The 121,896-nt window shown below is 42.8% G+C and overlaps 9 protein-coding genes across 11 annotated transcripts; 7 read left to right on the forward strand and 2 right to left on the reverse strand.

Annotated features, from left to right (window-relative positions):
• Positions 1-21,303: 21,303 nt before the first annotated feature.
• On the forward strand, positions 21,304-48,688 carry tiam1b (TIAM Rac1 associated GEF 1b). Of its 2 annotated transcripts, XM_061073049.1 has the most exons (27): positions 21,304-22,206; positions 23,529-23,988; positions 25,115-25,287; positions 25,510-25,734; positions 27,807-27,992; positions 30,129-30,275; positions 30,422-30,496; positions 31,371-31,541; positions 32,187-32,291; positions 32,679-32,760; positions 33,036-33,122; positions 34,405-34,617; positions 35,649-35,736; positions 36,106-36,114; positions 38,201-38,249; positions 40,697-40,885; positions 42,205-42,273; positions 42,693-42,818; positions 42,918-43,026; positions 44,119-44,298; positions 44,377-44,495; positions 44,588-44,696; positions 44,827-44,885; positions 45,497-45,602; positions 45,714-45,801; positions 45,919-46,091; positions 46,985-48,688. In XM_061073049.1, exons 1-27 carry the CDS (start codon positions 21,304-21,306, stop codon positions 47,527-47,529), a joined length of 4,845 nt encoding a protein of 1,614 aa, XP_060929032.1. In that variant the 3' UTR covers positions 47,530-48,688. The 2 variants fall into 2 exon arrangements, with proteins under 2 accessions (XP_060929032.1, XP_060929033.1); XM_061073050.1 differs by lacking the exons at positions 21,304-22,206; positions 23,529-23,988; positions 25,115-25,287; ... (9 more) ...; positions 35,649-35,736; positions 36,106-36,114 and having other exon boundaries at positions 38,119-38,249; positions 46,985-47,103; positions 47,152-48,688.
• A 3,656-nt stretch (positions 48,689-52,344) lies between these two features.
• On the forward strand, positions 52,345-53,037 carry LOC133003884 (claudin-17-like). Its single transcript, XM_061073708.1, has one exon. The coding sequence runs from the start codon at positions 52,345-52,347 to the stop codon at positions 53,035-53,037; it is 693 nt and encodes a 230-aa protein (XP_060929691.1).
• Positions 53,038-54,652: 1,615 nt separating this feature from the next.
• LOC133003830 (claudin-8-like) lies at positions 54,653-55,546 on the forward strand. The gene has a single exon (XM_061073648.1). It carries the CDS (start codon positions 54,653-54,655, stop codon positions 55,544-55,546), a length of 894 nt encoding a protein of 297 aa, XP_060929631.1.
• Positions 55,547-57,198: 1,652 nt separating this feature from the next.
• Positions 57,199-57,975, forward strand: cldn8.1 (claudin 8.1). The gene has a single exon (XM_061073435.1). It carries the CDS (start codon positions 57,199-57,201, stop codon positions 57,973-57,975), a length of 777 nt encoding a protein of 258 aa, XP_060929418.1.
• A 2,271-nt stretch (positions 57,976-60,246) lies between these two features.
• On the forward strand, positions 60,247-61,344 carry LOC133003847 (claudin-8-like). The gene has a single exon (XM_061073664.1). It carries the CDS (start codon positions 60,247-60,249, stop codon positions 61,342-61,344), a length of 1,098 nt encoding a protein of 365 aa, XP_060929647.1.
• A 2,799-nt stretch (positions 61,345-64,143) lies between these two features.
• On the forward strand, positions 64,144-86,283 carry LOC133003362 (glutamate receptor ionotropic, kainate 1). The gene is made up of 15 exons (XM_061073073.1): positions 64,144-64,513; positions 72,875-73,042; positions 73,188-73,445; positions 74,523-74,704; positions 75,228-75,281; positions 75,637-75,810; positions 76,437-76,580; positions 80,762-80,869; positions 81,566-81,679; positions 81,755-81,958; positions 82,051-82,274; positions 83,089-83,207; positions 83,312-83,529; positions 84,417-84,642; positions 85,353-86,283. The coding sequence occupies exons 1-15, from the start codon at positions 64,429-64,431 to the stop codon at positions 85,640-85,642; spliced, it is 2,568 nt and encodes an 855-aa protein (XP_060929056.1). The 5' UTR covers positions 64,144-64,428; the 3' UTR covers positions 85,643-86,283.
• Positions 86,284-90,263: 3,980 nt separating this feature from the next.
• Positions 90,264-96,123, reverse strand: LOC133003363 (transcription regulator protein BACH1-like). Its single transcript, XM_061073074.1, has 5 exons — positions 96,054-96,123; positions 94,201-94,461; positions 91,933-93,099; positions 91,641-91,847; positions 90,264-91,446 (listed from the first exon to the last, which is right to left on the reverse strand). Exons 2-5 carry the CDS (start codon positions 94,441-94,443, stop codon positions 91,066-91,068), a joined length of 1,998 nt encoding a protein of 665 aa, XP_060929057.1. The 5' UTR covers positions 94,444-94,461; positions 96,054-96,123; the 3' UTR covers positions 90,264-91,065.
• Positions 96,124-96,273: 150 nt separating this feature from the next.
• usp16 (ubiquitin specific peptidase 16) lies at positions 96,274-104,203 on the reverse strand. Its single transcript, XM_061073031.1, has 18 exons — positions 104,028-104,203; positions 103,729-103,796; positions 103,434-103,621; positions 103,247-103,350; positions 102,117-102,229; positions 101,794-102,020; positions 101,611-101,706; positions 101,381-101,511; positions 101,190-101,277; positions 99,771-99,852; positions 99,570-99,661; positions 99,434-99,487; positions 99,181-99,354; positions 98,427-99,090; positions 98,153-98,247; positions 97,667-97,753; positions 97,426-97,573; positions 96,274-97,348 (listed from the first exon to the last, which is right to left on the reverse strand). Exons 2-18 carry the CDS (start codon positions 103,787-103,789, stop codon positions 97,224-97,226), a joined length of 2,529 nt encoding a protein of 842 aa, XP_060929014.1. The 5' UTR covers positions 103,790-103,796; positions 104,028-104,203; the 3' UTR covers positions 96,274-97,223.
• Positions 104,204-104,343: 140 nt separating this feature from the next.
• Positions 104,344-109,359, forward strand: rwdd2b (RWD domain containing 2B). 2 transcript variants are annotated; one of them, XM_061073279.1, is made up of 5 exons: positions 104,344-104,470; positions 105,304-105,555; positions 105,639-105,706; positions 107,236-107,601; positions 107,709-109,359. In XM_061073279.1, the coding sequence occupies exons 2-5, from the start codon at positions 105,340-105,342 to the stop codon at positions 107,959-107,961; spliced, it is 903 nt and encodes a 300-aa protein (XP_060929262.1). In that variant the 5' UTR covers positions 104,344-104,470; positions 105,304-105,339; the 3' UTR covers positions 107,962-109,359. The 2 variants fall into 2 exon arrangements, with proteins under 2 accessions (XP_060929262.1, XP_060929261.1); XM_061073278.1 differs by having other exon boundaries at positions 104,344-104,459.
• The last annotated feature ends 12,537 nt before the right edge of the window (positions 109,360-121,896 follow it).

A 121,896-nucleotide genomic window follows, 5' to 3' on the forward strand; every position in this document is an offset into this window, starting at 1 on the left:
CCTTGTTCCAGAGCTTTTGTGGCTCATGTCTGTAATGTTTACTTGTGCACATTTAAATTCTGATCCTTACTGCTGATGAGTGCTGAATTAGATCATTAGATTGTGATACCTTCGACCCGGCCCTTTAATAGGTCGGTGGCGTGGTCAGTGTTTCTGTCATTTACCGCTGCTGTTGTCTTGTGTGTTGCCCGGTTCACCAACAGCTTCTCTCATCTTCAGGACATTCCCAGGTTCTGATAGTTGGCTTTTCCTAATGTGTGTGCAATGCCTTTGAACACTTTTCCTTTTGTATTTCCCAGCTTCAAACTGGTTTGCCTGACAGCTCGCTGGTCTCCAGGTTTATTCCTTTTAACATCAGATGCTTTCTTCTCCGGTGAAACGCGAGGCTAAAAAAAACAAGAGAAGACGTTCAGAGCGATTCAACGTTCAAACAATCGATCTGAAAGGCAACAGCTGCACAACAAGAAACATCTGTCACTCACACGTTCGGGTGTTTCTGCTCAGCTGAAGAATGGGGGGGTTCACCCTGAGCTCACGCGTACAGCAGAGACATTTCTGTTTTATGATTCTCAGCTCGACTTTCAACAGTGAAGACACGGGGATTTCCCATGAATTATTACGAGCCCAAATCAAAATTCACATCAAAGTCAAACAGTCTATTCTGTGGCCTCCATCTTGGGAGGAACAAGTAAACAAAGTGCTCGCCACAAATTACGCCGACTCACCTGCCCCAGCTTCAAAGCCTCCTTTGAGGTTGTGGTATGGTAAATAGTGTCTTCCCTCCACTGTTGGCTACTACTCCAAAGCAAAAGGCAAATGTGTTAAACCAAAACAAGTCTTTGTTCTTAATAAACACATCTTGATCTAAATACCAGGAAACAAAAGCTGAAATTAATATCCATTGAAAGATCTTAAAATGCAAATGGGGTTCAGTTTACAGCAGAAACCAAATCGGCCTCGCTGTTCCAAACGATGATGAGGAGGAGTCTGGCCTTCGTCCATACAACTCCTGCCATGGAGCCGCCTCCTCCTCCCATCAGAGCTGATGCTGCAGCTGTGTGTGGTCTCGTCTGCTCAGTTTCCACCGACCGGTCGCCAGAGTCGTCTCGTGACAATTATCAACTGTCTTTCTGCACACAACACCAGATTGCTTGTATCCGACCGGGACAGACTCCATGTTGTCTTAAGCAAGAAATAATGTTATCCAATTAATTTCTCAGAACACATATCGTATAATCACATTGTGACACTGAGCGGTCTTTGTCCCCCCCCCCGGCTCAAGCTGACGGATAAAGGACGACTTCTGTTTACATCCATGTTGTGTTGAGTTTCAGACCCGAGCTCGGCGCTGCCTTGTTCCTCCTGACAGGACATCTGTCTCCATTAGAGAGGACTATTGATGTGCTGCTGTGTCCGTCTGTCTCCCTCCATCTTTGGAAAGTTGAAAAGAGGAATCCCATTGTTCTCCACAATCTGTCACATTGTCCACGTCCACGTCCATGCCGCCAAGACGGTGATTTGACCGAATCTTTAAAACCAGTTCTTGAACATACCACTTACATTTTAAGAGCATTGCATAATTTTTCTCACTTGTTACAAAATCGCAGAAGCCTGGAGGCTGCCACGTGTTTCAGCATCTGACACTGAAGTCATGATGAATTCACGATGTGCTGACAATCAGCATTATCTGGATAGAAAAGCATCTCGGTGCTTTGCCAAGGTTTGTTGCCAGATGTGTTCCAGAGGCCGTCCCTTCTAGTAGAGCTGCAAGTTAGAGTCACATTGATGAACTCTGTGTTCCACTACTAGCCCTTCAAAACAAGGTGTGATTCTCAGCTTGACTTCCAAGCCTAGTTTTCCTATGAATTATTACAAACCTGAATTAGCCTCCACCTCAAAGTCAAGAAGTCTGTTCTGTGGCTGTGGCTTGCACCTTTTGGAAACTAGTAATAAAAAAGTGTTTCCCATGAATGAACAAGACTCGCCTTCACTGACTGTTAGGGACGGGAATCGGCAGGGACCTCCCGATACGACACTATCACGATACTTAGGTGGCGATACGATATGTATTGCGTTTCTGTAAGTATTGCGATTCGATATTGCGATTTCCTGGGATTTCTTTTGGTTATTTTTTTTTTTTAAATACTGGACCATGGAAAAATGTTGAATCATTCCTTCAAATACAACACAGTCAAATTCACTTAGAGCTTTACCAGTTTTATTTCAAATATTAACATTAACTTAATGACTGCCGGGCAGCCAATAGAGAAAATAAATAAAAATGTGCCCTATTATTGTATAGCCCCTGTCAACTGCACACAAACTGACAGATTAAGAAATGTATGCCACTTAGGCTACTTTTAAACAATAAATAAAAGGTAAATTAAATAGAATGAATAAAAGTTTACTTAAAATATAAACTTTGAAATAAACAAAAAGTAGGCTATTGTTGTTTGCATGTAGCCGATGCAAAGCTAGTGCTTGGGTATGTTTAGATTCTTGTGCAAAAACAAGAGCTGGTCAACATGCTCTGGGGTGATGTTGCTCCCCCAATATATCCCCCCGGTATAAACCAATAAATATGTTTTTAAAATCGATTTGGGAGGCAGCATATCGATTTAAAATCGATTTGTAACTGAATCGATTTTTTTTCCCCATCCCTACTGACTATTGTGTATTGACTCCAGCTTCAAAGCCTCCTTTGAGGTTGTAGTAGCCTCAGAAAGATGAGTTCTCAAAAGATTCCTTTCCATTTACAGTTGGCTACTACAACTCCAAAGTGAGAGGCCAAAATACTGAAGATGCTTTCAGACAGGCACTGAACTCTGAGGTTCCTATCGTATTTTCTGCAGAGGGGGTGCATGTGTGGCCTCATGGTATAATGTTTGTAGAAATCCAGATATCCTGCACTGGATTCACCCTGATCTAGTTGGGGGGGGGGGGGGGGGGGGGTTGATGAATCTCTGCGTCTGTGCAGAAAACCTCCCGCTGTCTTGTGCATGTGTCAAAGTCAAACTCTGGGTAAACTCTGGAGCCGATCCTCCGGTTCTCCACAGGTCAGGTCTGAGAACGGCTGTGTTCTGTATCTCTGACTGGTGGATGGTATTCACGAGCTCTCTGATACTCTCTCTCTCCACGATGGCCCCGGGGCTCGGAGAGACATGACAGATGAGCATGAAAAGACCTCATCAGTGCTCGGCTCCTCCTCCTGTTTCAGAGCTGCGAGCAGGAATGTACGACCGGCCGTCGGAATCACACATCGTGATGATCATTAGCTTCACGTGGCCGTTGGAGCCTCCTGGGTTTTTAATGAATAAGAGATACTAAGTGCACTAAACTGCTGAGGTTATGATTCACTATGGAAGGGTTCGATTAAGGTTACGTCCAAACTAAATGGTAAATGGTAGATGGATTTGTATTTATATAGCGCTTTTCTAGTCTGATGAAGACCACTCAAAGCGCTTTACAGTACAGTTTCACATTCACCCATTCATACACACATTCATACAGTGCATCTATTTGCAGCACTTAGTTATTCTATGGGGGGCCATTCAGGGTTCAGCATCTTGCCCAAGGACACTTCGGCATGCAGATGGTTCAGACTGGGGATCGAACCGCCGACCTTCAGGTTGGAGGACGACCACTCTACCCCTCAGCCACAGCCGCCCTACAAACTAATACATTTAAGTTTGAAAACACATCTCCTTTAGGTGTGTTTACACCTGGAGTCCACAGTACTCTGAGGCTTTCATACATTTTGAGAAACGTGTGTGTCCCCATTGTGGTTTGAAAACTCTGCCTTGTTTTACTCTAGATGGGCAGAAATGGAGACTTTTGGAAACAGTGACGTAGGCGACCGTACTCACCTCCTGATTGGATCTTATCTGTCACGACTCGCCGGCCAGAGGTAAGTGGGACACGGACAACAAACTACAAGCATCTCCATCACTTACCTTCAGGAACCTTTCCCTGGTCTTTCCTCGTTCGTAGCATTTTCTGCATCAGTATGGACTTGATGGAGATTGTTTTCATTTTAAAACGGAAACTTAATAGTGTGGATGTAGCCTTAGACTTATTTTAAAACCATCAGGTATATTTTATTTGCTTATTGTGATTCTGAAATGTAACGTAATGGTCAGTTACTCTGGGTCCACATTTGAACCTCTCAATAAGGAGCTGTTTGATGATGTAGGTCAAAATGTCTAGGATAAGACTTGGCTAAATTTGATTGGAAAATTATGCAAGTATGTACAGTATCTAGTTTATTTTAGTATGGGTGTAAATTGACAGAACATGTATTCAGAAGTTAATGTTTCCACTGATTTACAACCTCTTCAAATGTGAATTGGACAAAATGAGCCATCACCATAAGCTCATAGAAATTGCAATTGGCGTTTAACAATATTTCCCAAAGACTAGTGTATTAATACAAGAAATAATTACCTTATAATCAACTAAATAATTATATAATAACATAATTAATTGACATTGTCATTTAAAAGCATTTCTTGGTTTGAAGTTGCAGTTGACTCGACCCCGGCAGCTTCTTTTAATAAAACACTTTAATAACTAATATTTGAGAGCTACCTTTGCTGCACAGATTGAGTCTTGACCAATCAACTCCGGCCTCTCCTCCGCATTCTGAGTGATTTCCTTCTCTGTACCGTTCACTTTGATGTCGAGTCTGGAGAGGCTCCTCACTGCAGGAGAGCACTGGGTCCTCCACTAATGATCTCCACCCAGGCTCAGGGTTATGCTTTTATGTCTTGCATAATATTTTTTTCTTTTTTTTTGATATATCACTTGTACACGCTGTTCCTTTTGCAGCACAATGGATCATTTATTTGTTCAGATGGGCACGAGGGGGCTGTGCTGTTGGTATTGTCGAGACCTTCAGGATAATAAAGAAGTGAGCGCTCCTGGCGATGGATTCCATTTTCACTGTTGTTGTGGATTCAGAGTAAGTGCTTGTACAGATGGACCCGTGGCTTTGTGGTCAGTTTTGAGAATAACGTTTGAATCCACAAACAACAAAGTTATTGAATCTACATCTTGATGTTTATTTGTGGGTAATACTCATCTCCTGTATGTAAATTGAGGATTTCACTGGTGTGAGACAAGCAAGTGTTCTGCACATTGGCCTCACATTGGCCACGGTCGTGGGATAGACCTGCTTCTCTTTCTAGTAATAGTGTTATTGTTCTGTATTGTTATTGTGTTGTTCTACAGTCCTGCCTCGACCTCCTGTATTGAGATTAGCTTTGTGTGTGTGTCTTTACGTTGACTTCACCCCATTCGTATACAGTCGTTCACTTTTAATTCATTACACAACAGAGGCTTCAACGTAACAGTTACATCATCTCGGCTGAAGTGTCGCCCTGTGGTCTGTTCGGGATTGCTGTAATAAAGCAGTGTGTAGTCAATTATTAACTGACCTTTATTTTAAAAAAGAGGGGGGGGGGCGATGCGATTTAGATTGCAAGACATGTAACTGGGAGACTCCTTCAGAGCAAATAATCCAGGAGTCATGTGACAAATCTTCATATTCCCTAAAAATGACAGGTTTCAAAATTTTGTTTTGAAGAAATCAATCACGCTGACGCTCAAACTGTGGTTTGGGGGAGGGGGGGGGCTAATCAGTCACCTAGTGGCTCTTTTACAGTCTGCTGGAGGCGGGGGGGATGCTGTGCCTTCCCTCGGCCGGACCATTGTGTAGAAGAGGTACGAACACAGAATGGAGGCAGTTGTTTGTTCTGCCTGCAGGGGGGCGGGGGGGCTGTGTAAAGGAGGACAGATGCACCTCACGGCTCTAATCGTGGAACACAACTTATTTAGTTCACTGTAAACAAAGAACACTGACGGTGGCGACTGAATCAGCTGTTTTCTTTACTGGCAGCGGCTTCAACACGAACAGAAATAAAGACAGAGCTGTGAGGCGTCCGGGGGAAAGCAGAGTTCATTTTAACTTTTGTAAAAGTCAGAATTTACATATTCCATTAAAACACTGCTTCGTTTTCAGATCATTTTAAGCTTAAATACTGAAATTCTCAACCTCTATCAGGCATCTTTTGTAATTCCAAAAAAATATTGGATAAATGTTTCTGCGGGTTCTTTGGTTCTTCTTATTCAAACAATGATATTGAATATTCTTTATTATTTCTTAATTTCCCTTCGATGAATAATGTAATCTATCTATATTCTTTTGTTTGTACGGTTCTTGCAGTTTTTGTGGAGCGTCCCAGTCGGACGTCTCACTGTAACTCCTGACTAATGGACTTCTGTCATCGCGCCTCCTTCAGCTGTTTCTCTCTGTGTTCTCCTGAAGCTGATTGGCAGCGGTTGAAGTTCCTTGTGACACCTGAACAGCATCAGCAGGTCCGAAGTGTTGCCGTGGATCTGTAACCATCGTCTCACTCGCCCCAATTGCTCCCGTGGTATTGAACCGCCCTGTCACTGTATTGGACGTCCGGCTCAATCAGATCCTGAATGGAGTGCGGACAGCTCGGGGGGGCGGTGATGAGAAAGCTGTGTTTGTTTAGCTGAACTCTGAGCGAAGCAATCTACATTTCTAAAATGCCTGTGGTGAGCACAGACGTGGATTCAGCATTAGTCCACATTCACTGATAGACATTTTATTGCACTGCTGCAGAATTCTTTGGAGGGGATAAGCAGATCTCATGTCATGCAGCATAAGCAAACATAAAGTTCAACATTCATCAAACTTATTAAATTAACACCGATGAGAAGACTACAGGATTACTTCAAGTTTAATATTTGGGCTTCAGTTACTTCTATAAAAACGTGCTCCTTCCAGGAAATACCCTGATATCATCTCTTCAGACTGAAGCCTGTGTTTCCAAGTCTGTTCATGTCACTGGACCACGTGTCAACTAATCAATCAGTTCTCCTGACAGATTACCTGTGTGCAATCGAGCCCAGAGATTAGATTAGATAGGCGCTCGGGTTGTTGTGTCTGGCTCCTTCTGCAGACCGGGCATTCCTGCCTTTTACTACCCAGCCCCAGTGGTTTCATTTTAATATCAGGGTCACAACCTTGGCAGGACATGCAGTTGCATCGAGAGGAAGCCGGTCTGACCACGGCGCTGAGTGCCTTTTTATTTCGGTCCCAGTCATCACAGAGTCTAGACATGGCGACTCACCGGACTCCTGTGAGATAAACGCCGCTCTGCCTCTGCTCTGCGTGCTCGTGCAAACCCCTTGATTAGCTCCCGGGTTTGTTTCTTTTCTGCCGAGCTGCAGCTGAACAGACGTGTCGGTGTCCTCCCCTGCCCCTCTCTGCCCCCCCGCCTGCTCCCTGCTGCCGGTTCCATCATCTCAGAAAGAACGGAGGGCAGGCGGCGTTGTCATTGCTGACGTGATCGCCGCACGACATCACCGGTGCTATGACAACAGCAAGCCCAGCCTCCCTCTCTCACTCACGGGTCCCTTTTGGGCTGCGGCTGAATTCTCCTAAATATGCTCTGCAACACATTCAGGCTCCGACCTCTCAGCCTTCAGCCTCGGAGGCAAAGAGACAATTAGCTGGATTTTTGTTTGTTTTCTTTTTAAGCCAGAAAGTAAAGACGTGGATTTCAAATAATTTTCTATTTCGGCATAAATTATTTTACATTTAAGCTTATACTGCTCCAGACTAAACTCTGAATATCACTCAATTAACACAATTTGATTAAGTTCATCTTACTTTCCTTTTTTTTTGTGTTTAACTCATTTTTACAATAAGAATTCTGCAACATGTTGTGCAAACATGATGCTTTTCTTCTGGGAGTGGAAGGGGCAATTACGGAGGAGACGAGGGAGGGAACACACATTCCTGCTGGCACTAGGTTTGTAGTTGGGAGAGAGAGGGGGGGGGGGTTGGAATTATAGAAGGATAGGAGGGAGCAAGGAGGGTGTGAAAGAGTCGGCAGCAGCAGCAGGAGGAGGAGGAGGAGGAGGAGGGGAGATTTACAAACAGTCACACCCCCTCCCTCCTTCCTTCCCCTCCCTTCCTCCCTCAGTTCTTCAACTCATCCTTGCAAAGAGGAGTCAGGCTGCTGTGGACACAAGAAGTATCAATCATCCTCTCATGTGGAGCTCGAGATTTTTGCCTTTTAGTGATGCCTGGGATTCCTCGTGGCTTTAAAGAGAAGGAGTGACACTCGCTCGTAGTGCACAGCGAGGTAAGTTGATCCTATTTTGCATCTTTGCACCAGTGTTGGGTTGTGTGTTTGCAGATAGAGGAGACAAATGGCTTTCCAGCCTCAGACCTCCCGCTTTCCAGAAGAGGTGCTAAATAACACAGCTTTTAGTCTCCACATTCATACACACACACACACACACTGAGTCAATGTTTATGTGTATTTCTGCAAGCCTAGTTTTCTCTGTAATTAAATGTGTCAGATGCAACCAAAGCTCCTGTAAATCAGGGTTTGGGCTTTCTGAAGTAAATTGTCTTCAAGATTCATCTTCTCACCACGTTGTTTTTCTCATTAGTTTCCATTCACATGCGCCTATTTTAGAAATTGGTGTATTTATGTGTGTGTGTGTGCTGCTGGGGTCTTCACAGCCTGTGTTTAGGGTGGGGTTTGCCACCTCATGTTTGTACCTGTAGGACACAACTTCACCTCCAACTGCAGGCAGCCCCCAGCCATTGTGTTGCTCCCCATTCAGCGTCAGACGAGGACAATGCAGCTTGTGTCTGTGTCGTTGTAATGACAAAGCAGCGGCCGGTGCTGCCGGGTCCAGGACAGGGGAGAGATGATGAATTGCAAATTTTCCGAGATGGTCAAAGTCAAGGAGAATTCCCAGGGTGCATCCTGGAGGGGCGCAGGGGGACTTTATGATGTGTGAGTTCATTTAAAATTCCAGCTTTGTGTTGGAAAGCCTGATGTGTGGGACTCCTGCCGTGGGGGAGAGGGGTGAGAAGTGGTCATCTGGTGTCATAGTTATGGAAATGTATTGACCGTTCGCGGCTTAGTGGGACAGGAGGTCAGGCTCCAGCTTTCAGGCGTCTGAGTCCTGACAATGCTCCTGTTATGATTGAAGCGACTTTTAATAAGACTTAAAAACTCTGCAGCCTTTATAAAAGCTGTATATTGAAACACATGCAATGGAACCCTTGTCCTCGATCTTAATTCAAGCAAACATTTTCTCTCCCCAGCGTGTAGAGTAGCGATCCCCTGATTGGTTTGTACGATCGTGTGTCATAAGCTTCATTTAATTGAACGCCACAGTGTATAATGAGACAAAGGCCATATTGTTTATCTGAGATTATGTGAGTCTTCCAGATACTTAGCTTACTTATGAAAGTTAGACTATATGTGCAGCCGGATTCAGCATGGCGCCACATGCAGCTCCACAATGAGGGTTTTCTGGCTGCTCGGTTAAATGAGACTAATTTAAACTCTTGGAATCGGCTGCAGCCTCAATCACAGACTTATGAAATATGAACATGCTGCAAGGACAACTTCTGCACTAGTATTATATAGAATAAAGGATCTTTGCTTTACAAATAACCTGCACTTACCCATGTGTTAAGTTGTTAAAGTTGTTTTCTTGCTGTATGTAAATTTGTTCCCATTTGAAATGCACAACCCCCCCCCCCCCCCCCCAGTCTAAACATGTGGAGCAGCACGAGCTTCAGCTGCCTGTGGTTTCCTTTGCTGACAAATCGCTTTTTTTTTATAAATATCACTGTCACTGAATATTTGATCAGCTGTGTCATAGTAGTAAGAATATTCAGTGTTGTATGCAGACTTCAAGTTTGGTTTATACCTTGTATAACTTCTCCTTTTTATAGAATTTCAGAAGTAGAAGTGGATTTATTGCAGTTCATGATTTGGTGATCTTGACTGTGTTGCACTGCTGTGCTGCCGTGACGCCACTTTGCAAGTTTGACTGAACTTTTTGCATCTCACTGAGCTCTGCAGAAGAGCCGGGCGCTGCCTGTGTAGAAATGTAATTTTAAAGGCAGCAATATCTCCTAAAACAGCGACTTAAACATTTGAAAGGAACCTGAGCATGCAGCTGTAATCAATTCAAAATAAGAGATTTGAATTTTTTTTTTTTTAAACTGTAGTGTTTATTCAGTTTTTTCCATTTACACATACAAGACATATACAACAAAGAAAAAAAAAAGTCAGTCATGGCTGCAGGTATCCCTATTCTACAAAATCAGATTTATACAGTTTACAGTTCACATGTCTTTCGTTATGTCATACAACACCCATTTTTTCCACTACAGTATATTTCTCTTACAATCCCTAACCATTGTTCTATGGTAGGAGATTCAGTTTTGTACCAGTTCCTTGTTATTGTTTTCTTAGTTGCAATCAACAGTATCTTGACTATATATCTATCACTTCCAGTTACACTTTCAGATACATTTACAAGGTACATAGTCTTGCTTTAAGAGATTTGAATTTGAACAGTATCTACACCACTATATCTGACATAACATTAATGTAAACTAACTTTCTCTTAATTCACTATAATATTCTTACAGTGTATAAATACAAAGGTGTTTTGCCAGACATGAGCATGGATAATTGTACTGCTAATTATAAAGGAATGATCAGTATTCCCTCTGCACCACAGCAGCGCCTTTTCAACGTTGTCTCCCTGCTTTGCACGATAACTCAGTTTATCACCAAGTTTTAAAAACCCAGTTAAAAGCAGAAATATGTCTTTCTCTGTGACATTCTTATCACGTGGCAACGAAAGAGGCCCGGTGCTGGAAGCTGTCATCACGACCACTTGAAGGAGTGGATGTATTTTCTACCCAGATCGGTGCAGTGATGTGTGTGAGTATCCAGCTCCGCTCTGCCTCACTGCACCGTGCAGCAGCAGCAGCGGCGAGCCGGCAGCTCCAGGGCTGTTACGGTTGAGGTGGTGCTCGGGGGGGATTCTCGGTGGGCTCAGTCCAGAGATATGATTTAGATTTCCTCAGCACACGTTACATGTACAATGATGAAACGTGGTTTAAAGACGCTCTCTCAATGCTTGAACTTCATTTGGAAACTTCCAGGATGACGGAACTCAGGTGTCACCTTATTTCATCATCTCCGAGTCCTAGATATATATTCCCCCTTTTTTAAATAGGCATTTGCAACACAACCTTGCACGTGTGTTCCTCCTTCTCCATTAATAATGGAATCAAACTGACAGGATTGGACCTGGACGTTGACCCAGATGGGTTTTTGAGTGGATTCTGGATCGTGTGTCTGTTCTTGTGGTGCCACATAAAAGGAAAACACTCAAACCGAAGCCATTCCACTCGCTGACCTGGAAGCAAACGATTGCCTCTGTGAAGGAAGATCCTGAGCGAAGCAGATTTCCAATGCAGGATCGCGGCTCCTCCGTGTCCACTGCATTGTGTCTATTCTGCTGCCAGCGGAGGAACGGACCCGTCAGCTGTCAGATGGAGACGGGAAGGTGAATGGCTCAGCCGGGTGCACGGGCTCCTGCTCAGAAGGCATCAACCACCATTCAGCGCTTTCTTTGTGGCATTGCCGGCTTTACTGAATGAGAGCAGGACGTTTGATTGAATTTGAATTTCTTTAAATGCAAAAAGATCACAAAGCCAGCTGGGCTCAGAGCAAGGCTGGGCCCTCACACAGGATTTAGAAAATATACCGGAGCACAGACGTTTTGAATCTCTCAAAGCTGTTTTCAGACTTGAACTTGAGAGGACGTTTGTCTCCGAAGTTTGACCTTCACACGTGAACAACACAGAAATCCCTGAACCCCTTGTCGGCCCGTATTCCCAAAAGTTCTCCTGACATCTTCGTCTGTGTCTTCTACGTGTTGTACACAAGCATTTGTATTTGTATTCATTTTTGCATCTGTTGCGTGAAAGAAACATCCTCAAAACACCCACTTGCTCGTGGCAGAGGATCTTTTGCTGGTTTCTCACATCGTCTTCTTAGGACATTCTTTTCCTAGGCGGGGGGGGGCAGCCACTTGGACACTTGTGTTTCTCCCATCCAGTCCTGGAGTTCAGTGCTGGTCTGAAACCCGCCTCACTGACATGAAATCTCTTTGGTGTATTTGACACTTTAGGTCAATATTGTGAATTTCTCCGTTTCCACCAATATCTGATTTCATCTTCCAGCTGTTCTACCATGTTCACCGTCTGTGCCAGTGCTTGGTGGATTATATTCCAGTTTGCCATTGCAACATAAAACTTGCATAACACTAGATGTTGTTTTGGTAACCAGGGGGTCGGAGCTCTGATACCATTGATCACAGATCTATAATCATAAAAGCGTCAGGCACAGTTGCTCCTCGTGTGGGGGGGGGGGGTGGCGCTGGGTGTGATTGGAGTGGAGGAGTGGATTGTGAGTCTGGAATGTGAAACATGTGAAGGCAGATGAGTGTTGATGCTCCGTGTAGCCAGGGGAGACCTTTTCTCTGGCGGTGACAGTTACAGCCTCTGAGAAGGTCAACATGCGAGTCTCTGGTGATTGTGTTTGTGATGTTTGGTCTCAGCGACCGAAGATCCTCTTTTTCTTTCCATTACACAAAGTCCTGTGATGCTCTTCCCACATTAATACTTCCATCACAAACTGTAAGATGCCTGAACTCGTGTGTGATCATGCTCACTGGCTGGAGGTGCATTTTTCTTCTTCAGCATCTGATTGAAGTTTCACATTTTTTAAATATTTTCATGGTTAAGTTGAAGGGTCTTTTAAAAAACGTTATTTTGAATCCAAATCAGCTTCAATGAGCACAAAGTTAACATTTACAGATCCTGAAGCAGTCGCTAGCGGAATAATTAAGGGGAATTATCACTGATGCCCTGTCCTACATGATTATTATAGTTAAGAATATGACATTAGGGATAATTTAGAGAACATTCGCTTTAATCAAGTTACTCTGTGAAACATCAGAGGTGATAATTTGCAGATTGTATATTAATCAAACACAGTCATCAGGATTCATTTGTGGTTCAGCTGCAGGTTTCAAAAACATATTTCTGCAGCTGCACTTTAATTTGAGTGAATCATAATTTGCCCTAATGTAGTCGTCTGTCTGGTGAAAACAAAAACAAGCAAAAGTCCAGTTTGAAAAAACATAGATCAGAGAATTGTAGTGAGGGGGAATCACCGAAAACCCACAACCTGCCCCCCCCATCCCCCCATTTGTCCTCGGTGGTCTGCGGCTGACGTCTCCCTCCAATTAACAGCTGGTTAAAAGCTTCAAAGGCTCGTGGCCGAGGAGCTGAAGAGCCACAGGCAGGAAGTGGAGTGATAGCACCTCGGCTATCATCATCAATGATGATGAAGATGAAAGAAGTCGAGATCTTCTTCACTCGGCGTGGACGAGTACAGAAAGACATCACAGCATCATAATTGTATAACTTTGTGAGATTTTATGTTTATATACCATTTGCTGCATCTCCCAGGGCCCTCACTAAATAATAATATTGATAATAATAACTTTATTTATATAGCATCTTTTAAAGACAGGGTTTAAAAAGTGGAAACAGGATTAAATAAATAAGATTCAGTGTCACGTAAAAGCACAAATGTAAAGAACATAAAAGTTAACAAAAAGAATAAAAGCAATAACACAAAAGGACAAAAAGACGACATCACATAGAGGTGAGTTGTGTTGTAACAACCAGGATCCAAAATCAAAAAGAGAGAAATGCAATTTTTATCACAAATATTGGCAAAAACCACTTTAGCTCAAAAAGGAGATTTTCCATCCTTACCATATGAGGTGCATGAACATTTCTACCAGACCTAAAAAGTGGACAAAAGATTTATTGACCCAACGAAACCTGCAGCATCTGCTTGACCCAAACCCCCCCCCACAGCGTGAAACGGCAGCCGAGCAGCAGTGACCTCTGCACACAGCGATCGCCCCAGAGAAAACACTGGAGGTGACAAAGGTGTCACCGGGCAAAACACCAGCTGCTGCCAAAACACAGACCAGGGCCAGGCAGGTTCAACACTGAATAGTTCTCTTTCAAAAACAACTTTTCACTAGTGTTGATATTTGCAGAATTTGGGTTCTAGCTTAGCAAATATAGATAACCATGCAAAATACGGTATGCCAGGTAATACAAAATACACTAATGGGTAAATGTGCTTCTCAATTCCCTGTTCATGAGTTGAATATGAAGCATTTTGAGGGTAAACAGAGGAACTGCCTCCAAAGTGCAAAGTGCTCCTGTCTTCTTAGGACACTGAATCCTACTATTATCTCAAATCAAACCTGTGTCAGTTTTTCACTTAGTAATGTAAAGTCAGTTATGTAAATCAGGAAGCTAACTGGCTAACCTCTTCCACTGCATTGGCTGTCACAGACAATAGATGTCCCACTTAGCCCATTCTGCAGCGATCTCAGACAAAGTTTCACTTTTTATTAATCATTTTTAACTCTTGCTCTCAAAGTTCCAAGTGGAATTGCCACTCTTACCTTCGGTGTTTACCTTGTCCACCATCGATTGCTCCTGTCCAGCCACCAGGTCCCTCACCAGCTGTTCTGTCCTCCATCGCTCTGCTTGATGTCCGCTGGCGTCCGTCTCAAGGCTCACAGCACACGACCACCTGAGCCCGTCCTCAGAGACGTGAAGCCAATTCTCAAATATGTGGTTTAAAATGATTTCTGTGCAATCTTACTGCATCCTCTTCTGTGTGAATGCAGCTGTTATCATGATGGCAGTTGAAAATGTCCGATATGAAGATAATGAGACCTTTATTGTCCCACGTGGGAAATTTGCCTTGGACGTCAAATACATTCATTTACATGGAAAAAATGAACATGTAATGCAATTTAAAGAAACAAAACAAGGAAAGTATTTCATCCATGGCAGTAATTTAGGATTAATATAACCTGCCCAGTTTTTCCAAATGCTGTGTTCTCTCCACATTTTGAGTTTGGCTGTATAAACCTTGGCCAGATGCACCAAATCCCCGGCTAGCCCGTTGCTTCATGATCCATTCGCTGCCACGACTCGGCACAAAGCGATGCCAGGATGAGTCGAGCTGCTTTGACTGTCACTGAAAGCCCTTGTTTGTTTTCCAGCTGTTTACTATTCAGAGTTTCTCGGGCGGCTGATTCCAGGTCAGGAAGAAAAAGACTCTCTGGCTACGTGACAGTGGAGAATAGTTTTTATTTATTTTTTATTTGAGCTATTAAGTCCGGAGGAAGTGCTTGTTCTGTTCACCATCATCCCAAATAAGTGCTGCTCCGCTGCGGATGTGTTTCATGGAAAGAGGATGCTGACGCTTAATTCCCCCCCCCGGCCTCATGGAGTCTTAAACACAGCCGTGCACACACTCATGAGTCATGAGAACAAGCGATTGCTATTTGTTATTTCCACTCGCAAAGGAGCATATGACTCTATATCAGCAGGGAAATGTGAGCCCCCCCTCCTCCTCCTCCTCCTCCTCCTCCTCCTCCTACTCCTCCTCCTCCTACTCCTCCTCTACCTCCCTGCGACTACCTGTGTTATTATCTCTGGCGACTGGAGTGTTCAGATTACAGGGTTGTGTGTTGGAGCTTGTAACCAGTCGACACGGTGCATTCTTGCCTTTCACCAGTGGAGCCTGGTTAAGTAACAGGATTGTTTGTGCAGGATTAAGACAAGAGACAAAATCAGATTGTGTCCACCTTAAGCTTTGTTTGTTTCTTCTGTCGTATCTGATTTCAGTGGTTTTTATTTATTCAAGGTTTTATTTAGTCCATCGTGAGTTTGTTCTAGTTTTCATGGATCTCATGAGTATAGGACTGTGCGACCAGGTGTGTGACACTGTAATTACCTGGTGTTTTAAAGTCTTAAGTCAGATTTTGGCTTCGGTGCAAGAATCCTCATTGTTTCTCCCTTTAAACATTTGGACACTTTTCTGTCCTTGGGGGTCCGGAGGAGAAGCAGAGCAGGTGGGAGTCGGGGGCCGTTTTCTCTTCTTCCTGTTCCAACAGGCCCAAGTATTTGTCAAATGAAAGCAGGGATTTTTTTTAAAAGTCGTCTTTAATAGACACAAAGCCCCTTTTTAAATCTACCTGTCACATATTTCAGGAATGACAAAACCCCCGAGGAACGCAGAATGGAAATTTGAGCACGAACCCAAAACAGTGTCAGGTTTCTGTGACATCATTGTGAAGTGGAGCAGCTCTGATGTAAATCAGAACAGGAGACATTTATGTTCCGGCTCTGTCCTCTGATATTAATGGTCTCGATTAATAGTCTTTCTTGCTATAAATCCAGTTATCGTCCTGTGAGACCAAACAAAATCCGAAATCTCTGTGTTCAAATAACGTTTTTATCCATTTACAGACTGTAACAGAGTGAGAACAGAAGAAATATCAACCTGTGGCGTCTTATAGCTGATGTGATAGATGACTTATCTTCAGGATTCAGAATATATATATATTTTTTGGCATTAACCGTGAAACGCAGCCTGGTGTGACAAGCAAATTAAAGTGTCATCCCCAATTAGTCCTGACGTGAGAACCGGGTTTTATGAATTGGATGTTTGCCAATCGCTCGCTCTCTCTCTCTCACTTGGACGCTGCCTTTGATGTTCTGATTGTTTACAACTTCCCCGGGTGGTTATATTGTGAATGTCTGTGCTCCCCCCCCCCTGTGAGGCTGATTTTGTTGTTGATCTGGAGTCACAATGAAAACGCTTCTTCCTCCTGGTCTGTGGGTGGCTGGAATCTCCTGTGGTCATGTATTTCATTAGGAGGCTTGGAACAGATAAATCATCCCAGTCTCTCTGTCCGGTTCCATCGTGCATCCCGGTGAAAAAAGAACCTGCGACCCACTTAGTCTGTCACACTGTCAAATTACAGTCTAATTGTTGACGTCTATTTATTTGTGTATGAGGGAGGACGGTGACGATGCTGGACAGACGCCAGCGTTAACTTTGCAGCAGGAGATGAACCCACTGGGTGTTCCTGTGGTGGAGAACATCTGTAACAACACTGGCATTTCTCCTCTGTGTATTAATGAAGAGTGGATGTTGGATTCCAGCAGCATGAGAGAACATAGTGCACACTCTCAATAATTGGAACATAAACCGAAGAGAGACAAAGTGTGTGAATTGTCTGTTAACATTGTGAAAATAATGGTTTAAATCAATAGACTGTGGAGCTGCAGCAGTTTAACAGCTTGAAATGGCAAGTTTGTTTTCAACGGTTTCTTGTCCTGGGATTTGCAGCCAGGACACTTTCAGTTGATTGCATTACTAAAGTCCTTTTTCAAAACCTTCTTTAACATTTGAGCCGTTTTCAATATTTTTCTCCGAGAATATTTCATGGATCTTGGTGTTGGGGAAAGAAATCTGTCATTTTGAGGTCACTGATATTTATGAGATCCAAATAAAAATCTGGATCCAGTGAGTTTGGTTTCATAGGGGACTGTGTGGCCTTATTTGAGGGATGTACTCGGCTGAACTTTAACATTGTTATGACCAATGTGTGTTTAATATCTTCCTGGAGTTTTGTTTTTATCTCATTGATGTACTTTTCTATAGCTTTATGAGAACTGCATGTTTTATTGAATCTCACAGAACTTGGTTTTACCTCCTTGTTCTCACAGAAGCCTCCTCTAAAGGCGGGTGATGGAAATCAGCAGCTACTGTAACCACTGATACTTGCATTAGAAAGATGCTTGCAGTTTGTTTATGTATCTGAAATAAGCTAAAAGCAAATACAAATAAATGACCTTTATCTGAGGTCCACAACTATTTTTCTTAAATCAAAACCCCTTTCATCGATTTTGGCCTTTTTCTATGTTCACATTTGTAGATGGCGTCTTTCCAAAATTTCTGACGTATACAAAAAGCTGTCCACTCGTTGATCCGATCACCGAGGATGGATTTTAATTCCACTTACGAACAAGGGCCACTGACCTGTTGTCCTTGTGATTGTGCTGATTTGATAGTGGCTAAGTAGATTTGCTTACACTGGACCCCTGATCTGATTTTGCTCTCATGAGTTTAAGCATTATTTGATTTTACCCCCTTCTCTTCAAATCAGTTTTGATTCTGTCCTTTTGAATCTAAATGGGACTGGTCCTTGGAGAGAAAGTGTGTAGTCACAATAATTGGAGGTTTTTATTGCCATTTAAATTTCCATTGACCATCGGATTCACATATTTCAGGCCTGAACAAATGAGGTTGTTCTGTAGAATCCAAGGTCACGGCACAGCGAGTCGTCTTCAACTGGACTGACTGAAGAAAACCGGCCTCTGTTCCTTCAGCCCCTCGTCTCTGCTTGAAACAGACCAATTAGTTTCTGGCTAATTTCACATCATATTAACATTGAAACCACTGAGAGCAGATCTAGATCGGGCGAGAGGTCAAAGCTCACCTAGGACACAGAAACCTCATCCAGGGACAGCGACTGTTGGACCTGTCGAAAGAGATGCTTGTACTTTCTCTCAGGGTTGAAAACACACTGGAAACATCTTCTGAGCCTGGAAGCTTTCACCTTTAAATCTGCTCTGTGTGGGGAAAGGATACCAACGAGCCTCAGAGCAGCCCGTGGTGTGACATGTGACTGTTTGTCCCTCGGTGGATCTTGCTTCCTGCAGAAGAGCTCAGTGGCATTTCATCCTCTCCTCTCCTACCCTCCTCTGTTCCTCTTTGCTTTTCCTCTGCACCGAACAGGACTAAACGAACCCGGCAGCAAACTGCAGGGTTGTATGAAAAATAAATGGACTTCCATCAGCATCAAACCTAGTGCATCGCAGCACCACTGAGGGGTGATGAGTGAGCTAAACGAAGGGGGGGGCCGGGAAGGAGAGAGAGCAACACGAGGTAGAGAAACAGGGTCAGCTCCAGTTTACGCAACGCCCCTCTGCACAGTGAGCCTGAGCACATGCAGCAGCAGCAGTGGCAGCAGTAGGTTGGGCTCCCACTCATCTGCGTCAGCCATCGCTACCCCCCCACCCACCCCCCCCCCTCTACCCAAAGGGTCTGTGTCCTGAAAGGAGGAGCGTGCACATCAGGAGGAACAACAGTCACACAGTGTGGTGAGTTAATCTCCTGTCCCATCTGGTGATGGTCCCAGGCATGGAGCCGGGCCTTGTTGGAGCAGGCTGCACGGCCCGAGGGCGGGTACACAAATGTGCATTATGGTGAAAACTTATCAGTCCCCCCCCCTCACACACACACACACCAACACACACACACACAGTCGCCTGTCTTGCTCCCAGTCGTCTCTCATGCAGGAGATGGAGTCGGAGACCGGACAATAACCACAACTCTAGAGATGGTTCGCCCGGGTCCTGAATAGCTCCTGTTCACTCAGGCTGTCACTTTGCTCATATTGTCGTTACGTCCCCCCCACTTCACACGACCACAGTGCCGCGTGGTGAGAGTGGCCGAGCGGACCACTTCTCCTGTCAGGCGGGGGGGGTGGTGTTAGTGCAGCTCCACAGAAACGGCCTCCATCGCCAGGAAGGGGAAAACATGGTTTTTTTCAGAATCTAAGTTTAGTTGAATGTCCATCTTGTTGTTTTGGAGACTCTGTGGTTCTGATGAGTCATTCCCTGTCAAACTGAAACCCTGACGATACTGGGATTGATAATAATATTCGATCGATGGCGAAGTAAAAAGAGCTGTTGAAGAAAAACTGATATAATCACAGGCTGAGATTGGATCAGTTAAAGATGGATTATGAAAACACACAATGAGTTGAATCCAGGATCAGGCAGCCATGTGTTCTCCTCGGTCTCTGGGAGTTCTTCTTAAATCTTTGATCCAGTTAATAAATGCTCCGTCTTGTTTTGATCTAACTCGTCCTCGTATCCCCGGAGTTCTGGCTGGTATGCAGAGCTCTGGGGAATAACACACACAGCTCTGTCTTTGTGAGAAAAAAAGTTGACTTGCATAAACTCATGGGTGAATATTTGTTGATTATTAAAAACAAAACATGGAGAAGAGGTGTGGGCACCCTTAATGGACTTTCTCAGGCAGCGGTAGATTATATCTATCTGTAGGGATATCGAGTGTGACATTTTTATTTTATTTTATTTAATATTGTTATTATTTTTACATAGGTATGAATGTTTGTGTGCGTGTTAATCTTTATTTTTTTATTTTTATTTTTTTTGTATGTATGTGTATGCAGTGAAGTTCGCCTGCATTTCCTTTTGCAACTTGTGTTTTGTAGGTTCTTATTGGAAATTAATAAAAAAACATTATTCAAATGTAAAAAAAAACATGGACCGGTGTTAAACTATTATAATAAACTAAATACAAAGGACACGTGAGATAATCATGTTTTCTTTGTTTTCAGAGCTTTGTGGATTGAACCAGCAGCTCCAGGTCCAAACCACCTGAAGATCCAGTGAGGAGCAAAATGCCAGAAAACTATCTCCAGTCCTGCAGGTAGACAAACATGCATGGCACTTAGGGTTGCAAAGGGGCGGAAACTTTCCACGGGAGTATTAAGATCGGGAATTTTGGGAATTTTGAAAAAAAGAAAAAATTGCAAATTAAACGCTAAGCAATAAAAACATCATTCAAAACTCTATTTTAAAGATGTATGGAATGCAGCACACGCTGCACGTTGCATTTCAACCCTCCATTCTTCCATCACATGCACAGATAACTCCCAGCATCCTTCACTCTACAGCAGGGCTATTGAGGCCTGTTTATTCCGTTAATAGTTTATTCCGTTAATGCAGGGCTATTGAGGCCTGCTGTAGTGTGCAGGACTAGTCAGGTAAATTTCGATGATATTACTGGGGAAAATATATTAGCATGCTGATTGAGGATTGTTCATCTGTTCATCTAGCCTATTTCCATTCATTTATCCATCAATTGTAAAATATTTTATACAGACTATTCCAATTGTTTGGCTAACTATTTACATCTCTGGCATTGCATTAGTGTTTTTTTACAAACTTTTTTCTCATCTTATTCTACAGAACAATGCCACGTGCACTCTCTCATGTGTGGAGACATTTCACCCCATCCAATGTAGAAGGAAAGGCTGTGTACATTTGCAAATACTGTGCAAAGACCTATGTTAAGAATGACACAACGATGCAGAAGCGTATAGTCAAGTGCCCAAAGTTTCCTCAGGGCTCAAATCAGCCTATGACAAAACAAAATGTTTATATTTATGTCTGTATATGACAAGGTAAATACAGTTAGTATAAATCACCCACAACATTTCCAGTTTATTCCGTTAATTCCCGTTAATTCCCATGGAAAGTTTCCAACTTTGAGTATTCCCGGAATTTTGCAACCCTAATGGAACTTGATATCTGACAAGTCATTTCTAGATAAGAACTTGATTCAAGCTGTGTGTCCTCTTCTCCTCAGCGTCTGAATCATGGGGAATGTGGAGAGTCAGCATGTGGACCACGGCCTCTACGGTACCGAGCGTGGCTATTTGTCACGGAAGCACATGTCTCGGTCGCTCCGCATCTCCAGCAAGCAGCCCCGGCGCTCCCGACACGCCTCCTCCGGGAAGATAGAGCACAGGAACTCTGAGACCAGCACGCGCTCCAGCAGCACTCCCAGCATCCCCCAGTCCCTGGCCGACCACGGCCTGGAGCCCTTCAACGAGACCAATGTCCTGCCCGACTTCGGAAGCCCCATCTGGGTGGACCGCGTGGCCATGAACCTGCGACCCGTGTCCTTCCACAACGACCTGGCCAATCCCTCCGTGCACATGAACACGCTGCACATCACGCTGCCCGGCGCCACGGCGGAGGAGGTGCAGGACGAGGACGCGTACACGGGCGAGGTCACGTACCTCCAGAAGACCCGGGACGGGACCAAGGAGACCATCGTCTTCAAGAAGAAGCGGTCGAAGTCTGCCGACATGTGGCGGGACGACAGCCTGGAGTTCTCGCTGTCCGACCTCAGCCAGGAGCAGCTGACCAGCACGGAGGAGATCATCGACCCGGCCAACGAGAGAGACTTTACGGACTGCGAAGGCCACCTGCAGGCCAGCCCCTCGGACTCCACCGACCGGGCCAACTCCCTGGACGAGCTGTACAGCCAGAAGAGCCCCCCCCGCAGGCCGCCCCACGGCCGCTACGCCAAGTGGCACGACGCCAACCGGGTCATCAGGGAAGGAGAGGATGAGAAGATGCTCTCGCCGTCAGAGGAGGACGGGAACGGCTACGGAGCCTACACGCTTCCCTGCCGACGCTCGCACTGCCTGTCGGAAGGCCTGAGCAGCCACCAGGCGGCCATGTGTGCCAGCCGGAGGGCCAAGACCATCCAGGTAAGAGTCAGCACAAATCCACATCGGGCTGATCCTTGACGCCATCAATAAAATCTTTTAAATTTAAGGCAAAGTTCATAGAAAAATTCATTTTCTACACTCTTGAATATGTAAACAGTGTCTGGTCTGTTTGATACTTTCTTAATAGAAAACAAAACTACTAAAAACTGGCTGAAACTGTTGAAACAGATTCAATGAGTCGATGGACACACACACACACACACACACACACACACACACACACACACACACACACACACACACACACACACACAGAAGCATCATTTCTGGTAGAGTTTTGCTGAAATGATTATTTCTCGGTAGTGAAATGTCACGGCTCCTTTTTGTGCTCGTCTTTTGGACAAAGTATGAAAAGCTGTGCGGAATCTTAATGTGTTGGCATCACCAAATAAAGACACCCCCCCTGCCCCCCCCCCCCTCACCCCCTCCTCACCCTGTCGGAGCCTTTCCTGTGCTGCTTTCACCTCACCGATAATAAGCTGCAGAAACAGATTAAGTGTAAGAAAGAAGGAGACGTGTTGTTTCCTGATGAAACTGTTGTCTTTCTTGGGAGAGGAGTAGTGCTGAACCATTTGGGAAAATAATCTTATTGCAATTTTTCCCCCAATATTGCGATTGCGATTTAATATGCGATTTTTTTCATTTGATCCTCTTTTTTTTCCCCCAACAAAACGTAATGAATGATTTAAATATGACCAACACAATATTAGATACATTTAGTGTAAAATATTCTTCAAAATCACAGGTTACTTGGGCTACGGGGTTTCAGAGCTTGAAGTCACTCCCCAGTCTGAAATGCCTCGGCCCTTTGTCATGCTAATGAGGGGGAGGCCTGTGGAAGAGTGTAACAGTGAAACGTGTTCGGTGGCCCCTGTCACTGCGGGTGAATGGGGCTCTGGAGCGCATGATTGGGTCACGTGACCAGACGGAGATACCACGTTTCGGTGTAGCCCCCCCCCCCCCTTCATCTCCCAGGAGCGTTTGGCCATGTGGGCAGGAGAGGGAGAGGGCAGACCCCCGGTGCCACAGGGAGGGAGGGCTGCACTCGCTCAGCACCCGGCGCTTTGCTCAGCCGCCAGTCATTAGTTTTGAGGAGATTCCTCAGGATTAGGAAAGCTGTGGATTCTCGTCAGGCCGCTACACTCACAGTGTTTGCAAGAATGTTTGATTTTCAAGAATGGCTCCATCCTGCATCTTGGCTTAGTCCTCTGTGAGAGGGGGGGGCGAGGTGTGGTCATAGTGATGAAGGAAACGTGGCCGCCATGCCGTCTCACCTGTCGTGTGCTTCCACCACAACGCAGGATGTCACCGCCGGCGAGGGCAGCGAGTACGAGGACAGCGGGATCGACGGCGTGACGGTGGAGCCGGAGCACACGTCCAGACGCTACAAGACCATGTCCATGTCCTTCTCCGTGTGCTCGGCCCACGGCAGGGGCATGTTCGCCGGCAGCGACAGCGGCAGCAGCAGCGGCGGAGGCGGGGCCAGCGAGTGCGTGCAGGGCGTGTACGAGAACTTCCGCCAGGAGCTGGAGAGGAGCTCCTGTCAGACGGAGAGCCTGGAGGAGGCCGGCTCCGCCCTCAGCGACGAGCAGAGCACCATGAGCTCCGCCTACCAGTCCGACCCGCTGCTCAGCGTCGCCCAGGGGATGGTGAGGAAGGCCGGCCGGCTCGCCGTCAAGAACTTCCTGGTGCACAAGAAGAACAAGAAGGTGGAGTCGGCCACACGGCGCAAGTGGAAGAGTTACTGGGTTTCCCTGAAAGGTTTGTTCCTCCCTCATCCCCGTAGATCATTTAGAAATACTTAAAATTAGGGCTGGGCAAGTTAACTCGTTTCAATTGAGTCAACTCGAGTTAACTCAAGTGATGAGTTAACTCGATTAATTATTTTATCTCGCATTCACTCAGGTTTGATTATTTATTGTTTTATTGTGAAAGTCAGGCTTTTATTTTGTGAAAGTCTATTGCTGACTGCTGCAGAACAGGAAAAAAGAAAATAATTGGCGGATAAACAATCGAGTTAACTCATCACTTGAGTTAACTTGATTAAAACGAGTTAACTTGCCCAGTCCTAATTAAAATCTAATGTCTAAGCTCAGTCCAAACAAACTTTACTTCAGGCATGATACGAACCCCAATTTCTTTTTTTTTAATATTTTTATTAGGAGGTAAGGCGGAGTAGAACAGGAATCAATGTCAAATTTACATTGAGTATCACATAATCTCTGTACGACAATTAACAATATATAGAGATATTGACCCCATAAAAACACTGTGCATCACAATGGGTTAAGAGTAAGATATACAGTCTACCTCCCAGGATGTTTTTCTTAATTTATGGACCACATGAACGTGGTCATGCGAACAATACATTACACAATTCAATTAAAATAATAATAATAATAATGATAAATAAATAACTGAAAATTCTGTTAAGCTGCACAGTATAAATAAATTAAAAAAAAAAAAAAAAAAAAAAGAATAAGTAAATGAATAAATAAAAACGAAGAAAAAAGAGAGAAAAGACAGAGAGGGGGGGGGGGTCCGTCAATCAGGGGGCAGGGACTGGAGAGAGTGGAAGAATGTAAGAAAGGGAAGCCACTTATTATAACATTTGTTTGTTGAATATCTGATCTTTTCCAGCTTTAGAAAAGACATGGTACAAACCCCATTTTCAATGTTTTGCCACTTGACTGGGCCTGAAATCGAATCAGCTTTGTAATGATCCCAAGCCAAGCTGCACTTCTTAACGTTGGCCACTGGAGAGCAGAATAAAATTGCCTGAGCAAATCTAGGCCTTTAAAAACCAAAGCATCATTGTTATTCTATCCTAGAAATCTGTGTCAGCATGGCTGTTGTCAAGTAATACATTATTTGTGTTTTTTCCCAGGTTGCACGCTGTTCTTCTACGAGACCGACGGCGGCTCAGGCATCGACAACAACAGCATCCCCAAGCACGCCATCTGGGTGGAGAACAGCATCGTGCAGGCCGTGCCCGAGCATCCCAAGAAGGACTTTGTGTTCTGTCTCAGCAACTCCCTGGGAGATGCTTTTCTGTTCCAGGTTAGAGAATTAGAAAATGATCCTTTAGCCAAACGTGACCTTGACCTCCCTTTGGGTTATTTACCTTCTCATCCTTTTAAATCCTGGCTTTGCTTTATTTAAAATATCGTTAATCAACACAGGAGAAGCGACTGAAAAGCCTTTTTTTTAAATTCTGAATGTCAATGAGCTGCTGTGCTGCTGAATAACGTTTGACCCTTCCTGTGGTGTGTCCCCGTGCAGACCTGCAGCCAGACGGAGCTGGAGAACTGGATCACCGCCATCCACTCGGCCTGTGCCACCGCCGTCGCCCGGCAGCACCACCGGGACGACACCGTGCGGCTCCTCCGCGCCGAGATCAAGAAGCTGGAGCAGAAGATCGACATGGACGAGAAGATGAAGAAGATGGGCGACATGCAGCTGTCGGCCGTCACTGACACCAAGAAGAGGAAGACGATCCTGGAGCAGGTGCGTTTCCTTCTCACTTCAGATCGTCTCCACACGCCAGGTGCTCGGGGTTCAGATGAACATGATCCTGTCGTCCCTTTTATCAAGAACGTCACATATGTCTGTTAAGCATCAGACACTTTTTAACAATATATTTATTGAGTTTTACTTATAAGAAACATACATTCAAACATTTATAAACACACAAACGTTTATGAACACCCCCAACCCACAATCAAACACTCAGGGTAAAGAAAAGGAGGCAGAAATTAAATAACCTAAATAAGATTAAATAAAATAATTAAAAAAAATACATATATAAAAATATAAGAATAAATGGAAGTAAATAAAGACATAATTATACAAATACAAATATATTAAATTCCAATCAATCAAATCAAAAGCCTAGATAAAATAACGTTCTCTTATTCATGATATTAGTTATCAGACACTTTAATAAAATATATGAACCGAGCAGCCGAACATTTGGCCCTAGGATGCGTTTAGGTTATTTCAGCTCATGGTTACAAGACAGAATATTTACTAGTCATTTAACTCAGTTTAAAAGCATAATTTCATCTTATTCATTTAGCACCAAGCACATTAAAACGTGCCGGTTCTGATCAGTTCTTTTTTTTTCACAAACATTTTTATTGATTTCACATTTGCAGTAGACAATACAATCAAAGACAGTTTCATTTCCATTTTTGTATAACCCCATGCCAATCCCACCCATCCCAGAGATCTTCAAACATTTTAACAACAGTATAATATACCAGATCGGTTTTACATAACATGACATACAGAAATAGATAAATAAATAAATAATAAACAATAACAATAATAAAATAATAAGGTGGTTCTGATCAGTTCTAACTCCAATTGTTTTTGGAAGGAAATGCATGTTAATAGTATCAAAACCCTTTGAACAGACACTGTGTAAATGTTCATGTAAGTTTAAACTAGCTGTTTGCATTCGGTTGGATCAGTTTAAAGTTGACCCCCCCCCCCTCTACTCCACAGGGAGCCTGTCCCTGTGTCCATGCCTAAAGGAATGTACTCGTTCTCTTAGGGTGTTATCGATGTGCTCATCTCTTTATGAATGGAACATTGGGGATTGTCTGATCAATGAGAATTTGACAGATAAGCAGCTTAAAAATTGTTGGAATGATTAAAAGGCAACAGCAAACTTTGTCGGTCTCACTAGCAGATAAAGTCAAGGATTATGATATCGAAATAAAAGCTTTTGCAATCAACCTCTTCTGGGAGATCTGATCATGATAAGTAAGCAAACTATCATCGTTTTTCACTCATACTGGTTTATAGTGACAATAATAATAATAAGTGTTATTTTTAGACCATATCAAACTTTACATTATTTACTTTAGAATTGCACACAAGTAGGTGTTTTAATATCAGGATAAACCCAGTTTTCCCTAATGTAAGAAACAGGAGCTGGACAAAGAAGCAGGAATGAGAGGATGAAGTAACCGAGCCATCGTCCGCTAGAGGCTGCTGACGCCTCACACCTTCTGTTCTTTCCACGCTCTGCGGTTGGCACCGGTCGATTCTCTCATTTAATTGCAAAGCTCACATTGTCTTTGGTCGCTCTGTGTACGGAGCAGGGGGATCAAATGGCCTTTGTTCGCCCGGTTAGGTTGTGCCTGGTTCTGTTTGGCAGCGTTGGGTTTCACATTGTGCCGAGCAGAATGGATATCGGCCCGGCTCCTCAGAAAGCTGAAACACTCCCAGCCTCTCTCTGCCAGTGGAATGCACAGTATTGTTTCCCTCTGGTCTCTGGGCGACTTGGCAGCGGCACAGAGCCCGATGCCACGGTGCTGCCGCCTCATCCACACACCAGCGCGGCACCGTGACTGGGAGGGGGGGGCAGGCCAGTGAATAATCATACTGTGCCGCTCCATTGCCCCAGTGAACATCAAACCATTAGGCCCACGGAGCACAGATTGGCACAAGTTGGTAACGGAGCTCCTTTGGGAGGAGGCGGCTTCTCCATCTTGCTCTGAAGTCGACGAACTCGAGGCTCGGCGAGTGATTAATGGTTTTTCCTGTCGTGTTCCTCTCTCACGCCGCAGATCTTCCTGTGGGAGCAGAACCTGGAGCAGTTCCACATGGATCTGTTCCGCTTCAGGTGCTACCTGGCCAGCCTGCAGGGAGGAGAGCTGCCCAACCCCAAACGCCTCCTGGCCTTCGCCTCGCGCCCCACCAAGCTGGCCATGGGCCGACTGGGAATATTCTCTGTCTCCTCCTTCCACGCACTGGTAAAAATATCTTGTTTCTTTATCTGTGTTTATTTAAAGTGCTTATTTCATCACGTTGTTTTCATAATACTAGAATCGTGGGTTCTATTTTATCTTTAGCAAGGTTACGCATCCAGATCAGGGGCTGGATCCAGTATTTTTTTTTTGATTTTTCATCAGTTTCATAAAATTTCCGAGATTAATTTATGGATCTTGAAGGAAAAAAAGTGTTTGCTTGGATTAAATTCATAACCATCCAGGAGGAAGTAGGATGATCTCTCTTACAACATTATATTGTTCTTTTTATACAGAGCTTCCTCAGATTGTAAAAATATCTTGTTTGTTTATTTGTGTTTATTTAATGTGCTTATTTTATCAGGTTGTTTTCATAGAACTAGAATCGTGGGTTCTATTTTATTTTTAGCAAGGTTACGCATCCAGATCAGGGGCCAGATCCAGGATTTTTTTTTAGGTTTTTCATCAGTTTCATTATATTTTCGAGTTTAATTTATGGATCTTGATGGAAAAAAAGTGTTTGCAACTGGGTTCAGATGAAAACAATAATCTGGATCTAGTGATTTTTACTGTGGTCTCCTAAAGGGACTGTGGGGCCTTGAAGGTTATGCACAATCTTCAGCTGTTGCATTAGATTTCTTGGATTAAATTCATAACCATCCAGGAGGAAGTAGGATGATCTCTCTTCCAACATTATATTGTACTTTTTATACGGAGCTTCCTCAGATTATAAACACAGTATAACCCTCAAAATACACATTGGCATCTTTGAATACACCTGGGAACTCTGCAGGAGAAGGGCAGTTGATTCCAGAAACTAAAAACCTGTTTTGTCAAAGCACTTTATTCTGCCACTGCTGCCATTTTGCAGTCTGGGTCTCAAGCAGGGCACCTGTTCGGGAGGTTGTGGTTCAGCTCTCACCTCCCACTGCTGCTCGGGTTCTGTGCTCTGCAGCTAAAAGCACCGTCGGCAACCAAAACATCAATTTAATTTTTTTTTTTATTTTTTAGAGAGAAGTTTAAGGATCAATGAGGCAGTTCTGTTTTTTCCTCCCTCTCGACCAGCGCTGTGCTGCAGAGCAAGTGGGTGTTTGGGCTGCGAGAAGCAGGATGTCTAATAAAAGAGACACTTTAACACCTCGTTACTTCACTCCTGTTCCTCTCCAATTTACTCATCTCCATGAATACCTGAATCTACACCGCGTCCAAAAAGCTGACGGAACAGAAACAGACAGAACGAGTGCCTCAGTAAAACTCACTCCCACAGATACTAAGCGGTTCTAATCTCACTTTATCACGTTTTTTACTTTTCACACATCAGTAGCACTTGAAGTTCCTGGTTGTAGTGCTCATGTGTAAACTAGAAATCACAGCTCTATGTACAGTATTTATGTGTGTGAACTATTTATCTCAATCAGGCCGGTGTAACAAATTTCCTAAATCTCAATTAACAAGATTGGTCATTGAGTTGTTTTTGCAGTAGTTAACTTTTTTTTTAGAATATTTTATTTTTCCAAATATTTTCACAATGTTAGAGAACATGCAGAGCATACAGAACACTCTACATTACAGAAAATTACATAACAAAATTTAAAAAATACACACATAGATGAAATAAAATTAATTAAATAAATAAAGTAAATAATTCCCCCCACCCAAAAAGAAAACAAAAAACAAAAAAAAGTTGGTGCATAGGATGACACATCACAGAGAAATACCGCAATGACACAGTAAATAATGTAATTCAGAGCTCCAAATAGTTACAGTCCTATGGTACCGTTGGTGGTGTATCCATGTACTCCAAATAAGGCTGCCAGATTTTTAAAAAATAACTTATATTTCTAACTGAGACTATATGTAATCTTTTCAAGAGGAATACAATTGTTCATTTCCACAGACCATCGGTTGCAGTAGTTAACTTTGATCATAAATATCTTTCTCATACTTTTGTTGTATGTGCAAATTCTTTTTGCCGAATTTTAAAGACTGCGTTTTTGTGACACTCAAGATTTTGTTTTTTTTATGTCTAAATTAAACTGATTGGAAGAATATTTGTACAAAAGGTCTTGAGACGTGAAGTCGAGCAGATTATTTTCCTTCTCATTTGATGCATTTAATCAATGACATGTGATATTTCTGCAGGTGGCGGCGCGCACAGAGACCGGCGTGCGGCGGCGAGCGCAGGCCATGTCTCGATCCTGCAGCAAACGCAAGAGCCGGTTCTCCTCGCTCTGGGGTCTGGACACGACCTCAAAGAAGAAGACGAAAGCCCATCCCACCATCAACCAGGTCTGCGTGGTTCTCCAGTCTCATAGCTATTTTTAAGGTTTCCAAGAAAGCAACATCCACCACGCGAAGATTGATTCGTGCTCTTTCTTCAAGGATTTATCCTCCGCAGCTCTGCTTGAGTTCTGACCCCTTGACCTTTTCTGCAGGTCTTTGCTGATGGCGAGGAGCCTGTGAAACCTCCTGTAGATGGTTTATATGTGGATCCTGCGAAGGAACACAGAGTAAGAATGACTCATTCGGTCTTTGTTTGCATAAAGGCCACTCTGTAAATGTACTGTATTATATGCAATGTACTGTATTTCTCTAAGTTGTAGTGCTTTCTTATTCAGGTGTCAGTAATTTCCATAAGGTCCTTGAAAAATGTATTGAAAGTAGGGTTGCAAATTCCGTGAATATTCAAAGTTGGAAACTTTCCATGGGAATTAACGTGAATATACAGGAATATCGGGAATTAGCGGGAATAAACTGGAAATGTTGTGGGTAATTTATACTAAATGTATTTATCTTGTCATATACAGACATAAATATAAACATTTTGTTTTGTCATAGGTTAATTTGAGCCCTGAGGAAACTTTGGGCACTTGACTATATGCTTCTGTATCGTTGTGTCATTCTTAACATAGGTCTTTGCACAGTATTTGCAAATGTACACAGCCTTTCCTTCTACATTGGATGGGGTGAAATGTCTCCACACATGAGATAGTGCACGTGGCATTGTTCTGTAGAATAAGATGAGAAAAAAGTTTGTAAAAAAACACTAATGCAATGCCAGAGATATAAATAGTTAGCCAAACAATTGGAATCGTCTGTAAAAATATTGTACAATTGATGGATAAATGGAAATAGGCTAGATGGACAGATGAACAATTCTCAATCAGCATGCTAAATATATTTTTTTTCAAAATTCCCCAAATTCCCGAGCTTAACTTCCCATGGAAAGTTTCTGGAAATTTACCAGAAACTCTCCGCCCCTTTGCAACCCTAATTGCAAGTGCTTTGCATGTGAATTGACAGGAGACATTTAGACTGGGAGTGCTGGTAAAAGTCAAATCAAGCTGTTTTTAAATCCGTCTGGTTTCTGTCTCTGGTTTAAAGAGAAGTGAGGCGGGAACTGTGAAGAGCCTCCCCCGGGCGAGCACGGAGAGCGACCTCTGGGTGCCCGACCACCTCACCCCCTCCTGGGTGTGTCTGCCAAACGACCAGCCGGTGCTCACCATCATCCAACCGGGGGAATCTGCACTGTGTGTCCTGGAAACCATCTGCAAGGTAACAGGCTCCCACACTCACATGACCTGCCCGGGCTCCACTTCAGTGATGTCTGCGAGAGAAGGGATCTAAAGATATTAAGACTCATTCAGAGGAAATGTGTAATAGCTTTGTTAAATTAGACAAATACCGACTTTACAGCCAAATTATGTAGACTATTTAAAAAATCTCAGTTGCTGTCATTGCTGATTACACTTTAGACTAAACTAGTATAATACGCTAAGAGCAGAAACACATGAAACCCAATTTACATTAACAGGATCTAGATTTTAATGAGGATCTGAACCAATATTGCAATCTTCTTAAATCAAAATAATAAATTAATCAAAAATCAAGGAAAATATGGAAAAACAACATTCTCATATTGTTAAAGAATAAAACATGAGGTTATAATAAAGAATTGGATGTCAAGCTCAGATTTATTTTGATTTTGTTTCATTTATACAAACACGGTGAACAGGGTCTTCATAAGAACAGGAGGCTGGTAACAGTGCATCCTTGCAGCCAGATTTGGTGGATTAGACTAATAAATCAGCAGGTTCTTTACATTTAAAACTTTAAATCGTAATAGAGCCAGAAAGAAGAGAAGACAGATCCACTGCTATGATGCTGTGTGTACAAATCCTCTCTGGTCTCGTCTCACAGGCTCACCAGCTCGATGCCACCAAGCACTACCTGAGACTCAAGTTCCTCATCGAAAACAAAGTGCAGTTCTACATTCCCAAACCGGAGGAGGAGGTGTGCGACCTGGTGAGTGTCCACTTGCAGGAGCCTGATCCTGAAGCTCTTAAGGAAACATCAGAGGAACCACTCCACACACAAATGACCCTTCTACGTTTGTAAATTATTAATAGGTTTCCTACCTTTATCCTCTTGATGTTGCATGTTTTCACTAACACATAAATCTATTCATGGAAAGCCGTCGTGTAAAAATATCTGTAGTGCTTCCACATCATGTAATCACCACACGTCATGGACTGTTTCCTGCATTGAGACTGAGCTCGAGCTGCTTTTGTCTGGAAATACAGAAAATTAACACTCTCTCTTCCCGCACTGTCAATAACCCGCCCACCAGGATGTGAATAAAGTCGGCTGCTGTTCCCCGAGGTTTACATAACTTGGTTTTGTTCTTCACAGCTTTACAAGGAAATCGAGCTGTGCTCCAAGATAACAAAAGTGATCCAGTTTGACAGAGACGAGTCCTGCATGATCGGCTACGGTAGGAAACGAGCCTGTGTTGGTCTCCTTCACACTCAGGATATGATTATTTTTTTAGTTTTCAGTTAAGATCCAATAATGAAGCAAATAACACAAAGATTTGATTATGTTGTTTTGAGGAGTGTAATAATAGCTTAACTTCGACCTGTACACCTACACATTCCCATCTGCACAAATCCCAAGGTTTTATGTAACCGTCCCTCTTGTTTATCTCTCTCTCTCTCTCTCTCTCTCTACTCCTCGTCTCTCTTCCTCTCCTCCTTTCTCCTCCTCCAGGTTTCTCCATCTCAGTGGTGGAGGAGGACGGCGTGCAGCAGCTCTACATCACCGACGTGAAGGCGGGCGGATTAGCCTTTGCCAAAGGTTCATTACCCTTCATTTCCATCAAATGAACTCCACTTCAAAGTCACTGTGCCTCCGCAGTGATGAGCTGCTGCTAGGGAGGATGGGGGGGGGGGAGTGGTGCATTAGCCATTGTCCTTCTGTTTACATTGCATTTCAAAACCAGAGCATTTTTCCTCACAAGGTCAAGACGCATTTTTTCACAGTTTCTTGTTAAAACCAAGCAGCAGAGCATGTTTATTCAAAAGCCAGGGGACGTTTCAGAGCGCACAGCAGTTCTCAAGGGCGGTGATTACTGTAATCATAACCACGCTGCCTCTCACCGGCCTTTCTCAGATGATGCCGGGGGGGTATCTGCATCGTCCGAGTGGGTCATGGAGGAGTCGGTCACGCTTGTGGGTCTAAAAAATAATAGTATCTGCTAGGGATGGGGGGAGAAATCGATTCAGTTACAAATCGCTATTCTTGTGAATGACGCCATGCTGCCTCCCAAATCGTTTTTTTTTTTATATATATATATATATTTTTTTATATATATATATATATTTTTTTAAACATATTTATTGGTTTACACGGGGGGATATATGGGGGGGGCAACATCACCCCAGAGCATGTTGACCAGCTCTTGTTTTTGCACAAGGATCTAAACATACCCAAGCACTACCTTTGCATCTCCTACATGCAAACAACAATAGCCTACTTTTTGTTTATTTCAAAGTTTATATTTTAAGTAAACTTTTATTCATTCTATTTAATTTACCTTTTATTTATTGTTTAAAAGTAGCCTAAGTGGCATACATTTCTTAATCTGTCAGTTTGTGTGCAGTTGACAGGGGCTATACAATAAAAGGGCACATTTTTATTTATTTTCTCTATTGGCTGCCCGGCAGTCATTAAGTGAATGTTAATATTTGAAATAAAACTTGTAAAGCTTTAAGTGAATTTGACTTTTTTCCATGGTCCAATATTTAAAAAAAAAAATAACCAAAAGAAATCGCAGGAAATCGTAATATCGAATCGCAATGCTTACAGAAGCGCAATACATATCGTATCGCCACCTAAGTATCGTGATAGTATCGTATCGGGAGGTCCCTGCCGATCCCGTCCCTAGTATCTGCAGCTAACAGGTCTCTGTTTGTATCTCATCATCTTAATTAGCATTTGAATGGTCAGTTAAGCAACACTGAAAAAGAGATGAATTGTTAACCTCTCACATCGGGGTGGGGGGGGGGGGGCTAGTTGTGTAGAAGGCGTGACGGAGAGTGAATTGAATCCAAAGCTGACGGTGTTCCCTACTCCACAGGCCTGAACGCAGGGGATGAGATCCTCCAGCTGAACGGGAAGAGCTCCCACAGCCTGAACTTCTCCGACATGAAGGCGGCGTTCTCCCAAGCGTCGCTCGCTCTGACGGTTAACACGCTGCCCGCCGTGGAGCGCCGGCAGCTGTGCTACGTGCCGCCGCGCCGCTCCGACGAGGAGGAGGACCTCTACACGGACATCTTCTCCCAGAGTCAAGGTGAGCTCCACATGCAAATACAGTTCATCTTCATGTTTAGTTTCCTTCGTTTCCTTATCAAGCTGCACTGGGAGATTCGGGGACATTCACAGATCTGAGCAGGAGAGTTTACTGAAAACTTTCAATTCTGATTCCCTCAAGTTTTGTAGTGTATTTAAAAAACCTCAGTTGCTGCCATTGCTGATTACACTTAATCACAGGAGACTAAACTAGAAGTACAGTTTTAATCTCTGTCTTGTTGTGATGACACTCATCTCAAGTTGATCCGATGAAAGCCCTGATACAAGTACATCAAAACAAAAATGTGGAATATGGCCAAAATGGCCACTAAATATAAAATATCAGGTTTCCTGTGGCGTTTTTTACAATTGCAACTGAAGACTTTTTTGTTTGTCTGGTCATGATACACCTGTGTATTGATTTTTGTGAAGTCCGGTCAATGTGAACACGTTCCAGGGGTCTCGGGGGGGGGGGCACCGTTGAGCCATTTTGCGACGCCCATTGAAAATCTCTCCAGAATACGTAAATTTTCATCCACTTTCTAACTTTCTGCCAATTTTGGTAAAAATTTGAGCATGGTAAAGCCCTCAAAAAGCCAATTCATTTGCCTGAATAATAATAATAATAATCCTTACAATTTCAATAGGGTCTCACCTGACCTTTGATCAGTGCTCAGGCCCTAATAAATACGCAAAGAGCAGAAACACATGAAATCCAATTTACATTAACAGGATCTAGACTTTAATGAGCATCTGCACCAATATTGCAATCTTCTTAAATCAAAATAATGAATTATTCAAATCAAGGAAAATATGGAAAAACGCATATTGTTATAGAATAAAACATGAGGTTATAATTCAGAAGTGGATGTCAAACACAGTCAGTCTACAGGGTCTTCATTAGGACAGGAGAGCTGGTAACCTTGCATCCTTCCAGTCAGATTTGGTGGATTAGACTAATAAATCAGCAGTTTCTTTACATTTAAAACTTAAAATCGTAATAAATTGTCAACAAATTGTGATTTGCTGCAGAGGACATCCTGGACGTGGGGGTGGGTCTGCTGCTGGAGAGCTCCGGAGACAGCCTGGACGACGACTCGGAGATCTTCAGGGACTTCGAGTGCAGCAAGGTGAGATTTGTGCTTTCGTCTGTTTTTAATATCGCCACAGAAAAAAACATTCCACTCTCATACCAAGCACCGGCTCCGCTGCTTGTTTTCTGTCCTTGTGTTTCACGGCCCACCCCCCCAGCTGTGTTATTATAATGAACAGAGCAGTGAAGAGCAGTTTGCTTCACCACAGTTTGAAGCACCGTCTGTAACCGGCTCTTTCTTGTTCATCTTGTTTAGAGAAGGGAAACTCTGCATAAGGTTTTATCTGCAGCAATTAACCCAACATGTCTCAAATCTAGTTCATATCCTCTGTATCGATAACAAAACTAACAGATATGAACAAACAAGCTGGAGGACGATAAAGAGAATCTCTGCAGCAGGTGTCTGTGCTTGTGGCGTCTTGTCCTGTCCAAACTGCACCTTTCGTCTTTTTCCACTTTCTTTAAAAATGTGGATCAGTCTTCTTTTCTCTTTGAGGACTTCAGCGAAAGACGTCACACCCTGAATACAGTTTCAAATCTCGAGAGATGAGTGGGAATTTAAGGCTTTGTGTGTGAGATGTGGTAACGGCGCCTGAACGCAGCATGTTCAGAGCATGTTCCCCTTTGTGTGCACTGCATATCCCTGGAGCTGCCTGTTGCAACACATGTTCCTGCAGTCAGTGAAAACTTCAGGCTGCATCCACACAGCAGCAGGAAGATGTAGTGGCTGCGAAGCAAACGTTCCCCCGGAGGCTTCGAGTAGCGAGTGAGTCATTGCTTCTTGTTATTAATAAGAAACCTGAGCCTGGAGAAAATGTAAATTATATTCTGTGATTTGGACTGAGACGAAGCTCCCTGTCAGTGCAGCACAGGCAGAAAGAATCCATCCCAACATAACACTGCTACGTCACTGTGAGGGGTAAGAAAGCTGTTTACAATATAGCTTCAGTTTTTTTTGGTCTTAACTTGCTCTGGGAAGTTGTCAGGGCTTTAGTGCCGCACATTCAGTCTGAGTGCTTGCTGCAAGATGTTTTGTTATCTGAGTAAATGTCACTCCTCTGCTGTCAATGTCTCTACGTGTACATTGTGTCAAGGTGTTAGTGGCATTCTGGGAACGGTAAAAGTTTCTGAAGAGGAGATATGATCGTGAGCTGGAATCTGCTCAGAGGTTGAGGACATTGGAATGGGTCTGAGGGTTTATTTTCCTTTACTGGTCTGAATAAAGGGCATTTTCTGGTTTGTCACAGCAGCACAGGTGAGAATGTAAATGTCTGAGTCAGTAGCTGCGGACATTATGCCGAGTTTTCATCCCCCTGGTCAAAACCCTGGTGAATGTCCGAGTGAGCCCATGTGAGAATACAGTTAGAAAAATCACTCTAAGAAAGCTGGCGTGTTGGTGATGCCTCTAACGTGATGGAGGCAAATCTGAAAAACCCCAAACAATATAAATATCCCAGGATGAAAAATAGGAACGCAAGATGCCGAAGTCAACATGGAACGACAACGACTTTTCAGAGATTTCGGTGATGCCGGTGAAATGAAGACATCGTGTCCTCCCTCCTGCACCCAGACGCCTAAATGTCCTGGAGCTTTTCCTGTTGTTGAACACGTCTGACTCGACAGTCTCCTGCTGTGATCTTCATGTGTGAAAACTCCAGAGAATCTCCACCTTCGATTGCCAGGAATCTTTTCACTTTCTGTAACTCCCCTGGGAATAATTCATGGATCTCAATGAACAAAACCAGGCAGATAGGACTGATATGAGTGTTTGGTGCAGATTAATTCAATATAAGGTTACTGTGGGTCCTTGGTGGAGGTCTGAGCTCGGTTGCAGCCTGCTCCATTGCAGCTCCACTCTCTCCTTCAATCCCACCCCCCCCCCCCCTATTCCTGAAATTCTGCATTTATATTCCACTGCGGCGCGGCTCACGCCAGCCAATCCTGCTCGGCTGCAACCTTGAGGAGGAGACTCCTCTTCTCCTCCTGCTCCCGTTCTGCACTCTCTCTCCGGTCTGGAGGATTATCACGACTGATTTACAATGCTGCCGGAGTTGGCCAGATCTTCACACTCACACAGTGTGCCCGAGTTTACCCAGCCTGTGGAGAGCGGCGAGGGGCGGGGGGTGGGGGGGTGGTGGTGGGGAGAGAGAACAGCACAGAATATCAGCGGCAGATTCGGAAAGGCGAAGGGAAGGGGAGTTGGAAGCTGTAAGTGCTGGTGGGCGGAGAGGAGGAGGCAGAGCAGCTTCACTCATCCTTCATCACAAGCTGCACGGCGCCTTCTCTTGCTTTTTCTTCCTTTTTTTTTTTTTTTTAAACACAAGAAAGACAAGAAAAGAGAGGGGGGGGGGAGAGCAGAGAGAAATGTGTTGGAGAGCTGCAGTGTAGAGTTGACAGAAGCCCGGAGTCTCTTCTCTCTCTCTCTCTGGCTCCTGAGCTGCCGCTGACTCTCTCCAGCCGTCACCTGCACCATGGCCATGCTGAAGTGGAGCAAGCACACCAAGCGCTCCACCGACTCCATGTATGACATGCTGCATCTGGTGAGACTCCTTCACTTTTCATCTCTTACCCACCGGTTAGTTGCCTCTGCTGCCGCGATTGCCCCGGGGCCAGCTCTCTTTTCCTTTTATTTTCCCTCTCGCCGCTTGTTGCTCGCCACAGGCAGACAAACAGGAAGCAGTGAGTCACCGTTGTGTCGCAGAGTTGCCCCACAATCAGCCGAGTGCTTCACAGGATGAGAGCGAAACACTGAACGTGCAGGAACACAGCCGCTGCAGATCTAAAACCCCCCCCGGACGACTCGGACTTTACATATCTTTGACAGAACTACCCAGGCTGTCGCTGCAGAGTTCTCTCTCCTGGCACCGGGAGCTGTGATCTCAGACTCACACTTTCAGGAGGAGAGACGCTCGGTCTTCTCCTTCGCTCCATCACCAGTTCTTACAGGCTTTGAAAATGGGGGTTTCATCTATATTCAATTGGTAATGGGGAAGCCTTCTTATGTCTTTGCATCTCACCGGTTCCCCCGTGACGGACGCTCCTATCTACATATTGTTCTTTTCATGTGATATTGAATCGCTTTGATCCTCCACCTCCTTCTGTTCTCTGCCTTCTCTCTGTCATGTCATGACCGTCCACACGAGCAAAGCTGCCACGGTGTTAATTAGCCCAGTTGGGATTATAACTAACTGTCTTATTGGAGCTCTGGAAACCTGGTTTAAGTAGATAGAAAAATGTGTTTATTTACAGACATTTCTTTATTTCTTTCCTATTTTTTGCATGGATTGCATCATGTTGAGGGTTTTTTCTTTTTGTTTTCATTTGAGATAAATGTACAGTGCGTCATAACATCGGTAAAGTACTGCAGGAACAAATACAGATGTGTTACAGAGGAAACACATCTCTGTCAAGATGCAGTTTTATGTCTGATAATGGAGCATTTCTCACTTTATCTTCCTTTGACAGGCTTATTTTTATTTTGCTGTTAAATCATCCTGGATCCTAAATTTATGTTTTCAGAATTGACCTTTTGTCAGGCATGTTGTTTCTCTCAAGGGTTCTGGAACTAATTACTTTACATGCTGCTCCAATTTGTACTCAAATCTAACTTGATTAGCAAAAAAAAAATTATCAAATTGGACAAAATGTCACTTGCAGCAGCAGCTGTTCCTGCAGATTCACTAAACACCGCCCATATGTGCAAAAGTGGATTTGCAACATTACATTTACAGACATCACAGACCCCACCCCCCCGGTTCATCTGCTGATCTGGAAGCTTCCTGATTATTTTGGGAAACATTGAGGAAAAGGGACAAAGGGGCTGTCGTGCCTCACGCATGAATGTGTCTGATTAGGTAACAATGGTGATGACAGTGCACGAGAAGATGCATGACTGTTATTTGATCACACAATGTTCTTCCTTTCTGCATTTCGCTTTTTCCTATTATCGTATTTTAGTGAATTCAGAAAAAAGGTTCGCCCGGTTCACTCTGGTTGTTTTAATTGTTGTCGCCTCTTGCACAGTTACAATGAAAACGTCACGTTGTTATGATGCCCTCAGACGTGAAGATGGATGATAGACCAGTAACCCTGGTTTTAATTAAGATGGTTTTTAATCTGGAGATGATAACGCTCCATCTTCTGCAGCAGCGTGGAGCCTCTGTGTTTTCCCAGAGGAGAATAAAAACTCACTTAAATAACCAACTTGAAACCTCTCAGCTCCCAGTGATACCTGCCAGTGATTCCATTTTGTTTGGCCGTGACTGTTTGCTCTCAGCGACCTTGTCAGTTAATCTTTTACAAATCTACAGTAAAACCAAATAACTTTGTGAAGGGTGTAGGTCGAGTTCTGTTCAAAAAGACAAAAGACCCTTTCATTGTGAGTGTGTTAGTTGATCTGGGCCTGCTGTGGATGAATGTGGGGGGGGGGTCTATTTTGGTTCAAAATGATAGTCTAATGCACATCAGGCCTGGTCTCCACGGCAACGCACACTGTATGTGGACAGACACTGTTGTTGTGCGTGTGTGTTTGTTTGTTTGTGTGTGTTTGTGTATATTTTGAATCCGTGAAAGCAATGAATCATTACACCACTGATCAGTCAGTCGGAGGAAAACACCAGAGAGAAGAGGGAAGTGAGTGGAAGAGAGGAAGAGAGGGAGGAGGGAGTCACTCTTATGACAGACTGAAAATAGACCAAATTAGTGCATATGATCCTTTTTTTTTTCAGAGACGCCTCTTTCCAGGCTCTGTCTCTCTCTCTCTCCCTGTCTCTCTCTCTCTCTCTCTCTCTCTCTCTCTCTCTCTCCCTCTCTCTCTCTCTCTCTCTCTCCCTCTCTCTCTCTCTGCACATCAGCACCTGGAAAGCAACGCCTACAAGTTCACATCGGTGGCGCCGAGCGGTCGATATTTGGATTCCATGACTAAGTCGGAGTTGCATCGTTATCTAATCCCGTTTCTCTGGCCCCTGTGTTACTTTTCTCTTCTCAGAGCACGGAGCAGGTCGCCGCTTTCTGCCGCAGCCTCCATGACATGAATCCCTCGGAGTGCGTGTCCTCCTCCTCGCCGAGCCCGGAGTCGCCCTTCCCGCCTCCGGCTACTCTCCGGCAGCTCTCCGACGCCGACAAGCTCCGCAAAGTCATCTGCGAGCTGGTGGAGACCGAGCGGGCCTACGTCAAAGTCAGTATCACTCATCCTTACTTGCAAGAGACAGATGGTCTTTGTATGTGTGGGTGTGTGTGGGTGTGTGTGTGTGGGTGTGTTTGTGTGGGTGTGCGTTCTCTCTATCCATCGATCTGCCTTTCCTGTCTGTCCTGGGTTGTGTTGTTCCTGCACGTTACCTATTCCACATGTCCCATCCATATTTATCTGAGTCCCAGGAGGCAGGAGGGGACACAGCTGCGCCCTTGCTTTGAAATCGCCTAATCTGTTTCCGCCTGTTATAACGTTGCTCAGAAGAATAACTGGGTTAGGGTTTGGGGGGGGGGGGACTAATGGGATACTGTCAAGCCTATCTAAAATGTTATACCTCATTAGAGGGGCCACATATATACTTGTTATGGAAATCCTATTGTGCATGATTGATGTGGCACTGTGCAACCTCAGAGGGAAGTTAGCAATTTGTTCAAATTACCGAGATTCAAACATGTGGCTGCGTGTCCATGTGTGAGACCTTCAGTTCAACTGCTTTGGAAATACAGGGATATATATATCAATATTTATATGTATATAATGTAAACAGGAAAACAGGAAGTACTAAGACTCTCCAGTAAATATGTTACATTGTGCACAAGTTAACCAGCACAGATGTGAACTGGATATCTATCATATCCTTGTTGTTTAGTTTAATCTTGTGATTTAAGTATTTTAATACTTTACCCATTTGTGCACCGTTAATTTAAACTCTGCAGTTTTATTTACAAGTCTCATTTCAAGTTTGTCCGATTAATTCATCCTTATTCATGTGATGTTTATTATTATTATTATGTGTATTCTACATATTTTACATTCTAAAAAGTTATTAACACCATTTGGTTTTTTTTAACAAGTTGGACATATCCTCCGTTACGACCAATCAATAAAAACTTAAAAGCTTAACACAGTTAATTATTATCAAACTAATCATACACAGAAATACACATGTGAATTACAGTGCATTGATTTAAGACCCCCAAGCCAGAATTTAAAAGGTCTGTTTCTCTCTTACTTTATTTTGTATGAAGAGCAGCTAATGAATCTAATGGGCTCGGCTCAGGTGACTGTCGCCACAGTCACTTATTTAATTGGGCTTCCTCAGAGCTCCCTAACCTTTTTAAAGTTCACCAAGAAAGGCCAGCTCCTCTGTTTTTGATCCTGGAGGGACTCAGGCTATCCCTGTATCTTAATCACTGCTATTATTAAGTATTGTTTCTCAGCATGATGCAAATCTGCATGTTTCTCATGTCTATGTCAGTCTGAATGAAATTGACATCCTATAATCAACCACTCTTGTCTTGCAGGATCTAAATTGCCTCATCGGGAGATATTTAACGCCTCTGCAGAAGGAGACCTTCCTCACTCAGGATGAGGTACGTCTGAAGCTGGGAGCCGCTAAGTGGAGCCTGGCTTTTAAATGTCAGAACTGTTGAAATGTTAAAAAAGAAAAAGTGGGTTACATAACCGCGTAAAGAGCAGCTGAGGGAAGTGTTGACAAAATGATGGGATGTTTTACATGCATTTAGCATTATGACATTCATTTGGTTTTATTCATGTCCTCAGGAATTCTCTAACTTTAGCAAGGGACTAGTTTTAAGATGAACTCTGGAGGATGTCCGACCAATGGGGTCTGGACTCTCTCCGGAGTTTGAGTTTCCCTCCGGAGAATCTCCAGAGCTCAGTGCATGTCTGAAAGCAGCTTTAGAAGCATCGCATGAAGAGACACGTTTTACTTGACGCTGTAGTAAGAAGAAAACTATTCTGACATTGCTTAAATGCTCTTTTCCTCCAGTTGGATGTGCTGTTTGGGAATTTGCTCGAAATGATTGAGTTTCAAGTCGAGTTTCTCAAGACCCTGGAAGATGGGACCAGGTTGGTTCCCGATCTGGAGAAGCTGGAACGAGTGGACCAGTTTAAGGTTTGTCTCCTTGTTACGCACGTCAAGAGATATGAGCGGCACCTGCCTGAAACTCTTTAACAACTCTTTGTGTAACAACTCTTGACTTTTTCCTTACAGAAAATCCTCTTCTCCCTGGGAGGCTCCTTCCTGTACTACGCAGACCGTTTCAAAATCTACAGTGCTTTCTGCGCCAGCCACACCAAAGTCCCGAAGGTCCTCGTAAAGGGTGAGTTAAAGTGCTCCCGGGTCAACATTCCTTCTGGGCTCAAAGGAGAGGATGCATTTATCCATCAACCATCTGCCATATCCTGCAAGGCTCCATAAATCCACTGTGCAGAGCTGTCAGCAGAGACAGTTGTCTCTTTGACCTCTGCATACTCCAAAGCTGCTGGCTCCCGGAGCTCAAAAGCACCGCAGCATCGCATGATCTATATAATAAGCAGTGTTGAACAGTTTGTGCTGCAGCAAGTACCACCCCCCCCCCTTTTACAGACAAGTGGATGGTTTTGTTGGCTGCATTTTGGTTCAGGGAGTCAACAGGACACCGGCCGTAATGAGAATGTTGAGGCGTTATTTAGGTAAAGTGGCTTTTGAGGCAGTAAACGGATTATTGCTCTGTACTTGTGGCCGACGGCTGTCGAATAAAAATGACTGGTCTATAAAAAGCATGAAACATTCAAAGATCATTTCCAAGACGTGACGACGGCAGAAACATGAACACGAGCCACTAACTACCCAAGTAGGATTATGGTTTATTATTTAGTTCGATCAAATTCTCATTGGTTGGACAAAAGAGTCAAAAGTACAGAGTATTGTGCATATTTAAAGTGGAATATTTAAATAAATAAGATATGTACAGTAATAAATATATACTGTAATAGTACAGTATTAAGAGGTATTGTATGATATAAGAACGATGAATGCACTATGAGCAAGATAAATATATATAAATATGAATACACTATAGGTGGGATAATACAGTAGTAAAAAATATACAACGGCAATCTGTCATTCAAAAAACTGATGCCTCATCCACACAAAGATTTTTTTCTGTTAGTGACAGTTGGTGTTAACAATGTTTTGCCTAAACCGCTGCCAACACAAATGAAAACAGGTCCATCCAGCAGCATTTCTAAAAACGCCTAAATCGTCTCTCTGAGGTGCTTTCAAACTAAAACACAATAGAGTGGATTTAGCCTTCAGCCAGTTTAAAATATCAGGAGCACAAGCTTTATTGTCGTGAATTAGAAACCACTAACGAAAGAGAAGAATCGTCTGTTCATGTAAACATTAAGTATTCTTTTATTGATCATTTCAGCCAAAACCGACCAGGATTTCAAGGCCTTCCTGGAGGAGCGCAACCCCAAGCAGCAGCACTCCTCCACCCTGGAGTCGTATCTGATCAAACCCATCCAGAGGGTCCTGAAGTACCCGCTGCTGCTGAAGGAGCTCTACTCGCTCACGGACCCGGACAGCGAGGAGCACTACCACCTGGACGGTAAGACAGATTTTTGACATTTCTTTGAAAACATTGCAGCCACGACACTTGAACTCTAACCGCCGGTTTCGTTTACAGTTGCCATGAAAGCCATGAACAAAGTGGCCAGCCACATCAACGAGATGCAGAAGATCCACGAGGAGTTCGGAGCGGTGTTCGATCACCTCATCACCGAACAAAGCGGCGAAAAGAAAGAGGTAAGTTTGGGATTAAAAGTGGAATCGACTCGACTCCGTCAACCACAGCGAACGTGTGGAGTAACGTCTGGTTGTTCTGTGGCTTCTGCCAGGTTGCTGATTTGTCGATGGGGGATCTGTTACTCCACACCAGCGTCACCTGGCTCAACCCTCCGGCCTCCTCAGGGAAATGGAAGAAAGAGCCGCAGATAGCAACATTTGGTACGTCAGGTTTCCTCCAAGATAATGTGATCAGTATAATTTCATGTTTACTGTGCTTTTAATGTGAAGTTTTCACTCCTGTTAACTGCATTTTAGTGATAATGTTTGTTTCTTTCTCGTTTCTTCCTAGTGTTCAAAACTGCGGTTGTCTTCGTTTGCAAGGACGGCTCCAAGCAGAAAAAGAAAATGGTATGTTTGCAGAAGAGCCATCAGCAAAAACTTCCATCCATTTAGAATATAACCTGCTTTGTTTTAGCAGTGCACATTCACTTGTGCCATTTTCGGAATCAGCCCAATAGGTCACCTGTAGAGAAAGCAGCACTAAAAGGAGACGTATGCTTGTTCAGTTTAATTTCTCCAGTGTATTATAGATTTTTCGTGCATCTGCAAGGTTAAAAAGCCCAAAGTCCACAGAAACCAAAGCTCCTGAACGGCCTCGACAGAACTGATCACAATACCCCACGTTTGAATAATAATAAAAGAGCCGCTAGTCTGGGACGGCCTGTAACAAAGCCAAGTAAAGTGAGAGCAGAGCTGGATAGTTCCTACCCAATCATAGGTCTATATCGGGACAGGAGCTGAAATCAAGTGTTTCAGACAGAGGCTGACAAGAGGAGGAAAGTGAAGTGTTGTCTGAACATTCAAGCATTTTAACCTTTTCAAGTAATAACCCGAATTACAGCTGTGAACCTAAACGTGCATAATGTCTCCTTAAGGCTGATTGGATTAAAGTGCAACTAATTTCACCGGTATAGTTTCGTAGGGGAAGTAAACATGATTTTTAATTTTTTTTTGCTTAGGGTGGCTCCCATCGAGCCTCCATATCTTCAGATGATAAAGACCCTTTCCGATTCCGTCACATGATCCCCACTGACGCCCTCCAGGTTCGATCCTTGGCCAACACAGGTGAGTGACCCAATAAATACAATAATAAATAGAAACACTGATGGTGAACGCTCAGAAAATCCAACGTTTATTTCAGATAGATTAAATGTGAGTGTGGTGTTTCCTCCTCAGACGGCGAAGGCTCGGCCGTGTGTGAGATCGTCCACACCAAGTCGGAGTCGGAGGGGCGGCCGGAGAGGACGTTCCAGCTCTGCTGCAGGTGAGGAGCTCCTCTAATGGATTCCACCGCAGATTGAAGCCAGTGATAAAACTCCCGACAGCCGGTCTATTCTACAGAGTGACAGACCGATAACGTGTCGCTCTTTTCTGCCTCCAGCTCTCCAGAGAGTAGAAAGGATTTCCTGAAAACCGTCCATTCCATCCTGAGGGAGAAGCACCGCCGGCAGCTCCTGAAGACGGAGAGTTTGCCCCTGAACCAGCAGTACGTGCCCTTCGGGGGGAAGCGTCTCTGCGCCCTGAAGGGAGCACGGCCCGTCATTAACAGAGCAGGTAGAGGCCAGTTTGTTACAGCACTCATCCGACAGCTCAGAGCAACAATCCTGTGTTTGTTCCTTCTTCCCTGACACAGAAAGGGTTTTTCAGATCTGGCCTCAAAAAACACATTTTAATTGATTTAATTTCGGGGGACTAGAGATGTTCCCAACAGCTAATTTACCTGTCGATTAAATGAACATTTCATTTTAAACTACTTGGTCTAGTTTGAAGGTACGAAAACAATTAGCGAACATAATGAGCTCAATTTAATGCAAAGCACAGAGTCTGCAGGAAAACAAGATGGTTACATAAGTTTGGTGAAAGTTACAAGTAAATGTCCACATGCCCATGTTGAATGTAGCGACATATTCCAGATTGGTTTTATTTAATGAGAGATGGCACACTCACTACATTATTATGTGCCAGCATCTTGTGAGGCAACCTACCAATTTTATTTTTAATTCGTAGATCAAAATGTTCCAAATTGCATTGGAACATGACATGTTCCCGTTTTATCCTGGAATTAGAACGAGCAGAGAAGAGCTGCATAAGATCTTTAGATGCAAGTAAATATTTTATTAATGTGCAACCAAACTTAAGTAGCTTTAACAGTAACTTGCATTTATGGTGCAGACTAGGGATGAAGCCTTTGAATAAAACGACTTAATACTGCATTTTTGGAAAAGCAATTATAACAGATAAATTCTATTCAGTAGGTAATAAAATAAACTTTTTGAAACAATTAAGTTTGTCTTTTACAACACAAGATATTATAATACTGAGATGCTATTACGATTACTAATAATACTATTTGTTCTAATCTGTTATTACCCGGTGCTGTACACCATTGTTTCTCCTGAAAAAATGTGTCCATCCTATAACCTGGTTGTGACCCTTTGTTCCTGCAGTGTCTGCCCCGAGCCGGACTCTGGGCCGGAGGAAGCTCGTGCGAAACCGCTTCACCATCGACACGGACATCGTGTTTGACGGTGAACCCGAACCGGACCTCACCTCTCCACAGGAGCCTGTCTCCGCCCGTCTGCAGCAGGAGGACGAGCCCGAGCAGCAGCAGCAGCAGCAGCCTCAGTCAGCGGGCGACACGGACCGCTGGGTGGAGGAGCAGTTCGACCTCGAGGAGTACGAGGATCAGGAGGAGGTGAAGGAGACGGACATCTTGAGCGACGACGACGACGAGCTCGGTCAGACGCCCGGGACGCCGTCCGCTGAGGCCGAGCTGGAGGCGCCCGTCATGGCTCTGTCCTTGGAGGGGGGGGAGAGCAAAGACCTCAAGTCCCCAACAGTAAGCGAGACGCAGGATCCTGAGCTGGTGGACGCAGAGAAGCAGGAAGCTGCGTGCGACGACGATGACGAAGAGGATCTCAAGAAGACGAAGAGCGGTGAGGTCTGGGTGAGACGGGATCCGACCGCTTCTTCCCCCGACTGCGACATGTGAGAGCTCCACCAGGACGGCCAGACAAAAGTGTTTTATCAGCTTTACACGAGGCTCCATACAGATCAGTCATCAGTCTCCACCCACAGTGCATGACGTACATCACAAAGCTCGTAGAGGAAACTTGCTTTCTGTACAGGTTGAGATCACCAGTGGAGCGATACAGGAACCTGGAGCGAGGGAACGCGTTCCCAAAACAAATGCTGTTACATACGAGTGGAAGCTGAGAGACGAGCTCACGGTACAATCACAGAATCTAATCAGTGGCTTTGATTGGCATGGTTTGCACATCTGGGCGGCATCCTATAGTCCTGCCTGCTGTTGCCAAATTTGGATATCGTGAGAACATTAATAATCGTTTTTCGTCCGTGTGACTCAGAGATATTATCTTAGTTAAGGGCTGTGTATTATTTGTCCTTAAGGAAAAATAGATTTAATAATTTTAAAAAGCCTCGTCTTGCACCGTTTACTGTACTTGTACATTTTCACATGAATTATACACTGACTCGTTTTTTTTGGGGGGGGGGGACGGACTTCCTGGTTGTGTATTATATGATTTCTATGATCTCTTTGTTTTACAGACTTATCTTTTTTAGCCTGGAATATATTTTGTTTGATCTCTCTGATACATTAAAATAGTGGCGTCATGTGATAGCCCCTGTGTCACAGAGACGAGGGGATTTTAATTTGTTTTTAACTTAACATAATCCTGTTTTACTTGAATCTGCATTTGCTGTTTTGTGTCTTTTTTTGATTTACTGTGAAACCGTTTTTGACATGTTTTCCCTCTTTGGCTCCTCAGTATTCAAAGATCACTCAACGTCACACACGTTCACATTTCACGTGCACACTCTGTACTGTAGAGAATTTGCACATCCACCACTTGTGTGTTCAAAAAAGGTAAATATTGTTCGCTGGTAATGAATTACAAAGCAATGGATTTTATTTATTCACATGTAAATTAATTTTGTGCGCAGAACGCAAGTAGTGGTTTTATTTTTTTTGTCTTCTTCACAAAGAAAGTCCAAATGTGCTCAAGCAATCAAAGGGGAAGACGTGCAGAATGCCTAAAGAGAACGATCTCATACCTGTAAACAACTCATTGTGCTACTAAGACTGCATTTTTATTACTGTGTGTATATAGAAAAATGTATTGATATCATAATAAATACAGTTGTTTCCTACTTATAATTCAAAACCTCTCTCTGTGCTGTGACTCATTGGTTTGTGTGGTCGTAAAACAACTCGTTCCCTGCAGCTCTGTTTTCAGAGATGTGAGAAAAACGCAGAAACTCCCAGAGAACGACGGAGCCGAGCAGCAACTCAATGCTCACCTGTTGCAAACCAGAACACAGAGAAACATGCAAATGCAAAACAACAGGGGGGGGGGGGGGGGGGGGACCTTGAACCCTTCAGAAGACAAAGGAGCAGCTTTGTGTGTTTTAACAAGCGATGGCTGATTAAGTGTCTGATGCTGACGGATCTAAATCTCCTACTGTAAGAGAAAGGATACAGGAAGGTTTAGTAAATGTGAGTTTTCACCTGTTCACTAAGGGGGGACAGAATAAGAAAACCACGCTGCTTTCAGACATACACTGAACTTCTGAATATTATTCATGTGAGAAAAGGCCAGGCTGTTTTCCAGAGGATTCACGCGACCCAAAACTGAAAGAACCAAAAAGAAAACAGATATCTCAGGATGAAATAGAGGCAACGTACATGTAGAAGACAAACTGGAAACACAATGAGGTTCTAGAGTGTTTGATAAGCGTCCATATCGGTGTCTGCGTTCTCTACCCAGACGCCACTCCACGCCGGAACGCTCCTGAGAATTTCCTCATGTTGTGAGTTTGTCTGACCTGGAGAATCTCTGGCTCTTTCTTCATATGTGAAAGAGAAACTCATGGGAGAATGTGTCCAGAGACCCAATCCGGAGTTCAAGGGTGGAGACGGCTCCAGAACGTTGGCCGTAGAGCACAGAACTCCACATACCTCCGCCAAGGCTAGCACCCAATCTCAACACAGTAGGTTGTGAGCATCACTAACTGACAAACAGACAAAATAAACGGGCAAATAAACACCAGACACTAAATAACCACAACAAACCGAAGGTCACCGGCTTTGTTAGAATAATGTTTTTCTCAGAACATACGTTGATTCCACTCGATCATAGCTGAGCTCATTCCTTTCAAAATCAGGACACCAATCACCTATCATTACATTACAGTGGCCTTTCTCCTGTAACTTCCTGTGTGGTGTGTGTGTGTTGTGAGGGGTGGGGGGGGGTACAGTGGTAACGTGATTGTCCTCACAGCGTTATCTCCTCCTTTGTGTCTCTGAGCTCTGTGGACTTCCTGTCACCCCCCAGTCCCTCCACTGTCAATCAACACCTCCACCACAAAGGCTCCTCTGCTCCTTCAGACTGGGTGTGTGTGTGTGTGTGTGTGTGTGTGTGTGTGTGTGTGTGTGTGTGTGTGTGCGTGTGTGTGTGCGACTGTGTGTGTGTGTGTGTGTGTGTGTGTGTGTGTGTGTGTGTGTGTTAGAAGCAGCTATTTAAAGATAAGAAGATAGACATGCATGCTGAGGATCATAGATTACAGATGTAGTTGTTATATAACAGAATTAAACTCCTTTTTGTATTTTGATAAGTGGGAGTATTCTTTTTTTATAGCTGTGATATTATCTGAAATCATCCTCTGCCAACAAAAATAGTCCTGTGACGATCCCTTCATCTACTTCCTGTTACATTTCATATTGAACAAAACATTCCAAAGGCATTAAGTTGCCTTGCATCCAAACTATCATGGAGTCCTGCTGGTTACCGTGGTTTTACTATTGGAGCCCCACTGAACAAACTCTTTTAAATCCCTACCTTATATTATTTTTCTCTTATTTACCGTTTAACATACTTTATGGATATGATGAAATCTACGTTATCATTCTGTTTTCCTCACGTTCCTTTGTTTTATTCTATCTGCCTGTCTGGTCTCATTTATTCTTTGTAAAGCACTTTGTAACAATAACACTGCTTTCAGGCATAAAGTTTCCTATTTTTTGTTATAATTTCTGATATTATTACCATCAAATTTAAACACTAAGTCTAGCTTTTCCATGTATTTTCATTATTCGTAGGTTCCAAATATTAATAGTTATAGCCTGATGAAGCTGATATTGGTGTTTCTGCTAATGATTAGGAGTTATCATTGGATAAGTTAATAATTTATTTGCCAATCACAAATAAAAATCCATAAATCTGTTGATCATCACAAAACCAAAAACAGAAAAATGTAAAAGAAAAATGTTGGTGTAAAAGAAAAAAAGGTTTTGGATAATCTATTATTGATTTGCAAGGTAAAACAATAACATATTTTTAAATCAAAAACAAAGTCACATGATCTACTAGAGGCGCAAGTGAAGTTTGAAAAGTCAAACTAAAAACAAAGAGAATATCTATTTGTATAAACTTATTATATTTCTTTTAAATATTTACAAAGTAATGGCTCAGGAAGGTGCAGTCATCTTAATGTACAGCAGGGGGCAGACATGACCACCTCATCATCTTACCCCTGTGGATTCATGTGCTTACGTTCAATCTACTCTTAATAAAATTACATTTCAGTCACATTAGAATATATAGCTGTAAAACATCAGATCTCTGCAGCCCAGGTCGGATGTATCTGAGTTCTGAGCCGTGCGTCTCTCTGCGTGAGCGACTCTGTTGACATGTGAAGCAGCTGAGGATGTGACGATGGTTTCACTCAACGAACCGGTTCAACAGGCCTCTCAGTTTCTGTTCCTGTCCCGTGACCTCTCCTCCTCCACCTCTCTCTCTCTCTCTCTCCCTCCTTCTCTCTGTCCCTCTTCCACTTCTCAGAAACAGGTTGACCAACAGGGCGTGACCTCTCCCAGACCAACTTGAGTTTGAAAGAAGGAGCGGCTCTTCTTAACAGGAACAGTGAAATTCCCCCCCATTGTTTGGAAACATTTCCTTCTCGTCTTAGTTAAAGCAAGTTGAGTTTGTCATTTCACTTTTCATGGCAGTAATTGGAGCCTGTGGTCTATTCAATAGGTGTTTGAAAGTTAAAGCCGCTGGGTCGATAGAAAGGAAAAACTCTCACTAAGCAGAACAACTGTGTGATGGTTGATTTTTAACTCATGTGTTAAAAGGTAGAATTGATCAAGAGAAGAACAGAGCTCTCTAACACTACCTACAACACACTTTACATATGATGCTTATCAAGATGCTGCCCCTGTGTGTGTGTGTGTGTGTGTGTGTGTGTGTGTGTGTGTGTGTGTGTGTGTGTGTGTGTGCATCAGCTTGCATAGAAAACAAAGGGGATGTTTGTTGACCACACATGATGTTTATTTTCCTGAGACAATTGTGTTCCTGATTAATTTAGAACGAAACTTTTACTATAAATATTTTTCTCATTATTCAGTTGACACACACACAGTAAACTGGGAGGAGCATCAAGATGTGTGCAATATTTAAAGTCCCCGAAACTTTGTGAAAACACGTGATCGGATTAAGGTCATAACTGGACTAGTCACACCCTTTTCATTGGCCCAGTTCATGCATGACCAGCAATGATGAGAAAAGTTAAAGAAACTTGTTTGCCTTTCGTTTTCTAGAAACAATTCAATTGAGTTACACATGAAGCAATCGTAGGAGTCGAGGTCAAGTCGTCTCAAACCAGTAAGATGACATTGCGTGCACGGTGATGCCATCGCAGATCTAACTCTCTGCAGAAGGAATCAGTCGGGGAACAGTTTGATAGATTCCACATACGAGACCAGGCTGCACCGCACTTCAGAGCCATGAGAGACAAGCTGGAGACCTTAGCCCTGGTGTTGGGCTTCATGGGCCTGTTTGGGACCATCACCATCACCGCCCTGCCCATGTGGAGAGTCTCTGCCTTCATCGGCGCCAATCTCGTGGTCATGGAGGACCTCTGGGAGGGCTTGTGGATGAACTGCTGGAGGCAGGCTAACGTCAGGATGCAGTGCAAGGTCTACGACTCCTTGCTGATTCTCCCGTCAGAGCTGCAGGCGGCCCGGGCGCTCATGTGCGTCTCCGTAGTTCTGGTCGTCATCGCCTTGCTCATCACGGGATGTGGGACCCGGAGGTTCACCTGCTGCGGTGACAACATCAGGTCAAAGAACGTCACCCTGGCCTTAGGGGGCTGTTTGTACCTGCTCTCCTTTTTGACCACCATCATCCCCGTCAGCTGGGTGGACCTGACCGTCATCAGCAACTTCTACAACCCGCTGGTGCACGAGGGGCGCAAGCGGGAGCTGGGGAGCGCCCTCTTCATCGGCTGGGCCACGGGGGGCGTCCTGCTCATCACTGGGATCATCATTCTGATCAGTTACAGCAAACATCGAGCCAAGGACGAAGATCCCTACTACACTGGTGCAGCTCTGGGGTCACTGAGGAAACCGTCCACAGAGGGGAGCGCCTACCTGAAGAGGACGCCATCCAGCGCTCATAAGCATCACGAATATGTGTAAATAACTGTCCTGCAAACTCCACCTTTACACGTCTCGAACATTCAAAATGAGGAGAATTGTATGGAAAATGTATTTGCTTTCATAATGTACACGTTTTTACGACTGGGACTTAAAATGTTGTATGTACTTCATTTGCACTATAAAGAGGTTTCTCACAAAACTGTTTTTGTAATTGGAAGACTTTGTTTTTTTTGGGCTTTTGGTTCAAGGATTATACGACTGCACAGTTGCAAGAAAATATTTGTTTTTGTCGAAATTATAATGAATAACAATCCAAGTGGAATCAATTGACAATCGTTGTTGTTTTTTAAACTGTTGTGCACTTTTTTATTGTTCTTTTACATTTGTAACTTTAACTTTCAACTGCTCATTTGTTCTTGATCATTTTTGCTTCGGTCTGAACGGACTCAGACTAATCTGCAGATTTAATAAAGTCTTGATTCCACCTTTGCTTGTGCAACTGCATTTTTTTTCCCAAGAGTGCATTTTCCCAAATACATTACAGTTAAAACATTTACATTTTTGTAGATGAAAGATAGAGACATCTTTGCTGTATAGAACAAATAGAAGTTTACAAATCCATGATTCATTAGAGTCTTCATTGATCCAAAGGGGATCAGTAGTGAGCATCACGTTTTAAAAACAATTCTTAGTGTCTTCTTTGTTTCAAGCCAGGCAGCAAATATTAAAATATATTTAAATTAATCTAGAAAACCTACATCCACGAGGAACAGTCATCAAATACAAACTTTTAACCAACCACACCAAAACACTTCTCATTTAATAGAGAAACTCAATAGTAAACATTCAGTTTTTATGATTCAGAGACTTCATTGTCTCTGAATCAGGTGAGAACTGCTGCCATGTGGACAACACTGTATCACAATGAAACCAACCCTCCTCACGTTTCTGTGCTCGACACCTTTCAGCTCAGTTTACATCTGGAGGAGGAGGAGACAGTCTGTGACCAGTCGCTCAGGTTTCGGTCTGAGAGCAACAACAGATTTGTGACCGACACAAACCACAAAATCTCTTGTGGCACAAACACAAATTCAATAAATCTAATTAAATTGAATTTGACTGATCTGTGCTTCACAAAGAAGGAAAATTAAGATTTTTCTAACAATCCTTCCCTGAAAAAATATTAAAAAACACATTTACTTGGTTAATTTCTATCAATTTGTCGATATATCTTTGGTTCACTAAACATCGTGCTGTGAATACTGAGCACGTATTGCTGTTTTATGTCAAATGCACCAACCACACCAAGGCAATTTCCTGTACGTGTAAATACACTTGGCAATTAAAATAATTCAGATTCTGATTCCGATGTAAACAGAGTATCAGAGAGGAAACCTAATTTGATCAACTGCGAATTTCATACACTGATTTAATTAGTTTCTGATCACAGGCCCATTGTTCGTGGAGGCAGTTGAATTTGCATTCGAAAGAAGCAACACTCTTTGGTGTATCCCCATTTATCTGATGGCTACGAAGCGGCTCAACCAGTAAGGTTGCATTGCATCGTTAGCATTTCTGTGGGTGTATAAGTTCCTTGACTTGCTCTTCTCCTCAGTTTGCTGCCGACGCTGCGAGGGTGCAGCCAGGAGCCACGATGGCGTCGTACACTGCTTACAGCGGCTACACCAAGCCCCCCCAGTCTTATGCGGGGTCTTACTACGACGAGAAACAGGCCAAGGCCTACACCGACTATCAAGACTCGGTGTACGAGGAGAAACAGAGGCGCGAGAAGAAGGACCGCAAGGACGCCATTTGTTGCGAGGTGGTGGCGCTCGTCATCGGCTTCGTCGGACTGATCGGAGTGGCGGCCGTGACGGGCCTGCCGATGTGGAAGGTGACGGCCTTCATCGAGGAGAACATCATCGTCATGGAGACCCGCTGGGAGGGACTATGGATGAACTGCTACAGACAGGCCAACATTAGAATGCAATGCAAGGTGTACGACTCTCTACTGTTTCTGCCCCCCGACCTCCAGGCCGCCCGAGGCCTGATGTGCAGCGCCGTGGCCCTGTCCGCCTTCGCCCTCATCACGTCAGCCGTGGGGATGAAGTGTACCAGGGTGGTGGACCACCGGGCTCGCACCAAGCACATCGTTCTGGTGGCCGGAGGCAGCCTGTTCCTGCTGGCCTGCGTCACCACCCTGATCCCGGTGTCCTGGACCGGCCACGTCATCATCAGGGATTTCTACAACCCGCTGCTGATCGACGCGCAGCGCCGGGAGCTCGGGGAGGCGCTGTACATCGGCTGGGTGACCTCGGCTCTGCTTTTCACTGCCGGGGTGATCCTGCTGTGCCGCCACGCTCCACGTACCCAGGAATCCGATGAGAGGATTGTGTACAACCCCGGGGACAGCATGTACCAACCGGCCTACATGTACCAGCCCAACAACTACCAGCCGGGATACACCTACCAGCCGTCCTACACCTACCAGCCGGCCTACTCCCAGCCACCGCCAGGATCTGTGGCTTACACACCAAGTCAGTACTAGAGGAATCAAACACAGAGACTATTTTGATTTATTGCCATTGAGAACAAACTGACAAACTGGAGGAGAGGCTGTCACTGGAAATGGCCGGATTTTTCTTTCCTTTCTCAAAAAGGGCCACGTGTGTTTTAATCGTGATGAACCCGTGTTGAATTTTTGCATTCTTTGTTTCCATGTGATTGATTTTCACTAAATTATATCAGTTAATGAGGCGCAATGTTTTTATTTTTTTAAATCTGTAACAATATGATCTGTTGTGTCATCTTTACAGCCTCTGCTGACATGCTCTTTGAGAACAAACTATGCACTATAGGCCTTTTTCAGAAACAATACCTCCAAATGAGTTTTTGTTGTGAATGTACATACTTGTTTAAAATATTGACCGAAAAACACAAGGTCAACTGTGGTTTACAATAAAGGGATAATGTTCAGAAAACTGAGAAACTTGTTATTTTCCTTTCTGGTATAAACTGATTGAGATTACAGTTTAAACCACGGCTTACACAATACCCTTTGTTTCTCTACCTGCCTGAGAAACAGGAGTTCCTACATGGCTCCTGTTTGACTCACTCGGGTTGTGTGTTCATGGAGAGTTGTTATGTTGTCTGAGGGAAGAAATGTGCCCGAACTGGTAAAACCAGACCGTTGACATGGGTCCGCTCACAACACAAAGACGCCGAGAGATTTCCTTTCAACCAAGCCAGAGCTGCAGCTTTTTCAGACTTTAACAAAGAGAAATCAAGAAACCCAGACAGGAGATACAACACTGACAGGGACACGTAATGACACAGTAATAAATAATGAAAAAAGAGGAATTCTTTTTGTTGACGTTTTGTGTCTAAAGTCCCACTGCAGTTACATTTTTTAAACATACAGCAAAGCACCATGGTAAATGATAAAGAATTTAATTGATTATATTTGGAATAATGTTCTCTGCCCTTACTTATGATTTTAAAATATACAAATTCCTTTATACTATATACTCGTTATTATCATTATTATTACTCATGGCAGTAGTTTTTGTTGTATAGGGTTTAAATTTTCGATAAAATCATATTTTTTTGTTTATTATGAAGAGTTAATTTTGACACAGCTCAACATTCAAATCTAAAAAAATGTTCAATGCTGGTGTTTTCATCCTGTCATGTCAAATTTGAATAAACAAAACCTGGACCCCAGGACAAACACTAGATTGAGCTCCAGAGCTGATGGTTGTGTGTGATATCTATAGTTATAACAAATCTATAGTTATATATTAACATGAAGTATTTTTTTATATGCACGTAGCTAGTAACAAATTTCCCTTGTTAATAAAACACCCAAGTTTCTTTTCTCCAGGTCCTTTGTAAAGTGAGCTGTGTAAACTGAGACCTGTGAATAAACAAAGTGGCAGCTCCCAGCAGCTCCTGGGCGAGGTGTGCAAAGAGAAGAAGAAGGTAGTGGGGGATTCTGTTTTCATGGCAACAGGTCGCAATTCCCACCCCTTCCATTCTGGCGCCCTGTCCACAGGGAGGAGACAACGCAGGTGAACATCAACCTGCTCCTCCTTCTCCCCTGGGATGCAAAGCCACTCCGATCTGCATGAATCCACCTGTAGTCTCACTGCCGACACACATTCTGCCCGTATGAGCTCGGAGGCGTAGGAGGAGAACAAGATGGCCAACTCAGCGCTGGAGATCGTGGGTCTGTTATTGACCCTGATCGGGCTGATTGGGACGGCGGCGAGCACCGGGATGCCCATGTGGAGAGTCACGGCTTTCATCGGGGAGAACATCATCGTGTTTGAGACTCGCTACGAGGGCCTGTGGATGAACTGCTTCCGGCAGGCCGACATCAGGATGCAGTGCAAGGTGTACGACTCTCTCCTGGCCCTGCCCCCCGACCTGCAAGCAGCGAGGGGGCTCATGTGCTGCGCCCTGGCCCTGGGCGGCCTGGGTCTGCTGATCAGCTTGGTGGGGTTGCAGTGCACGTCCTGTATCCAGAACAACGACCGAGCCAAGCGGCTGGTCCTGATCATCGCAGGAACCATGGTCCTGGGGGCCTGCGTCTGCGTCCTCATCCCTGTTTCCTGGACGGGTCACGTCATCATCAGGGACTTCTACAATCCCTTGCTGCTCGACGCCCAGCGCCGGGAGCTCGGAGAGGCGCTGTACATCGGCTGGGTGTCCGCGGCTTTCCTGTTCTTTGGAGGATGCATGTTTACCTGCTGCAACCTGCAGTCCGAGGAAAAGGATTCACAGAGGTACGTGTACCCCAGGGACTCCGGCTATTATCCCCCACAGCCCCTCCAGCCTCAGCAGCTGGTGTATGTTCCCCAACAACAACCTCAACTACAACCGCAACAATACCCGGTCCTGTCCAGACACCCATCCACTATCTACAGCAGCTACTCCAGATACCCCTCAGTACGCAGCGAGAGGGCCTATCTCTGAACACTGGCTGAGGTAATCGTAATCAGTTGTGGACACTATGTGAAAGGGAATTTATTTTATGCTTTACAGTGCGATCTACGACACATTTCAGGTTAGAAAACACATTTCAACGAATACATTTAGGCTGCTGTGAATGCAAATGAATCAAATTCATAGTGATGTCCCTTTTTAAATCAACTGCTTTTATATATTGTTTGTGGTAATAACATTTTGATGAAGAGCACTTGTAAAACCACGTCTGTGTGAAGCCAGTAATTTCCGTTATTTCAAAATTGTGTTGTATTATCAAAAAGACGTTTTCTGTATATTAGGGTTAAAACTTTTCTTTTTATGTGTTGTGACAGTTCACACAATGTTCAAGCACCAAATTTTGTGGCACATTTGTATTTGTGTTAACGGTGAAAATGCAAATTTGTTGGTGGGACATGTTGGCTGCGCAGTTACAACTTTAAAATTTCAGATGTTTCAACACAACCTCCAACATAAACTGAAAAACAAACACACGATCATGTGACAGATGATCTCATTGACTTTCCATCTCAGTTTTCGCCAGAATTAGCAAAAGTACACACAAAGGAAAACCAATACAGGTGAACCACAGGGACAGAAGTTATATATTTTTGTGAGAATTACAGACATTCGAGTGTAAAACTCAGAACATTGTGTGTGTGTGTGTCTGTTTGCTGAAGTGAGGTGTGATGCCCTGGAGGCGCTTGTTAACTGATGGTACTGAGTAAACACGAGATGCAGGTTTAAACTGTGTGTGGAAGGCGTGGCCTCAGAGGCAACTTCAGCCGGAGAGCTGCGAGTTTGTGAAGAAGTCGGACAGAGACGATCTGACAGCGTGAATCACGTGGTTAGAATTTGCAAATCACTTTGAATAGAGATAACATGTATACGTTTATTTCCTGGTTAATAAGTGAGAAAAACCTTTGCTCAGTCATGTAAGTTAGTTCTTGAACTACGTGTCATTTTAATTTCAATGAGTTTAATAACAGTTTGAATTGATACGGTAGATTGTTTGTGTTTATTAATATTACACTAAACTTTAAGTGTAATTCACCGCCAGGTCTGAGCTAAACTCCCTGCCCCCCCCTGCATGACTTTGAAAAATGCTAAGAACCGGTAAAGGGACTGAGGGGGAGAGGGAGGAGGATGTAGTTCTCTCTGATGTCCTCAGGCCATAAAAACAATGTAGAGCGACACAGAATCACAAGGCATCTATGGGATTCTTACAAAGTGGAGGACTTTCCTCCACTGGAATCCCCTGGAAAGGGCGCTGGTGTGGTGGAGGACAATGGTGGTCCATTTCAGTTTGAACCGCTGGGTCACACCTCTCGTAGGCCGTGGAAATCAAAGAGAGGGTGGAGTCAGTCTCTGGGTTCATATAACAACAACGAACATGTTTGAAGCTTTAACATTAATCCCACAATCTGAGACAGTTCTTGTCCAGATCAGCCAATATTGAGTTGCAATAGTCCGGTTTCAATCAGTAGAGAGCAGTCACAATGAATATTTAACACATTTAGTATAAAATTCAAGCCCTAAAATGTCAACATTTGTACCCAAATTAATCAACCACACCACTAAATACCTGTGTAAATTGATTTTCAGGTGAAGAAAGTGATTTAGTTATTCTTTAAGGATGTGTTTGTCCATGTAGTGACTTCTCAGCAGCTCTGGAGTTACACAAATATAATATATATGTTGACTTGTTGTATGAAAAGTTAACTTGTCATTTCTGAAACTCTACATCTGGTCCTCAACAATCACTAACTTGTGAGGCGCTTCCTCTCCTGCTGCATTGACTTGTGGGTCCTCTCTGCTCCCCTGTGGACATCAGCAGTACTGGAGGAGCTTATGTGCTTCACTGTATATTTGTTTGCATCTGATTTGTGATCACATACAGTATAATGTGAAAAATAAAGACATGATAATTAATTAAACAAAAAACGTTTCTGTGTGTGAGTCCTGGTATTGTCTTGTCAATGTTTACTGTTGGAGAAGCTGATGGCACAGATACAGGCCGGGGCCCGAGGAACCATAAACACAAAACAAGCAGAGATCCTCTTCACCCCCATTGCTCTGGGCCAACCAGGTGACAGCAGGGAACCTTTCCCACAACAAATCGTCTCTAACAGAAAACAGACTGCATCAGAAGAGAAGACGCTCTGACTCGGAGATGTTGCACTAAAGCGTCAGGAGTTTATGTCGACGTGAGCTTTTTCTACTTCTTGATTTGAACCCGGCTGGATTCTCCTCCGCTGCACGATGCCTCAGGGCGTCTCGGAGATCGCTGCCATGTGCGTCGGGCTGGTCGGGCTGATCGGCGCCGCGGCCACCACAGGAATGCCCATGTGGAAGGTGACGGCGTTCATTGGCGAGAACATCATTGTGATGGAGACCCGCTGGGAGGGCCTGTGGATGAACTGCTACCGACAAGCCAACATCAGGATGCAGTGCAAGGTGTACGACTCGCTGCTGTTCCTGCCGGCCGAGCTGCAGGCGTCCAGGGGCCTGATGTGCTGCTCGCTGGCCCTGGCCGGCCTCGGGCTCCTCGTGGCTCTGGCGGGGATGCGGTGCATTTCCTGTTTTCAGGGTAACGACTGGGCTAAGACCGTGATCCTGATGGTGGCAGGTGTTATGCAGCTCTTGGCCTGCTTCTGTGTCATCATCCCTGTGTCGTGGACGGGTCACGTCATCATTAGAGATTTTTACAATCCTTTGCTGATTGACGCTCAGAGGAGGGAGCTGGGAGAAGCTCTGTACATCGGCTGGGTGACCGGCGCCTTCCTGTTCGCCTCAGGCTTGTTGTTTCTCTGCCGCCGGTTGCCCAGGGCCAAAGGCTCATTCGACGTGTACCACCCGGCCCACTTGCTAAACTACAAGCCAGCACCCGGATACCCAAATATGATGAGGTACAATCACATCCCGAGTCTTTCAAGCATCAACTCGACTGCGTACCCTTCTTCTCTGCGGAGCAGTGGCTCAGCCGGGCCTCAACCTGCCATGCCGCTGGAAACCTTCCCTCCAGGAATGACACATCACGGATCACACATCAACTCTCCTGTTGCCTATAACCCAGGTCTGCCTGAAAATGCATCATTGTTATATCAAGCTAGCATGGCTCACCACTCCTCCATGCGGAGTTCTAACAATGCTGGAAGCGTGTATACTCCGGCAAACTCCTTTTACTTAAGCCACAACACCACAGCCTATCCACTGACCTACGGCGGCAACCCCACCGCATCCTACCAGTCCAGCTTCCACCCGGTTCCACACTCGCCTATCTTCATAGGATATAACAAATCAATAGTTCATCCAGGGTCTCACAGTGGGAGCAGTGGTGTTCGTGGTGTATACATATAAACAGAATCAAGAGGGCGGAGGGTTGTAGCTGATTAAACAACAAACACCAAGGTTTATTTATACTTTTATATATTCAGCATCACAACTGCTTTAGCTGCAAGGTGACAGTGAATTTATCTCTGTTTATATTAGGATTATCTTGATGCCCGGATTAAATAGTACGGAATTTTTTTTCTACAATTAATAACATTGTCATTTTTATTCTGCAACAAATTTGGAATATGTGAACATAACTAATCAATCTTAAAGTGTATTAATGTTTAGTTTTGTTATAAATGTAAACATTGTATGTGTTTTTTTTATGTATTTTACTATCAAAGTGGACCAACCTCTTTTGTCTGTTAACACAAATACCTATGTGTTGTTGTTGTGAGGGTCAGGTGTAGGCCAAGAAGAAAAATCCATTGAATAATTCATCAGATTATTTTTATTTTCATTAATGTAGCAAAGCTTTAGTGAATTTCTCAAGTAATAAAATAGATCTTTCTTTTGTACAGTGCTGATGTCTATTTTTTAATAATCTCATGTATATGGTGCTGATGTTAAAGTAGTATACTGAACTAGGTCTGAATATACGTGAAGCACTCTCAGTATCAAAAACACCAAATACTGCATGTGTTGTGATTAAACCTCTGCGGTGGCCTGAGTCAACCCTAGACACTGTGTAAATCCACCACTAGATGGCACCAGAGAACGGGATGAGTGCCCTGAGTTGGCTGGAGCTCTAATTGGAGAACTTCCTATTAAGGGCAATGAATCAAAGACATGAGAATCTGATATAATATATAAAAAGCAAATGATAAACATGGGGGATTGAGTGATTCATTGTGTCGTCCGTGTCGTTTGGTTATTTTTATTAGTTTTTCCTTTTTTGATATTTCTAAAATTGAGTTTCTGATGTCAACAAAAGTAATTCATACTTTTAAGTTTTACAGTGTATTACAGCAAATAAGTTTTATTTTTTGATTAATTATTTTTTCCCCAGCAAACCCCACTTGAAGATATAATAGATGGACAGATAGATAGATATATACGTTATAGATCCCAAATATCAAGGGCATTACACATAGAGCAAAGTAGTATAACCCAGATAGGATGAATTCAAATAACTCAAAATAGAATCTAATAAACTCAAAATTTACAAATAACTGTACATATTGTGTTTTATGAGGCTAATTTGTGAGGAATTAAATAATGGTGAGATTATCCTAATCCCGCAAAACACCATCACACCCCTGGTGCTTCTCCATTGGCTGGAGAGAAGTGGTCTTGCAGCATCATCACTTATCACACCTATAGGATCAGTGCAAACAAAAGTTTTTATTCAACCCAAACCTCTCTGCGCCGAGGAATCGAGCAAAGTGGATTAAGGTAATGTGAACACATTTGATTTGAGCATCAGATTGTGCCACAGAGACAGTTTGAGGTAGTTACTCGTCGAGGGGGAGCGACACTGACCAGTTTGAAGATTAGATTTTGCGTTTCCATCAGGACTGGAGCAAAGATTTTAATCATTCCTCGGTGTACCGAAGCAAAGACGTTGTCGAGGTCGAACGTTGCCAGATTTGAAGTTAATCTTCAGGACGTATCCATGTTCACGGATCAGAGGCTTGGCTGTGCCCTCGATCCAGCGCCTGCACGGAGAGATGCTCAGATGAGTCAATTCATCCGGAGACAGACCCGGAACAGGGCAGCAGGGATTTCATAATAAAAGCATTCAAGATATGCTCTTCTATCAACCAGTAGAATAATCAAGAATGGTTATTGTTATTAATTTAGTTTATTAGATTGGGGTAATTTTGAATGAATGGAAAGTGTATAAATAACACAAGATCAGAAGACTATATAAAAACACCCTGGTAGAGTACTGGAGAGAAGCTCATTAAAGCGATGGTTCACCCAAAAAATAAAAATTCACACATCGTATAATCACCACTTTGCCAATGAAGGGATGAGAAGTGTTTAAGACCACAAAACACGTTTGGAGTTTCAGTTGTAAACAGCGTTGCAGCCAATACAATTGAAGTAAATGTGACCAATTCTTTGAACCTAACAAAAAACTGAAAATCCTCCTGTGGTGTCATCCAAGTGTCCGTAAGCCCAGACATTCAAATTGGACATTTGTCATTTACACCAAGTTTTTAGCCTAAATGTCCAAAACCTCATGGAAAAGTGTGTCTATGTTTAAAGTATTTGTACATAAGAAAATGTCTGATAGAGATGAAGGGAGCAGCAAGGACAAATTAATTGAGGAGCTATTGTGAGTAGCGGTCAAGGTTGAAAACTAAACTGGCATCAAGGCCCCTCGCTTATTAAAATCCATTTTAATAGACTTGCTTTTTTACACTTTATTCTTATTGTCACATTAAATTATTAAAAAGTGCTAAAAATATGTAATTATACATATATAAAGTTCAAAATCAGCCGTTACCACGATTAATGACAAATTATGTATAAATATAATATATGCATGTAACCAATGATACTACTTGTTTTAATTTCTACAAATTCAAAATTAATTGATGAAATAAATGAAATTTCTTATCAAAGATATCGTGGCTCGTTTCTGTTGCTGCCAACTCAGCTTTTATTGTGAAAGTGGTACCCACACATGCTGTGTTCTATTCTCGCCAGCTTGGCACCAGGGCGCAGGGTCCTCCTCCTCCTCCTCCTCCTCCTCCTCCTCCTCCTCCTCCTCCTCTTCCTCCTCCTCCTCCTCCTCCTCCTCCTCCTCCTCCTCCTCCTCCTCCTCTTCCTCCTCAGTAGCAGCCTTCAATTCAAGTGTGCACCGGGAAACAAAAAGAGAACCATGACCAGAGGGAAGTCTGAGCAGTGAAACATGGGAAGCAAACCCTCACAGGCACACCGAGGATTGTAGAAATGGGAAAACTGGAGTTCTTCTGACAGCTGCAAGTGGAGTGTCTGTGTTTTTTTTTCTTTCTCATCACTATGTGTGAGGAATGGATGTGGGTCGGATGCCAGTTCATTTTTGTGACGGATACCAGGACTGGCAATTTACCAGCATGAGTTACCGAGGGCAGAGTAACTGATATCAATGTTCTTTTGGACTCTGGAGGGAGGACCATGGCGAAAGGGAAGGGACTGCTATTTCCACTGCTGTACTTTATGGCAGAGTTTTGGCTCACTTCGCAGCAAGTCCTGAGAATTGGTGAGTGGGGAGACGTGTCAGTGCATTTGTGTGTTTGCTGTGTTTCCTGCAGACTCCCACATGTGTGCAATCACCAGGTTTAATAAACCCTGTGATCAGCAGAGCCACACTGACCCTCGTTCCCCCATTAAAATGCATAATAAACTCCCTTGTGTCTCCCATTAAAAATAGAAAAGAATCAGACTTTTGTGGCACCACCATCATTTTTTAATCTCTCAGGGTGCCTGTGAGGCGTGCATGCACTTTCTATTCCCTCTAAAGAGAACCATGTATCAATGCAGAGATTATACATGTGGATGTTGTCCGATGATATCTCTTCAGATTGTGCAGCTCGGTTGCTGTAGGTAAGTCAGCAGCTGCAGGATAACCTCTGACTCCGTGCTCCATCAACCCAAACACAACATTTAATTCATTTAAGTCAACAACAGTGAGCCACTGTGTCACTGCTGTGTGGGCTCCTCTGTGTTTATGGTGTTTTCACGTGTTTAAATGTCGTATATATGTTGAATTTTAACACTCTTCTCACTGTAGTTTACTCTCAAATCATCACTGACACGCAATCTGTGTGTATGCGTTATTCAATAATGATCTTTTGTTGAGCATCCCTGCAAAAATGTTGTCCTTTTACAGACGTTTTCCATCAGTTCTGATGTGCTGTACCTTTACACATCTCATTATGGGATTATATTACAATTTTTCTGCTCATAAAGGAAGAACTGAGGGCAGAGAGTTGCTTGTCCATGACTCTGTTTTCATCAAAATCATGTTAATCCAGTTTGGTTGGCAAACGCCAGCCTCTCTCTCCCTCTCTCTCCCCCTCTCTCTCTCCCTCTCTCTCTTTCTCCCTCTCTCTCTCTCTCTCTCTCTCTCTCTCTCTCTGTTCGTCCATGTCGACAGAGCAGGTCAGCGGCAGATGAGCGATTAAGTTGGACAACTGCTGCATCTGAGAGCATGCACTGTTGGCATGACGATGATGTCTTTGGCACGGACGCATGTGAAATGGATACGGAGCTAAAGAATGAAGAGTGGGACTTTGTTCCGTTTGGCTGCTGACAAAGTTCGGCTTATTTAGACTCGATGCATATGCATGTGGATGCATGATGAGAGTCCAGAGTTGTCTGTTGAATCAGCAAAGTGTTTGATTTCACTCTAGATTTGCAAACAACCCAAACTGAGCTTTTTTGCTCCGATGCTCCCAACTTCCCCACTTTGCTTTCTGATGTAACTCTGTAACAACCAGCCTGCAAATGAAGGCTCTCTCCTCCTCTCCCATTGGTTTCCCACTGTTCCTCTCGTGGGTTAGAAGATTGCATCACAAAAATATTTCACCGAGGCCTCGGGACGCCGCTCGGCTCGAAGCCCTGCGGCCACTGGGATTCTTTTTCCAAATTTTCCTCCACTTCTGAAGACTTGAACAAATCAGACTCGTGGCGTTGCATAACTTCAGAGGCTAATAGGCCGGCGCCACCTCACTGCGCTGACAATCCCGATCTGTGCTCTGTATTGTTAATCTTCCTCAATCATCTATCACTCTCCCAGGCTCATCTAATCTTTGTCATTCTCCCCATGACCCGCACTCATCATAATCTCTCCCATATGGTGTGTGGCTCCGTTCAATTAACATTTCTCTGTCCTGGCGAGCGTTGGCATCCGATTGTATTCACTCTTTTTTCCCCCAGTGGCTTTGGTAATAATGGTAAATCTCCTTTTCCAAGCCCTTAAACAACTAACACTAATCTTCTTTATGCGGAAAGTCTCTTTCCCCCAAATATGATACTTAGGCAGCGACCAAATCTCATCATTGGGGAGAGAACGGAGCACAGAGATGCAGGAGGTTGTCACTCGGCCTCCACTTTATTTTGCTGTTGGTCAGTTTCCTGTTTGCTCTTGCTTGCAGGTTTGATGTAGTGGTGAAATCTGATTTGATTGGCCTTGAAGATATAAATCGATGCAGATTTATCTATCTTTCGGTTTAAATGTTTTGGTGGTGGCTCATAAGCAGCCGCCCAATAAACAGAGAAACCTCAGTTTACCCACATCAAACGAAGATAGTAGACGGGGTTAGGGCCTCCTCATTCATTCACAGTCTGGCATTGGCCCAGGGTGGAGTGGTGGTGCTGGTGGTGGTGCTGGTGGAGGAGTGGGGGGGTCTCACTGGGAACCGGCCCAGGATTCAGAGAGAGGAGAGACAGCAAAACACTACGTCATTGTGTTCCTCCGCTTTAAAAGAGCGCCCTTCATGTGATAACAGCAGAGTCACAGAAAATCCACAGATGAGAATCAGGATCGTTTTCTTGATTTGTACTTTGGGTTTAGAAGCTAAATAGATCTGATTGTTTTTTCCTCTGAGCTCTGAAAGGCAGAGGAACAGAAGTCTCTAAAAAAAGCAAAGCATTGCCTCAGGGGTTTATCAGAATTTGCTTGCAGCGCGAGCAGAAGCTTTTGTTTTTGTGACCTCCCAGCATGCATCACCCCACAGCACTGTCTGGCCTATTAAAGATTAGATGGAAGCTCAGTGATCCCGAAAATTATATTGGAAAGTAATTAAGGGCAACTATGGCAATAGTTTTCGTTTGTCTTTTCTTCAGCGGTTGCGTTAAATCGTGAAGCCGTGATAAAATATATTGAAAAACAAATCCTATCTCGCAAAAGAGAGCTGGGTTTTTAAATTGCATAGATTTTATTTGTAGGTGTGAGGATTGAGTATGGATGAATTTCTGTTTTTATCATTTCAGCAGCACCTTCGAGTTCAAACTTGTAATTGCTAAAGTATGAATTATCCGAGGCAGCTCTAACTTGTGAATTTGCTTATAAATAGTTTATTGAGTGAGTGCATTGATCCCCGTGTCATCTGCAAACACAAAGTGTGAGATTCCTTCTCCCTGTTTTATCTGCATCACTTGAAAACTGATCCCATTTACAGTGTTTGTTTGTTCTACGCCATAAAATGCAGAATAGAAACATGAGTCTTGGTCCCATCCAAAGCTGGTGCTCAGGCAAGTTTGTACATACAGGATTTATGTATCTATTTACTATAAATATCGTAATCGTGTTTTAATTCTAAAACATTTCTCCCACATCAGAGTGGAGGCCTGTACCTGAGATAAGTGGGGGCATTAAAGCATCACTATGTGACCTTTACTGAGCAACAGCGCCCTCTGCAGCCACACGTTTTGATGGATTCTGTTGTGTCCGAGCAATGAAGTGGTTTTTCATATTACCCATGATCCTCAGCTTCCTGAACCAGAGGAGCATTACTCTTGAACTTGCTGGAACCCCATCATCACCATCGTTAAACCCACTTTCCACTGGTCAAAAAACGAACATCTGGCTTTTGTCTGTAATGGGAATGGATTCAATTGGCATTAAACTCCCGGGTCAAATGGCTCAGTAGACACGGTTTCTAATCGTCTCCGGCTCAGATCGGCAGCGATGGTAACACAACTCCGGGTGAACTCATTATGTTGGCAAGATGACGAGGTGAGAGAGTTGCTTGGTTTTTCTGTGTGTCTATGTAGAAAGAGAAAAACACGTATAAACGCATATTTTGGTGTAAAAGATGTATAACAGATTATTTAGATACGGTGATCAACAAGTAATAAGCCCAAAATATGCATCCTCATCACATAGTTTGTTGACCGGAGACATTTATTTAACTTTGAAAAGTTCTTGTTGGTTTGTATTCATGCCTCCACATCAAACACACATTTATATATCTGTGTAAACTAATTAATACTGGCGGATAAATCCATCGTCTATTAACATTTGTGCCTGTTTGGATCCGCCGCAGGAGCCAGAGGTGAAATATTGTATCAGCGGAACTTTATTGAAGCCGCTGGTTTAATTCCACGTATCGGAGACGACTCTGCGATTTGTTTCTTCGACTTGTCCGTCTTTTGTCTGACTGAAAGACGGAGGAAAGCGTTCAACACAGATCCGGACGTCCACGCTGACCCGGGAGATGAGACAAACTAAATTATTTTCTGGTGACGTGTGCATGTGTGAGGTCTTTTAATTGAAAATGCCTGTAGAGATAAGACCATGATTTTCCTGCCTCGGTTTTCAACCACATGAACTCATTTGAAATCAATTTTACCCAAATGAGGGGACGTAGTGTTCACTACAGACGTCTGGTTGATGGGAGTCATGACTGTGGTATTTACAGAGTCAGTTGAGATTAATTTAACTCTCTGATGCACAATAACTAAGCTAACATACCAATTACTAATTTCCTGATTTAATGGATATCCACTCCAGGTACTGCATATCAATAATGTGCATTGTTCAAAAGATTTCAGTTACTTTTTAACGATCTAAATATTTTCTATCAGCGATGTGTTGAAGCTCAACTGCAGACAAACAAGCTGTCCGGAAATCCAGAAACTCATTATACTTTAAGCAGAAAGTTCAGATCTTATATCAAGTGGAAATGAGGGGAGATGAATGTGTTTCCTCTCATTGTGAGTTGTGCCTGTCAAGCACGATTCAAAGGGGGAAAATAAATAAGTGAACAAAGCAATAAAATCGTTATTGTGTTTTTCTTCTGCTGACAATGAAAGTTATGAGCGCAAATTGTTCATCTAGGTCACATTAGATATAAAAGCCAAACCAAACACTCACTGAGATTTTGCTTCAGCTTGAGAGCTAATGAAATAACAATATTCTATCTATGACCTGTTGTAGGACTTTTAATGAGGTTACATGTATTTATCTAAACAAATTAAACAGAATGGGCTGTAATGTCATATCAACATCAAATTAAAAACCTCTGATAAAAGCTGAATTTATAAGTTCATTTCCTGTCATGTTATTTCAGCAGATGAGCTTTTCAAATCATTTTTTCTCTTATCAATGTTATCGTCATTTGCATTAGTTTTATTATTATGCACCAGGTCATTAGGACACCTGTGTGATTCGAGCTCATCCGCAGAAAAACATGTGAATCAGAAAATCATGCAGCTCTTCTTTTTTTTTGCCTCTAGCACAATTGTGTTATTTTGCAGCCGAGTGTGAGAAAAACAAAATCAGTGATTGGAAATGATGCTGTGACGCTGCCACTCGATTTATTTTTATTACTGAATCCCTAATTAGGTCCGTTCTGCTCTTTAAAAATCAAGTTTTCATATTTTAAAAACACCCTGGAGGAAAGTGACGATAAAGGTGTTATTACAGAATGTATTATTTTGCTAAATGTAGAGAGGGTTGATGTATTTTTATGCAGGATAATTTCATACTCAACGGAATTAGGGACTTTTAACAGGTTCCAGCAGCTGCTCGCTGAGGCTCGGTAACCATAATTAGGATTGGCACTTTCAAGCATGCTCTTCGTGACCAGGGAGTCCAGACAAAGCTCTCTCAGTTTGGGGTTTGAGGCGATGCTACACCAAAGAAAAAGGTCATTCACAATCAAGGTCTCGGGGGAGAGCTTTTTAAAGGCCTCTCCTGCTCCCAAATCAATCACAATTTCACAGGCAATCCTTCAAAGACCATCAGGGAGAGCAGTGACCTATCGCCATCTGTAGCCTTGGCGATGAAGCAAGGTCATTTGCAAACTATTGCGACATTGAAGTGGCGTCTTTATGACGGGAGTTCACGGTTCATGTTATTATTGATCAATATTTCAGGGAAAATGGCTGAGCTTTTGAAAAGTACAGTCCTCTCCGCCTCTCTTTGAAAAACCAAGTGAATGTGGCAAACTTGAAAACTCTCGTTAGTGTCCAGTGAGAACATGCATCTCGCCCTGAATGTATTAATTCAGAAAGTCCTATCAGCGAAGGCCCAGATGTTTTGAATGATTTGCATTTGAAAGGCTTGAGTGGACTGGACGTGCAGCGGCGTTTGTCAGCAGGAATAAAGACAGTGAATATCACACGACTCGGCCCATCCCTCTGCAGGGGGGTGACAGGCCAGTGACAAGCCAGTGACAAGCCAGTGACAATTCAGCGGCTTCTTTCCTGGCCTTAATCCTAATGTTTTTCCTGCTGCGCTTTATGTAACTGAAACATAAAAGCTATGTATGAACTGGTAATAAACGTCCATATTGCCATGAAGCCGTGGCATGCTAGACCTGTCGTCTTTCTGGAGCAGCCACGGTGGTGGATTAAGAGTTGGATGGTTTTCAGAATGATCTTCTCAACTCTGAAAAGACTCCTCCCTCTTCCTCCCTCCTCCTCCTCCTCCCCCTCCTCCCTCCTCCACTTCCTCCTCCTCCTCCTGGCACACAGTTCCAGCTGCAAAGTGATTGTGTTAAAAAAAGAAATTTATCTTGTAATTCAATTTTGACAGTGCTGTGGTTTTTGCATTTGGTGCCTTTTGAATTTGTCCAATATTTGTTCTTCATTGTCATTTTCTGAAACAGACTATTTGAAATCTTAAGCTGTAACTAAGACATTTAATAACAATATCCACTGATCTGCATCATGTGTGTCTGTCCCCTATAGCTGAAGCTACTAGTTGATCAATTGACCAGTTAATAATCAGTTTTATAGCCATTTAAGCGCTGAAACCTCTCGTTACTGTTTATCAGAGTAACTAAGACCTCACTTTCAGCTCTGGAAACTATTCATTGTCATATTTCAGATATTTTAAAAACTATGATAACAATGATTATTAGTTCCGGGTCTGAATGTAATTGTGATTCAACTTTGTTTTGGTTATGAAAAGTACTTGAAATGAAATAATGACTTCGGTGGACGGGCATGATGTAGAAATCCCTGTTGCATGCGTGATTATTAAGTAGGTTTGAGTAAATGAAAAACGATGCTCAGTCTTTATGATACAGTTTCTACATGTAAACACTGGCTCCGTGTTTATCCACGTTACTGTAGCTTTGACATGAGGGCTCTGCGATACAGCCAAAGATAAAAGATAGAAAAAAACAGATCAGCTGATATTGATAATTATCACGACAAATGTTATATCATTACTTTTTTATAATTTTGAATTTAATAACTCTGCAGATCTGAGGTGGATCAATTATGTGTTATAGCTCCTCCCTGTGATTGGAGAATGCATACACAATATATTGATATATATATTGGACTTCTGTTATATTGCTATTGATTACAATTATATTGTGATAAGAGTTGATATTGTTTTATAGCCCTGCCTGGACCTAGAGTCAAATAAGAGTCTTTAGTCGTAACAATTAACCAATACAATCCAAATAGAAAAAATACAGTATAGCTAATGTTAAAAATTATGAAAAATAAAATAATCTTACTAATAATTATGATCAATAGCTACAATTATTGCATCAATAGCAATAAAACAAACGTCAAACATATATCACTATTGCTTTTGCATTGTGCAACTACAGCCAAACAGTTTAACACACAAGTGATCTACTTCAGATACTCAATAAATAAGTAAATAATACGTGCATAAGCTAAAATGACAACAGGTATTCAGAGAGTTAAGTATAGTTGAGTGTGTATTTTAAGTCAGGATGGTGGTTTCACTGCTAGAGAGTCGCAGCAGTAACACTAAGTCCTTCAGTCCTTAACACTAAATTACATTATGATTTGGGAGCTTGTCTTTGTGATGCTATAAATCCGGAGCTGGTAGCTGCACATTCAAGTACGATTCCAACAAAGGCGACTGTTGTCCGGAGCAGCAAATTAAAAAAGATAGCAAATATGAGCAGCTGTTTATCTGCAGAGCAGGAGTGAATTACTGTTTTGACATTAAAATGACAGAAGAAGGATTTGAATGTCTGTGACGATGATGTATCACCGGGTCAGAAACTTCCCGGATGCATTAACTACGGAACTGTTATGAACTAATGTTTTTTCCAAAACTAAATCGTCCGGCACTTTTATAAAAGCTGTTCTGTCAGCGAGTGAAAATTAGGCCATGTCAATAGAACGAAGTCCGTAAAGCTTTTCTGCGAAGGAGATTAAATCCTGTCGTCTCAGCCTCGTCGTTTATTAGTGTTATGTGATGGAAGGACACAAGACAATTGGTCCAACTTATGCAACTGGACGAATTCAGACATGTTAATGGAGGTGAATGACTATAAAAAGTAAAAAACGCCTCTGGAAGAAAGTTGTGTTTTCATCCCTGTCCATTTGTTTGTTGGTTGGTTTGTTTTCTTTTTGTAAACAAGATTAAGAAAATACAACGGAACGGATTTCCACAAAGGATCAGGGAAGAGCCCGTTAAATTCTGGTTCCTCCGAAACAGACGGCGGATCGAGGAACTTTCTTTAACTTTGTGAGATCCAACAGACTCATAGATCTTGAAAAGTAAACCAGGAATATTTAGGGAACTATTATCTATCAAAGTGTGAAATTTGGTGCATCTAGATTGAATTTAAGGGGTCTAATCCTCTCTCCGTCCCTGTGTCTCCTCTTCCTACAGGCGGCATCTTCGAGACACTTGAAAACGAGCCCATAAGTGTTGAAGAGCTGGCCTTTAAATTTGCTGTGACCAACATAAACAGGAACCGGACCTTAATGCCAAACACCACGTTGACCTATGACATCCAGAGAATAAACCTATTCGACAGCTTTGAGGCCTCGAGGAGAGGTAAGCGTCACCTCATCTACCGGGGAAAACCCTGGCGTGTAGAAGAATCAATAAAAAACAGAAGATTGTTGCTGACTCCAGTGTCCGAGCTGTTGTTGGGTCATTTGTCATTTTCTCCCCATCTTGTCACTTCCTGTTCCTGCAGCCTGCGACCAGTTGGCGTTGGGCGTGGGGGCCGTGTTCGGACCCTCGCACAGCTCATCCGTCAGCGCGGTCCAGTCCATCTGTAACGCCCTGGAAGTCCCTCACATCCAGACACGATGGAAACACCCGTCAGTGGACAACCGAGACAGCTTCTTCATCAACCTCTACCCGGAGTACGCGTCCATCAGCCGCTCCGTGCTGGACATCGTGCAGTACTACAAGTGGAAGACAGTCACCGTGGTGTACGAGGACGCAACTGGTGAGTGAAGTTGAGGACCGGGGTGTTGGTCCCAGAGGGAATTTCAAATGTCAAGGCAGCAGTAAAAAATAAAAAGCACCACATCAGCATATGTGTGCTGCAGCTACACTAAAGCAAGAAAACAAGCACTTTAATGCAGCCACAAGACTACATGTTTAAAATGTGGCAACGAGCTGGCATGTATGTATACTGTACAATTAGCTGCCAGTTTATCAGGAACCCCTAGTTTTAACTAATACAGCAGCTTTGTAGTAGATTTGCAGGTTTAAGTCCAGTTCAAAACATCACATGTTTGACTGCATTATAATAGATATGAATGGAATTTGGCACTTATGGTCATTAAGAGAGATTTTGTCGAACACAGTTTTTTGTGTAGGTGACTTTGGCTGAATACAGTTACCAGAGCAACGGTGCCTAGAGATCAGAGCACATCATTTATAAGGACGAGTTTGCAGCCAAGAAAAACTCAACAACTGCTTCTCTCACGAGTTTCTGCCATCAGCACGTGAAACGACCTTGCTGTGTTTATATACTGTTTGTGTGGTTGTAGCCAACTGATGCTAGCTGCTAGTTATTTAATTAAATTGTTCTCTTTTCATTTACGGAAATGACTGTTGTATTTCATCATGTGTTTATGTTTAGTGGCCTCCAGTGGTCACTCAAAGGAACTGTTAAATTAAATTACTCAAGGTAGCGTCATTACGAACAACCTTAGACATCCTGTCAGTATTTTCAAAACAAACGGACCAATCACAATACATTAGCATTTACAAAAATACCCTGTAATGAAGTGTACTGTTGAATAGGAATTTAGAAAAAGGTTTGTATCACTGTTCAACAGATTTATCAACGATAAATACACCCAAGCCTGAGCTAAAATTTGTATTAACGCAATGATTTCTATTGAAGGTTTCACTGCCACCTAGTGGTCACAATGAAGAACTGCAGATCAAATTAACCTGTACCATTGACGAGATATGTGGAATATGTTACGGTTAAATACTTTCATTCTGCGGGTTTGTTTTGAAAAATGTGACTGTTGAGTCTCATAACTTCTTTCTTTCATTTCAATCAAAGGACTGATTCGTTTGCAAGAGTTGATCAAAGCTCCGTCCAGATACAGCATCAAGATCAAGATCCGCCAGCTGCCGACAGGAAGTAAAGACGCCCGCCCTCTGCTCAAAGAGATGAAGAAGGGGAAGGAGTTCTACGTCATATTCGACTGCTCTTACCAAACATCAGCTGATGTTCTCAAGCAGGTAAACAACAGACACATCAAACTGTACAGAGGTCAAAGGGTTTAGCTCACAAGGTCAAACCTAAAATCCAATATTCTGTCTGAAACCCACTTTTAACTTGGAAAATCCAGTTGAATTATTGCTCCATTTGCTTTCCCCCGTTTACTTCATTTCCTGCTGGTTTTATGTTTACCATGTGTAAGATTACTCAAACTCCATCCCCCTCAGAAATCCTATGTTCATTTCCAAATCCAAGCCGAGCCTATTTCCGAGCCAGACGTAAACATTCAGAAACAAACGCGGATCAAAAATAAATTGGACGCAAAACTATCCACGAGCAAATTGTCAATGTGAAAACCATGCAAACAATACATAATGAGCAAATTCAGAAAATAAATAAAATCAAATTAGATGACGAGCCCCAGGGTATAAATATACATTTGGCTGAGTGGTGTGAATGGAAGAAATATTTTTCCTGGCTGGAGCGAAAATGTGTGAATCTACAAATGAAGGACAACTCTGTTTCCTCTTTCATCTTTTTCAGATCTTGTCCATGGGGATGATGACGGAGTATTATCACTTCTTCTTCACCACGCTGGTGAGAAACCTTTCCTCTCTTTTTCCACATGAAGGTTGTTGTGTTTCAACATGTGTGCAACGAGACTTTGACTTTGTTCCTCTGTTTTCATTAAGTTTCCTTCTATCCCGTGAAAGTCCGCGTTCACCTCGAGATTCTGTTCCCAGATTAAACTCGTGCAGATGAATTCAAACATCTGTTTTATAATAAGATTGCTGGATGTCTTCAGTGTCCTTGGCATAATTCCCTGGTATTATACTGTATTTATCGTTTCACCGTTTTAATCAACTCTCCCTTTACCCTTGCTGAATAAGTCACATCCTCTTTAGGGTTCGTTTGAAAGCGTTAACTCTGCCCTTGTGTTCTTCCTCTTCAGGACCTGTTCGCCCTCGACCTGGAGCCGTACCGCTACAGCGGCGTCAACATGACGGGCTTCAGGCTGCTCAACATCGACAGCCCCCAGGTGGCCTCGGTGGTGGAGAGGTGGGCCATGGAGCGGCTCCAGTCTCCCTCCAAAGCTGAGACTGGGATGATGGAGGGGATGATGACAGTGAGTTCACCCTGACCTGTTTGTTTGTTGGTTTGTGAGCAAGATTAACCAAAAGCTTCTGGATGGAGATGGTTCACCATGGAACCTGGTGGAAGGAGTGTGGGTCAGAAGAAACCATTAAACATGTTGGATCAGGAATGGCGCCTTTTTTTTAACACTTTCGCTAATTTCTCAGAGAATAATTCATGGATCTTGATGAAACAAATAATCAGGCATATCTATGGGACTGATAAATATGAATGTGTGAATTATGGTGCACGATCTACCAATATGAGCAGCAATGCTAACGATGGCCTGCCTGATTTTGACGGTGCCTCTTCGGAGGTTGTCTCCATTCAGACAAAATGTACTATCATGTTGCTTATTTAAAAAAAGGTTAAAATGGGATATTATCACACACTTGAGTATAAAAGGCAACAACCCACCATGTATGTGTGTGTCTGATTGTGTCACATCACAAAGGTACATTGGATTAAATTGCTCTGCTCATTGTTGCTGATACAGTGGCCTGTGTGATTGCTCTCCATGCAGTTTCTTAGAGTAGCACTGTACTTTTTTTTGGGGGGGGGGGCACATGCGTATGTACATCCACAGCCCTGACGTGACGCTGGTTTGTTTCCCTCCAGACCGAAGCGGCTCTGATGTACGACGCCGTCTACATGGTGGCCTCGGCCTCGCAGCGCGCCGCCCAGCTCACCGTCAGCTCGCTGCAGTGCCACAGACACAAGCCCTGGCGCTTTGGATCACGCTTCATGAACATGCTGAAAGACGTGAGTGAGGTTTATGAATGTGTGACACCCTCCTCACCCCCTCCATCCATCCATCCTAACCCTAACCAACCCATGCATAGACTACATATATAGACACAAACACAAATGTACTTGATAGAATTTTAACAAAATTAGGAAAGATTCATCAGTTGTTACAGTTTTAAATGTAAAGCCATATTTTCCATCCATCCATCCATCCATCCATCCATCCATCCATCCATCCATCCATCCATCCATCCATCCATCCGTTTCACAGCCTGCTGCTTCTGTTTCATATGCTTGGGTGCAAGAGCAGAAACAATGGAGCTGGATCAGATGTGCTGAGTGTGTTTGTGACATATTTAAATGTGTTGGAGGTTTCTCAGATTCGTTGGTTACTGATGACAGCTGTCCACTGAGATCTGCAGCGTTATTCATAACATTATAGATCTGTACGAATATTCCATGCAAACAGTATAAGAAAGATTTTAGACAGACGTCATTGCCCCGAACGAAATACGTTTTGTTGAAATGGTGATATACTAAGTGTACTGTGTATAAATCTTAGGTTATTAAAAATGACCTAATATGAACCATTGATCTGAGAGCAGATGGAACGAGAACTGAGTGAAACAGAAACAGATTTAAAAGCAAACACTGTCACTTTCTGTTCAGGATTAAATATAGCAGTTTAATTGTAGAATTATTTTTTCTCAGGTCTTATGAGATAATGTCTAGACCACAGGCATCGAGATTTTGTTCTTGACACTTTGTGTTTCATCATATTCAGGTTAAAATAATATTAAGTGCCAAATTTCAGCTTGAATGTTAGTGTGTTGGTTCCATATGTGTGTTGTACATGGCTCTGACAGAGATATGAGAGCTGCCGGTTGGTTTGAGGACAAGTTGTTTGCATGTTGATAAAAGGAGTAAAGATAGAGAGAGTATCAGATATCAGACGTTTGGTGCCGAAATCAACAGTTTGGTCTGTACAGGAAAAATAGAAAATGGGAGAAAGAGGAGCGCAAATCTCGTGGATGATGCAAAAGGAGAAACAAATTACTGCACATCAACAGAGTCGTCCGGGATCAATCAAGTGGTGTAACCTCAGAGGATTCACCACAAGATGCAACCCCCTGGTAAACCTCAAAAACATAAAGGCCAGGTTTCAGTTTGAAAAAAACAGAGATCAGTTCTGGAACAAAAATATATGAGCTGTTGAAATAAAAAGCGACTTCTCTATCAAAAGATGCAACAAACTTTTCGGGGTGAAAAGGTGAAATATTCTTGACTGGCTTTAGTTTGTCACATTCCAAGTAACGTCAAAAGTGCAAGATGGCCGCACACGTATCCAGGGTATTTTACTTTCATCTCCCCTAAAAGTTACTTCTACATAAACCTACTGGAACATGGCCTTTAAATCCAATATCAAGTTATTTTAGTTCAACTTGAATGTGCTGCAGCTCCGAGTCATGGAGAAACTCAAACGTCACCGTCTGGGTTAGTAATAGAATCTCTGGTTAGACTGCGCTCTCTAATTAGATGTTTGTTTGACGAATGAGCTTCTCAGTTGTGAGTGGGGACAGAACACTGAAGGACACGGGCGCTGCCAGGCGAGAGCAGCACAGAGCGGAGTGGGAGTTAATGAACTTTACAGAGACGCACGGCCTCAGCAGATATTCTTCTATAATTAGACTTGCGATCAGCATTTTTTTCTGTACACAAACACACTAAAGCACCAGATATGAGATTAGTCTGTGTTCAGTCGTTCACTCTATAAATACAACATCCTCTATCCTCTTCAAGGTTGTTGCAGCTGTTTTTTTATTGATGACGTCCACTATGCAGTTTGCAAATTTAAATTCTGTTTCTCTGTTTTTGCAAAAACCACTTCACTGATTTTCTTGAAACGAGGTGGAAGGGTGAGGTTCAGGCAAAGGAAGAAGGGTGTTACTCTTGGTGGAGGTATATTCCAGTTCTCCTCCATGCAAGTTGATTAAAAACAAACAATATAGTCACAATATTTGACATTACAGGCTGATCTTCTCTAAAGCTTTCCATAAACTTTCGTTAGTTAGAGTTTGCAAACAGGCAAAACATTTAAACTGATATTGGGAGCTGGTAGAAACCATGACAACAGGTTTCTATTCATTTTAATAATTTGTATTAGTGTGAATACAATAATATAGCATTTTAAAACTAGGTATATCCAAAATATATCAAGTTCTGAACATCTTATCAATCCTTACATTTGATCAGTTATATGGAACACATTCTCCATGTTTCCACTGAAGACTTGAACAATCTGTACTGAATTTCAGCACAATAATGACAGACCAGTGAAATCAGACATTGCACAGATGCATGTGTAGTAAAAGCTTGAAGAGGGAGGTTGAAAAGGAGATTGTTTTTTCATAGTTTTTCAGTTCTCCTCTCTTATGTCAATGGACGCTCGCTGTGGTTTCACTGTGGTTTCAAGGCGGTTTCAAAGCGGTTTCTCTGCTTTGTGGAAATCTCGCTCTCATCCTCAGCATCATCTGGATTCTCCGAAATGGATGCTATCCTGAGCAGATCCATGTCCTCGCTACGTGAACAGTAATGAAACCAACACATGGTCGAGACAGAGACAGTTGTGATTGGTGAGGATTTAAAAAAGAGACTTAATGACAGGAATAAATCTGGATTTACGGGTCATGTAGGTCTCACAGATGTGTGCAATAAGACTGTGTGAAGCCGTCTAATCAAAGAGCAACTTCACTGAGCGATACCCGGTCGCTGCAACAACTCCAAATCCTGCTGGTGTCTGATTCCAACTTAAATATTGTGTTTGTGCACATGACAATAAATAAAACTACTCTTATAGTGATGTGCATTTCTCTTTGTTCCGATTCAAACCTTTAACTTGTGAATCATCGCAGAGGCACGATCGGTTTAGATTAACGTCTGTCTTCAGGTTTTATTGTTTCTTGCTTGTTGCACTTATTAATGATTCAGATTTGTTTGGGTTCCAGTGGACTGAACTGAATTAATTTCCCTGACGACCGAAGAAAGAAAGTTTCTGATTCAGGATGCAGAGAAGAGGATGAAATCTGCTTTTCTCACCTGAAATTGATTTCAAACAAAAAAGGTTTTGCCGAATATTGACTGGATTTTTTTCCCCTAATCCCATTGAAACTACTGACTGAATTATTTACCCTGAATATTAGATTTCATTGAGATCGATTATTGCAATTTCCACAGAACCTTCCCCTCTCAACTCAAAATCCATTTATTGATCCACACAGTGTGTTTCAGGCTATTTCTCTTGGTAAAATAACATCAACCGTGCACATTGCTTTTTAAAAATATTTTTACCTACTTTTTACTCAAGTAGAAAGGTAATTGTGATACTTTTACTTTGACTTGAGTAAATGTTTGTCTTTGTCTTTAAAAACATTGGAGAACTTCCCCTTCGGTCCCTTTTCAAACACAACAACAGTTTGACCCTGTTACAGCCGCTCACAGAAATCCACACCTTTCTGGTGAGAGCCTCTTTCCTCCACCAGCCAGTACTCGTGTTTGTGCAGAATACACAAGCAGCTCACAACAAGTTGTATGGATCATCAAAAGTAACCCAGTTTTCGTGTGATCATATGTTAATGAGGGACAAGCAGCGGGTTCTTGTTTACAGCGCTGAAGTCTTTTCATCAGCGCTGGATTAAATCAGGGCTCTTCTGAATGTGGAGGCAGAATCGTGAAGATGTGGCTGAACTTCACCTACTTCTGATGTGCATGAAAATCTGCAGTTTAGATGTCAAATCAGTTTTCAGGTCAACGTTATTTATTTTGTGCAAATTGGTCCTTTGGCTTCACGCTCAGTTTCCCCTGCAGGCTGAAGGAAGACTATTGATCCAAAGCTTTACCTTCTCCCCTCTCAGCGGCGTCTGTCATGTATCATAGATCTAACCTGACTCTTATTCAGCTGCAGCTCACTTCATTATCAGCTGCGTTCAAACATCCCTGAGCGCCGCTGCCCCCCCGCTGCTCTCCTCTCAGACAGAGGCCCTGCCCGTCTCCACTGAGGATTCCAACCAAAAACAAAATGTCCGTGAAGATGCAGTTAGCTTGTATCACTGCTTATTTATTGGAATTGTTTTAATTTTCTTACTCCAGACCACTGTGTGACTTTGTGGTTGTGTTATCTGCCCTCCCCCCCCCCACAGGCACAGTGGAACGGCTTGACGGGACAAATAATTATAAACAAGACGGACGGCCTGCGGAAAGAGTTCGATTTGGATGTCATCAGCCTCAAGGAGGACGGCTTGGAGAAGGTGAACTTTGTGACCCGTGACTTTAGTGTCTGAACATTCAAGTAGCGCTGAACGGAGCACAGGAAGAAAACAGACAAACACGGCCACTGCTGTTCACTGTGTGTTTCCATAGTGGCAGGAACATAATTATCTGTTATAAATAATACAATTCACAGAAACATAGAGAGATCTTGGGAATCTGTGTCCTTAAAACCTCTTGAAATGAACTTTTTGCTCTGTAGCTACTTGTATCTGTCATTATGAAAGTATCTTTATTTATCAAGATGATGCTGCTCTCGAAGCCAAACCAAATCTCTGTTGCACTTCTCAAGTTCGGGGGCTCTGTGATTAAAATGCTTTCTCTCTTATTATCTCTGCAAGACAATCGCAGGCAGCAGCCGCCTGAATAAAGTGTGGAAAAAGGTTTGTACTTTGGCTGCTCCGGCAGACTAAAGGAATAACGCCACCATTTTCAAATGTATTAAATCCTCTGTGACTTCGCCCTGTTTCTGGTTTGAAGAAATGTTCAACATTCCTTCACTGGACGTGAGAAGATATCGTGTTTTGCCTTTCCTCCCCGTTTCCTCTCCCCTGCTCTCGAGTCTACGTTTGTTCCTTCTCCTTGTTTTTGTTCCCTTCTTTGCAATATTTAACTTTATCATTTGACTGAGACTCACAGGATCATTGTGTTCACTCAGTTGTATTGTTTGTGTACAGATCGGTGTGTGGAACTCCCAAACAGGCCTTAATCTAACAGAAAGCAACAAGGACTCATCCACAAATGTCACTGACTCCATGGCCAACAGAACCCTTATCGTCACAACTATTCTGGTCAGTAAAATCATTATCAGACCGGATTTTAATCAGGCGTGTCTGGTTGAAATGAACGAACTCTGTCTTTTGCAGGAAAACCCTTACGTCATGTATAAGAAGTCGGACAAGCCGCTGTATGGGAACGACCGCTTCGAGGGCTACTGCCTGGACCTGCTCAAGGAGCTCTCCAACATCCTGGGCTTCTCCTACGAGGTGAAGCTGGTGACAGACGGCAAATACGGAGCTCAGAACGACAAGGGCGAGTGGAACGGCATGGTGCGGGAACTCATCGATCACGTGAGTAGCAACCGAACGCTTTCACCAGGAGGGGAAAAGCCATTTCGAGTGAGTGGCGGCATCGTCTGAGTGTGAATTCTGTTCTGCTCCAGGTGGCAGACCTCGCCGTGGCGCCGCTCACCATCACATATGTGAGGGAGAAGGTGATCGATTTCTCCAAACCCTTCATGACGCTGGGGATCAGCATCCTGTACCACAAACCCAACGGCACCAACCCGGGAGTGTTCTCCTTCCTCAACCCGCTCTCCCCTGATATCTGGATGTATGTGCTGCTGGCCTGCCTGGGAGTCAGCTGCGTGCTGTTTGTCATTGCCAGGTAAGAGAAAGAGTTAAATAAGTGAAACAATCGAATTTGACCCACAAATGTTCAATGTTTTGCCAAAAAGTACATGAATAAGATTGACTAAATATGCCACTTAGCAGCAAATGATCATTTACTATACTTTGAAGTTGTTCCCTGTTTCCTGAGGAGTTAACTCAGTTTCTATGTATAATAAGCTCAACACACATGCTAACAAAAAATGTGTTTAATATAGTTACAATCAAAGAAGTATTAATTAACTACAAGTTTGGTTAAACATTTTATTTTCTTCAGTGCAGTTATGAATCATCGATCAGATTTGGCTTCAACAAGGATCCATAGATTAATTGCGCGCCGGTTTGGGTCAGAAATTAAAAGACCCCAAGGATTTTTTGAGGAAAAATATTGACATCAATATTAGGTCAAAAATGTCTTATCCAGATATATTGGCCAATATATACATTAAACAGAATATGATGACTGGTATCCTTATGATGATGAAATGGAATCGAAGCTTGATATTTTACAATTTAACCATAAACTTTATCAATGAAAACAAAGCAGAAATAAAACCAAATATCTGGAACCTTAATTATAAATCTTCCCTTTTCCTTGAATTAAAGGTTTTCATATCTGTAAACCTTAAAGCTGATACTGAAATTTCTGATAGCGACTCATACCAGCCGATATTTCACATAATATCATCAAAAAGAGCCGGGAAAGAGGTTAAATGTCGGTCAGAATCATAAACTGTTGCCACGGACTTGAAAATATCTAATCGCAATAGGTTCTTTGTTTACCTCTATTAATTGTGGCTGTTCTCCTTCAGGTTCACTCCCTACGAGTGGTACAACCCCCACCCCTGCAACCCAGACTCGGACGTGGTGGAAAACAACTTCACTCTAATAAACAGTGTCTGGTTTGGAGTTGGAGCTCTGATGCAACAGGGTAGGCTTACCGTTGTTTTACCTTCCCACCTTCAACTGAGACGTTATCATCATGATTTATGTTTTTGCAGAAGTCAAAATGTGTCTGGTGTTGTCGTCCCACAGGATCTGAACTGATGCCGAAGGCCCTCTCCACCAGGATAGTGGGTGGAATCTGGTGGTTCTTCACTTTGATCATAATCTCCTCCTACACGGCCAACCTGGCTGCCTTCCTCACTGTGGAGAGGATGGACTCCCCGATCGACTCCGCCGACGACTTGGCCAAGCAAACCAAAATAGAGTATGGCGCCGTGAGAGACGGCTCCACCATGACCTTCTTCAAGGTGACCTTCTCTCCAATGTGCAGTGAGCACGGAAAGTCCCAGTACAGCAGTGAGAGGAGGGCTGCAAACCAGAAGTCTGAGTTCAGTTAGCCTGACAAGTGTCACCCTTCAGCCACCAGTCATCACAGCAGCAGGATATTTACAGTATCAATAGAATTGAGGAAGAAAGAGGAGGGTCAAAGGTTATTTTAGAAACGTCCTCATAGATGCAGCCTTTTAAAACAACCTGTGGGCAGTTTTCTCATAAAGATTTCAATGATTTATTGTTTTGCTTGCAGCACCAGTGTGATGGAAATCTAGAGATACAAGAGGCTGGAAACAACAAAGTTATCTAAGTGTATTTAATAAGGGGCTTTCTGCAGAAAGGATCAACACACCGAGAGTCCTAAGGATCTCAAAGTGAAGATGAAGATCAGTCAGATGCACAGATCTTATATAGGAGAACAAGGCTGTTTGCCTGAGCCAGTTCAGACTTGTTCTGTAGGGTAGTTTTAGACAGGAACCAAAGCACAGGAACGAATCATTTAAATACATTTCCATTGGTTTCTTTGGACAGTCAATAAGTAATGGAAAGGTCAAACAGGTACACAGAAAGGTCACACAGGTTTCAGGTCACAAACATTTAAGGTCATGGAGACCAAGACAGGCACGCAGAGTCACTCTTCAACTACCAAATAGGGCCCAACCACACTTTGCTATTTTCCACTACACCAAGTCATCCAATACACCAGTTTATTTGAACTTGGCAGATTTGCACATCCCATCGGCTGCCATGCATCCAGATGATAGCTCCAGCCAGCAGATATTTCACTTTCTGAAACATTAGGAAACATCAACGTCACCCGTTCTGTTCTAAACTCCCATAAATCCTGGTTCTGACTCAACAGAAATCAAAGATCTCAACCTATGAGAAAATGTGGGCGTTCATGAGCAGCAGGAAAAACACGGCCCTGATGAAAAACAACCGGGAGGGGATTCAGAGGGTCCTGACCACGGACTACGCTCTCCTGATGGAGTCCACCAGCATCGAGTACATCAGCCAGCGTAACTGCAACCTCACACAGATCGGAGGCCTGATAGATTCGAAGGGCTACGGCGTGGGAACCCCGATCGGTAAGAGACACGAGCAGCAAATTACACGCTAACTACGCTAATCAATAAATACTCCCAACTAGGGTTGCAAAGGGGCGGAAAGTTTCCGGTAAATTTCCGGAAACTTTCTGGAAACTTTCCAGGAGAAGTTATGCTCTGGAATTTTGAAAAAAAAAAAATATGCAAATTAAACGCTGAGCAATAAAAACATCATTCAAAACTCTATTTTAAAGATGTATGGAATGCAGCACACGGTGCACGTTGAATTTCAACCCTCCACTGTGCATTCTTCCATCACATGCACAGATAACTCCCAGCATCCTTCACTCTACAGCAGGGCTGTTGAGGCCTGCTGTAGAGTGCAGGATGCTGGGAGGTAAGTTTCGATGATATAACTGGGGAAAATATAGTAGCATGCTGATTGAGGATTGTTCATCTGTTCATCTAGCCTATTTCTATTCATTTATCCATCAATTGTAAAATATTTTTACAGAAGATTCCAATTGTTTGGCTAACTATTTATATCTCTGGCATTGCATTAGCCTTTTTTCACAAACTTTTTTCTCATCTTATTCTACAGAACAATGCCACGTGCACTATCTCATGTGTGGAGACATTTCACCCCATCCAATGTAGAAGGAATTTTGCAACCCTACTCCCAACAAAACAACAAAGTGCAGGTGGCTTATGATGGCAGAATAATGTGTTTCAATGTCTCTGGTGTGTTGCAGGCTCCCCGTACAGAGACAAGGTCACCATCGCCATCCTGCAGCTGCAGGAGGAGGGGAAGCTGCACATGATGAAGGAGAAGTGGTGGAGGGGCAACGGCTGCCCGGAGGAGGACAGCAAGGAGGCCAGCGCCCTGGGGGTGGAGAACATCGGAGGAATCTTCATCGTGCTCGCCGCCGGACTAGTGCTCTCGGTGTTTGTAGCGATCGGAGAGTTTATTTACAAATCCAGGAAGAACCTGGACATTGAGGAGGTGAGTGTGGGCCAGTGTGAATGGCACAACAAGTATTAAACCAGACTGTGAGGAACCTTCCACACGTCTGCGTTTGTTATTGTTGTCGTCAGAGGACTGCAGTGAATCACTGGGCCAGCAACAACAAATTAATTCTCACTGTTCTGAATGTGTTGAACTGCATTGTTACAATCAAAAAAAAAAACTTTTTAACGCAGATTTTAGTATTTTGAGTAGTTTTGACGTAGAGCACATGAACATTTTGTTCCCCGATTGGAAGATTTTTCATTCAAATCCTTTCTATGACGACGGATGGTTGTCGACTGCTGACATCATGACACTTGACCATCTTGGCCTTTCTGTTTTTCGAAATATAAAACAACAAAAAAAAATGTAACACTGTCGTTTTGTGTGGAAAAAAATGTCATTGTCCTGCCATGATGTTGTGGGGAAGTGGTGGTGAGTGGTATCTTTATGTTTGCAGTAGGTTTATAGCGCACAGACATAACAGCACTACTTCTTACCATGTTTGTGTGTACTTGTGTATTTCAAAGCCTCTTTTGATTTACTCGGTTGTGTCCGATTCGTTAAATGAATGACTGCTCCCTCTGAATTTCATCGAGTTGCTTATTGTGTTATACTTTGTTTTTTTTTTGTTATTTTTTTGCTTTTTATATCATGAAGTTCATGAACAAGCATGTATACGTTTTCGTCATGTTGGAATTGTTTCAGAAAGATAAAAGTTGCGTGACAACATTACACCCGTAACCCTTTATTTCTGCTTGTTTCGGTTTTGATCAATAGTTTTTCCTGATTTTATGAAACCAACATCATTTTGTAACGAATCAGTTTGTATCACAATCAATTTAAATAACATTAATGACTACGAAGAGGTCATTTATCACAAATAACATGAATTTAACACATGTCAATCACTAACTGAAGATGTTGCATGGCTTTGCTGTTAATTATGGTAAATTAAAGACATAATTGAATAATTACAAAATAGGCAAACATGGGAAAAGCTTTTACATTACAACCAGGGAACACTAGCACACATCCAATGCACGAATATGCCACAGTGTGCGACTTTGTTCCAGGGATTTTGTTTCTGCACCTCTCAGCTGAAGAAAAGACTCAAAGCTGCGTCCGACTCTCACAGCTGCAAACTCAAATCAAACACGCTGGCTCTGCATCTTTTCCTTCTTTTCCACTCGGCTCTCGACTCTGAGAAATTCAGACATTTTCTCCACGACTGGTTAAATAATCCTAATCTGACACAGCACCACTTCTCTCCCGGATCACGTCCTGAAAAGGCCCGTTACCCTGCGCCTCCACAGGGCCATGGATGCAACACAGTGAGGGGCTGTCACCACAGGAAAAAAATAAAACAAGTGTGAATGTAATCCGTCACTGTACAACCAGCTGTTTGACAATCTGACGGCTGCAGAGCCGGGTGCGAGCGGTGGCTCGGTTCGTCCCCTGGTTTCTCTCATTTCTCTGGGAGATTACAGTATTATGCTCCTCATTTATATAATCCTGTCAATGGGATACAGCCCCTCTCTCTCCCTACTACCCCCAAAATGAGGTTCATAGTGACTGCAGCATGTAATCAGTTACAGTAGCTCAACAGCTTATAAGACTTATGCTGTGTTGCAAGAAGGTCATGGACCTTATGCTGGAATTGATTATACTGTATGAGTATTGTGTCTTTCTCGAGGATTTTGACCCCTGCTGAAGAACCTCCAGCACGATGCCCACTTCATAGCTCCACATGCAGGAGGAGTGCGTGAAGGACACGGCTGCGGCCGCTGCCATCTTTATTTAACATGAGCTGCAGAAGACGAGAAGGAATCTGAAAGCTGTCAGGCTGTAATCTGGTGTTAACTGAGGTCAAAACAAATAGATCGTGCCACAGATTTTTTGGGTTCTTGCACGATTATGCAGAAAAAAAACCCGACTGGTTAAAATGCCATGAAACCTGGTGGAAGGACGGGGTGTGAGTCAGGGGAGAACCCAATAAATGTTGGTGCGGCTCCAGATCAGAGGGCGGATCCAAGAGTTTCTGTTTCTTTCTTTATGAAATTGCACCGATTTCCCAGAGAAGAATCCATGGATCTTGATAAAAAAACTCTGGCACATAAATAGAACTGATATATAGGAGTGTGTTGAATTTAAGGAGAGACAAAGAGAGACACAAACAACTAGAAAACAATTGCGGCACAAAAAGAATCATCCCTTGTAACCCTGCTGAAAAAAAGCATTTTATTAGCACATATATATTGTCTCTGATTTAGCAATTTTGCAAGCAAGCTAACTTCCAGATGTTTTAGTTTCTAATCCGCGTCCCCCCCTCCCTCGCCTCCTGTTTCCTAATCCTTGCTACCTTAGTATTGCGGAGTCTGTCTGTGAGAGGATAATGACCTGGCTCACTGGAAAAGTAGGTGAAAGGGACATAGATCAACACTTTATAAAGATAGAACCATGGATTGTGTGACATAACAGAAGAATCAAAAAGGACTGGTAATAGTATTGACAGTAATCTGAGCCAATTCTTACTGGCAATGTTCTATCTACAAAAAAAAAGTGGCAAAATGAAAAAGCTGAGACATCTTGGTCCAGATATTTTGGGGGGAGGAGAAAAAAGGAAATATAGGCTCTGACACAGAAGATATATCAAGATAGATACAGAGTTCAAGGGGGCTTTGCATTAATCTCACGTTGTAATGACAGTTTAAGGTTTTGGTATTCTGATGAATTCCAGGATTGGGCTTAAACTGCTTTCATTTTGTTTGCTGGTCTTTAATCTTCTAACCCTGCGTTCTTAATGAGAACTCGGAGCAGGTTTTTAATCTCGCATGAATGAGGCCGCGGATTACGGGCCCCTGACCTTGCCATGGCGCACAGCTGCTTCCTCCTCAAATCAAGTCGCTCGTCCTGTGTAGCTTGCAGAAGAGGATAATCTTACTTTTTGAGCCACAATGCTCCAGAATCTGAACTGTGAATAAAAGATGCAAACACACCGGCAGCCTCCTTCTTCTTTTTGGGGGCTGGAGAGTGAAGTTAAGAAACTGGTCCGACTCCCGACGCCTCGGGGTGGTTCCGTGTTCCACAGACTTCGACTTGAGGCTTTCCTGCAGATGTGTGTCATGGCAGCTCGGAGAGATGATATCTGATGTCCGTGGCATTATCTCCATCTAATCCCTTTGACTTTTAGATGCAGCGCTTCTTGTAGAGTTGAGGGCTGCAGCTTCGTGCGGTAGCTCGTGTGCGTGTGAACTTCTCAAAGACGAGTTTTATTAGTTGCTTCAGGGTTACAGATTGCTTTATACTCCATTGCTACAGAGCAGCACAGGAAATTCATATCCACTGATAAAAACATCTTGATGAAATTGCTTCTTGAACTTTGAAGGGGATATTTCACTGAAATGGTTGTTCTCTTTTAAACTGGTTTGTTAAACACTGGTTTGTAACGAGAGGGAGCACTTAGAGATTTTTAAACCCATATAACTTTAAATCTTAAATAATATTCATCCCAGTTTTGATTTAGTCATCAGGAGAACACTGCAAATAATGCTAAGTAAAAATAATAATTAATCAGTGAGTGATTGCCACCATGTTGGATTTGATGAATGTCGGTGCTCTTCACATTTTTTCATGGTTGTTTACAACTTATAACTTTAAGAAACACTTTAAACAGAACGACAGAATGATATTTCAAACTGACGAGGTTGATGAGCTCAAGGTCTTTTGAGAGCAGCCTGATACATATCATGTTAGAGGCAAATATCGAGCATTTGTCAGATAGGAACATCAGAAATGATTGTGTATTTTACCATGAACGTCCAACATAAACCGCTAACTGGTATCTCTAGAACAATAACTGTGATAAAGTCACTTTCTCAGGTACTTTTCTTTCCTTGTCTGACAGAGAACTGTTACTATACACAATGGTTTGATGACGACAGAAGAGCAGCTGCTTAATCTCCAATCTCGCTAAACCTGAATGTGCAGATTCGTAAATTAGTCATTAGTCACATCCTCTGCTTCTGAAGCAACGATGCTGCAGGTTACTCATAAAGGTTTATTCAAATGACATCAAAGCAAGCCAGAATCAATTAGGCTTCTCACTGATTTACATTTGTGAGTCTGGAGCACAAAGCGTTTTGTGCTTTACAGCCACACCTGCACTGCTGGGCAACAGGTTTTTCCTTCTTATCTGCAGAGTTTCAGGGTCTTAGGTCTTTTATCACCCTCATCTAAGTTTTTCTTATATTTCAGCCCTAATTTAGTTCCATGACCTAATCTATAAAACTGTAAAACTGCCTAATCGATGTGCAACTGTTGAGTCTTGACTATTAGTCAGTGTAATTGTAATTCTGAAACAACTTCCTCTTCCTCATTTAGAGCTCAGTCCAAACTTCCATGAATTTTATTTTTTTTACATCTTTTCAGTTTGGTTGATTGTGTCATGACTCAAAGTTTAAACAATTTAAAGAATCAATCCACCATGCATATTTCTGAAGAAAGAGCCAAAGGAAAAACTGTTTAAACAATCTATTCAATCAATTAAGGGTGAAAGGAGCTGGATGTAGAGTTGCACTGACATCTACTGGTCAACGTGTGGCACTTCACCTCTTCTGATTTGTATATATCATTGGCAGAAATAAAACGCTGAATGGTAACAAAATGCTGTTTATTTCAAAGTGTAACCTGTGAAAGCATTTCTTTAAAAATACTGGATATGCAGGCAGAAGTAGACATACGAGAAAGCAGGCTCTGGGTTAATGTGCAACAGTCCTCGAGACAAGAACTTACAAAGATGACCTTTCTCTATTCATAATAAGCTACTGCATAAGGCACATATTTGCATCAAATACCATAACTAATGTTCTGTTACAAAACTTTCAGTCACACTGCAACCACATCCCTTGAATGCTGGAGTAAGCTGACAGTTATTATTTTAAACTGTGCATATTATGTTAGTGGCACTGTTTCCTTGAACAAAAGTTATGTTAGTGCTTTGCATATTTACCGGTGGAATAAAACTGTATGTTTTAAACTTATAACGACAGAACACTTGACCGAGAATACAAGATATGTCTCGGCATCGAACACTGTGAGTCTGTGTGGGTGTGTAGGGGGGGGTGTGCAAAGAGAAGTATTTTAGCAATCAAAACACAGTCAGGTTATGTGTGTCCCTGAGAAACTTAGTTAATTAGTCCTGCTAATTTGCAACATCTTGGGAACTACCTGAAAATTGTCTGCACCTTCAAAATGGTGATAAACACTGGGTTCTGTGTGAAATGCATATTAGAAATACAGCAAAGGAACTGTTACATTTATGCATGTGGAAAAATTCTCCTGTGAAATACACAGGAAACGTGTGTCTTTTCCCCGTAGAGGATAACAGTATATACTGAGAGTTCACCTCCTGCCCGTGGCCTTGCATGACTACAATCGACAGAGGAATTTGAATCCAATTACAAGCTGCTGTTCATGTCCAGACAAGCGTTGAGAAGCGATGCAGGAGCAGAGGAGCTCTGTGGAGAACCGGCCTCCTCAGGGCGAGCGCCAGACTCGGGTGAAGCACTCTGAACCGAGTCTGCAGGCGTCGCCTCTGGGTCACACTCCGCAGAACAACTCACCATCTCGATAGTGACGTGCGACTCCTCGGCTTTGACCAGGCGGCTCGGGGAGGGGATGGTGACGCCCGGTAAGGAGAGCTTGGCAAGAAGCTGCTGGTGGTCCAGATCCGAACCCAACTCCACACTTTTACACAAGCCGCACAGACTCTGTTGCATCTCCTCCAGGTTCTGCTCCAGCTCGGTTTGCTCCTGCAGCAGCAGCTCTTTCTCACTTTTCTGTGGAGAGGGGGACAATGAAGTAGAAGTCACTCCATTTGACTTCTTTTGTTTTGGAATTGAAACTTAAAACTACTCTGTAAAATGAAAGGTTCAACACTAGAGGTCAACAAAGGTCACAAATCGCGTATAACTTTAGAGACACTGTAGTCAGTAATATGTTGCAGACACAGGACACATCCAAGGTAACTTACTAATCGTTTGATTTCACATTCCAGATCTTGAATGCTCTCTAGTTTTCGCTTCCGGCAGCGCTGTGCAGCCACGCGGTTTTTGCTTCGTCGACGGACGTCATGGACAAACTCCAGCTGATCTGGAGTCAGCTGGTAGTTTCTCAGAAGCTGCTGGAAGGCACTCCGGCTCAGCGCTGAGATCTGCTCCACTGGGAATGGGAGCTGAATCTGTGGAGAACAGGGTCAAGCTCCGTTAATTTACTAAATATCTATAACTATCAACAACAAAACACTAGTTGCGTATTCCAACGACCTCTGCAGCTCTTTTCTTGTTGGCCTCAGCGTCTCCATCTGTGTCCAGGTCTGAGTCGTCCCCAGAGTTCATCGAGGAGGACATGCACGGGCTCTCCTCTGTCTGGGACAAGGTGTCGGTGCGTGGAGCGAGGTCATCACCTGTCCCGAGGTCCCTGAGGAAAGGGCAGTCTCCTACACTGGAGTTGAAGTCCAGCTGCTTAAGCCAATGAAAGTCTGATGCTTTGGCTAAATTGTTTTGGTCCATGGGATCCAGGGGGAGGGGTTGACCTTGAGACGGGCATAGGTCAGACCAAAATCCTTTTGCCAGATGTTCAGCCACCTCCCTCTCCACACTGCTCCTCTGCCCAAATCCCTCCTCGGGGCTTAAAGCAGCCAGTGCCGGGTCGGAGAGATCACCTGTCGTCCTCTGTCCGAGGCTAGCCGCACTCTGCTCCAATAACTCACTGCAATTTCCTGCCCCTGATGTGTTGATTGGACACGAACCGGGGTTACAGCTTGTTTCAGCCCCCAGCGTCTCGACAGTCTGTTTGGCGTCCCCGCCTGCCGGCTCCATGAGCTCTGGCGGGTTCACGTCCCCGGGGGTCGACAGCTCACAGGGTAAACCACAGTCTGCCAAACTGAACTCACTTTCATTACACACGTCTCCGATCTCTAAAATGTCCCTTTCGCAAAACTGAGACGGAGGATCTGCTTTGTCGGAGTCCGGGCAGGGCAAGGACAACATGGGGCACACTCCACTTGGGGTCATCTCCAGATTTAAGGGGGCCATTTGGGGCCCGCAGTTCTCCAGACAGAAGTTTTCTTCCCCGTCAGTCGTCTGGCGCTGCGCGGGCTGAGGACACTGGGATGAGGAGTCTGCTTGTTCATCTCCCGCCGAAGGCCCCGAGCTTTGCGGCACAGATGATTTTTGTTGGCTGCTCTCGACACTGGAGCCCGAACCGGCGCTGGGATCCCGGCTCCGACAGCAGGCTCTCCGGCGGACCTCCTCCGAGCTCCTTTTGCCTTCAGAAAACTTTGGGACGAGGAAATCAAAGCACGCTGCCTCCAAGTCGTGAAAGCCTAAAAACTCAGCACTGCTGTGAATGGCGTGAATGTTTTCCTTGGTGAAGAGCAGCTTGGATGTGTAGGCAAATTGAAGCAACGGTTCAAACCCCTCCACGGTCACCTGCGGACACAAGGTGTACAGCAACATATATTAAGCCATAATAAAACCATGCAAGTAAAAAACATGTGAACAGTTTGAAAGGTAGTAAAGCAATTACACTTCAACAGGGCAGTTACCTACGTGCCCTAAAACTGCACAAACATTAAGAGTCAATAACTTTTCAAGACATTAATTCCAGTATCTAATAAACTGAATTATTCTTTAGGGGTCTGAAAAATATACAAAATTGCCTACATTGTCATGTTTGTAAGTGCTGTAAGACTGGCTGCTCTTGCATGAACTAATTGATGGATATTATAGCTTGTTAAATGTAAATCGACATTTAAGCTATGGAGAACGGATGGTAGAAGCTGTAGCGCAGTGCTAGTCGTTAGCACCGGCGGTTGGCATGTCGCAGCTAGGCGGTTAGCATGTTGCGGCTAGCCGTTAGCACCGGCGGTTACCATGTCACGGGTAGCCCCATAGATATATATAAAGACTAGATGTCTCGTTCGACAGAGCCGGACGTCACCACATGGCGGCCATCTTGCCAGAGGCAGCTCGCTCACCCATAACATTGTGTTGGTAGTGGTAAATAACCATAACTTGCTCAATTTTCAACCAATTTTGAAACGGTCTGGTTTGTTATAAACATCAGAGATGTAAATCTGACACTGCATACTTATGAATAATTATGTTATTTTCTAAAAAATTTAATAATTTATGCAGTGTCATAACTACATCTCTGACGTTTATAACAAACCAGACCGTTTCAAAATTGGTTGAAAATTGAGCAAGTTATGGTTATTTACCACTACCAACACAATGTCATGGGTGAGCGAGCAACCTCTGGCAAGATGGCCGCCATGTGGTGACATCCGGCTCCGTCGAACGAGACATCTAGTCTCTCCTAGTAGTCTCATTCTCACCCTGCAGAAACCAACGGGTCACGTCACTGATCCTCTATCCTCCCAACTCAGATGACTTACACATTTGAGAAAGAGGAAGTGATCTGCACTCATTTCCATGAAACTGTAACTAACAAAGATTTCAAGCAAAGTTACCAACGCCCAACAACATTTCCGCACTGTGGTTTCTTTTTCCAAAGTAACACTCACTGACCTCTTCCGGCAAGGTGATGATGGCGTTCTGCCTGATGCCGCTGGCGACCCGGCTGTGGAAGTACTCACTGCAGGAGGCCAGGACGGAGCAGTGGGCCCGGAAGCTCCGGTCCCCCCCCACCAGCACCGTCAGGTCGCACAGGACGTCCTGCTGCCGCTGGTCGTTCAGACACCGGAGCACGTGGGCGCTGTGCACGGCCGACTGGAACGTGAACTCTGACATGCGAGGACCTGGGATCGACATGGTTCCTACAAGCTCAGCCTGAGTCAAACAGAATAAAACCACAATGTTATATTTGTCATTTACATTTATTTTTCAGAGCAAACCATAGCTCAAATTCTTCTTCTTCTTCTTCTTCTTCTATGAAAATAACAACAATACCTTCAAGCTTTAGACTGTTGTTCAGCAACATTGGTTGACTAATACTGAAATGTACTTTTACGACCCTTTATAGAAGGATTTTAGCACATCCGATACTTTGTATGAATATAAATATTTAAGAAAGCATATTGTTTTCAATCACTGTAACTCAAAAACAATACTGTTGTATTATTATTGTATTATTAATGCCAGAATGTAGCGAGGTGGTAAAGAGGGGTAATTATGGTTGCCACAACGCCACCTGAGGAGTTTCACCGAGACGTGTTTAAATCAATAAAGGATTACTTTAATAGACAAAATGCATAGAATCAAAACAACACAATAAACACACAGAGCAAACCAAACACTTGAGTTAAAATACGTTATTACTGAACAGGGCTGGGACTTACCGCGGCAACGAGAACCAAACAATAAGAATTAATAAGTATTATTAATTATAACCCCAGATACACAGGACACACCACTTTCTGGTGCTTCTTATAATAATGTTTCAAAAAACACAAAGGTTTGAAATAGGAATATTCAAATAGAATAGGAAAGGAACTTACATTTACTAAATAATAATAATACCATTACAACTATATAATGTAATAACACAATTCAGCACTAAAAAAACCACAAAAATATATTAAATAAATATCTTTGTTTTTGTAACGTGATTATTCATATTAAATAAAGGACAAATAAAAATCTAATAAAAAGAGGTATGTCCTGTTTTACTGTATGAATAATTTCGGATATGAATTTGAGTTCCTTGGTTCCATGATATGAAAAAAAAAATCTGATTTTTTAAATATTAATATTCAAATATAATATCTGAAGCACTGACATCAAAAAGATAATGGGTGTGTCCAGTGTAAAGTAGGGTAACAATACAACTTGACCTTAGCTTGGAGTCAGTGGGTCATATTGCACTTAAGCTATAGAAAAATATGTTTTAAAATTATTAATATTACTAACTAACAGCATGTCAGCGTCAGCAGGTCACGTGGGAGGGAAGCTAATGAAACCGATGCAGTTGTATTTATTAAGTAAAAACCCTGCGATACATTAAACTACTTATAAACTTTAACACTACTTCAACAATCACGTTAAACATAAACAATTAGCATCAGCACTTTAAGACAAATGATGTGTCACCGGAGCCCTGGACGAGTTTCATTTCTAACTTGGACAGCAAGTTTAAATCGCTGACTCATGATAAGCTCAGCTGGGGCCTGGCGGAGCAGCGTGACGTTGCGTAATGAGACAATAAAGACAGACGTGTATAAACCAGCACATTAAAACATGTTATTAAAATAATATTTTGCTGAGTTTTTAAATCCGAGCGAGGGGAAGCTTTAGCAAGGCCGGACCGCTAGCTTCACCAGCACACCACGCCAGCTTCCTGTTGTCGAGCGGAAGTAAACAAACACAAACAAAACAAACTTTATAGAGGTGAAAGTTTTAAACAGGGTTTAAGTTTGACTGACCTGCCATGGCAGCGGGACGGTACTGCCACTTGTTAGAAGAGCGTGGGGATGAACATCCGGAACCTCAATGTTCCCCTGGTCATGTGACAGCCCGGACCAGGAAACGCTGCACTCACTGCGCATGCTCACTGCCACACGCCTCAGAAGGGCCACAATATTTAAAATAATAATGTCACAACAATATTTATATTCAATCACAACACAAAGACAGACACATGCCTCATTTGTTAGCTTTTAATTACATGATGCTGATGTGTTTTCATTTAAAAAAAAGGAGACGTATAAATATTTTTCTTTGACAAATCATTCTCCTCCTCCTACTTCTTCCTGAAATTCAAATCCCCAAAATCTATTCAGAGTCCGTCTCCACTTGCATTGTGAGTTGTTGTCCTTGTTCCCACCCGTCGGTGAGAGAAACGGTTCGATTCCCGGAGCAGCGTACGACATCGCCGGGGATGAAAAAATGTCAACACGTGTCAAAAGTGTTTAGAGTCAGTTTGATCTGGTCACAGCCCCCGTTTGAGTCTTTGACAAATAGAGCAAAAAAATACAAGGAACACCTTTTCTAGAGCGGTTCTGGTTCCGGAAGTAAATTTCCCATTTCAGAAAAATCCGTATTTAAAAAGGAGGTTTAAGTCTGGAATTGAATCGGGACTATAAAACATTAGATTCACAGCAAAATAAAAAGACTGAAAAACCAAAAAAGGTACAAGGATGAACTGGGTAAACAAACTACACATCCCAGAATCCATTGCCCTTTTGAAATTTACATTTTCAGGGCAGCAGCTTGCTCCACCAATCGGGGACGTCACTATTCCACCTGAGGATTGTGGGTAGTGAAGTGTTTCTTCATGATATTACAAATAAAACATGTTTTCTTTTAAAAAGCAGATACTATCATACTCACTTGAGGCTTTATACAGGAGCATATAATGTTTTTGTCACAGGGTTAAGGGCCATAGCCTGAGGTAAGTCTCCACTGACTGGTTTCAATACTACGGCTCATAATCAGACTGTATTCAGAAAATGAAATGGGATTTATTTGCTTCTGGGACCAGAACCGTTGAGTTCTATCGGTCAGCTGTGAAAACTGGAGCCGCAGCAGCAGCAGCAGCAGCAGCAGCAGCAGGATTGGCTTGTTTGGATTTCCTGAGTAGAGGCACGCTGCGATCACAGGATCCTCTCGTAGAAGAGGAGGTAGGCTTGGCAACTCTGGACTTTGCTCTCGCTCGCCGGCTGAACGCTGGTGTCACTCACATAGAACCAGGATCCTTTGGCCGGCTCCACATCTCCTGCTGTACAGCAACGCGTTAGTGAACAGATATGTCAAATATTACAATCAAATTGTTAGTCTGTTTGTTGTCATGCCTACCATCTAACGCATGTCCGTTGGATGTGCATTTCGGGCCCTCGGGTCGTACTTTCACGTAGCCTGTGTAATGCCCGCCCCTCATTGTTCCACTGTGCTCTACGATACCGTATAAACTATACAGAATCCGAGTCTGTCCTTCCTTCACGTTCTGTGTGGAGACAAACTTTTTGTTAGTGCTCTGAAATAAAGCAACGCTACGATTATTATTTGTGTAATAAAAGCCATTAATTGGGATATTTACCTTGCATTTCACCACACAGAAAGAAGCTAAATCCAGTATTAGGGGGAATGGCACGTGTCGGTTCACCTTACTAATACTGTGTCCACTCTATAAGAAACAAAAGGTTGGTTAAATATTGCATAAACACGTGATTCAGTACATTACAAAAGACTAAGTTAAACTATAAATACACCTGTATATTGATTTTTGTGAATACCGGTCAATGTGAACACGTTCCAGGGGTCTCGGGGGGCACCGTTGAGCCATTTTGCAACGCCCATTGAAAATTCCTTCAGAATACGTACATTTTCACCACTTTCTAACTTTCTGCAAATTTTGGTAAGACGTTGAGCATGGTAAAGCCCTCAAAAAGCCAATTCATTAGCTTGAATAATAATAATAATAATCCTTACAATTTCAATAAGGTCTCACCTGACCTTTGATCAGTGCTCGGGCCCTAATAACAAGTGAATACAAGCTGTAAAAATGTTTCTTCACCCGTCTGACCTGTTTAAATCTCTTCATGTGAAGGGTCAGTACTGGTGGGGGGGAGGAGATCAGCATTTGCTTCAAGGCGTCGGTGTAGACATTATTCTTGGATCCTTAACAAAGCACAAACAAAGAAAACACATTTTGATTTATCTTGTAATGCAAAAGGGAGAAAAAGAGGCAGAAAAACAATTTGATCAAGTGACACTGTACTGCCCCACATCGAGTTTGCACAAGGAGATAAAAGCATCAACAACACGTCAAATGTGTTCATGACAGAAACTCCACACACCTGCAGCTTTGTTTTTGTTCCCCCGCTTTTTGGTGCAGGTGACGCACAACAGGCTGTTGTTCTCCGTGAGGGTTTCCACCTCTGTGAACTGGAACAGGCACGACTCCACCGAGCAGGCCATCTTCTCGGGGGAGGTTCTGGAAGCCAGCGTGTGGAAGGCCAGCTCCGGGTCCTGGCTCACTACAGTGTACTCTCTGTCTTCCGGCGGCTCATCTTCAACCTCCATGCTTTGATCCGCAGCATCCGAGTCCTGTATGAAGGCCTCGTCCAGGGTGACTTTCTCCATTTCATTCACCAGCTGTGTATCTTCCTCTGTGCCGTCCTCTGAGTGCTGGTTCTTCGACAGGGCAGTAAACCGGTTGCTGACGGATGACGTAGCAGATGAGTCGGTCTCGGAATCCTCGCCTTCCTCTTCTTTTTCTTTCTCAGCCTGGACTGTGTCCTGATCCTGTGCACCCACGTCAGCGGCAGGGATTTCTGCAGCGTCTCCGTCACTCGGAGGTGCTGCTTCTCCTTCTCCTTCTTCCTTAGGTATCTCAGTGTCAACAGTTTCCTCTTCGTCTATGCCCGGAGAAGGATCCATCTGGTCGCTCTCTGAACAGCTCGGAGATGTGATGTGATCCAAAGTGACTCTGTCCTCAAACTTCTGCTGCCTCTTCTGCTGCTGTAATCAAAGACAAGGCTGGTTAGTTCATTCTGCACGATGGTTCCTCGAGTGAAGGCCAGATCCATTCGTGCGGTTTCACTGATGTACCTTAGATTGCTTCTTCGCCTGCTTCTTGGCCTTCTTCTGCTGGTACTTGCTCGCACCCCCGCTGGAAACGTCATTGTCATCGTCTCCGTTGGTCAGGACAGGGCTGATTCTGTCATCCGGGCTCGACTCACTGGTCTTTTGAAAGGCTTTTTTCAGGCTCTTCTTTTTATATGCCTGTAGGATGCAGTCATAATGAGCAACATGCATTCAACTTGCATATAATGAACAACACACTGACTATTAAGGGTCTTACCTCGTCAGAAATGGGAAGAGAAAGATCCAAAAACATTTCTGTCACTACAGAAACCTGCAAGTGCAAAGAGGTGGCTGTTAAGCTTCACACTCACACAACACTGACCAGTTATCTTAAAGGGTCGAACAGTACATACCGTTTTACACTGCTGACACATTATGGTGCTGGTCAATTCCCCACCAAAAACTTGATCAACAAAATTTTTTGGAAATCCATTTTTCTCGTACTCTGAAATCAGAACGCCACATTTAATTAGTAGGTGAAGCAAGACATACTCTGGGAGGATTCACACGTTTCCCACTTAACAACGGGTTTATTTTAAATCCCAGTGACTTACCTTTTACTAGAGTTTTCAGCTGCTCTTCATCTGTGCTTTTCTTGGATTGTTTCAAAGCCTCCACGATCCCTGTGCTTACTCTCTGCAGAGACAAACACAACGATAAGATGTAAAGCATAAAAACGAACCTTTTGATATCACATCTTCACAGAATATCATCAGTTCTTAGCCTCTTTACACAGATAAATCCTCCCCCTGGGAAAATTACACAAACTATAAGTTGGGGGAGCTAAATCTTTAACATCTTTCAATGAGGAAAAATAAATCTGACAACATATCTTTGCATTTCATGAATAATTATATGTCCTAAATTTGTGATTAAGTCTTAATTAATAGCTTCCAATGAGCTAGAATAATAGATGTATTTTCACAGCCGTACTTTTCCAATGTCAAATCAACACACTTTCATTGAACAAATAGCCACATGGACAGCTATAGAGTCTATTTTAAGTGTATATCCTTTGTAGGGTTGCAAAGGGTCGGAAATTTTCCGGTAAATTTCCAGAAACTTTCCATGGGAAGTTAAGCTCGGGAATTTGGGGTATTTTGAGAAAAAAAAAAAAAAAATACGCAAATTAAACGCTGAGCAATAAAAACATCATTCAAAACTCTATTTTAAAGATGTATGGAATGCAGCACATGCTGCACGTTGGATTTCAACCCTCCACTGTGCATTCTTCCATCACATGCACAGATAACTCCCAGCATCCTTCACTCTACAGCAGGGCTATTGAGGCCTGCTGTAGTGTGCAGGACTAGTCAGGTAAGTTTCGATGATATTACTGGGGAAAATATATTAGCATGCTGATTGAGGATTGTTCATCTGTTCATCTAGCCTATTTCCATTCGTTTATCCATCAATTGTAAAATATGAGTACAGGCGATTCCAATTGTTTGGCTAACTATTTATATCTCTGGCATTGCATTAGTGTTTTTTTACAATCTTTTTTGCGATTCCAATTGTTTGGCTAACTATTTATATCTCTGGCATTGCATTAGTGTTTTTTTACAATCTTTTTTCTCATCTTATTCTACAGAACAATGCCACGTGCACTATCTCATGTGTGGAGACATTTCACCCCATCCAATGTAGAAGGAAAGGCTGTGTACATTTGCAAATACTGTGCAAAGACCTATGTTAAGAATGACACAAAGATGCAGAAGCATATAGTCAAGTGCCCAAAGTTTCATCAGGGCTCAAATCAGCCTATGACACAACAAAATGTTTATATTTATGTCTGTATATGACAAGGTAAACACAGTTAGTATAAATTACCCACAACATTTACAGTTTATTCCCGTTAATTCCCGTATATTCCCGTTAATTCCCATGGAAAGTTTCCAAGTTTGAATATTCCCGGAATTTTGCAACCCTAATCCTTTGTGATATAAGCTCTAAACTGGATGTATATACTGTACTTTATGCTCCTCAGCACGCATCCCGTCTAGAAGGTAGCGCAGCAGCTCCTGGCTGTCCTGCTGCTGAAAGCCTCGGAATCTGGGAGCCCTGCAGCAAACGGAAAAGATGATGAATGACACTTGATGCAGCGATGACAGGAAGACGCACAATCTCACAACCGAGTTCCACCTCAATCTGTCGTCCCGCTCACCTTCTACAAACTTGAGTGAACAGCTCCTGCGGTGTCACCACACCCTTCTTGGATTCCTGAATCTCATTAAGTAGTCCACACATAGCCAGAGTCAGGGATCCCGGCTGAGCCAACTGCACCGTGACAGGCTCCTGCAATCAGAATAAAAAACAAGACTTTAATGAACAACTGTTGTATATAAGGAAGGATACATCTAATGTTTTAACATTTGAAGGATAACAGCCACACACCAGGTCTGAGGGGGCACCAGGTTTAATGTCCAGACTCTTCTTCTCTTCTGGCACTTTGTTGAGCGTCTGTCTTAAGAGCAGTGTTTGAGAGAGACTCTGCAAAAGACAATGACAGAAGTTAACAATGACCCCAGAGTTTAAAACTTCTCTCATTTTAAAGCAGTGATGGCAGCCGAGTTCTACCTGAATGACAGCGTTGAAGAAGCAGGTATTTCCCAGGTTGCTCAGGCCCTTCACTGAAACACCTCCTTGGTCTTCAGGTGGGCTGGGCTTCTTCACAACAATCTCTTTCTTGATGCTTTTCTTTTGTTGCTCCTTGTTTTCTTTGTTCTCTGCGTCCTCACTTTCCATCACTGTTACAGTGTCTGTCTGCGGCTGGACTTCCATCAAGACCTCTTCCTCTTTCACTCCTAGATAACAAAACGTGACAAAGTGGACATTTAATAACACATTTTCATAAAAAAAACCCCATCAAGAGTGATGATAAACTTCTCACTAGTACTCACTTTTCTGTGGTCTCTTTATGGGTTCTGCAGAACTTTGCTTTTGTAGGCTGGTCACCAGCTGAGCCAGATGTCCAGTTCTGGAGTACTGCACCTCATCGTCACATATGTAACACCTGCAGGGTCGACAGCACATGAGAGAAGAAGAATGTAGTTTACAATTCAAACACAACGTCCAGTGGTTTGAGGAAGTTATTCAGATAAATGCGATTTGTGGACCATTGGATTTCAGTGTTTTCTGAATGATGACATGTTACGGACGAATAATAACATATAATTCAGACCTTTTGTGTAACAAATGTTTCTATAGTTTGATTGAAGGCCACACAAATAGATTCAAAAGGCACACACTTCCAGGCCATGAAGGTCAATGAACTCTCTGTAGACCTCTAAGGAAAGAATTACATATATAGTATATAACTATTAACAAAGCTTTGAGTGAGGATTATTGGTACTATGGAAGAGGTCTGGAAACACAAGCTCTCTTCTGAGAGTTGCCAGCCGAGCCAAACCCAGTGACCTGGAGAGAAGGTCCTTTGTCAGGGAGGTGACACAGAACCAGTCAATCTCACAGAGCTTCAGAACTTCTCTGGAGAAAGTCTACTTGTAATTCTGCCAGATTGCTCATCACCCAGGAAATACAATCCCTGCTGATAAGCATGGTGGTGGCAGCTTCATGCCATGGAGGGTCTTTTTAGTGGTAGGGACAGGGGAGACAAACACTGAGGGGTTGGTGAAGAAAACCTAATCTAGAGTAAACCTGTCAGCATTTTACTGATCCAAAGAAAGTGTCTGACGGTCCTGTGTGACCGAAGCCCTGATTAAAACCCTACAGAACATCTGTGGAGAAACCTAAAGATGAAGGCAAGAACATCTTAATGCTGTATTTCCTGCCAAAGAGGCTTCTACAAATAAAAAGTTCTGAATTGAGGGCCATTTATTTTTATGTTACAAAACTTCTGACGATCGGTTTCAACTGTCATTTTGGGTTATGGAGAATAAAGAAGCAACAGTGTCCATTCTATCCATTCACGACTCATTCTGCATCATAATAACGTGTGTAAGAAGTGACTGAATTCTTCCTGAAGCCCCTGTGTGCCCCCCATCCCTTTGAATTCCAGCATCCCACTCACCACACACTCCAGTTGTCCATGCTGAGCACCAGGCAGTGGGGTTCTGACCGAGGCGTCTCATAGTGTTTGATGGCGTGCTGGTTCTCAGAGTGGCGTCCACAGCCCTGGTAGAGAAGAGGATCATGTGAGTTTAGATAGAGAAAGAAGGTTAAACATCTGAAGGAGGGAACAGGTTGAAGGAACTCACTCTGTGGCCGCACTTCAGACACATCCACACGGCTGCTCCTTCACTCTCCTCCTGCTCCTGGTTGGTGTCGGTGTTCTCTTTGTTTTCCTCGTGCTTACAATCCTGGCAGCTGGTCCAGTCCGAGCTGCCCGTCAGCTTCTTCAGGAGAGTCTGGTCTGTTCCTTTCTTGATGTGCCTGCAGTTTGGCCCTGAACAGGAGAAGAAGAAGAAGAAACAACAGGATGAGAGGAAAGTTCAGCCTGGGCCCTGGTCCATGTAGTCTGAACACCAAGAGGAGGCTGGTATGTTTGTTTACCTGTCAGGTCGATCTCCTCATCCTCTCTGGGGCTTCTGTCCTTCACTCGTTTCTTTCCCATGTTTCACCTTCAATAAAAAGAAAAAATCACACACACACACACACACACAACACAAACACACACAATCAGTCACAGGAGCTAATGCTAGCTTCGGCTAACTAGACTGTTATCATGCTTTAGCCCCAGTTTCTGATTCCCAGTAAACAATAAAAAGGATTATTGTTTTTATTGAACCCATTTAATAATTAACCCCCCCCCCCCCCCACCAGTGACCAGCATCACGGACCAGTCCACTCACTGCCACAGCCGGATCCGCTAAACCTTCACGATCCCCCGGCTTCCGGTTAACTTTGCGACGATGGATTGTCTGACCGGAACATAACTTCGACTCGGTTCGTCGATTAATCGATTTAATGCAAGGAAACAAAATCTGCAGCGTTTTTTTTAAAGTGACACAAAAAAAATTCTCCCCGGCAGAAGAAATCCCAGCTGACACATGCAGACAACGGAAGCCGGACGGTGCCACCGTTTTTACCGCTCGGGTACGCGGCGTTTCCGGTGTGCGTCGGTTTTGGAAGGGTCCGAGTGGAAACACGTATCCAGGACTAGCTTAGTGTAACGTGGACGTAGCATAACAGCTGTGAAGTTTAAATCTGGTTTATTTGTAAACACAGATTATTTAAATATCTTCCATTGTCTGCTCACACCTGACAACACCATCGACAGTGAGGTTAATCTGAGGTGACTTCAAAAACGTGTCTTTTGTTAGCATTTATTGTTTTATGGTAGCATTTATTGGTTTGTTATCTAGAATCCATCAGTTTGTTTGCTAGCATTTACTAGTCTGTAAGCATATATTAGTTTGTTTGATAACATTAATGAGTTTGTTTGTTAGCATTGGTTTGGTTGCTAGCATTTATTGTTTTTGTTTGCTAGCATTTATTAGTTTATTTGCATGCTTTGGTTGATTTGCTAGCATTTATTAGTTTGTTTATTAGCATTGGTGTGGTTGCTAGCATTTATTAGTTTGTTTATTAGCATTAGTTTGTTTGCTAGCATTTATTAGTTTGTTTATTAGCATTGGTTTGGTTGCTAGCATTTATTAGTTTATTTGATTACATTTATGAGTTTGTTTGTTAGCATTGGTTTGGTTGCTAGCATTTATTAGTTTGTTTATTAGCATTGGTTTGGTTGCTAGCATTTGTTAGTTTGTTTATTAGCATTGGTTTGGTTGCAAGCATGTATTAGTTTGTTTTGTAGCATTGGTTTGTTTGCTAGTATTTATTAGTTTATTTGCATACATTATTTTGTTGGCTAGCATTTATTAGTTTGTTTATTAGCATTGGTTTGGTTGATAGCATTTATTAATTTGTTTATTAGCATTGGTTTGGGTGCTAGCATTTATTAGTTTGTTTATTAGCATTGGTTTGGTTGCTAGCATTTATAAGTTTGTTTGCATGCATTATTTTGTTAACTAGTTCAATGGCATGCAGCTTGTTGTTCACTTAAGAACAACATCCCTAACTGTGTGCAGAACACCCGTTTGATTGCTTTGATTTCTAACTGTGTTGTAGCAGTGGAGGTCGTCGCTCCAGCTCGCCTCCATCGACATGCCCCAGGTGGAGTGGGCTGAGGCTCAGCTCGCAGAGATCGAGCTGCTGACCAGCATGTTCCCCAGCGTGGAGGAGCTGGAGCTCACAGACCAGCTGGCCGTGGCTGAGCTCAGGGACTTTGTGGAGGGGTCGGACTCAGCACACACCCCCCCTCGTCCCCACAGACCCCAGTTTCTCATCAAACAGAGGCTGGACACCGCAAACACGGGCATGGTAACCTAACCAGACTGTCATGGGTTGTCACTGTGATTCATCTCTGCCCGGAAATATAATCATTTTCTCCTTGCTCCATTCAGACGGACGTCATTCTGTCCTGTGCTTATCCAACTGAATATCCCAGTGTGTTACCAGAGATAACAGTCCGGTAAGAAGACTTCATCCATTGTTCCTCACATATTCAAAACATTCATTTAAATGACTTATCTGCTGAGGTCGGCAATAATTATCTATATCGCACATACAATTTTAAAGCTGAATCTTGCAAAACGGCAACAGACAATGATTTATTATGAAATAAGATTGAATGAGATAATCCTTAACCTGAATCGATCGATCGATCAGTATTCAGGTATTACTGTACAGAATAAATACAGATTAAAAAAATATTAAGGTTGTCAATTCATCTGAAGTGATGTGCTTAAGCTAGTTGAATTTGTACATGCTGAGAGAAAGATTTACATGTAGTCAATCCAAGTCCACCATGGCAAAGGAAGAGTAATAGAAGTCTGGATAAAAAACATTTGTAGTGCACTGAAAAAATCTAAATCAGTGTAAGGGAATACAAGAAAGAAAATAAGGAAACAGAAGAATGTGTCAAGTGTTCTTTCTAATATGACTAATAGATATTTCAATGTTTGCATCGACAAACATGTGTCCTCCTTGGCTCCCCCCCAGTGTAAAGCTTCTCAGGGGTCGATCAAAATGCAGCTGCCAGGCTACTAACTAGAAAGAACATTACCTTTGTTCTTGAATCCCTACTTGAGAATGCTGTCAGATTTAGAATTGACGATATCCTGTTCAGTACACACAAGGCACGGCATGTTCTTGCCCTCAAGATACATGATCACCTCATTCTACTTCTCAGCTCCTCTGATCTTCACATCTCTGTTTTTATTTTTAGGGATTTAAATCTCTCAGAAGAGAATAAACTGTGTTATTTATTCATTTAAATATGCAAATTATTTCTTCACTCTGTTTAAAAAAATGTGTTGCATGAATAAATCTCTACTTGCTCACAAAAAGAAGTCAAGGACAACGGTGCCATTGTTGTAGGTTAATGTGGAGATGAAATGATTTAAAATGACATCGATGAGCAACAACCTGTGCAGAGGAAAGTGATTAAAGGTAATTTCCTGCTGTTACGGCCTATTTGGAAGTAAAGAAAGCTGCCGTACGTGCCACAAATTTCATTCACATGTTTTAGAACAAACCCATTGAAAAGCTGCTAAAGGATATATCAACCTCTATCAATGACTATAGTAGCCTTGGAGGATAAATCACAGGATCGTCTGCTGTCCGCTTTAATCAGGCGGCCCATAACTGAGACAAACAGCCCCATCACGTTGTCACAGTAAAAATGAGTGAACTCGTGGTCTTGAGAAGAAATGTTGGAGCGGGCAGATGATGCATGTATCACGATGCAAAACACTGCAGCAGCAGTAAAAGAAAACTATCAAAACTATCGCTTGTAATTTGCTGTTAAGAAAATATTTCAGTGAAATTTCAAACGTGCTTTCAAATGTAATTAAAATTCATTTATTTTAATTAGAAAGCATAAGATTTTCTTGTGTTGTTTCGTACTACGGATGTTATTTTCCTCCATTACAGTTTCTCGGTCTCGAGGATAGGACTATGACTGAATTCCTCTTAAAACATTTTTGATGTGTGCTGAAGGTGTGCTGGTCTCAGTCGGGCCCAGCAGACGCAGCTCCACACAGCGCTCAACGCTCACCTGGTGGAAAACTGCCTGGGGGAAGTGTGTGTGCTCTCTGCGGTGGACTGGGTGAAAGACAACCTGCAGCTCTTCATAAGCAAGAGTTTAACAGCAGCACCGGCCCCAAAGAAAGAGGCGCCTCCCCGGGCGGAGGAGGTGTTCACCCGACTGTGGATCTACAGCCACCACATCTACAACAAGACCAAGAGGAAGAACATCCTGGAGTGGTCCAAGGAGCTCGGCCTGTCTGGGTTCAGCATGCCAGGGAAGCCTGGAGTCGTGTGTGTGGAAGGGCTTCAGTCCACCTGCGAGGAGTTCTGGTCCAGGTAACTTCACTCAGGTTATTTCTAGCAGCTGATGTTGCAGCCAGAAGCTTTGCTGAGGTGTGAGGTCTATAATTTTTCTAATCTCCACCCCCCCGCCTTCAATTTAGAGTGAAGGTTCTGACATGGAAGAAGATCATGATTCGACACAGGGAGGATATTCCCCTTGATCGTCAGTGCAAGGACAGCAGGACTGGGGAAAGTGTGGAATCCTTGCGCAAATTCACAGGCTTTGAAGAGGCCATGTTCGCCCCCCATGGGAACAGAGGGAATCACATGGACCTTGGGCAACTCTACCAGTTCTTAAGCGAGAAAGGCTGCTGTGACGTGTTTCAGATGTATTTTGGCATTGAAGGGAGGTAGGGGTCAAACTTGGAGCCGTGCATTTGAAAGTGGTCGTTTCGTTTTATGTGTGTTACGTGCTCACAACTGCATCGTGAGCCCGTGGTCACATGTGCCTGATAAACTGAAATAAACGAGACACCTTTTTTATGGAAAGTTGCTCAGCTGTTCCACCGGGACCTCATTGGAATAAAAGACAGAAACAACATTTCTGCAATCCTGAGACACACGGCTCTTGCTCTTTGCAGCTAATAGGCATATTTTTCAAAAAGAAGTATTAAAAAGATGTTTACCTGAGCATTTTCTCAAGGACCTCAGTTCAATTTGCAATTTTAATACTCCTATGTGCCACAGATCACATCTTGCCCCAGGTGTTTCTCCCCTCAAATGGCACCACTGTGTATTGCTACCAGGCTATTACAGGATTTTCAGGTCTGATACCGCATTAATAATTGGACAACATAGACAACAATATACTGGGTATCTGTTTATGAAATCTGTTGATTTTCTTTCTTCTTATGAATTATAGATAAAACAACCGTGGAAAGACTTTCTCCAATTTTCTTGGAATGATTATCTGATGAATTGTGCAGAGTTGTGGATTATACTCAAGCAATTAAAAAATCTGGGTATTGAACATGACTCATATTGATAAACCCTTAAGACTGAAAAAAAAATGACTTTTATGTCTTTTTTGTTCCTCTGGGGTTCGATGAACATTTTATATGATTCCGTTAGAAATTAATTAAGCAAACTAATCCGCATATTGTCCTTTTAGTATGACTCGTCCTATATGTAGAGTTTTTGATTTAACAAATAATAGAAGTTGCAGGTATTATATTGGATTTACTTGCAAATTTGCTTGGTGTACACTTGCCAGCAGATGGCAGCATTATATTACCAAAATTGGAAAGTAAGAAAAGTTGTCTCTGATTTCAAAACTAACACATGGCATAACCTCAATGACCTCTGTTAGAAAAATATATAGGGCAACAATGATTGTGTTTTTTCAATTCACATGTTATCTTGATCAAACGTGAGTATATATATTTAACTGTTGTGAATTTAGCCTGCATATTTAAAGGTAAGGCCTCGTCACAGGAATCTTTTTGGAGGAGAGTCTTTAACCTGAATCAGTCAGCAGATACCTCTCATCATAAATGTGCTGTATATACTAAGTCTTCTGTCTTTTAAACAATCAGAAATGATATGAATGTGGACAGACTCATCATTGTTCTCCCTTCAGACACCCAGATAATTTACTATTTGTAAACTGTTAAATATGCAAGAGCTCTCTTTCCTGTATTGTTTGGATTGTCTGGAAATCTGGTCTGTTTTTGTAAATCTAAATATCACACCGCCGTGATTTAATGTAACGACTTGCTTCGTTTCATAATAGCTTTATTATAACAAGGACCAGTGGAGTATGAATTTCCACATTTGGAATAAATCACTTATAAAGGCTCTTTCAGCAGAGACAGAAACGTATTCGCTCCGCACCTTTAATTTGTTTCATCCCACGCACAGACGACTTTCACGACGCTTCATTGATTTTCTCCGTCATTATTTCTGGTGAATCTGTTTACTCCTCAACCGCTGCAGCTCTACAGCAGTGGACAAACAGAGGGGCGCGCCAGGAATATTAGATTTATGGCTCACCGGTAAATGTTATAGTGCTGTTTTTATTTAATGTTGGACATCATGACTGTCCTTGTCAGGGTTAATCTTTTGATTGTGATGTTCCGGGGTTCGATCCCGACGTCCAAAACTAACATTCTAACTAATGAATTTGTGCCTTGAGGTGTGACTGTTAAACACCAAGTGGAAAATGGCTGCAAACTGGTCCCTGCACCCGAACTCATATCTACCTGCCAGATGAAACCACTACTAGAAACACAACATGTTTCCAAACAACTCCATTGTTTACAGTACAGATCTTTAAGCAATGAAGCAGTGTTATTGACCTGCGCTGCAGCTGCAGCCGCGGTGCAAGTAATTACCACTTCTCCTGGTCAATACACCATAACAGGTCAAGTGTGGACCACTTCTGAGCAGCCATATTATCTTCTTTGTTATTGTCGCGGACCTGCAGCTCTTCTGTTCTCTGCATCCGTAACAGGGGACACAGTGACAGAGAGAGCAGGGGGCGACTTTGCTGTTTTCTTTTAACGCCATAACACTTTGTTTTTTAAATGGCAACAAAAACGATCTTTAAAAGCACAAAACACCCTTCATATAGGGTGTTTTGTGTATGTGTAAGTTAAAAACGACGAAGTCCACACTTAAGTGAGCTCCTCTCCTCCACAGGAAACACTGAAACACCACGTCAGTCCGGCCGATACTTCCAGGGAATCGTTATGTCACATGACATCACAAAGTACTACATTTGCATAATGGAAATGTCATCGCAGGTAAAGCAAGAGCAGAGGCTGGCATCTTCTACACGCACTGGAAGTAGTCGACCAATCACAACAGAGCAAATCAGCGGGCCAATTAGAGCAGACTGGGCTTAATTGATTAAAGAGACAGGAGCTAAACCAAGTGTTTCTGACAGAGGCTGAAAAGAGGAGCTGCGGCGATGAGGAAAGTCATTGAGAGCATGAAAACATTTTGAAATTATAATGATGAACCTGAATATGAGCAGATATATTTGTGTCAATGACTTCCACTAATACAGACGTTAATGCTCTTAAAGCTGAGAGACAGCACTAAGTCATTATTCCATTTTTGAAGTGCAGACAACAAAACAATGCAAAAGGTCACCGTCACTCTCCTTCAACTTCACTGATAGTTCTGGATACGTGTGATGATTGTTCTGCCCACTTGGACACAAAGCAAATTTGGGCTCTGCATCAAGGAGGCGACTGAGGATCAAGGTTCTGTTCGTTGCATGGTGTTTATTTATCTAGTAATTGACCTCTCTCCTGCTTCACGCTGCCTCATTGTTCTGTGGCATTTTCATGTTTTAACCTGAATGAAAGTGGGCAAGCGGACGTGGATTACCATCGTACGTTGCGCTCTACCGAAGGTGACACCGAGGAGTTTAATCACAATCTGAAAAATACATCAGATTACGAGTTTTCTGTTGGAGAATTTCACCCACTGACAACATCTCTGGATTCTCCTGCTTCTCGTTAGGAGGCTCATCTTCCATATTGGATTTCTGCAGATGAATTCACAGCCTGTGTTTGATGCATTGAGGTATCGATCAAAAGCCAAATGTGTAGCCTTGAATTAATAAGACTGTAAAGTATCATCATCTAAAATACTGTACTTATTTTTTCTAAATGTGTTTTTTCTTGGGGGCAGTGCATGATGCAGAGCAGCTATATAACTGCACTCAGCCTAAATGGGTTAGACTTCAAAGAGAAGAAAATATTTTCCAGTCTTTTCTGTTGTTTGCCCTACTTGGTCCTTCACCATATTATCCCCCCATTATAGGAATACCTTAAAGATACAGAGTAAATAGGATCTGCAGTAAACGCAGAGTAAATAGCTTAGAAAATAATGTCTGCAGAAATCATCTGTTATCCCCTCGTTTCTCGGCGACTCCTCATGAAAATCATTTTCACATTAAACTTCATTCACACATGATTTACTGGTATTTTTCTGTCCTTTTTTTTCATCATTTTAGACAATAACTCAATTCTGTAGGTCTATTGGACTGGTGATGCATATAATTGAATTAGTTTTGAGCGTCATGGTGAGGTATTTTAACACAGGGATTTCATCATGTTCCTATAGCGAGCTCCCTGTCGCAGAGCCAAGCTAATATGAATTGTATTGTTTTGAATGACTTGAAGCTGCAAACATTTAACACAAGAGTTTTCTTAGACTATTTTGATGGAGAGGTGACAAACCTAAATATGCTTTGGAAGCTTCACAGTCCTAAAAAAAAAGATGCAGACACTTAATTCCTCATATCTCTGTAGTTAATATAAAGAATGTTTATAATTTCCCGTGATTGTTGGATATGATACAAATAAAACACAAATCAAACTGTGAAGAATCCCCCTGGATGAGCGGTAATGTGTCTAACATGTAGCACAGTTGTACTCCCCCCCTCCAGTTAATCGCAGCATTGGCTGTAATGTGATACATTAGAGGTGGTGACAAACAGTTAATTATGGTTATAATAAAATATAACATCCCAATGTAGCTAGTCATGTGCACCATCTTTCATTCTATTTTGTAAGATACTTTCATAAAACATGCACACGAGCATATTAAAGCTGTAACGTATAAATGCAGTGGATTTAATGTATGAATTAATTTATTTATGTCCAGCGCTTGGAGTCCAATTTTCGATTTTTGAAGGTAAATCCATCAAAACGTCACAAGACTTGCACAACAGGACTTTCCCTTTCACGGCGTATCAGCCTGTTAATTCTCCATGTATATCTCCATAATCAAAGCAATTAAAAACACAATCAGTTGTGTTTCCGAGCGCTCGGCGGGAACTTGGCCGGGCGGCTCTTTGGGATTCTGGACCTTCTCTCAGGATGACCCCTCAAGGTGAACTGTTGTATGGCTGTCCATCCCATGAATACTAAATATGGCTGAATTAAACATTTTCTCTCTTCTCACTGCTATTTAATCAGTTGTCTTACTGAGCTGTCTGTCTGGAGTAATCCCAGCGGCTCGCCACCACGCTGACTGGCATTAGAAAGACAACTGGTACACGGCTCTGGAAGGATTCCAGTCGCAGCTTCTCCCCTGGTCCTTCACCTCGTTTCTATCTGCTCTTCACCAACTACAACCCTATAAGTTCTCTTTCCATTCATTCATTCAGACAAAGACGTATGTGAGCCTTGAAAATAGTTAGGGTTTCCCTTATTTTCCCTTAAATACAGAAGGAGGACAATGGCAACAAGACTCTGCACACTGAGCTTAAGTGATTTGAGACCGAAAGAAAGGTTTAGGTTTGCAACAACCAGTAGATTCATCAAAACAAGGAAAGAAGAGTGAATAGAATAAAAGCTAGGGCTGCGAGCAGCACTGGGCTGACCCGAGCATTTGCGATCTCGGGACCTGATGCTGCCGCAGGGAAACAGGAACCGGACGAAATGGCTCCTTGTTTTGCTTGAGGAAGGATAAACACATCACTTCCTGCGTCCATCACGCCGTGCATGACCACGCCCACTAATCATGCATTACAGTCCACGCCATCAAGTGTGAACCACACAGTGAAAATGTTATGTAAATGAGGCTTACCTTCTTTTGGCAGTAGGTTGGTGCTGCAGCTATTACTAGATTCATACTAATAGATCTGTTGAGGGTCAAAAACCCTCTCTTGTAGAAACTCGCCAGATAAAATAAATCTTTCACCTTTGCAACAGACGGAGACATCAAAGGAACTTCTGACCTCTGACACTGGGACATCAAAGCAAACTGAACAACAACAACAACGAATTCAGTGCTTAAGGAATCCTTTGAAGTTTTATTTAATATAAAGCCTGGCTGGAGTTATATAGTTAAGTCACAAACAAGCATTATTCTTTCAGTTTAACTGACATGGGTCAAAAGTGACCAGGCTCAGTTTGTACCAACTGGTCGGTGCTTTCCACACTGATTTGATAATTCAGTTTAGAATTATGTGCTGCTTTACATTACATTACATTTCTTTTAGTACCCTCATTCAACCATGAGGGTACAAACCCAGAACAACAAGAATCAAGAAAGTATAATTTCTTTAAAGGACAAAACTCTGATTATAGCCTTGACTGTATCAAGGGGGCCCCACCTGGCCCCCCTTAGCTGCGCCACTGCATTAATCCTAGAAAATAATATGATATAAGTTTCTCTACAGAGGCTGTGCATATATTTTTCTGTTGCCTTAAGGCAAGTCGATGGGATGGTTCCCCTGAGCATCATTTGTTTCTAGCTCCTGTTTGCATTGAGCCATGTCTCACCTTGTCCAACTCTTCAGGAGGATTTTCCTTTGTTAAGTGCTTTAATACAGTTATAGATTTACATTAAACTCAATGAGAGACCTTGTGTCTGAGTGGAGATGTATTTTTACGTGACATTTCCTTCATTTAAAACACTTTAAAGGGAGAATTTCATGCATACAGAATATTGGTGTTTTTACAAGCATGTTTTTTATAGTGTAGATCCAAAACCCCAGTTTGGAATGAAACACTGCTGGGGTCAAAAGGTCGCCCAGCATCAGAAATTCATTAGATGAGAGAGATAAAAAATCAACTGTGCAGCTGCACTCCTACACAAACCACGGGTGCAATTTTCAATCAGCGGCAGCGGCTTCAGCTTGAAATCACCATGGACGTACAGACACCGAAAATATCTGATTTCAGCTCCGAGGTGTGTGATCCCCGAGAATCATTCAAAACCTCCAGAGCTCCTGATGCCTTCCACACCGCGCGGTTCAAATGATAACAGATACCTACTGATATTTTTAAATGTATAAACACAGTAGGAGCCTCAGCAGCAAGCGAAATCAAGTGTTTACCAGATATCTAAATGTGTGTGTGATTACTGAGGTGACAGATAGACACTGTGCACAGGCAGCAGCACATCCAGCCAAAGCATATGTTGCGCCGGTGCTATTTCAAACCGGGTGCAATTAAACCCGATGTCGCCTCTGCCATTATTATACATTCTGGGAACAAGACACTTGGACGATAATGAGGCTGATGCCAACACCTGACGTCCACCCACATCCAGACAGCTGGCATCCTGCCGCGGCAGCACTTTGTTAGAGCCAGTTTAATATAATGTTTAGGCATCAAGCGTTAGTGTTTGCATCGGAGAGGGTGTTATTTGAAAATGGGTATTTCAATTATAGAATATACAAGAGAAAACATGTTATTATGCTCATGTATGTATATTTAAGATGTTATTCCTTGTTTTTAAAATTTTAGGATTTTGCAGTGGAACATTTGAATTATTGATTTAAGCCTACTTTTCCTCTCTGGCTTTCAATTCTAGTTGAGTTGGAGACCTTGTTTTCAACTGCAATAGTGCAATATTTAAATTTTAAAAATATTTATGTGACATTTAACTTTGTATTTATTTTGTATTTTCTATGTATTCTCTGTTGTTTTTTAAACTCATTCAGTTATGCCTGCACTTTGGTCACATGTGGTTGTTTTGAACTTGCTTTTAAACTTGGTCTTGACTTAATATATCGTTGTTATTGTTTATATATCATCCTACTCACTGTTGTTTTGTTCTAAAAAGAAACTTGACTTTTTTCACTACTGATGGTTTTCAGACATCATCCAGCTATTTGCTTTTGATGCTTAAACGAATTCATCCGTGCTTTTCAATCATCCACTTGTCAGTGATGCCGTCAGGTGGAATCTAATAGTTACTGACAAACATGTATTTTACTACAGTAGTAAAGCCAGAAAAGAAGGAAAGCTAGTTTCCTGACAGAGGTTACGAATGTCTGAACGTTCAGAATAAATGACAACTTTGATTAATTAAGTTCTTTCAACACTTCGTACAACAAAGGTATCGTCGTGTTTGGATCAGCGCATCAAGCATTCATTTCGCCTGTTTTGGAGAGACAGAAAAATCGAGTGGCACATCATCTGTCCACTAACTGTGGCTCTTTGTCCGCTGATAGCTGGCTGATTGTCCATCTGGCCACTGACACCCCACTTCAACATTCACCATATTTCCTGTGTGAGCAGCCATCATTTCCACTGTTTCCAACAGACGGGCAATGACTGAGGCTGGGTTCAAGGCTTTCTGCCCAAAAGCCTCATTTCATGTTGTAAACGGGTCTATTTTAACCGGCCTAACCAAATAGTTGTGTTGCCTAAACTGAACAAAAACTGTGGCGGGAAAAAAACAAAAGCCAAAAACTCTTCCTGCCAACATTCTGAAGCCCTGAAGGCAAACTTTCCCCCAGCAGCGTCCTCCCCAGCATGAAAGGAAACGAACACTTAAAAAGCTCACAGAACTTTAATAGACTGAAAGGCGACAAAAAACACTGTTGAGAAAAGCATCAATTGGTATCTAATGATAATCTCTGAGGACAAAAGCACTTTAATAAAAAACGCAGCGCTGTCTTTTCACCCTAAAGAAATTTTAATCCCTGTCATCAAACTCGTGCTATGATTTCTTATGGCCATCGTTTCATTGGAGGAACATCAGTCTCCCACTCACTAATATTCCAACTTTAATTAAGTCTCTGGTGATTTCCTTGGAAGAATCTCAAGTGCTCCAATCCAAACAGATGGCACGCTATTTATTGCATACCTTATGCCACAGGTACCCGCTCCCCCCCCCCCCGCCCCAAATGACTTCCCAAGACAAGGCTCCCCTTTATGTAATCTCCTGGGCCTGCGCGATTCAAAATACAGCCAAACAATGCAGGGAAGTTTGTTTTAATTAGATTTCTAAAAATACGATATGGAATAAATCAAATGGCAGACAGACGATCCCAGGGCAGGCTTCTTTTTTTTTTTAAAGATGAACCACAGAGGATGTGAGCCAGTGTGGATGAATGACTTTAAAATACAGTGGGTAGCCCTGTTTCAGTCATCAATCCACAGGCTGCATGTGGCCTGATTTGAACAGTGAAGCCGCCGCCTCACAAAGTGGAAGCCCTCATGCAGCAAACAAGGGAATTGTATCTGACTGTACACATTCATCTCGACTAATGGCATGGTGATGCATCCAGGGGGATACACAAGCTCATGTTCTTTGTTCCAGATCATTTGACTCCTCCTAACTTCCACTCGGCCCCGTCACCAGTGTAAGTGTGAGTGATCTGTTTAATCTCATCAAATATGATTAGGCAAAACACTTCTCAGGATAATATCCCGCAAGCCCTGGGATGAGGCAGTGATACGGATGAGGCGTGAATGTTGTCGCTATAAGTCACAAGGCGGCCGCGGAGAACGCTCCACCTTTTTGAGCTCAACTGGAACATTTGCTGTTGGAATGTATTAAAGTGAGAATACACTCGGCTTTCGGGTGTTTTGACAAATGTCCGGGAGTTTACCTGCGACGCCACTCGGCCTCACTATGATCTTTTACTGTTCCTGCAGTGACTCTTCTTTCCAAAGTGGGACCAGCAGGGTTGTAAATATGCTTTTTATTATTCTAGCCAATTCTCCGTTAGAAGCAACTGTCAATCAAGGACAAAACCATTTATACAAACAATGCCAGCCTGGGATTCTAAGGGCAACAATAACAAGACCCCCAAAGTTCTGAAAATGAAAAGGAGGATATTGAAAAATTGTGAATTTCATCTCCCACTGTCGGCTCTTTGCACCTCGCCTGTGGGCGCAGAGCAATGATTACGAGAGAACTCTTCCAAAAATATTTGTTCTGTCCGGGAAGCAATATGAGAGAGACACAATCTAATACTTCTAGAAGTCTCTGTTCGTCGGTCTGTCTGTATGCCACTCGCATATCTTCAGAACCGTTCATCATTGGTAGTTGTGTTGTTAAGGGCCCGAGGAAGTACAGTGTTGAATCTGGTGCAATTTGTACACAGGATCTTTCAATATTAATACAATTCTAATAAATAGGTAAACTTCCCCTTGGTCTCTTTGCAGTTTTTGGAGGTGGGATAGAGTCTGTGAACCAAGAACACGTCTAAGTCCTCAGATAAACTACAGGAACAGATGTTTTCACTTCACATGATGAGTAACAAACACGATTTAACGAACCTGCAGGGACAGCGCCTCTCTGCCTTTGAAAATCAAACTGTGTACACATCATATAAATTTACTACGGGCAAATAATAGAAATCTGTCTGTCTGTATGTGAAGGACAAATCTCCAGAACTCTTCATCTTATGGACTTCACACTTATACCTGTTCATCTTATGGCCCCAATGTCGTGCAGAATCTGAATTTAATTTGATTTTGACAGATGATACATTCAATATTAAACTTTGAATAATCAGGCGACCACTGCTCTGTAGCAGCGGCGGCTGAGACTTATCAACGGAAGTGAATTTGCCAACAGGACAAACAGCTGTTAACAGAGATTAGCCCAAATGTCATCTGAATCTAAGACCACCTACAAAAAGTAGGAAAGTTTATGTTTTGTGTGGAGAAAAATTCAATAAAAAATAATAAATTACTTCCATTTTATTTTATCTGTATCGCGCCAAATCACAACATACATTATCTAGTCGGTATAGCAACTATTCAAACTGTGAACTGTGTACGGTGAGTGGAAGATGGAGGCCAGGATATCTGCAGTTATTCATCATCAGACTAACGTCGATGGTCTCCAAGGTTACAACCAGCATCACCACAGGCCAAACAAACAGTCCAACGAACACTGCACGAGTATCAATAAAGTAAAAGAAAACAAACATAGTTATTTTTTTTCCAGTAGGGGATATTGTGCTTATTGTTATCAGTGTCACTGATATCCCATTAAATCTGCAATTAAAACCATGATCCAGAGGACAAACAGCTCCTCATCACTTGTGTGGAGCCCGCTCCGCAATCCCACTCCATCTTTGAAATCCTTTGATCCTTTTCCTTTCCTCAGCAAATCTCCCAGTGAATTACACAGGGCCATTTACATGCTCGGATAGTGAAAACAAGTGGAATTACTGTTATTTCTGCATAAAAACTTGGTGCCGTTAATCCAAAAAGAGAGGGCCCGCTATTTGTGTCAGGGTTGGAGGGCTTTTCCACGACTCCTCCAGTTGTCACTAATCTATAGCAGAGGAGTGGGATGAAAAAGACATAAAAAAACAGTCTGTGCTGAAAACAGTCTGGTGCAAGTCGAGGAACTTTACTTTCTTCTGCTTGAGTTTTGTTGAGACAAAAGGAAACAGGCGAATACTGAAGAAGCGGCACAAACAGAATTTCATTTTACAACTGCGACAACTATTAGCTCGTGACTGTAAAATCAGCTTTGTGCTTTTGACCTAATATGTTTAAGTGTGATAATGTTTTTTTTTCCATTTTGTTTAAGACATCAGTTTGTCCCCCTGAAGGATTTTGTCAGAAACTGCTGTTCAGCTATGATAAGAGTTTATTGTGAGCTGGAGGACTGATATGGACGGTGCCTAGAGGGTGCAGGGGGGGTGGGGGGGGGGGATCAGTTTCTCCAGTTTACTAAGACTTACAGGTTCTCCTCAGAGGTCATGCTGCGGTTGTTACATTGCCCAGGGTACAGTGCTCACATTTCTAGGGTAAAGACAAAATCCATTTTCCAACTCCCCCTTTTTTTTTAAACAACTGCACACGAACGCCCCCCCCCCATCCCTCCTTTGATATCCAATTACTAAATTATGATGGATTCGGAGCATTACTTTCCGCCAGGCATTACTCAAGACAGTCTATCTCAATTTACATGGCTTAACGAAGCACTGAGCTTTTAATATCGCCGAGGAGACGATAGTGGGAGCTGATGTTTATTTGAACTGGCTGAGCTTTTGCTGGTAATGATTATGAAGTGAGCAGCGGGAAGCGTCTCCGCGAGACGGGTGGGGGGGGGCGAGGCATTGTGCGAGAGGAGGCAGGTGGTTGGCCGGACAGTGCGCTGGTAATGGCGACATTAGTCTGCTGGGAAGCAACATTATGCTCAAGGTCAATGGGAGCTGAAGAATGGAGGATGGTAATGACTCGGGCCCCGTGTCCTGGAACGAGATCTCTCCCTCCAAGGAGGTGGAGATATTCAATATGAGCTCAGCAATCTGCAAAGGGCTATTATATCCATCCTGAAATATCCAAAAGTTAATCTGTGTCACTGAAGCGATGCTAATGGGCCATAAAAGGTCTTTCTTTTTAGTTTCTCTAAATTGGTAGGGCTCATTGTATATATAGTTTCCAGCTCACTGCTGTGTATGTATGATACTATAATCAACATTACCTTTAATCAAATGGAAGTTTAATTAAGTATTGTTTATAATGCAAATCTAGACTGTTATACTTAAAGTCCTTATTCAGAGATAGTCAATAGCCTTTTTCACACATCTGCACTTTGCAGGTTGATGTTCCCCATATTTTTCTATGATATATGAACAATATTTGATTTTGTGCATTCTAATACCCATGGTCATGTTGAGGTGCAGTAATTAAGAACACTACTAACATCTGCACCCATCTGTAAATCAACCTTCCACCCGTCTTTAACATATTTGCACCGATGCAAAAGCAACATCTGCAGTTCCCCACAACTGTTTTACTGCTTCATCCTCTTCTCCATTTATTGCTTATTTTATTATCTTCTCAACGAAATGCATTCCCATTTGCATTCTGCCTTGTTAGATGCCATCACTGTTTTTCTTTTCCATTTATCTAATTTCCCCACAGGGATTAATAAAGTTTCATCTTCCAATTAAAGCAATCAGCTGCGTCCCGACATCCTCCCTCATGTGGCACGGAGCGGCTCGCCTCCAGACTCCCTCACCTCGCCTCCTCCGTGTGGTTTGTTAACACAAGGGCAACAGCAGCCTGCTGGCCCGACATCTGGGGGAAGTTTCACAAAGACACTTCAAGCATATTGAACTCGGCTCCAGTGAGACGGGAGGAACTCTGGTAGACTGGAGTCTTCTGTACGTCGCCCTATATTAATGCACAAATAGTGAGTGGAGCCCGAGGGCCTGAGGCGATCCTCCCGAGGAGCTTCTTGGCTTTTTAATCCATCTACAAGTTAGAGGTTATGCATGTATTATTGATGCTAAAGGCTGAGAAATACTCTATTCATGGAACAATAACCATTACAGCGCTGTTTTGGTCATTGCAGCGCCCTTCAACATCTGCTCTCTTTTATATGTGGACTGATATGTGGTTTAAAGGCGTCGCGATTCAAGAGCACCGAGCATTTAAATCATGAGTGGATTCCAAAGTACAAACCTGGTGACAACAGACATTTCAAGTTGTTCATATTTTAATCCACACTTTGTCTCTCTTTTCTTTTTTTTTTTACAGTGGCATAGTTGAAAAGTGAATACTCAATACTGAGAAAAAAGCAAAAAACCTCACACATCCCCCATAAAAAGCAAATTAATTACAGCGATTAAAACTTTGTACAAAATGAGTTATTTATAGCATCATATTGAACTAACCAAATAACATGTATGAGCATTGGCAATGAGGTTCAATGTCTTAGATACAGTGACTATATACAAGTGAGGGGATGTCTGATTCACCAATGCCTCAACATGTCATTAGTACTGTTTGCAGCAAACTCAAAGGCCATAACGGTGATCCTTGTATTGTTTTTCATGATACGTTTGAGAATTAAAAAATGGAAAAGTTAATGTCGGACAACTACTTTAGTAATAACAGCAATAATATCAATCAATATAGCATTATATAATAAATGTCAATCAATCATAATAATAAATACATATATTCTGACCAGATTTTTTCTTTTCTTTTTACATTTTAAGCAATTAAGCGATGAGAATCCCTGTTTGAAGAAATCTTCAAAAGTGCGAAAAAACAATCTCATCAAAATGACCTGAAATGAAAAGCTTTCACCAGAGTGGTTTCCTTTCACTGAAATCCAATACTTACACATTATTTACAAACCTCACGGCAAAACAACCTCTTGTTAGATGAGCGGAGAAAGAAAAGATCTGAGACTCATGGAATACTGTAACTACTGTATATGCTAATATACAAACTGTTATGTGTCAGGGATCCCAAGATTCAACAATATCGTTCACCAATATTCACGTTGGCAAAGTATTTTACAGCAATATCCACACATTGAGCATAGTTGTTCAATAGAATTCAACATAAATAATGAACCCCCACAAGGTTCCACTCGCTCGGTTTGGATCTTACATCAAATCACCGACCAAAATTAAAGTTCCTCATCCGCGATCGACAACCGGGTGCGGAAATCCTCATCGTGTGTCTGACTCTCCGACTCGACTCATATTGAATCCTGAGCCGGTTGATGTGTTTTCCCCTCTGTGTTAGTCCTCAGACTTTGTGCTTTAATTTTCTGACTTGTTCTCAAAAATCAACAGCATGAGAAATAAAACAAAAAAAA

Source organism: Limanda limanda, chromosome 6 (genome assembly GCF_963576545.1).
Source record: "Limanda limanda chromosome 6, fLimLim1.1, whole genome shotgun sequence".
Taxonomy (NCBI): Eukaryota; Metazoa; Chordata; class Actinopteri; order Pleuronectiformes; family Pleuronectidae; genus Limanda; species Limanda limanda.

What these genes read in the sequence shown, in the direction of transcription:
- LOC133003363 (XM_061073074.1), bottom strand. Translation starts at nt 94,443, where the DNA reads ATGTCGATCCCAGGTCCTCGCATGTCAGAGTTCACGTTCCAGTCGGCC. An exon ending in TCATCACCTTGCCGGAAGAG is followed by an intron (nt 93,100 to 94,200) that starts GTCAGTGAGTGT and finishes TTGTGTCCGCAG; the next exon opens with GTGACCGTGGAGGGGTTTGA. An exon ending in AATGTGAAATCAAACGATTA is followed by an intron (nt 91,447 to 91,640) that starts GTAAGTTACCTT and finishes CCCTCTCCACAG; the next exon opens with AAAAGTGAGAAAGAGCTGCT.
- rwdd2b (XM_061073279.1), top strand. Translation starts at nt 105,340, where the DNA reads ATGCCCCAGGTGGAGTGGGCTGAGGCTCAGCTCGCAGAGATCGAGCTG. An exon ending in ACACCGCAAACACGGGCATG is followed by an intron (nt 105,556 to 105,638) that starts GTAACCTAACCA and finishes TGCTCCATTCAG; the next exon opens with ACGGACGTCATTCTGTCCTG. An exon ending in TGCGAGGAGTTCTGGTCCAG is followed by an intron (nt 107,602 to 107,708) that starts GTAACTTCACTC and finishes CCTTCAATTTAG; the next exon opens with AGTGAAGGTTCTGACATGGA.
- LOC133003847 (XM_061073664.1), top strand. Translation starts at nt 60,247, where the DNA reads ATGCCTCAGGGCGTCTCGGAGATCGCTGCCATGTGCGTCGGGCTGGTC.
- LOC133003884 (XM_061073708.1), top strand. Translation starts at nt 52,345, where the DNA reads ATGAGAGACAAGCTGGAGACCTTAGCCCTGGTGTTGGGCTTCATGGGC.
- usp16 (XM_061073031.1), bottom strand. Translation starts at nt 103,789, where the DNA reads ATGGGAAAGAAACGAGTGAAGGACAGAAGCCCCAGAGAGGATGAGGAG. An exon ending in TGAGGAGATCGACCTGACAG is followed by an intron (nt 103,622 to 103,728) that starts GTAAACAAACAT and finishes TCTCCTGTTCAG; the next exon opens with GGCCAAACTGCAGGCACATC. An exon ending in TCTGTGTGGTGAAATGCAAG is followed by an intron (nt 97,574 to 97,666) that starts GTAAATATCCCA and finishes GTCTCCACACAG; the next exon opens with AACGTGAAGGAAGGACAGAC.
- tiam1b (XM_061073049.1), top strand. Translation starts at nt 21,304, where the DNA reads ATGGGGAATGTGGAGAGTCAGCATGTGGACCACGGCCTCTACGGTACC. An exon ending in CCCGAAGGTCCTCGTAAAGG is followed by an intron (nt 43,027 to 44,118) that starts GTGAGTTAAAGT and finishes TGATCATTTCAG; the next exon opens with CCAAAACCGACCAGGATTTC. An exon ending in CCAAGCAGAAAAAGAAAATG is followed by an intron (nt 44,886 to 45,496) that starts GTATGTTTGCAG and finishes TTTTTTGCTTAG; the next exon opens with GGTGGCTCCCATCGAGCCTC.
- cldn8.1 (XM_061073435.1), top strand. Translation starts at nt 57,199, where the DNA reads ATGGCCAACTCAGCGCTGGAGATCGTGGGTCTGTTATTGACCCTGATC.
- LOC133003362 (XM_061073073.1), top strand. Translation starts at nt 64,429, where the DNA reads ATGGCGAAAGGGAAGGGACTGCTATTTCCACTGCTGTACTTTATGGCA. An exon ending in GCAGCAAGTCCTGAGAATTG is followed by an intron (nt 64,514 to 72,874) that starts GTGAGTGGGGAG and finishes CTCTTCCTACAG; the next exon opens with GCGGCATCTTCGAGACACTT. An exon ending in CGGCGTGGGAACCCCGATCG is followed by an intron (nt 84,643 to 85,352) that starts GTAAGAGACACG and finishes GGTGTGTTGCAG; the next exon opens with GCTCCCCGTACAGAGACAAG.
- LOC133003830 (XM_061073648.1), top strand. Translation starts at nt 54,653, where the DNA reads ATGGCGTCGTACACTGCTTACAGCGGCTACACCAAGCCCCCCCAGTCT.